This window comes from Lygodium microphyllum, chromosome 20 (genome assembly GCF_053477565.2).
Source record: "Lygodium microphyllum isolate KBCC chromosome 20, Lygodium_microphyllum_v1.1.10, whole genome shotgun sequence".
Lineage (NCBI taxonomy): Eukaryota > Viridiplantae > Streptophyta > Polypodiopsida > Schizaeales > Lygodiaceae > Lygodium > Lygodium microphyllum.
In genome coordinates, this window is record NC_141154.1 from 101,509,959 (window position 1) to 101,654,137 (window position 144,179).

General features: G+C 40.8%; 1 protein-coding gene across 4 annotated transcripts; it reads left to right on the plus strand.

Annotated features, from left to right (window-relative positions):
• The first annotated feature begins 42,219 nt into the window (after positions 1–42,219).
• On the plus strand, positions 42,220–110,272 carry LOC148019174 (methyltransferase). 4 transcript variants are annotated; one of them, XM_087660717.1, is made up of 8 exons: positions 42,220–42,522; positions 79,141–79,214; positions 79,344–79,486; positions 106,594–106,640; positions 106,715–106,859; positions 106,961–107,022; positions 107,158–107,272; positions 109,627–110,272. In XM_087660717.1, the coding sequence occupies exons 1-8, from the start codon at positions 42,301–42,303 to the stop codon at positions 109,758–109,760; spliced, it is 942 nt and encodes a 313-aa protein (XP_087516843.1). In that variant the 5' UTR covers positions 42,220–42,300; the 3' UTR covers positions 109,761–110,272. The 4 variants fall into 4 exon arrangements, with proteins under 4 accessions (XP_087516843.1, XP_087516844.1, XP_087516841.1 ...); XM_087660718.1 differs by having other exon boundaries at positions 42,223–42,522; positions 79,138–79,214; positions 109,588–110,270; XM_087660715.1 differs by having other exon boundaries at positions 42,223–42,522; positions 109,588–110,269.
• The last annotated feature ends 33,907 nt before the right edge of the window (positions 110,273–144,179 follow it).

A 144,179-nucleotide genomic window follows, 5' to 3' on the forward strand; every position in this document is an offset into this window, starting at 1 on the left:
CATGGGTTGGCTCCAACCAGTTGTTCTGTGCTCAATAGAATAGAATCAAAGGGGCTTCAGTCTTTGGAGGACTCCCTGGCCAACATCTCTTCTACTTCCTTATTCTCCATGTCTCTGAATTCAGCTTTGAGACCACTACAGAGAGGGTGGTATTCTGTTCTGAAGGTATCAAAACTCATTCTTCTGAGGATCATTATTGTGCCATCATCATAATAATTCCAGCTTCTAATGGTTTCAATAGCGTATGTTGTGAGGAATACACTATCTACAAACTTTCAGTGGGTTGCTAATTGAACAAACAGCAGATTGTTAGTGCACCAAGCATCCCATGTGTCAAGTACTTGAAAGGAGGCCAGCTATGCCATGAGCCCCTTCATATGTGAAATAAACTTGCTTAGATCTTCTCCCTATTTATACTCAAGGCTAAAAAACTAAATCTTTAGAAAAATCTTGGAGTTTTTACCTGTAGCGCCATAGAGCCTTCCAAGCTCATTCCACTTCTCCTTGTCAGTGGAGAGTTGGTCAATATGATGAATTAAAGATTAATCCAAATGAAGCATGATGATGCCCTGAGCTCTTTCATTGTCTCCTACATCAAGGGGATTTCATGGGTCAATAACTTTGGTCCCTTTTATGAAGGGCCAATAGCCTCATTCCATCACTTTATATTTTACCAGGACTTGCCAGGGATGGAAATCTTTTCCATTAAACTTACAGACTTGAGGCCTTACATCTGCATAGGCCATGACCATTATAGAAAGGTCTAACCTATTCCCTTAGGCAATGGCAGTGTCTAGTCCTTTACATGTGGCCAAGTACAAACCAAATAATAAAATTGATAGCGCTACAAATGATAACCAACTTTAAAGCTCTAAGGATGAAAAAGGTTGGAAACCATACATATGTAATATCTCAATGTAAGATTTTGTCGGTCCCGTCCTTCGAACAACCCTTGATTTAAGTTTCACTATTTTCCTAGGTTTCAATGAGGTGAACTTTGACTGGACTTCTCGCTCCTCCCCACCTTGTGGTTTAGTGTGAGCAAGGTTGATTCATGACTTCGACACCTGGTGAAGAGTCTGAGGAGATTTCAATCACATCAATATTCCTCTTTTGACATAAGGCAGTAGCACTAATGTCACTAAATGCCTTTTCAGTGCTTAGAAGCACTCATCTCAAGATTGAGATATTTAGGTATTTACCTTGTCAAGCTTGGTGAGACACTTGACTCATTACCGGTATTGAGAGCACGCTTCTCGATGAAGTTCTGATGTCCCCCAAGTGTTGGAGCTACACAAAGATCAAGAATACACTTTAGAGCATATGCTGCAATGATTGGAATCACTATTAATGATTCCAGATTGAAGAAAGTGAAAAAATAGGAAGCTTGAAGTGTATTGGCTATGGCTGCGAGAAACCCCTAGTTAGGGTTTTGCTCACATCAACTAGTAGAGGAGGAATTAGTGCAAGCCCTCTTGGGTAGAGATGGTCCACTAGGGGGATAAAAAAGCCCAATGGTAGTAGCTGGAAGAATTGCACCATCTAGAGGTCACGCCAAGATCTGGGGAGATATCACCTGCAAAGCTGCGCCAATTTCTGCGTATGCTGCAATGCTGCCCTCCATGTCACCCAATGTCATCGATAGATGCACTATGCTGGAGCACCCTAAGCTGAGGATAAAGTCTCGAGAAGAAATCAAGAGCTAATACTACCTCCTTTGCACACACTAGCTCCTCCAAGGTCACAGGGGTCAGCAGACTAGCTAAGGTGGAAAAGAAGGTAAATGTGAAGGCAAAGGATCTTCTTGGGCACTTAAGTTAGGATATGACTAAAGGAAGCTTATTGGATCAGAGTTGGATCTGATACCATGTGGAAAAAACAGAGTGGAAGCGTGAGACTGTGCACAAGAGGGAGAGAGACAGAGAGCTCAAGTACAAGAAGAAGATCTTGCTTAGTAAGTTGTTCAAAGGTACAACTGGTACACTCTCCTCTACAGTGAGAGTGACCTTTAGGCAATTTATATAGCCTCTAGAGAAGTTAGGGTTAGGGTTTCCCCTTGCTCCCCTGTCCTCCAATTCATTTACACCTAGCTACCCTTATCCCCTCCAGTATAAGGAGAGTTCACATGCTTACTTCTCAACACCCCCCCCAATGCTTGGTGGCATTGGATAAAGCATGATAGGATGCCCCCCCTTAATCCACAACGAGATGCCTTTATAAATTAGGCTACAAAAGATGGTTATAGGTAGAGAGTTTACAAGACTCAAAAGAGTTAGATTGGGAGGCAAAATTGGCCTCCAATTCCTTAGGTACTTCTAGAACATTGGGACACTTACTGGTGATATGCCCAGCCTTTTTGCATTTATTGCACTTCATTTTTTCAGGATACTTCTTCCAGAAATTACTTACAATATGCCCATTTTTGTGATAGAAGAAGCACCTTGTAGAAGTTGTATGGATTAACACTTGGTCACGGAAAGTAAATTCTGAAGTGCCTTCGTTATGGTTCCTCTTCTCTTCATCTAGGCATGACTGGACGATACTTGCCAAAGTTGGGTTTGAGATATTAGTAAGGGTATTAACAAGGGTTGGAAAGACCTTCTTTACAGACTTCAGAAGGATAGCAATGGCATCTTCATCATGATTTGGTGCTTGAACGGAGGCCAGCTGTGCCATGAGTCCCTTCATATATGAAATAAACTTACTTAGAACTTCTTCCTATTTATACTCCAAGCTAAAAAACTAAATCTTTCAAAAAATCTTGAATTTTTTCCCTATAATGCCAAGAAACCCCAGTTAGGGTTCTGCACATAGCACCCAGCAAAGGAGGAATTAGTCCAAGCCCTCTTAGGTGGAGATGGCCCACTAGGGGGGCTAACAAAGCCCCAGTAGTAGCTAGGAGGATTGCACCATCTACAGGTCATGCCGAGCTCTGGGACATATCACCTATAGATCTGCGCCGATTTCTACGTCTGTACAATGCTACCCTCCATGTTGCCCAATGTCAAGAAGAGATGCGCCATCCTAAAGTGCCTTGATCTGAGGATGAATTCTCAAGAAGAAATCAGGAGCTAATACTACCTCCTCTGCACACACTAGCTCCTGCAAGGTCACGGGGTCAGCAGGTTGGCTATGGTGGAAAAGAAGGTAAATGTGAAGGCAAAGGATCTTCTTGGGCACTTAAGTTAGGATATGACTGAAGGAAGCTTATTGGATTAGAGTTGGATCTGATACCATGTTGAAAAAACAGAGTGGAAGCTTGAGAATGTGCACGAGAGAGAGAGAGAGAGAGAGAGAGAGAGACTCAAGTACAAGAAGAAGATCTTGCTTAGTAAGTTGTTCAAAGGTACAACTGGTACACTCTTCTCTACAATGAGAGTGACCTTTAGGCAGTTTATATAGCCTCTAGAGAAGTTAGGGTTAGGGTTTTCCCTTTCTCCCCTGTCCTCCAGTTCATTTGCACCTAGCTACCCTTATCTCGTCCAATAAAAGGAGAGTTCACATGCTTACTTCTCAACACCCCCCTCAATGCCACTTGGCATTGGATAAAGCATGATATGATGCCCCCCCCCTTAATCCACATAGAGATGCCTTTATAAATCAGGCTACAAAAGATGGTTATAGGTAGAGAGTTTACAAGACTCAAAAGAGTTGATCATCTATGGATTGGGAGGCAAAATTGGCCTCCAATTCATTAGGTACTTCTGGAACACTTGGACACTTTACTGGTGATATGCCCAGTCTTTTTGCATTTATTGCACTTCATTTTTTTGGGGTACTTCTTCCAGCAATTACTTACAATATGCCCATTTTTATGACAGAAGAATCACCTTGTAGAAGCTGTATGGACTAACATTTGGTCACGAAAAGTAAATGTTGAAGTGCCTTTGTTATGATTCCTCTTCTCTTCATATAGACATGATTGGATGGTACTTGCCAAAGTTGGGTTCGAGATATTAGTAAGGGTAATAAGAAGGGTTGGAAAGACCTTCTTTACAAACTTCAAAAGGATAGCAATGGCATCTTCATCATGAATCGGTGCTCTAATAGAGGCCATCTGTGCCATGAGCCCCTTCATATGTGAAATAAACCTGCTTCGATCTTCTCCATGTTTATACTCCAAGCTAAAAAACTCAATCTTTAGAAAAATCTTGGAGTTTTTACCTGTAGCGCCATAGAGCCTTCCAAGCTCGTCCCACTTCTCCTTGGAATTGGAGAGTTAATCAATATGAATAATTAAAGATTAATCCAAATGAAGGATGATGATGCCCTGATTTCTTCCATCGTCTTTTACATCAACAGGATTTGATGGGTCGATAACTTTGGTCTCTTTTATGAAGGGCCAATAGCCTCGTTCCATCACTTTATATTTTACGAGGACTTGCGAGGGATGGAAAACTTTTCCCTTAAACTTGCAGATTTGAGGCCTTACATTTGCATAGGCCATGGCCATTATAGGAAGGTCTAACCTATTCCCTTAGGCAATGGCAGTGTCTAGTCCTTTATATGTGGCCAAGTACAAAAGAAATAACAAAGTTGATAGCCCTACAAGTGATAACCAACTTGAAAGCTCTAAGGATGAAAAAGGTTGGAAATCATACATATGTAATATCTCAAGGTAAGATTTTGTCAGTCCTGTCCTTCGAACAACCCTTGATTTAAGTTTCATTGTTTTCCTACGTTCCAATGAGGTGAACTTTGACTGGACTTTTGGCTCCTCCTCACCTTGTGGTTTAGTGTGAGCAAGGTTGATTCATGACTTTGACACCTTGTGAAGAGTCCGAGGAGATTTCAATCACATCAATATTCATGTTTCGACATAAGGCAATAGCACTAATGTCACTAAATGCATTTTCATTTCTTAGAAGCACTCATCTCAAGATTGAGATGTTTAGGTATTTACCTTGTCAAGCTTGGTGAGACACTTGACTCATTACCGGTATTGAGAGCACACTTCTCGATGAACTTACGATTTTCCCCGAGTATTGGAGCTACTCACAGATCAAGAACACACTTCAGAGCATATGCTTCAGTGATTGGAATCACTCTTAATGATTTTAGATTGAAGAATGTGAAAAAATAGGAAGCTTGAAGCTTCTTGGCTATGGCTGCGAGAAACCCCTAATTAGGGTTTTGCTTAGGGTAGCAAGTAGAGGAGGAATTAGTGCAAGCCCTCTTGGGTGGAGATGTCCCACTAGGGGGGCTACAAAAGCCCAATGATAGCTAGGAGAATTGCACCATCTAAAAGTCACGCCAAGCTCTGGGCACATCTCACCTACAGAACTGTACCAATTTCTGCGTCTGTTGTAATGTTGCCTTCCATGTCACCCAATGTTAGCGATAGATGCATCGTGTTGGAGTACCCTAAGCTAAGGATGAAGTCTCCAAAAGAAATCAAGAGCTAATACGGCCCGTTTTGCACACATGAGCTCCTCCAAGGTCACGGGGTCAGATTAGCTATGGTGGAAAAGAAGGTAAATGTGAAGGCAAAGGATCTTCTTGTGTACTTAAGTTACGATATGACTGAAGGAATTTTATTGGATCAGATTTGGCTCTGATACCATGTAGCAAAAATAGAGTGGAAGTGTGGGAGTGTGCACAAGAGGGAGAGAGAGAGCTCAAGTACAAGAAGAAGATCTTGCTTAGTAAGTTGTTCAAAGGTACAACTGGTACACTCTCCTCTACAGTGAGAGTGACATTTAGGCAATTTATATAGCCTTTGGAGAAGTTAGGGTTAGGCTTTCCCCTTGCTACCCTCTCCTCTAGTTCATTTACACCTAGCTACCCTTATCCCCTCCAGTATAAGGAGAGTTCACATGCTTACTTCTCAACACCCCCCTCAATGCCCGGTGGCATTGGATAAAGCATGATAGGATGCCCCCCCTCAATCCACGATGATATGCATTTATAAATCAGGCTACAAAAGATGGTTATAGGTATAGAGTTTACAAGACTCAAAAGAGTCAATCATCTGTGGATTGGGAGGCAAAATTGGCCTCCAATTCCTTAGGGTACTTCTGGAACATTGGGACACTTTACTGGTGATATCCCCAGTCTTTTTGCATTTATTGCACTTTATTTTTTTGGGGAACTTCTTCTAGAAATTACTTACAATATGCCCATTTTTATGATAGAAGAAGCACCTTGTAGAAGATGTATGCACTAACACTTGGTCACGGGAAGTAAATGCTGAAGTGCCTTCGTTATGGTTCCTCTTCCCTTCATCCACACATGACTGGACGGTACTTGCCAAAGTTGGGTTCGAGATATTAGTAAGGGTAATAACAAGGGTGGGAAAGACCTTCTTTACATACTTTAGAAGGATAGCGATGACATCTTCATCATGAATTGGTTCTTGAAAGGAGGCCAGTTGTGCCACGAGCCCCTTCATATGTGAAAAAAACTTGCTTAGATCTTCTCCTTATTTATACTCCAAGCTAAAAAACTCAATCTTTAGAAAAATCTTGGAGTTTTTACATGTAGCGCCATAGAGCCTTCCAAGCTCATCCCACTTCTCCTTGGCAATGGAGAGTTGGTCAATATGATGAATTAAAGATTAATCCAATGAAGGATGATGATGCCCTAAACTCTTCCATCATCTTCTACATCCAGAGGATTTGATGGGTTGATAACTTTGGTCCCTTTTATGAAGGCCAAGTAGCCTCATTCCATCACTTTATATTTTACCAAGCCGACTTGCCAGGGATGGAAATCTTTTCCATTAAACTAGCGGATTTGAGGCCTTACATCTGCATAGGCCATGGCCATTATAGGAAGGTCTAACCTATTGCCTTAGGCAAGGCATTGTCTAGTCCTTTACAAGTGGCCAAGTATGAACCAAATAACAAAACTAATAGCCCTACAAATGATAACCAACTTTAAAGCTCTAAGGATGAAAAAGGTTGGAAATCATACATATGTAATATCTCAAGGTAGGATTTTGTCAATCGAACAACCCTTGATGTAAGTTTCGCTCTTTTCCTTATTTTCAATGAGGTGAACTTTGATTGGACTTCTCGCTCCTCCCCACCTTGTGGTTTAGTGTGAGCAAGGTTGATTCATGACTTTGACACCTTGTGAAGAGTCCGAAGAGATTTCAATCACATCAATATTCATATTTCGACATAAGGCAATAGCATTAATGTCACTAAATGTATTTTCAGTGCTTAGAAGCACTCATCTCTTGAGATGATTAGGTATTGACCTTGTCAAGCTTGATGAGACACTTGACTCATTATCGGTGTTGAGAGCACACTTCTCGGTGAACTTATGATGTCCCCCAAGTGTTGGAGCTACTCACAGATTAGGAACATACTTCAGAGCATATGCTTCAGTGATTGGAATCACTATTAATGATTCCAGATTGAAGAAAGTGAAAAAATAGGAAGCTTGAAACTTCTTGGCAATTGCTGCCAGAAATCCCCAATTAGGGTTTTGCTCATGATAGCAAGTAGAGGAGGAATTAGTGCAAGCCCTCTCAGGTGGAGAGGGCCCCTTAGGGGGGCTAAAAAAGCCCCATGGTAGCTGGGAGAATCCCACCGTCTGGAAGTCACGCCGATCTCTAGGGACATGTCACTTGCAAATTTGCACCGTTTTTTGCGTCTGTTGCAATGTTGCCCTCCATGTCACCCAATATCAACGACAGATGCACAATGCTGGAGCACCCTAAGTTGAGGATGAAGTCTCCAGAAGAAATTAGGAGCTATTACTACCTCCTTTGCACACACCAGCTCCTCCAAGGTCATGGGGTCAAACTAGCTATGGTGGAAAAGAAGGTAAATGTGAAGGCAAAAGATCCTCTTGTGTACTTAAGTTAGGATATGATGGAAGGAATTTAATAGGATCTGATTTGGCTATGATAACATGTAGGAAAAGCAGAGTGGAAGCATGGGAGTGTGCATAAGAGGGAGAGAGAGAGCTCAAGTACAAGAAGAAGATCTTGCTTAGTAAGTTGTTCAAAGGTTCAACTCGTACACTCTCCTCTACAGTGAGAGTGACCTTTAGGCAGTTTATATAGCCTCTGGAGAAGTTAGGGTTAGGGTTTCCCCTTGCTCCCCTCTCCTCTAGTTCATTTACACCTAGCTACCCTTATCCTCTCCAGTATAAGGAGAGTTCATATGCTTACTTCTCAACACCCCCCCTCAATGCCCGGTGGCATTGGATAAACCATGATAGGATGCCCCCCCTCAATCCAAAATGATAGGCCTTTATAAATCATGCTACAAAAGATGGTTATAGGTATAGAGTTTACAAGACTCAAAAGAGTCAACCATCTGTGGATTGGGAGGCAAAATTGGCCTCCAATTCCTTAGGTACTTCTGGAACACTGGGACACTTACTGTTGATATGCCTAGTCTTTTTGCATTTATTAAACTTGATTTTGTCGGGGTACTTCTTCCAGCAATTACTAGCATGATGATGCCCTGAGCTGCTCCATCATCCTTTACATCAAGAGGATTTTATGGGTCAATAACTTTGGTCCCTTTTATGAAGGGCCAGTAGCCTCGTTCCATCACCTTACATTTTACCAGGACTTGCGAGGGATGGAAATCTTTTCCATTAAACTTGCAGATTTGAGGCCTTACATTTGCATAGGCCATGGCCATTATAGAAAGGTCTAACTTATTGCCTTAGGCAAGGCAGTGTCTAGTCCTTTACAGGTGGCCAAGTATGAACCAAATAACAGAACTGATAGCCCTACAAATGATGACCAACTTTAAAGCTCTAAGGATGAAAAAGGTTGGAAATCATACATATGTAATATCTCAAGGTAAGATTTTCCATGTCCCGTCCTTTGAATAACCCTTGATTTAAGTTTCACTGTTTTCCTAGTTTTCAGTGAGGTGAACTTTGACTGGACTTCTGGCTCCTCCCCACCTTGTGATTTAGTGTGAGCAAGGTTGATTCATGACTTCGACACCTGGTGAAGAGTCTGAGGAGATTTTAATCACATCAATATTCATGTTTTGACATAAGGTAGTAGCACTAATGTCACTAAATGCCTTTTCAGTGTTTAGAAGCACTCACCTCAAGATTGAAATGTTTAGGTATTTACCTTGTCAAGCTTGGTGAGACACTTGACTCATTACCGGTATTGAGAGCACGCTTCTTGGTGAACTTATGATGTCACCCGAGTGTTGGAGCTACTCACATATTAAGAACACACTTCAGAGCATATGCTTCAATGATTAGAATCAATGTTAATGATTCTAGATTGAAGAAAGTAAAAAAAATAGGAAGCTTGAAGCTTCTGGGCTATGGCTACCAGAAACCCCCAATTAGGGTTTTGCTTAGGGTGGCAAGCAGAGGAGGAATTAGTGCAAGCCCTCTTGGGTGGAGATGGCCCACTAGGGGGGCTAAAAAAGCCCCATTGTAGCTGGGAGAATTACGCCATCTAAAGGTCACATCGAGCTCTAGGGACATGTCGCCTGCAGAGCTGCACCATTTTTTGTATATGCTGCAATGTTGCCTTCCACGTCACCCAATGTCAGCGAGATAAGTCGCATTGGAGCACCCTGAGCTGAGGATGAACTCTCCAGAAGAACTCATGAGCTAATATTGCCTCCTTTGCACACCAGCTCCTCCAAGGTCATGGGGTCAAATAGGCTATGGTGGAAAAGAAGGTAAATGTGAAGGCAAAGGATCTTCTTGTGTACTTAAGTTGGAAAATGACTGAAGGAATTTTATTGGATTAGATTTGGCTCTGATACCGTGTAGGAAAAAATAGAGTGGAAGTGTGGGAGTGTGCATAAGAGTGAGAGAGAGAGCTCAAGTACAAGAAGAAGATCTTGCTTAGTAAGTTGTTCAAAGGTACAACTGGTACACTCTCCTCTACAGTGAGAGTGACCTTTAGGCAGTTTATATAGCCTCTGGAGAAGTTAGGGTTAGGATTTTCCCTTGCTCCCCTCTCCTCCAGTTCATTTATACCTAGCTACCCTTATCCCCTCCAGCATAAGGAGAGTTCGCATACTTACTTCTCAACACCCCCCCCCAATGCCAAGTGGCATTGGATAAAGCATGATAGGATGCCCCCCTCGATCCACAATGATATGCCTTTATAAGTCAGGCTACAAAAGATGGTAATAGGTACAAAGTTTATAAGACTCAAAAGAGTTAATCATCTGTGGATTGGGAGGAAAAATTGGCCTCCAATTCCTTAGGTACTTCTAGAACATTGGGACACTTTAATGGTGATATGCCCAGTCTTTTTGCATTTATTGCACTTTATTTTTTCGGGGAACTTCTTCTAGCAATTACTTACAATATGCCAATTTTTATGATAGAAGAAGCACCTTGTAGAAGTTGTATGCACTAACACTTGGTCATGGGAAGTAAATGCTGAAGTGCCTTCGTTATGTTTCCTCTTCTCTTCATCCAGGCATGACTGGATGGTACTTGCCAAAGTTTCTATTCGAGATATTAGTAAGGGTAATAACAAGGGTGGGAAAGACCTTCTTTACATACTTCAGAAGGATAGCAATGGAATCTTTATCATGAATTGGTGCTTGAATGGAGGCCAACTATGCCATGAGCCCCTTCATATGTGAAATTAACTTGCTTAGATCTTCTGCTTATTTATACTCCAAGCTAAAAAAACTCAATCTTTAGAAAAATATTTGAGTTTTTACATGTAGTGCCATAGAGCCTTCTAAGATCATCCCACTTCTCCTTGGCAGTGGAGAGTTGGTCAATATGATGAATTAAAGATTAATCCGAATGAAGCATGATAATTCCCTGGGCTCTTCCATCGTCTTCTAGATCAAGGGGATTTGATGGGTCAATAACTTTGGTCCCTTTTATGAAGGGCCAGTAGCCTCGTTCCATCACTTTATATTTTACCAGGACTTGCCATGGATGGAAAATTTTTCCATTAAACTTGCAGATTTGAGGCCTTACATCTTCATAGGCCATGGCCATTATAGGAAGGTCTAACCTATTGCCTGAGGCAATGGTAGTGTCTAGTCCTTAACAGGTGGCCAAGTATGAACCAAATAACAGAACTGATAGCCCTACAAATGGTAACCAAATTTAAAGCTCTAAGGATGAAAAATGTTGAAAATCATACATATGTAATATCTCAAGGTAAGATTTTGTCAATCTCGTCCTTCGAACAACCCTTGATTTAAGTTTCACTGTTTTCCTACGTTTTAATGAGGTGAACTTTGACAGGACTTCTAGCTCCTCCCCACCTTGTGGTTTAGTGTGAGCAAGGTTGATTAATGACTTTGATACCTGGTGAAGAGTCTGAGGAGATTTCAATCACATCAATATTTGTGTTTCGACATAAGGCAGTAGCACTAATGTCACTAAATGCCTTTTTAGTGATTAGAAGCCCTCATCTCAAGATTGAGATGTTTAGGTATTTACCTTGTCAAGCTTGGTGAGACACTTGACTCATTACCGATGTTGAAAGCACGCTTCTTGATGAACTTATGTTGTCCCCTGAGTGGTGGAGCTACTCACAGGTCACAAATACACTTCAAAGCATATGCTTTAGTGATTAGAATCATTGTTAATGATTCCAGATTGAAGGCAGTGAAAAAATAGAAAGCTTGAAGCTTCTTGGCTATGGCTACGAGAAACCCCTAGTTAGGGTTTTGCTCACAGCACCCAACAGAGGAGGAATTAGTGCAAGCCCTCTTAGGTAGAGATGGCCCAGTAGGGGGGCTAAAAAAGCCCCATGGTAGCTAGGAGAATCCCACCGTCTAGAGGTCACGCCGATCTCTAGGGACATGTCACCTGCAGATTTGCGCTGATTTCTGCCTATGTTGCAATGCTGCCCTCCATGTCACCCAATGTCAGCAAGAGATGCACAATGCTAGAGCACCCTAAGCTGAGGATGAAGTCTCCAGAAGAAATCAAGAGCTAATATTGCCTCCTTTGCACACACCAACTCCTCCAAGGTCATGGGGTCAGGCTGGCCATGGTGGAAAAGAAGGTAAATGTGAAGGCAAAGGATCTTGTTGCGCACTTAAGTTAGGATATGACTGAAGGAAGCTTATTGGATCAGAGTTGGATCTAATACCATGTGGAAAAAACAGAGTGGAAGGGTGAGAGTGTTCACAAGAGGGAGGTCGACGCAATAATAGATCACTTGAATCACACGATTTAGATCACGGCCATCGTACACACCTCCAAATCAAAGCTATGGGTAGAGGGGAAGAGTTGTATATACCTAGAATAGCAAATAAATTTCAAAATGCAAATCAACAAATAAATCAAACCCTCTTGCCCTATTATGACAGTAGAAACCCTAATATTTATTTTTCTCTTCTTTTTTCATTGTTTTTTCTTATCCTAATGCATCCAAATCACAACAAAAGCACCTACACTACTCCAACCTACTTTTCCAAATCCAAAAAATCAAAAAATTACTTACTAAGGAGATCGAATACCTCTTTAAAATCCCTCCCTTCCTACCTATCTACCTCAAGTACAAGTTCAGGGATGAAACCCTCACTTCGATGCTCGATTTGAAGTGCGCAAGTGCTCAAGCTTGAATCCTTTGGTCCCGGCAATGGAACCAAAATGTAGAGGAGCTTAAGCCAAATGGCCAAGACCCACGGACCGCTTATTGTTTAAGCGTTCCAAGCCAAGCACTAATGGCTACCTCTCACATAGCCGACGTGCTATCCATCTCTACGAATATACTGAGCTTACCTCCATGCGCAATTGAGTTGCCTCTTCTCTCGAGCACTCCGGTAGCTCCACGATCTAAGTGCAAGCTTCAAGCAAGCTCCATGCTCCAAGCTCCATTTCCGTAAGCAAGAGAGGAGAAGAGAAGAGAAGAGAAGAAGAGAGGAAGAGATGGAGAGCTTCTCCACCATGGTCCTTCACCCTCACACACTCACTCCCTCACACTCTCACACTCCCTCTCTCAAGCACAAGCTCAAGCAAGCAAGAAGAAGAAGAGGAGGAGAGCTACTTTTGGCCATACACACAAGGATGAGCTTCTCATTCACTTTTCAACTTTATATACAAAACCCTAAATACCTTTTGGGCAGTCATCCCCTTATCCCCTTTTTTACATGGCCAGCCTAGGCCCTTTCTCCCACTGTCCTCCTATCTTCCTAGCTTCCTTCCTACTGCCCATCTACCTTTACAATTTGCACAGGGTGCTCTTACAATAAATCATAGTGTGTCTTGCGCTCTTTTACAAAAGTATTGACTTGCGCTTTTTCTTATGCGGCTTTCTCCTTGATTTAGGACTTTTCTGTACTTCTTGTATTTCCATATTTTTCTCGGCGCGCCTTCGTCTTCCATTTCACTTTTGCCTTAGCCTTGTCTTATGCTTTAGATTTTCCAGATTTTCCACCTTGTTCATCTGAGGGTTAACACCAATGCTAAGTCATCTCACAAAACTTGTCAAGCTACAATAGGATTGAAACCAACCTTGTTCGTCTGAGGGTTAACACCAATGCTAAGTCATCTCACAAAACTTGTCATGCTACAACAGGATTGAAACCAATCTCTATGTGGGGTGACATGAAAGGAAGCCTTGGAATCAAGGAGCCAATACTGAGAATAGGTAGATGATGCATCGGTCAACTAAGAAGAATCAAGGGAGGAAGCTACTAAGATACACTCATCATCTAACTCAAGGTGCACTAGATTTATCTCTTCAATCTTTACATTGTACTTACTAGGGACAATGCGACAATCATCAGACTTTTCTTGCACTTTTCCCTTTCTTTTATCTTTGTACATATCATTGCGCATCTTATGGCATCAGGGCCTAATATGACCATGTTTCCCACATTAAGGATATATCAGAGAGGCCTTACAATCTCAACTTACAATGAGACTAATCGCAAGACTAAGATCTTTGGCCATCTCGTTCCTCTCGTCATCCCAATCAGCTTGACGAAGCTTCACATGAAAAGATAAAGATAGCTGATAGGCTTAGCATCCTGCATATGGAATTGCTCAAGTAGTTTGTGTATGTACTCTTTTTGGGATAAGTAGAGAAGTCCCTCAGATTAGTTGCATTTAATGCACAAATCAAGTATGTGTGAGACCTATCCAACATCCTCCATCTCAAAGCTCTTCTTGAGCTAAGTCTTTAAGGCATCCATCTCAGTATGAACATTCCCCGGTATAAGCATTACCTAGTGGGTCTTTTGGGCATTTTGTTGTGTCCCACCTAACAATTGGATAGGGCTTATGTGTCCCAATGTCTCCATCTCCACTGGCACTTTATAGACACATTCATGTTTCAGTGCCTCCACATCAATCAGCACCCATTGGACATTTTCAACCTATTTTTTCCTAACCACTTCCTACTTGTTTCCCTCTCTACATCCTCCTTCTTATCCATCCTATTCAACTTATCTGAAACCTCATGGTTCTTCCTCCTCATTACCTAAACATACCTTTAATGACAAGACTCATTTTAAGAGGTCAAACTTCACTACTTGGTCAAACCTGATGAGACATGTTCTTGATTCCTAGAACCTATGGGATATTGTGCAAGGTTGGAACCCCAATCCAATCCCATAATTGTTCCAATGATATCCACCCCCTCTAAACTTGCACATCCTTAGACATATGCGAGAGTAATAAATTTGAGTAGATTCAGAGTCCTCCTCTTCCATATCCATGTCATTCTCTTCTTCCTCTTCCACAATGTGAAGGACAATACCTGTATCCAACTTATATGCCATATGGCTCCCTTCTCTAAAGAATTTGGTCCATTTATCTACAATAGCACTCAAGGTTGTCCCATCCAATTCATTGAGTGGATAGCTAGCATTCTTTCAGTTTACCTCCTTTGTGAGTAAAGCACCCTCAACATCTTAGAGTTTCAAGCCATCCTTAGGCATATTGGGAACCATGGGAGTACAAAAATTCATGACTCAGAAAGTATCACAAGCAAGAACAAAGGAGGAGATTATCCTTAAACTCAATACCTAGGAAGTCAACTAGCTAAAAATCAAATGAAATTCATTCAAATGTGCAAATACACTAGTCCCTTCTTTCATGCGAAGGACCATAAGCTATTCCAACTAATACATCTATGATGCAAGACTTTGTTTTTCATAAAGATTACATATCTTTTCCCATAACCCTTAGGCATTATCCTCAAGTGCATGACATAAAAATAAACCTATTTAGAATAAGGATGGATTTATATAGCTCATCCAACTCATCCTAATCATCTTGATCCATGTCTTCAAGCTTTATACTCTTGGTTTGCAACATCATAACCTACTTCTTTTAGAATACTACTTGCCAGACATGTGTCTTCCAATAGGTGAAGTTAGTGCCATCATCAAGATTTTCAATGTGGAAAATTGCATTATCATTCTAAGAACCAATCGTAATGACAATATACGAATGAAAAATCCAAGAGAATGGGATGCTATAAAATGAATGCAAATCAGCCCCAAAACTCATCCAAACCAAGGTAAAATAGGAGGGAATGCCAAAGTAGAGAGATGTCCACCACTAACTACAAGCAATAGATTGCCAAAGCACAATGTCTACTCTCCAAGACAATGCTAAAAACTATAATTACATCATAGCTGTAATAAATGGAGTAGTATGACCAAGGCTATTGTGGGTAAGTAATCAAAAACATACCAAGCTCCCATTGCCAAGAATATTTGGGTAAAAATTGGGATATGTAAAAGCAACTAGGAGTGAATAGGCATACAACAATACGAAAATCTATCAAACTCAAGGGAGTTAGTAACCAATACATCCCATAGGCATAGAAATCATGTATGCAATAGATCTCAATATCAAGTGTAGAGATATGTCAAATGCACAAGAAATGCCTGAGCAGAGAGGAATGAAGCTCAATACATGACCAAGAAGTATATATGCATCAGTGAATCCTACTAATAGAGATACATACCAATGTCCTAACTGTGTAAATCAAATTATCCCACTAGTAGGTGTAACTACATCCAAGAGTATCCAATAGAGCATATACATAAGGCAAGAGTCCCAACTGTCTCTATAAACCAAGCTCAAGTACATAGAAAATCCAAATCTCTAATGCAATGTATCCAAGTAAATGCAAATATCTCAGAAAGTGTATCCATGGAAGAGTATCAAGAGTGTAGAAGAGAAATCTAAGGCTTAGTACATCAAGTACATAACATCAAGGAGCCCATAGACATCAACCAATACATGCGGGAGTATAAAACTCAACTAAGTCTTCAAACCCATAATGCAATCACCAAAGCAATTGAAGCATATAGCCAAAGCTCCAAGACATCAATGTAGCTCAAAGAGGAGCCTTGGATGCCACCATAGATGTATCCAAGCCCATACATCAATGCCAAATGTTCAAGTAAGCATAAGATATATCCGAAAAGCATGTGAGCCTTCAATACATAAGTCTTTCCCAATTATATGCTTCTTCTTCCCAAATAGTATATAGTAATAAAACCCTACATAAATTGAGCTACTTTATCTCAAATGAAGCTAATAAACACTTCAACACATCCTCATGATATGCACCAATGATCTGGGTACCAAATAGGTATTAGTAGGAGCATACATTGGCTTCAAACTTAGGAGAAGAACTATCTCAAACTTGTGTGCAGGAGGTCTACTATATATAATAGTAACAGTAGAGGTTGTACCACTTTGAATGACCAATAGATGGAAGCCAATGACAAGAGGGAAGTACCAAGATGTTTGCCTAAGTGCTCGAGAGTGTACAGGAGCTAGAAGTGACTATTGCAAGTCAGGAGAAAGGGAGTTGGAGAGTTATAAGAGCACTCACGTTGAGCTTGCTACCCTGCTTCCTAGTCTTTCTACTCAATATTAAGCGTCAAACAATGATGAGAAAGCTCCTTTGCTCGCTTGGAACAAGCCTCAATATGTGGGAACATGCCAAGAAGAAGTGGGAGCACAATGTATACATTGGGGAAGAAGAGGGCTAAATTGCCATGAAACGTTCAAGTTGAAGCGTTTGTCACGAGCTAAAGTAATGATGAAGAAGCTCCTTGAATAGTTGGCTATGATACTAGTTGAAGAGAGAAGCCCAAGTGGAAGCACAAGTAAGCAGAAGCAAGAGAGCTACAAGCTTTGGAGGATGGAGCAAGAGAGCAAGAGAAAGAGACTCAAGATGTGGGAAGTGCAGTAGTCACAATGTGTGATCGGCCTTTCCTTATTCAATAGTCACTGAAAGAATAAAAAATAAGTGACAATGGTGGGTGCTTGTGACCTACAGTATACAAGTGTGCAGTCATGGTGTGTGTAGTAAATTTAGGGTGGCATAGCCAGGGGTGCCTTTACTCCCAACAGACGACCTATAGTGTATAAGTGTGTAGTCATGGTGTGTGTAGTAAATTTAGGGTGGCATAGGCATAGGCATCTTTACTCCCAACAAGTGTGAAATCATGGTATATGTAGTAAATTTAGGGTGGCGTAGGCACATGCGCCTTTACTCCCAAAACAGGAAGCATTGCACACTGTTGACCAAAGAGGTTTCCAATTGAGTTCCTCTAACACAAACCAAGATTTTTGAATTTTTGTTTAGATTGTGCAAGAAAACACCCTTAAGTATGAGTATTGATTTTTTCATGTGTAGATGGTAGGACAAGTAGAGGTTTTTAAGAAAAACAAAGGCTCATTTCTATTCATTTTCACTAGTGAGGAGAAACTATAACATGATTTTCATCCGTAGATTATGAAATACACGGATTTCAAGTCTCAAATAGTTTGGAAACTTGGATAGCATGGTTGAGAGCTATCTAAAGATTAAGATTCCAATAAAAGAATATGGTGAGTCTAATTAAACTTTGTACTAGTAGATGTGCATAAAGTTTTAGTATCTTTCATGAAATCAACCAAGATCATATTTATATTTTGTATTTGTATTTGTTGACCATCTAACTAGATAGGCAAGGTTGCAATGGATGTTCTTAGTATTATGAGGAAGAGTAGAATATTTGAAAAGATTTGTAGAGTTTTCACAGTCACTTCAAAGTGGGGATGGGCTCCCATGTTATACTAATTAAGATGGTCTTTTGATTTAAGCCATTTGAAAAGAGGATCTATGGCTCAAGGCTCAAGCATTGCACACAATGGTTTCGAGTATGCACCATAATGCTCACATGACTAGGATCCCTAAGAGTTTGATGGAGGACCTATTAGGTTAGAACGAACCTAAATAACTACTAGCTCAAAACAATCCATGATATAGGTTCCAAGATGTAAGAGCTTGTCATGGACTTAGCAAATCACCTCCCTATAGAAAAGAAACAACACAAAAGTCAAGGTTGTAATAATCAACTTTGGCTATGCACTCGCTAGATAATCAAAGATTCCCTCTCAATGACTAGCATGCTCCCTCACTGCTACTACAAATCCTTGCCTCTTTAAGAGGAGAAAAACATAGATAATGATCAATAGAAGAGGCGGATAAAGAGAGCACAAAACAAGAAACAAACAGAATCTAGGAACAAAGAGAAGCTAGGAAACAATGAACATGACAAGACCAAAGGATCTACAAACAAAAAAGAAAATATAAGTTAGTAATAGTAAATTGAACCAAGATAATAATTGGAGCAATCAAGGAAAGAGTAAGAGGGTACTCGAGCATCGAAGAGCCAAAGAACATGAGGATTATGAGAAAAAGATTATATTTTCTTTTGAACAACAAAGAGAGAAGAGAGGTCATCCTTGTAGCATGAATATGAGGACATGTTTCTTACCACCCAAGAACAAGTAGCTAATTTAGAGAAAGAAAAAGAGAAAGTGCCTAAGGTGACACCCACTTCTAAATATAATTGTGAGAGTGCATAACAACAAAACTGGAACAGGAGAGAAAAGGAGAGGAGAAAAGACAAAAAAAGTGAAACAGAAAATTGCACAGAATTTGGAAAGAATGTTGAATATAGTGCTCATACAACAATGGACTAATCAATCCCTTCATGCAATCCAAAGAGTTAATGATAGAATCAGATCAAACTAGAAAATGATAATAGCACCGAAGACAGTGAAGAAGATGGAGGCAAAGTGTGCAGCCAACATTCCTTGCAAATGAGAAGAAGAATTCTATAATCTATGTGAGCATTTGCAAAAGAGAGAAAGAAATAATCTACCCCTACCTATCACTTACTACATATAGCATAAAATGAGAAAAACTAGCCAATTTCTTCTAGTTGACTGACTACATTAAATGCAGTTTGATTTCCAATCTCGACAATGAAAATGCTGGTGTGGTAGCATTGGGATAATTTGCAACAATGTGGGGTTGATTGCAATCTCTTCTAATATCTAATAGAGGCAAAATACCTCCATAACTATAAAACAAAGTGCTTCGTACTTTGCCTTCATAAAAGATAAGGAAATGGTAGGCTACTTCTTGTTGGGGGTAAAGGTGCACGTGCCTATGCCGCCCATGTATTCACTACACTTCACTATACTTACAATTCTCACAAACTTGTATACTACAAGTGGTAGGAGCCTATCATGATCACTTTATTCTTTTTTCTTTCACTGACTAATGAATAAGGGAAGACCGGTCACACATTGTGATAGATGGAGTTTCCACATCCTATGTCTCTCTCTCTTACTCTCTTACTCCATTCTCCATAGCTTGCACCTCCCCTACTTTCACTTGACCCTACTCCCACTCAGGATTCTCCCTTCAACTAGTATTAGAGCCTGGATCAAGGAGCTTCCTCGGCTTGACTTCAAATTTGAAAGCTTTAGCTCATTGCTTGAGGACAGCCATGGGTTCTTCCATTCAAGGTAAACATTGACACTCTTGCTTGCTCTTGACTTATTCCACCCTACTCAGGACCTCCTTGAGACTCTATTAAGTCTTAGCTGAGCTTCTATTGTGGCCCTTTGTTGATGTTGTATCCCTAGGATAGCATGCACAATATGCCTTGCCAAGACAGTCTCCTACCCTAGTTGAAATCAACCATGGTAGGTCATCATTAGATCTTACTTGGCTCATTCTACCTTAAGTACATACTTGGCATCATCATCATCACTAGCATTGCTTGAGACCATTTGGTGACTCATTGAAGTGGTCACATCTTAGTTATTGGTGGTTGTTATTTATAGTAGACCTCTATATATAGGTATGAGGCAGCACACTCTCAGTGTTTGAAGTTTAGCCATGCTTCTATTGATGCCTGTTTGGTACCTAATTCACTTATGAATGTTTGGAAAATGTCTTGTGGATTGATTTGAGCTACCATACCTCAGTGGTTATAGGGCATTTTATAGTTGTAAGCAATTTTGGGCAACAAGCTATTTGCTTGTGAAAGGCTATGCCTATTACCATTTGATGCTATTTGGGTACTCCACATCAATGTATAGATGCTTGGTCTTTATGTATGCACTTCAGTATGTGTATGGAATGCTTTGGCACTTGACTTTGAGCTATAGTTGATATCTTGGAGATTTGGCTATATGCTTTAATTACTTCAGTGACTAGCTTTGAAGATTTATTGAGGTTTATACTCCAAGATGTACTCTTGATGTATCTTGGATGCTCGAATGTCATGCACATGATGTATTGAGCTTTTCTTGCTCAGTTGGCATTTGGTTTGTTCCAATGGGAGTCACTTGACACTTGGATATTTATATTGAGCTTTGGATTTGTACAGTTGAGCTCTTTCATTGAGATAGTGGGACTCATTGAGTTATGTATATGCTCTCTCGATGCTTCTTGGATCCATTTACTCTTCAATGGGCTGATTTGACTCATGCTTTGGACTTGGCACCTATTTTTATTAGAGTGATGTCACTGATGTATGTACACTACTTGGCTATGTATTGTGCTTGGTTACCCTTGCTTAGTTGATTGTGCATATGGCAATTCTCTTTTATTTCTCTTGAGACCTACTATATACATAATGTCTTTGCCTACTAGATGTATGGTTTACTAATACATTGAGGTTGTGATAGAACTTGGTACTAGTTGCATGCTCAACAATCGTTGCTAGTTGCTCTTATAGATCACTTTTGTTTCAAGATATACCTAGCATTGGGAGCTTGGATTTTCTTGATCGATTGCCCATAGTTTATCTTGGATTTGCTACTGCACTTATTATAGCAATGGTGTAATTCTAAGTTTATACATTATTTATGAGAGCAAATGCTTTGATTTGACAATTCATTACTCGCAATTAGTGGATAGCCCTACACTTTGGTATTCTCTTTCATTTAGACCTTGTCTAGGATGTGATTTGGAGCTAATTTGGAGTAATTTACAATGGTCTTTTTCTTGTACAAATGCATTCATTTGTTGGCATTATGGCTAGTGGATCAAATGATAGTGCTTTCTATAACATTGACAAATTGGATGGTACTAATTACAACTATATGGCAAGTTTAGTATAGAAATTGCAAATTAAGTCGTTGAGACATGAGGATGTGAACCTTGAACCCTTTGATGTGGAGGATTGGGCTGAATTAGATGACTTATGTAAGTCTACAATCATTTTGTGACTTTCTAAGTAGGTATTCTACAATTTTGTCTCTCAAGGGCAAATTACATGGTAGTTACGGGAGAATATTTTTGTGTAATGTCTATGATAAGTAGAGCCCTACCTCTCTAAGATGTATTGGTTGAAGCAACTCATGGAACTTTGTATAAAGGAGGGGACTTCTATGTCTACTCACTTAGATGAGTTTCATTCTATATTCAACCACTTTTCTTCGCAAGACATTGACTTTAAGGAGAATCTTCCACCATTGTTCTTACTGGTTACATTGTGTGAATTATAAGACACATTATATATTGCTATGTCTGCAATATGCCTACTGATGGATTGAAATTCTAGGATGTAGTGGATGCACTATTTAATGAAGAAATTAAGAGAAAGAATGTTGATGCTTTCCATAGCTCTCATGCATTGACAGTTAGAGGCAATAATGCTAAGAGTAGTAATGACGACTGTGGAAGAGACTCTCAAAAGTCTCGTTCTCAATCACAAGAATAGTCTCGCAGTAAGTCTCGTGGCTATAAGTCCACATTGACTTGTCATTATTGTGGGAATCTAGGTCATATTTGGCCATAGTCCCATAAAATGCATGATAACAAGTGTAAGGAAAAGGGGAATGGCAAAGTGTAAGAAAATAATGATGATCGTAGCGTTGTTCTGAGTAAGTCTAGCATTAAGATTGAAGAGATTAATATAGTGCATATTGATTTGGATGATGATTACATACTTGCAACTCTCTCTCTTGATGTTTCACAATTGACTGATGCCTCATCTACTTTACTCAGTATTAGCAAATTGATTTAGGGGCTTCATTCATATTACCCCTTATTGAGAGTGATTCTACTCCTATTGTAGCATGATAGGATCTGTGAGATTAGGTAATGACTTGGCATTAGATATTTTTGGTATTAGATATATATGACTACAACTTACTTCACGTGCAATATCTTTACTTTGCATTATGTACACCATGATTTGGATTTGACCAAAAGCTTACTCTCTAATGGATAATTGGATGATGCAAGTTACTTTGTGTCTTCTGGTGATTCCTCATGGAAGATCACCCATGGGAATCTTGTCCTTGCATGAGGTGCCAATTCTAGCACTCTTTATCCCTTACTTGTATTTGGATCTATCGACCATGTTTTGACAGTGGCTATAATACCATACGTATTGTTATGGCATTGTTGTATTGGATACATGTCATTAAAGGGAATAAAAATGCTTACACGTTTGCAGTATCTTTTGCCCCCCATGACTATAGATGTTTTCTAATCTTGTGATCATTGTCTTTATGGTAGCAGACACACAATTCATATAAGAAGTCTGGCACTACGCACATGGGTGATCCCTATGCCCTATCACTCATTAGGTGGCATGAAGTACTTTGTTACTTTCATTGACGATTACCCATAGAAGGTTCGGGAAAACCCTATAAAGCAAAAAGCAAATGTATTGGCTACATTTCAACATTTGGCTTGCTCTTATTGTTAACTAGTCTAGGTATAGATTGAAATATCTATGATCTAACAATGGGAGTGAGTATGTATCTAAAGCCTCTTATAAATTTTGTGATGAGAAGGGCATTAAGCATTAGTTGATCACCCTATACACCCTACCCTAGAATGGTATGGTTGATCATATGAGCACGATGATTCACAAGAGAGTCCATAGTATACATAGCCAAGCAGACTTATCATAGCATTTCTAGGCTGAGGCGGTTACTATTGTTGTACATTTGATTTTAATATATCCCCATGTACTTCTATTGAATATCAAATAGTAGAGGAAATATGGTTTAGAAAACCTTCATCATTCTATTGAATATCAAATAGTAGAGGAGATATGGTTTAGAAAACCTTCATCATATGCTCATTTTCATGGCTTTGGTTTCGTGAGGCTTTTTACCATGCTCCCAATAACAAGTGTAATAAGCTGGATCCAAAATCAATGAAATGCATCTTTCTTGGTTATGGGGATGCTAGTGAGATGGGCTATTGCCTATCAGATCTATAGGCTGATCAGAAGGTCATATGTAAAAACCATGATATTAATTTTTATGAGAAAAAAATGCATAAGCAACCTGAGTAGGTAGTTGAGGTACACAGTATGATATATTAGGAGGAGCCTCCCACTCCTATATAGCTAGTAGCTAGATAGCATGTACTGAATTGACACTCCAATGACCCATGGCCATGATGTTAGATAGGATGAATAGGCCCCACAGCCTCCTTTGAGGTTCTACTAGAGATAGATGTCCCCTTGAGCAGTTTGAGCCCTCCATGGATTATGCTATGATGATAGATGTTGGTGAGTCTCTTACCTATGATGAGGCCATAATAGGGGTGATAGTCACTCTTAGGAGAGGGCCATGCAATCAAAGTGATTTGGTTCCTTTGCCTAAGTGAAGTGTGCTTTGCCATGCAAGTGGATGTATGAGTTGAAAAGTAGCCCTAGATGCCCCAAGCTGGCATACAAGGTGAGATAAGTTAGTAAGGGTTTAAGCAAGTACATAATGTTGGCTATGATAAGATTTTTTATCCTATTGTCAAGATGACTACCCTACATTTAGTACTAGCTTTGGTTGCTCAATTAGATCTAGACCTTTATCAAATGGATGCAAAGACAGCTTTCTTACATGGGGACTTACATGATGAGATTTATATGCAATGGCCTTAGGGCTTTGAGGAACAAGGCAAGGAACACCTAGTGTGCAAATTGAGAAAGAGCCTTTATCGCTTTAAGTAAGCACCTAGGGAATGACACCACCAATTTGATGCTTTTATGCATTCACAAGTGTTGGAGTAAAAGGCCCTTGGGCCTGCCCGTGTACAGTGACCACCCATATTCTTTATTCATATATATGAGATAGTGCAATAAGGCTATGATATCATTCTTGACATCACCCATATTGTGTGTGCTCTTCTCTCTCACATCTTACTCTTCTCCTTCTCCACTGCCATTGCATCCCCTTCAACTGGTATCAGAGATTTGGACCAAATCTTGATCGTGGAGCTTGGCCCCTTCGGCCCGGATTGAAGACCTAGAGCTTGGAGCTTCAATGCCAACCATGGCTTCTTTCCTTTGAGGTAAGATTTCATCTCCCACCTCTCCCCGGCCCTCATAGGCTCTTTGCAAGTGTTCCTTGGCTTCATTGGGCACCTTGTATGCCCCCAATTTCCCCCTTATCCTCAGGATAACTAGCAATCCCCATAGTAGCAGCTCACATTTTTTTGCACATGTTTCAAATTCTAGCTCAAAAATCATATTTTTATCATATCTCGGGCATCCATAACCCAATTTAGGCAAGGTAAGAGTCTAACTTGGGGTTTTGGCATGCTCCGAACGCAATGGTGATGTCAAATTTGCCAAATTCTAATCATGACATTTTTTGCAATAGATATGAGTTGATTTACAGTAAGAAAGTGACATGCTCTTAGCTTATATGATGCTCCCGACGCTTGATATTTGATGCCTAGATGCTTTGGGGATGTTTGCCCAATGTTTTGAGATGCTTTGGGACTTGATTTGAGCTTCCATAGCTTGATTTATAGCAAGGTTTTATCAAGGACGGCTTATGCATAATGCTCTTTGTTGACATTCGGGTGTCCTATTGGATGTATTGATGCTTGATCATCATGGTTTATGCCCTGATATGCTATTTGAGAGCTATTGAGCCTTGATTTGGATGCAGACACTTTGTTGTTAGTTGGGATTTATGCTACCTTGGTTGACAGGTTAATTTACCTTTAGTTTGGTTATGCTTATGGTTTACCGGTGCTCCTAACTACTTAGGATGATATGCTAATGTATTTGGATGATGCCACTTTGATGTTTATGCTCCCGTATACTTCTTGAGAAAAGAGTAGAGCTCAATTCTTGGTTCATTGTCATTTTCTTTGCAGCAGTTGTCATTTCACTTGACAAGGTTTATGTCCCGTGCTACCCATTATGGGACTGATGTCTGATGTGGATGCTTTTGAGTTGCAGTATGGCAGATGTTTGGGCTTGAATCGACTTGCAATTGAGAATTTTGTGGAGTAGTTTGCATATGGTCAGCTTATCACTTATGCAACTTGGATGCTATTTGGCCCTTAATGCCCCGATTATGGATCTTGGATTTATTTGGATGCTGATACATGTTTGAGTAGTGCTTGCTCCATTATCTTGGCAGTTGGTTATTGAGCTTTCATTGCTCATTGATGCTTGGTTCTTTGCGGGTTACTCGTTGATCAGTGGACTTCTTGACAATGCTTGGGTTTTGTAGTTATGGCTTTGTTGCTTCTATGTTGCCTAGCTTTTATGCTAGTTGGGTTGCTTTTGCCCATACAGGTCAGAGAGCAGTTGCTCACGGCTATGCACTTTGTCGACTGTCATGTACTTTACAGAGCCACTTATTTGGATGTTGTTGTATAGATACTTGGGCTTTTCTTGGAGCTTGACTCTTGCAAGATATTTTACCTCTTGCCGGTCTTGGCTTGACTTGGCTTTTCCCAGATGGCATGATGTACTGCAGAGCTATGCGTATGCCTATGGTTATGGTTTGATTTTATGGCTGAAATCCATATGCTCTTATGATAGATGTCTTATGTTGTACCATACTGTGGTTGGTTATGTCATGTAGTTGGCTACAACTCTTCTTCATGTGGGAGCTTTTGCATCCTTGGTCAATGCCTTTATGTCCGCCCGTCCATTGAAGTTTCATGAGCCTTTGTAGCATGCTTCTACCACTCATGTACTTGCAAATGATTGTCTTCATGAGCAGGTTCCCTCTGTTGGGACAGCCCTCGACTCCTTGAGCTCCGTGGATGCTATGGATAGCCCTATTCATGATGACTTGGATTCCTTGTCGTCTTCTACAAGTTCTTTAGTTACAGATTCATATGCTTCCATTGTGGAAATCTTGGGCATGTTAAAAGAAAATGTTTTAGATGGATTAGAGAGCAGCAGAGATAGAGACGGACTCGACATGAGCAGAGAGTCAATGATGCAGCAGGTGTTACCACTCTTTCTAGTGGTGAGGTACATGCAATTACCCATGATGATGCACTTGAGCATGTCCTCCTGCCATCTAGTTTCCCTACAGCTTACTTGCTCAATGATCAGGCCTATGTCTTTGATTGGTTATTGGATTCTTGAGCCTCTTGTCATGTTACCCCTCATAGAGCATGGTTCTCTTCTTACAGGGAGGTTGACAAATGTATTGATTTGGGCATTGAGCAGGCTTATGCTATTGTTGGTACATGGAACATACACCAAGCTTTGTTTGATGGGACTTCTCTTATGCTCCATGATGTATTACATATCCCTATGCTTAGTAAGACCTTGATATCTATCCGTTAGTTGCATAATGCAAGTTACTCCATTTCTCTTCAGGATAGGTCATGGAAGATCTGTCATGATTGCTTGGTTTTGGCAAGAGGTTCTAGAATTGGTTCTCATTACCCAGTGCATGTCTCTCATGTGGGAGATTCTATGGTTGTAGTTATCCGAATACCACATGCATTGTTATGGCATTATCGCCTAGGCCATATACACCACAGAGAGATGGAGATCTTGTCTCATTCATTGCCGCCTCCTATGTCACATGTAGATCTTGATGCTTGCCCTGATTGTTCTTATAGTCCTTGTAGAGTTCCTTTGGCTCATGGTGATCATGAGAGGCATGATCCTCTAGATCTTGTCCATTGTGCAGTTTATGGACCTATGTCTACCCAGTCACTTGGTGGAGCTTCTCATTTTGTGACCTTTGTGGATCATGCTACCCACCGTGTTTGGGCTTTTCCCTTGGTACGGATTGAGGATGTTGCAGTTATGCTTGATAGGTTTACAGATTCTGTTGGTTGCAAGCCTAGGTGCTTGCAGATGGATTATGAGAGTCATGCTATCTCTCCCCCAACTTTCAATCCTATTGTCAACAGACTGGCATTGATTTCCTATGCCCACGGTATTATGGGATTGCTCATGGCATGTGCTTGACTCTACAGGCAAAGGTTGCTTCTATGCTTACCACAGCTGGGTTATCTTATGGCTTTTGGATTGAGGCCCTTATGATGGCAATCTACTTGCTTAATAGGACGCTGTGTTTGACTTTGGATGGTATTACACCACACAAGACATGGAGTGGCATGAGACCCTCCTATGATTACTTGAGGATGTTTGGATGCCAGGCATTTATATGTATGACAAATATGCCTATGTCACGCACATGTATCCTCCTTGGTTATGGAGATGGTGACTTTCAGGCTTACAGGTTATGGGATTTGGATGTCCAGTAGGTTATACGCAGCCGTCATGCTGTCTCTTATGAGACCTAGACATCTCTCAAGCCTCTTGATGTGAGTTCAATGTGCTTTATGGTTGATGCTACATATGTCAGTCTTCTGCTTCGCTAAGGCCGCATACTATCTTGAGACCCCGTCGGGATGCTGGCCCTTCTTCTATGATTGACTTTGGAGAGTCTATGTGCTCTCAGCTGTCTCCTATGAGCCACGCTCATGCTATATGCTACTCTGATGCTTATGCATTATAGCCTTGCACTCATGAGTTGTGCTTGCTTCATGAGAAGCATTCTTGGATTGCTCCGTTGTATGCAGATGCGGGATTGCTTGTCTCCTGGATATCATGGACTCGGGGATGCTTGACTCTTCTTTTGCAGAGGTTCCCGCTTATTGCACACCTCGCTTTCCGATTGGGCATTGGGTGAGATGTCATGATTCCTCACCTTGTCTCTTTTCCTTTTTCTTTGTTTTTTCACTCCCTGGCCCATTGGCCTTTTAGTGGGAGGTTGTTGGGTAAAAGGCCCTTGGGCCTACCCATGTACAGTGACCATCCATATTCTTTATCATGCCCATGTACAGTGACCGCCCATATTCTTTATTCATATATATGAGATAGTGCAATAAAGTTGTCATATCATTCTTGACAACACTTACATTGTGTGTGCTCTTCTCTCCTGCATCTTCCTCTTCTCCTTCTCCATTGCCATTGCATTCCCTTTAACCAGGATATGTCCACAATGATATGGACCCATGTTTATACATGAAAAAGGCCCATAATGGCAGCCTTATGATTTTGCTACTCTATGTGGGTGATATGTTGATGGTTGGGAGAGTTCAAGACGAGCTAGATGCCTTGAAAAGTTAGCTCAAGAAGAGCTTTAAGATAAAGGACATAGAACAAGCCTCATATATTCTTGGGATGTGCATTATGCACGATCGCTCTAAGGGTCTCCTTTACTTGTCACATGATGAGTATATCCAAAAGGTCCTAGAGTGGTTTCATATGCAAGATGTTAAGCTTATTGGCTATACTTTATCTTCTCATGTGAAGGTCAATTAGGCTAATTATCCGCAATCTAATGAGTAGAAGGCCAAGATGGCCAAGATCCCTTATGCATTCATAGTGGAAAATTCGATTTATGCCATGATGGCCACTCGTCCTCCTAAGATTGCATTTGCAGCGAGAGTTGTGAGATGCTATATAGCTACACCTGGCAAGTGGTATTGGGACGTCATGAGGGTATCATGAGGTACCTTAAGGGCATTGTAGATCGCTGCATATGTTATGGTGGCAAGGATACAAAAATCTTGGGGTACACCGACTCTCATTATGCAGGACATGCAGATAGTAGGAATCTACCTTTCGCTATGTCTTCACCTTTACTGGAGGTGTTGTTTCTTGGATATCCAAGGTGCAAAAAAGAACTTTCCTATCTACTACAAAGGTAGAGTATGTTGCAGTCCCCATTGAGGCTTGCAAGGAGACTCTCTTGTTAGACTGACCTTGGTATTATTTATGTGGTCCCTAAGCTACATTTGGATTGTATGAGTACTATTCAATTGGCCAAGAATCTAGTTTTCCATGCAAAGACAAAGGACATCAAGGTGTGTTATCACTTCATGTGAGAGTTTGTTGAGGATAAGCCTATTGAGCTTGTCAAGATCTCAAGTGACCAAAATCCTACATATTTGCTCACTAAAAGTCTCTCAATAGAATATTTTTCCTTCCTTAGGAAGATGATAGACATAGGATGAGATGATTTCTTTCCTTGTTATGTTGTACTTTGTCACTTTTTTTTCTTACTCTCTCCTCACTAGAGCCACATTTTTCTTTAAGGGGGAGGTTGTTAAGGGTAAAGGCACCTATGTCTACTTCACCAATATATTCACTACACTTACAATACTTGCACACTTGTACATTACAAGTGGTGGACACCCACCAACACTATTACTTCATTCCTTATTCTTTATGGAGTCTTTATGTAACTAATGAATAAGGGAAGGTTGGTGTCACATTGTGAGTGTTTGAGTTTTCACAACATGTGTTTCTCTCTCTTGCTCCATCATTTGTAGCTTGCACCTCACTTGGTTCTGCTTCCTTGTACTCCCATTAGGGCTTCACCCTTAACTTCTTATTGCTCCATGAGATAGCTCTCAAGCTAAGAGAGAAAGTAAAACCTACAGTGTAGCATCATGACTTCACATCACCTGCCCAATCTGAGTCACTCCATCTAGTAAGAGTGGTCCCCTCTCTATAGATGATCCCATAGGATCAAGTCCCCTATAGCACAACACACAAAGTAGCTTGCAAATGAGCTTGAGTAGCAATATTCATGAAATAAGAAAACAATGCCACCACAAAAGAGATATTTTGGGCTAGTATAAATAAGTCAAATCAATGATCCAACATCACACATGTATCTGGTAGCCTTACGAAGGGGATCTCCTGATAGAAACCAACTTTAATTCAATATCCATAGGGCACAAAATAGGTCAACACTCGACCATACCAAACTTTGAAAGAAGCTCAAATATGTACCTATGCTAGGAGATGAAGTTGTCCTATTCCATCTAACAAATCTCTCGACCAAGGAAGAAGTGAATGTTGCCAAGGTCCATCATGTTGACCTCCTTTCACAAGATCTCATGAGTCCGATCAACCTTCTATAAGTCACCTCCTACTATTGATGAGGAATGGTGATAGGCTCATTCTAATATGAAAGAGACCAAGAGGTCTCTGGTACTTGTAATGCACCTATTTGGGAAAGGGACTTATCAATCATGACCAAGAAGAAAGGTACATCTCCCTTATGTACCAATCATGACCAAGAAGAAAGGTACATCTCCCTTATGAGACGAATAGGGCTCCTCCTTAGATGTCATAGGTCCCCCAAAAGACACCTGAGGTGATGGGGAAGGAGTAGAAACACTCCATGAAGGAGGAATAGGAGTTGTCAACAAGGGTGAAATAGGAGTAAAAGGGGGAGGAGGGGATGGAGGGGAGGAGTCAAAGACCAAGAAGGGGGTGCCAATCATGACCAAGAAGAAAGGGATGGAGCTAATGGTGGAGGGGGCTCAATCAATGATGAAGCACCACTTGCACAAGAAGCACCATCAATGGAATTATCATAGGCTATAGCTACATCAAAGCTAGCATATTAGTTCACATCAGTCTTTATTGTAAATAGGTCGTGGTGCCTTAGCCCATTTGTGGGTGTGGTGTAGCACACAACAATAAGCTTCTTTGACTTCACATGAAGTTTGTTGTCTCATTTCTTCTTGTCTACATGGATATAAGCATCACACCCAAAGATGTGAAAGTGGGACACTAGAGAGATAGAGAGAGAAACCAACGTATGGACACAGATTTCTTTATGCCATTTTCTTGTCCTTCGCAACCAAAAATGCATAGAGACAAACATATGCGCAACACATAGAGATCATAATAATGAAGATTTCCACTCATCACCAAACCTTTTCTCCTTATGCCACATAGGCTCGAGGGCCTTCTCATTGGTTTGGGTCCCTAAGCCAAAGCTATAAATAGTATATAGAATAGATATATATATGGTTTCTCAAGTGCATAGCTTCACTAGCTATTCATCCATGCCTTTGGGCATTCATGGTTTTCTACAATAGATTTATATTGTGGCATATATTTTACGTATTTGGCTAGCTTGACTATACATTTATGCTTCTTCTAGTTCTTATATGCATTTATGAATAGAATTATAAATATAAAATAGTCACTTTAAGAGATATTATATATTACATAGTATTAGCTCTGACTTTTTTAACTCAAATATCCAAGCAAGATATGAAAAAATAAAACTAATATGACTTGTATGAAAAATCTTGGCACTTAAGGTAAAATCTTAAAATTCAAAGTATCCATTTATAATTCAAAGTATCCATTTATGCTTCTTCTAGCTCTTATATGCATTTATGAATAGAATTATAAATATAAAATAGTCACTTTAAGAGATATTATATATTACATAGTATTAGGTTTGACTTTTTTAACTCAAATATCCAAGCAAGATATGAAAAAATAAAACTAATATGACTTGTATGAAAAATCTTGGCACTTAAGGTAAAATCTTAAAATTCAAATCTTTAAAATCTTAAAATCTTGGCACTATAGGTAAAATCTTGGCACCTATTTGGGAAAGGGACTTATCATCATAAGGGAGTTATCAAAGTGAGATCACAATAAAGTATCAGAGAGCATGCGTGCGAGAGCCTTGTTAACAATCAACACATAGACTCCAATGATGGCACTTGGTTGATCCAACATAGATTAATCATTGACCTCTAGATTGCAAATGACATAGCAATATATGACCAAGACATAGTCCTTTGCATAGTTGGCAAAATGAGGTACAATTCTTGAGTCCCAACTCACACTCCATAAGCTCCCTCTCTCCACACAAAGCATTTGCAAGTACAAGTGTGAGGGATAATGGATTGTGGCCATACTTTCTTGTTTTATGAACAAAAGGAGTGTTCTTACCACAAAATAGGTTGGCCATACCAAATAAAGAATTAGGAGAGTGCCTATAAATTAGGTAGTCGGCTCTCGTGAACCTATCATATGACCACTTTTAACACCCTCTCTTTCTTAGATCATAGGTGAACAAGCAATGAACAATAACACCCAAGATGCACCATGGATATTCAAACAACGTGCACTTTGTTGGATGCATCACAATGAGACTACCTTGATGAAGAAATCCAAATGCCACAATCCCTGTCTGAAAGCAAAGTAGTCGAGCTAGCCACCTTGCACCTCCTATAGCCACACAAGCTCCATGGATAGCTCACCATGACACCAAATCCCTCCATTAGAGCATATGGATGCCCTTTGAGTCCCCTCATGGAAGACCACATGAACATATAATGTCACATGTCCTAGCGTGAACTTGGCACTAGACACACAAGTCCAAGATCAGACACCAGAAGATGTAAACTCGACAACACACATCAAATCCACTAATAATGAAAGAGCATCAGCTGCCCTCTCTCCACCCTCACACTTGCCCCTTCTTGCTAGGAGTACATGAGGGAGTGCAACGTCACTAGAGATGAGAAAAAACATCAACTCGAGCCATAGGGAGACCCTAAGTAAACCAAGATGAGGTAGACATGTATCTAGTCTTTGTACTTCACCAAGCACAACCATAATATATCCACCACATGAAGTAGCAACATGTATATCATAACTTCATTCTCTACAAATGTGACATTATGCCACACCATTCCTTCTCTTCACCTTCATGTGCATGACCACTATAACACCACATCATGATAAAAAGCATTAATTCCTTTGAAGACTAGAGCAATCTAACACCTTCTTTGAAAAGCATTGGTGAGCACAAGAACACTCAACCATAGCTCCATAAGATATGTTAGAATGGGGAAACTTGTGATCACAATGGAACAAATAGGATCATAATGAAGTGAGATGAGAAAGGAAAAATTATTTCTCATTAGAGAGTAGCGAATGGAGTGTGAATGCCCGTACAAAGTACATGAGCATGTGAATTAAAAACCACAAAGGCATGCACACGAACAAGCACATAGGAGTTCAAATGACATGGAATACTTCCATTAACTAATCAAGTCAACCAATGAAACTTTGTAAGTATGCTAATTGTCACCATCCATGTGTCATGCATAGCCAACATTAAACAAAAGCGATGCAGGAACACGATCTAATCAGTAGTAGCAAGTTGACACTTCAAGGAAGAGAGTCATCAACAACAATTTCGACTTAGCAACAAGTTGTCAATGCAAGCCATATGAGGTTAGTCAACACAATGAATGCAACAAGTCAACACAAGAATGGGATCTTAGAAGGTCATCAAAATGTAGCAAGGTGCATATGCAAGAAGTCAAATAGTTTAAGAGGCACTCCAAGTCAAGCATCACATCAAGTAATCACTTGGTGAGCGTGTGATGTCCAGGACACATGTGCTTTAACAAGAATCACATGCTAGATGACAAACTACAAACACAGTGGATGCCAGCACTAGTAGTAGCGTAGTCACCTCAACAAGAATAAACATGGTGGACACCAATGACACAATGCAAGGTAAACATAGAGTCACATGCCAAAAAGACACTTGGTGTAGATCCTAGCCAATTAAACGATAAGTCACAAAAATAGATCCACACTACATTAGGCTATGGCAAGAATAGTGATACACACAAACACTATTGCAAACACTTTAGCAAAATCACCAATGATGTCCACATGAAGGTCAAAGGATGATATGGGATGGCGATACAAGAGATTGGATGTGATGTGCATAGATATGCAAGGCCTATTCATAGGGAAAGGAAATCACAAAGTTAGTCCCAATTGACAAAAACACAAACATAACTCTTTCAACCAAGCTAAATATGTGATACCATGTTAGAAGAGGAAAACAAGCGGCAGGATAATGAAAGGCACAAGATCAAGGAAAGAAACAATGCACAAGATGTAACTAGGAATAGGAATCCACTATGACAAGAGTACAATGGTTGAGTGCTAGTTCACACACTCCATAAGCTTCCTCTCTCCACACCGAGCATTTGCAAGTACAAGCATGATGGATAATGGACTATGGCCACACACTCTCCTTTTATAGACAAAAATACAAAAAGTTGTCCTACCACAAAATAGGTTGGCCAATATCAAATAAGAAATGAAGAGAGTGCCTATAAGTTAGGCTATGGGCACTAGCAAACTTATGATATGACCACTTCTAATAAAATTCACTAAGGTATATAGATCTATTCCAACAAAGATAACAATTAAGTCTTCCAAATTAGCATGTCGAATTGCAGAGATCACTAGTGGATCACTATAAGGGTTGTCAACCAATATCATAAGAAATCGTAATCAAAGTTGTATAGCCATTTTTGGAGAGTCGGGTTTAAAAGGTTAGATACAATACTCAATCTAAGTACAAACGAACACCATCAAACTAATGGAAAATTGAGCGGGTAAAGTAAGTTCTAGAAGATGTGCTAAGTCACTTAGAAACATTTTAATTGTGAAGATTATCTACATTAGAGCCAAGCACATGACTATAGTGTTTAGTCCCCATTTCTGCTTACATATGAGTTTCAACCTCATTCACAAGTTAATGTGGGATTGGCGAATGAGAAAATTTTAGCATGTAAAGGATTTTCTTCAAGATCATTTTGATATGCTAAAAATGGCATGCTTAAATGTTAAGCAAGCTCAAGACCACTATAAGAAGTATGTAAATGAGCATAGCTACACATATGATCACTTCTAAAGAGGGTGACAATGTCTATTTATGAGTTGTAAAATGTTAAAAATTTCAAAAGTCTGGAACAGTTCTTCAAGTTGACTCCAAGATATTGTGGCCCATTCATAAACCTTAAACAAGTTGGCAAAGTTGCCTACAAATTAGATCTATCATCCTCAAATCAATTCCATTCAATCTTGGTATTGCCAAAGCAACTTGGTGATGATGAAATTCTAGTGGATCAAGGAGGTTAGTAGACATTATTGAACCACTAGTCCAACCTCACAAGTGAGACTAGAACTTGGACTTTTATGAGCACCATTCATACCATCATGTTTGTAAAAATGTTTTGATAAGGTGAACTGATAAAGTTGAAGAAGGTTCTGCCCGGGAAAACATTAGTATACTCAAGAAGAGATTTCATAATTGGGTTTTTGAGAACAAAAACTCTTCCAAAAGCGTGGAGTAATGCCAGGACAAGGGTCTCGAGTAGATATGATTTGTAGGAAAACTCGACTGTAATGTTGATAGCATGCAAGAAGTTGGCATGCTAAGGAATTGAGAGGCCTAAGGGGTCAAGGGGGGATAGCCTACATTAGGGCATGGGATGCCAAGAGATGAGCACAAATGTATATGGTCCAAAGGGTCAAACATGTTGAGCTCCTTCACCATGCAATAATCAATTATTAGTCAAAACTGGAAAAAAAAATGCAAATTGAACAAGAAAGATAATAAAGACAAGAGAGAAGAGGAATAAAAAAAGCATACACAATGTAATATTGAGTATAATCTCACCCCACGTATAGGTGAGCTCCTCCCCCATATATGTATTCATAAATTCTATTAAGCGCTTGTGCTTGAAAATATAATTGAAAAGCATATTCTTTTTTGGCTTTTGCTTTTCTTGTGCGAATGCCATGCTTTTGTCCTAATATTTTCTAATCTATTCTAATAAACCTATTCTAAGGTATACAAAATAGTAATCGAGCATTCTAGGCTTTTTATAGTAATGATATTCAAATAGGTAAATTGTGCCTATACGACTGTAATATCCTTGTGCTAAGAAGCATTCAAAAAGACAACAATTCCATGCTATGAAGCATTCAACCATAACCTACACATTCAAATGCTCTTTCTCAAAATATCTATTCCACATAATCCCATCTAATATTGCTCACCACAATACAAAGCACATTAGTATCCTTCTATCTATCTACTAATCATAATGTGATCGATGTCACACGTATTATGCAAATAAATCATGGATTTAAAAAAATAGACAAAATCTACAAAAGTAAATAAAGTAAAACCCTTCTTATTTTCATAGTGAATTTCAAAAAAAATCATAATTTATAATAAAAGGATGGGCAATCATAATGGGCTCACCAAGGTCAGTCTAAATATAGAGACCATATATCTACTAAAAGATATCAACATATTGCTAAAAGAGGTAAACTAAGCTCTTTAGAACTGTTGAGCTTACAACAGGCCATGACTTGCATGGGTGAATGATATCTAACTAGCTAACTTTAGCTTTACGTTTGCTTTCTTGGACTAGTGTTTGGGTTAAGACTTTTCCATATATGTTTCTCTTTGTGAGCCTTGATAGTGGCTCTTGTTTTGTTGGTGAATGTAACAAGGGATGCAATGGCTAGATAATGAGCATTAGTATTTGCACCCATAGCTAGTTGCCATTCTAGAACTCTTTATGAATCTTGTATGCATGTTGGGCTTAATCTACTTGCTTCTTAGCTCACATCTTTACCCAAACCTCATGACATGTTTGCTTTTCTTGTATGTTTGGAGGGCCCTGCACATCCACACATTAAGATAGGGTGGACATGGGGACAAGGTTCTTAGATATGGAAGTGGTGTTGGGGTTCTTATTAGGGTTAGAAGTGGGGCTAAGATTAGGCTACTCATTTACTAGAGGAGTAGTTGGTGTGTGGTTGGTGCTAGAGGATTTGGGTGCCTAGTAATCAAGGTGAAAAGGAGAGATTTAGGTGCTCTTAACATCTTGCATCTTGGAGGTTATCATCTCCACTTGACATCTAAAGCTTCCTTCTACTTGTTTAGGACATGTAACACACTCTTGGTTTGGTGCTCATGGTGCCCTATTGGGAAAGGGGTGCTTCCTCCCCACTTAGGTTAGGCCATATAAATAGAAAATGAGAGCTTTTATAAGCTAGGGATGGTATAAATAGAGTTAAGTATCTTAAAAATAAGAAATTTTGATGAATAAATAGTAAAAGTTCAAAATTTTATAATGAAGACATAGAGAATACCACTATACCCTTGTGTGAACCTTCATGCACTTTGTTGAATTCTTATTCATGATGGGCTATTCTACATCAACTTTCTTCCAATTTTTTTCCCTTCTGATTTGTAATGCCTTCAATACTACTATATAGCTTTACCTAGGTACTAAACAAGGGTACTCATCAAATGAAGTACAACTTTGTGTCCACTCTTTGCTACACTTTTGCCTAGTTTGATTCTAAACTTTGGATGAAACTTCATGATCTTTGATAACTACACATAGCTTTTTCTAGTGCTCCCATCTTATAGACATATACACGAGTATTAAATATATTTTTAAATATTTTTAACTTGATTTAAATAAGAAATATTAATTAATGGACTCATACACACATATGTAGAGTTATATTCTTCATATCGAATTTTCTTGATTACTAGACTCGTTTACTTCCACTCATGTAAACAAACACATCCACTACTTAAGTAAATTCTATATTGATGCGAGGAATTATTTTGTATTTTTATCTTATTAAAATGTGTTAAACTAATAATTTTCATAATAAGATTTATTTTGCATTATCTATTACAAAAATATGTCAAGATATGAAACATATAGCCTCTCAATCTCCCATTTAATGAAACTCTTCCTTGTGTACCCATAAGATAAATCATGCATACTCTAATACTCATTGAAAAAACACATTGAATAAATGAAAGACTTTGAATGGTTTACATCACATCCTATAGATGAATCACTCATATATCAATGTCCATACACTAAGGTTCAATATAAGCAAATAGTTATGTGGAAAAAAGAGTAGTTTCTTAATGATTTTGTCTTTCAAATTTAAGCCACTAACAAGAAATATTAAGTCGAATTCCACAACAAAACTTGCCCACAAATTGTGTCCAATTTGCCGCCTTCTAAATATAGTAGGAGGTACAAAAGGCTAGAATGTCATTAAAATAGAACTATGATTGAACTCTCCAATAATATGCAAACTCCAAACAAAGGAAGTGACATTCTTCAAAATCCCACCTATCTAAAAGACATTAGAACTAGACTTACTCTATATAAGCCACGACAGTTTCCTCTTGGCAAGCAAAGTTCTCATTAGCAAAGCTCTAACAAGTAGCCTTGAGAAGAACACATCTAATTTATTTGGTAGCAAAAGGTGTTCAAAGATTCCAACAAGTCATGGCTTGGTGATTAAAGTGTGTGAGTAATCTAAAGAGCACATAAGTTCAACAAACTACACCATTGTTCCTATAGCATCTTTCAAATTTCTAGCCTAGTCACCCAAAAAAAGGGTGATAAATAATTAGGGCCTTCCCTTTAAGTTAGTAAAGCAAGAAAGGATAAAGCATAAGTTTGTTAATTGCTCCAAGAGGCCATGATGAAAATCTAAGGCCTAAATAATGAACACAACAATTCAGGTTGATAATTTATTTTGTATCTATACTATACTATTATTTTGGTTGTGGGTTTGGCGATTCCCAAAGCACTAGGATGATTCCAAATGTAACTCCCAAACCTAATCTAATTTGAAATTTCCCTCCAAAAAAACAAAGTGATGTTCAATCTATACTATACTATTATTTTGGCTGTGAGTTTGATGATCCCCGAAGCACCATATTGATTTTGAATGTAACTCCCAAACCTAACCTATTTTGAAATTTCCCTCCAAAAAGACAATATGATGATAAAATTCTTTTGTTATGTCAATTAAAAGCCTCCTTTTCACACTTTGTTATGTTAGTTAAAAGCCTCCTTTTCACACTTTGTGTGTGTGTGCGTTGTAGGGCATGTAGGTGCCAGTGGGGTCTCTCTCTCATATGCACAAATGTTTGTGGAAAGAGAACTCTATCAAGCTTGTAGAGAGCCCTCTCTCTCTCTCTCTCTCTCTCTCATGCATAAGGTGGGAGTGCAAAAATAGGGTGGGAGCATGGGTAGATAGGAGTGCTGGTGGGATAGCTCTATGGCATCAGTGCTCTCTCTCTCCCCCCATTCAACATGTCATTTCTCCCAGTTGAACAACCATTTCTCTCTCACACCCCATTCGACCTCTCTTGTGCTCCTACCTCCACAAATAGACATCCACACACACACACTCTCTCTCTCTCTCTCACCCAATAGTGGAGTAGGGGCAATGGGACCTTTGATGACTACATTGCTAGAGCAAACGAATTGGTGCAAGATGATGAACTCGGAAAACTATGATGTATGCTAATATACACTCGCCCCCTCTCTCTCTCTCTTCTTGATGATAGTGCAAACAAACAAGCTAAGGGAGCACGAGCTTAGACGACAGTGGTGCAAGCTTAGATAAGACAGGTAGCACAAATGGTAGTGCGAGCACAAACGATGATAGCAATAGGGGTGGTAAGAAGGCTCAAGAAGGGTAAGATTGCAAGCTCGTCGGGCAAACTTATCAAGAGTAGACGATAGCCTTGCCTTGGGTTAGCGAGAGAGAGAGAGAGAGAGAGAGAGAGAGAGAGAGAGAGAGAGAGAGAGAGAGAGAGAGAGAGAGAGAGAGAGAGAGAGAGAGAGAGAGAGAGAGAGAGAGAGAGAGAGAGATAAAACTTGGAGAGGAAAAAAGGAGAAATTTACAAGAAGAGGAAAAAAACTATGAGGGAGAGGCGTAAGAAAGACATTTAGAGAAAAATTTGGAGAGAAATTTTTTTAATGAGTGAGAGAGAGAGAGAGAGAGAGAGAGAGAGAGAGAGAGAGAGAGAGAGAGAGAGAGAGAGAGAGAGAGAGAGAGAGAGAGAGAGAGAGAGATAAAACTTGGAGAGGAAAAAAGGAGAAATTTACAAGAAGAGGAAAAAAACTATGAGGGAGAGGCGTAAGAAAGACATTTAGAGAAAAATTTGGAGAGAAATTTTTTAAATGAGAGAGAGAGAGAGAGAGAGAGAGAGAGAGAGAGAGAGAGAGAGAGAGAGAGAGAGAGAGAGAGAGAGAGAGAGAGAGAGAGAGAGAGAGAAGAGAACTTGGAGAGGAAAAAAGGAGAAATTTACAAGAAGAGGAAAAAAACTATGAGGGAGAGGCGTAAGAAAGACATTTAGAGAAAAATTTGGAGAGAAATTTTTTAAATGAGAGAGAGAGAGAGAGAGAGAGAGAGAGAGAGAGAGAGAGAGAGAGAGAGAGAGAGAGAGAGAGAGAGAGAGAGAGAGAAAACTTAGAGAGGAAAAAAGGAGAAATTTACAAGAAGGGGAAAAAAACTATGAGGGAGAGGCGTAAGAAAGACATTTAGAGAAAAATTTGGAGAGAAATTTTTTAAATGAGAGAGAGAGAGAGAGAGAGAGAGAGAGAGAGAGAGAGAGAGAGAGAGAGAGAGAGAGAGAGAATATAAAGAGATTTAGAAGGAAAAGAATTTGAAGAAGAAAGAGAGAAGAAAGAAAAGATTCAGAAGATAGAGAGTGACAAAAAGAGAGAGAGAGAGAGTGTGTGTGTGAAATAAAAAGTTAGAGAAAGAAATTTAGAGAGAGGAAAAAAATTGGAGAGAGAGAGAGAGAGAGAGAGAGAGAGAGAGAGAGAGAGAGAGCAAAATTAAAACTTGGAGAGGAAAAAAAGGAGAAATTTACAAGAAGAGGTAAAAAACTGTGAGGGAGAGGTGTAAAAAAGACATTTAGAGATAAATTTGGAGAGAGAAAATTTTAGAGAGAGAGAGAGAGAGAGAGAGAGCAAAATTAAAACTTGGAGAGGAAAAAAAGGAGAAATTTACAAGAAGAGGTAAAAAACTGTGAGGGAGAGGTGTAAAAAAGACATTTAGAGATAAATTTGGAGAGAGAAAATTTTAGAGAGAGAGAGAGAGAGAGAGAGAGAGAGAGAGAGAGAGAGAGAGAGAGAGAGAGAGAGAGAGAGAGCAAAATTAAAACTTGGAGAGGAAAAAAAGGAGAAATTTACAAGAAGAGGTAAAAAACTGTGAGGGAGAGGTGTAAAAAAGACATTTAGAGATAAATTTGGAGAGAGAAAATTTTAGAGAGAGAGAGAGAGAGAGAGAGAGAGAGAGAGAGAGAGAGAGAGAGAGAGAGAGAGAGAGAGCAAAATTAAAACTTGGAGAGGAAAAAAAGGAGAAATTTACGAGAAGAGGTAAAAAAACTACGAGGGAGAGGTGTAAGAAAGACATTTAGAGATAAATTTGGAGAGAGAAAATTTTTATGTGAGAGAGAGAGAGAGAGAGAGAGAGAGAGAGAGAGAGAGAGAGAGAGAGAGAGAGAGAGAGAGAGAGAGAGGAGGAGGAGGAGGAGGAGGAGGAAAGTGAAATAAAATGTGTAGGGAAGAAGCAAGGGAAGAGAAGGTGTTGTTGATGCAAAGTCGCTTAGTGTTTCTTACACACAAAAAACACGCAAGGAATGCTAGTTCTATGTATGCAAAACAAAATAACCAAAATCATATTGTGATCAAAACCCCAAATAATTTGAGAGATACACGCTTTTATAATTTATGATGTAATCAAAATAACATATAGCTTCCACCATGTTCATTTCCCCCATGTCTTCCTTACATGTTCATCAAGTGCCCTCATGGCATCAATGAGCTCAAAACCACAAAAAAATGGTATTTCTTATGAAGACCAAGAAAAATTCCTCATTGTTATTTCTAGATGCATTTTAAATAAATACATGTTTATTATTATTATTTAATGCGATGCCATTTCTGACGGTTTATTTGGTACCCTCACAAGGCCCCATAATATGAGCAATGTTCACGGAAGACAATTCGCCACCCAATAGAAAACTTTCAAACTTGACAATTTGCAAGTGTTTGAAAAGATTTTATAGATCTTTTGGATCATATTGTTATAACTAAAGTGACTCTATGATTTGAAATTAATAAACAATCACTTCAGATTTGCAACTTTTTTCAGATATAATATAGTTCACTTGACACTAAACCTCAAATTTTCATGAATACTGAATAATGAAATATGAATTTCACTTGACACTAAACCTGAATTTTTCTTGATGAACAGTTAATAAGGCCTGCTTTAGGATAATGAACAGTGCTGATAAGGGGGGTTAGATATAGGCTAATTGGTGCCTTCGAAGTTTGCAGCAGTTGGCAGGATGCGTGCGCTTCTATGGCGGGGCCTGAAGGTGGTAGTTGGGTCCATGGCAACAAGACATAACAGCATGCCAGAAGCAAGGCCAGTATTTCTGGCACTGCCCATCAAGGCAAAGGCTAATGGGGCTCCTTCCTCCTGTTGCAAGATGCTGTCTACCACGTCTTCTCACAGGGCGCGTGGTGGCCTTCCCCGATTCTTTGTAGACAGGCTACCTCAATCTCAAGTATCTCTCAAAACAAAACTAGAAAAATGATTCTTGAAATGCTGGCAGTCGCATCTCCATGTCATGATTTTATGAAAACTAGAGTTAAGTACCATTCTTGTTCATTTTCGTCCCATGGTTTTAATGGAGCTACACTTAAAGATTATGTTGGAGAGAGAGAGAGAGAGGGTTTAATTGATTGTCACTAGACGTCAAAATGTGATGTGCTAGAGTATGGTTAGTGATACACTGCGAAAGAAGCTAAAGCGGTGTACAAGACAAAATAGTGCTCATGTAGGGACACAAAGGGAGGATGAGATAGTACATGTCTAGCTGTGTAGCTGTGAATGATACTCGTATATCTAGTTTCACCTAGTCAGGATCGGTGGGTAGAGTACATCCTGGATGAAATAGTATGAGGGTATCATTTGGCATGGGCTCTCAACTTTGGCAGCTATTGCTCATGTTGCTGGCAGATCTCCCTCATCTCTCTCTCATATATCATTTGTGTCTAGTACCCCTATATCCGTGGGCGGCATGCTACCCTGCTCTCTAGACTATCACATCTCTTTGTGTAGATGTGTGTGTGGTCCCTATTTGGAACAAATCTGTAAGTTGTTGAGTGGCGCCTCCTCTTTGTGTAGTGCCAGATTGTAGTAGTGATGTGTGGAGCCTTTGGATCTCAACTAGAAATTGGCCCAAGTGGTACTGGTGTGGGGACTCCATAACTAGTATGAGCAAGGTGTGTCCTCCAAATAGCATGGGGTATCTAGGTCGGACTATGTTGTAGGCTCTACATTAGTAGATGGAGTGCTCCTTGTTCTTTACTCCGCATGGCATAATCTGTAGAGTCACTCAACTTTAGGAATGTGGGCTGCTCTCTTGGCCTTGATCTTGAGTTGGTGAGAGGATATCCTAAGCTGGCCAATGGCTACCCACCTCTCATATGGCATGTATACATCTAAGTATCTAGGTCTCTCAATGAAGCCATCCATGGCAGTCTTCATGAAGTGGTCTCTCTAGTAAGACATCTTTGGGGGAAGAGGTTGCTTGGGTGATAGCCATGTGTGCTGTATGTACAATTGGTAGAGATCTTGTCGCACAACCAAGTTCCACTTTATATGTGTGAGGTGTATGAAGGGGAAGTCAAGATCATTCTGAAAGGGGGGAGGGGATGGTCCATGTCTCCCATATCATGTAAGCCATTGCTTGACCTATGCATACCATGAAGTCTCATGTCTTGCCTGAGCTAGTTGCCTAGAGGCCTTGAAAGGCCTTGAAGGCCTTCCTAGGTAGTCTGTCTGGATGCATGTCATGTAGTCTGTGTATGAAGCTGATGGTTTGAAAGAGAGCCTCCATTATCATGGGGGATGCAACAAACTTGGTCTAAAAATCTCATGTGGTACTGATGGTGTGTTGCAGATCATTTGTGAGAGAATAATAATCTGTGGTCTTTCGATCCGTGTCAGATATGTAGCTAGACTGAGGGTGCAAATAGATGCACCATACATCATGGTTGGTGTGACCAGTGTGTCAAATAGCCATCTTTGTGTGCAAGGCTCCTGGAAGTGTGCTTGGTGGTACTCTCTCCATCATGGCCAATGTAGCGTACCCTCGTGTGAGTTGGTCTTTGGCTGCTTGTGCCATGGTGAATCTCCTAGCGGGTGTAGTGAAAGGGATCCCTAATTAGACACGAGTCCATAACCTCCACTTGTTCAGCTCCTAGAGTGAAGACTTATCTCCTTATTGGGGCTGATTTGTAGAAGATCAAGATCTTGGTTTTCCGAAGATTGACTGTAAGTCCATGTTGTGTACGGAAGTCATGAAGGGCATGGAGATGTTGTTGTAGACCCCCCCTGCGATTCAGAGACCAGAACAATGTTGTCACTATAACACATAATGGAGACAAGCATAATTGCTAGCTCCACCCCATCGTTGCCTCCTTGTGTGATGTGATCTTCTATCTCGTCGATGTAAAGACCAAAGAGTGTGTGTGGGGGGGGGGGGGGGGGGGAGGGGACATCCTTGCTTCACTCCAATGGTCATCCAACTTACCACCCTCTCATATAGTGCATAGATGCCCCAAATCATGTTTGATGGGATCCCCAGTGTTTGCAACCTCTGTAATAGTCTATCTTGTGGAACTGTATCAAAGTCTTTCTAGAAATCCACAAAGCAGCAATAAAGTCTCTTCTTTCTCATTTTCACTTGCTCAATCATGCTTCTTGAGGTGAATATATGGACACATGTTGACTAGATGGTCTTGAGTTCAATTCCTATATCTAGGCACTCATTTAGTATAGGATTATAAAATGGAAGACTTGAACCTAGATCAATAGGTTAATAAAACAAGTGGCTTATCACTAGGGTAGCCACTGGATGAGAGAGAGAGAGAGAGGCTAGGGTTTACAAAAGAAAACACTAAGTGTATGACCACGAGGGAAATATAGAGAACACAAATGCAAAATGCAAAACCACAAATAAAAACATAGGAGAAAGAGAACTTTGAAGTGAATGATGAATGTTGTAAATGATAGAAAGAGTGTATAAGAGGCTCAAGGGTAGAGTTTTCCAATAGTCGATGGCTCTGGTTGGAGCAGGTTGAAGGAGTAGTTGGAGTGTGACGTCCACGGAAGATGGATTCCGAGTGTTGTAACCACGAGTCACAGAGCTGAGATACTGAAAGTGGAAGGATAGTAGGCTTGAAATCCAAATGTAACATACTCTGGGACTGGAATTGGTAAATGCAACAATGTAACTGCTTGAATGTGGAAGGACAGTAGGCTTGAAATCCAAATGTAACATACTCTGGAATTGGAATTGGTAAATGCAACAATGTAACTGCTTGAATGTGATGGTGGCTAATCACCGCAGCAGCAATGGTATATTGGGGCAGGGTGGTAGTAGTGGACATGGCACTAGGGACTAGTGATGATGTGGCAACAGTTGCAATGGGTTGGACAGCCATTGTAGGGAGAGTTGATGGTGGTTGAAATCTACAAGACAAGGGATGAGATAGAGTGGTGGGTAGCTTATCTATTTATAGATTAGTGGATCCTCCCAAATTAGGGTTTGGCTTATGTCCACACACTCTCTAGGACTGCACACCATTTAATGGAACTTTGGGTAATTTATATGTTTTGGGGCTGTTTTAAAGAGAGAATAAATTTATAATTCATTTTTAGCTCAACACCTCGTCTCAGGCCTAAAATTGGAGCAAGAAAAGGTTTGCAAGCATAGTTCTCTCCTATAATCACCCTGATACATCCCACCCCAAAGTCGCTAGGGCATCGGACAAAGGGTGCATGTTGGCTGTCCAATGGCCTATCAAGACTATAGAGGCGATGGTTATCTTACATCGGGAGCGAGCCCAAAGGTTCACCCTAGAGAGGCCAAGGCATTGGACAAAGGGTGCTCATTGGCTACTCGTTGGCCTATCAAGACCTAGAAAGGTAGATGGAACTACTTTGAACCTTTTTTTTTAATACGTATGGTTTGCAACCTATCAAGTATTGTGTCCAAGGGGGGAGAATGAAAAGGGATGGTTAGATCTAACATATCGTAAAATAGACAAGCTATCCCGACCACCTATGGATGTTAGTGACGAAGGAAAAGAGTGAAGAAGTATGGAGGTGTGGTGGTCAAAGAGCTATTGGTGGAGACAATTCAGGATTTGCTCAAGGGTGCTTTGCACAATGAATGCATAGAGATATGCTACATGATGAGAATGCATATGCAGCATGTGCTACTTGGACAATGTCCCTTATGAGAAACTTTTTCACTTGCTCAAGTGCCCCTTTGCAAAGATGAGTATGATCGTGCAATGCAAAGGGTAGGTACAACAGGAAGGAAGACCAATGTCAAAGATAAATGTTGAAACATGTAGAATACTAAGAAAGCATAGGAACTTCCTCTCAACCATGGATGTTGATGTTGAAGGAGGAAGAGGAACTTGATGTCGATCTTTGTGTGGTGCCGAGAACCACAATGAAGCATGAAGCTAACGATAAAGATAGATGTGAGATCCCTTAGTTGGGATAACTAAAGGAGAATCAACCATTTGGGTATGCGAAACATGCACATACTTGATCTGGGTAGAGGGCTCTTGTGCTGATCAAGTGGCATAGGCAAGCTTGAATTTGAACATTGGGAGATGGCTCCAATGCTAGTCGAGAATTGCTAGAATAGCAGTCCACAATGCAATTTGATCTAATGGATGAAGAAGGAAGACTTGACACTTCTCAACTACAAGAGTGGGGGAAGAGTTAACCACCAAGGCAGTTGTGATGTGCTTGTGCTTGAGCTCGGGAGATGGCTCCAATATTGACCAAGTGTCGTAGACATACTTGAAACTTGACCTTGGGAGAGACGACGCTAATGCCAGTCAAGAATGTGAAGACACAACCACCAACGGTAGGAGTCCACCTAACACAAAACATAAAACAATTCGGTGGTACAATTGTTTGGTTACACCAATGCAGATTGGGTAGGCAGCATGTCTGAGAGGAAGTTTGGTTGCGTATTTTCCTTTGGGAGTGGGACTGTGACTTAGAGTAGTAAAAAACATGAGCAGCATATGTGAAAATAGGCTAGGGTTTGTACTGAGAAAACACAAAATGTAGGAACACGACTAAAACATAACGACTTAGACAATAACAAAAAACCCTAAATGCAAAATAGAAACCTCAAAAGCTCAAAAACACAAACACAAACAAAGGAAGAAAGAAAACACAGAATGTACGAACACGACTAAAACATAATGACTTAGGCAATAACATTGAAACCCTAAATGCAAAACATAAAACTCAAAAGCGCAAAAACACAAACACAAACAAAGGAAGAAAGAAACTCTGAAGTGAATGAATCAATGTTGTAAATGAAGGAAAGAGTGTCCAGAATGCTCAAAGACAGAGAAGTGAATGTAATCAGAGTGTGACATCCATCAGAGACGAATCTCGAGTACTGTAACCACTTGTCGGAGCTAAGAGAGTGCTAAATGTGAAAGGGTAGCAGGCTGGTCACCAAAAGGCAGTAGTCTCGAGGCTGAAATTTGGTAAACACAGCAGTGTACCACCCATTAGAGATTGGAAATTGGTCACCGGAGTTATAGACAGTAGGTTGGTGGCAGGAGTGATGTGTGCTGCTGCAAGGCAGCTTGTAGGCTAAAGGCTGAAAAATAGGCTCCAATGGTAGTAGAGGATGTGTGGACTGATGTAACCTGCAAAAAAGGATTGGGTCAATGGTGGGCAGCCTGTGTATTTATAGATGTAGAAGGACCCTTCCAAATTAGAGTTTTGCTCATGGAACACAAAAACTCTCTAGGACTATGCATCGCTTAATGAAACTTTTGGTAATTCATGTGTTTTGGGGCTGTTTTAAAGAGCTGATTAGTTTGTAGTGCATTCTTAGCCGAACACCCCCTCCCAAGCTCAAAATTAGAATCAAGAAGGGATTGGATAAAAAGCTCAAGCCCATTTTTACCCCAAGATATCCCAATCCCAAGCAGCTAGGGCATCAGATAAAGGGTGCACGTTGACTGCCCAGTAGCCTACTAAGACTAGAGGCGATGGTTATCTTACCAAGGGAGACCAAGTGATTACCCTAGAGAGGCCAAGGCATTGGACAAAGGGGGCTCACCCGTTGCCCAGTGGCCTACTAGGACATGCAAAGCTGGATGAAACTACGTTGAACTTTACAAAAAAGAAAGAAAAAGAAAAAGAAGAAGAAATGGTTTGTGGCCTATCAAATAAGTGTGCTTAGGGGGAGAATGAAAAGGGATGGTTAGATCCAACACATCACAAAACATATAAGCTATCCCGACTAGTTGAGGGTGCTAATGACAAGGGAAAAGGGAGAAGAAGTATGTAGGTGTGGTAGTAAGGTGGTGGAAAAACCGTCGGTGGAAACAGCTTAGGATTCGCTTAGGGGTGCTTTACACAATGAGATGCAAAGAGTAATGCTACATGATAATGTGCATGCAACAAGATGCCGCTTGGATAGTGTTTCTCATGGGGAAAAATTTCACTTGCCTAAGCACCCTTTTGCATAGATGACGATGATCGTGCAATGCAAAGGGGAGGTACAACGGGAGGCCAATGTCAAGGACAAATACCAAAACATATAGAAAACCAAGTAAGGGAAGGAACCCCCTTTGAACCATGGATGTTGATGCCAAAGGATGAAGAGGAACTTGATATGGTCTTTGTGTGGTGGTGAGAACCATGAAGAAGGATGTGAATGAAGCACCCTCTAAAGCTGCCATTGTGATAGTATCAAGAGATATCCCAAGATTTGCCTTGAGAGGGGAAGCCTCCATGTTGGTAAAGGAGTAAGTCTCCAAGGAAGATGAAACCATAAAGGAATGGTGAACATCCCATGTCTCCAACCCAGGTAGGACTGATGTAAACTTGCATATTGGTCTTAGACTTAAGATATAAAACCCTACAAAAGAGATCAAAATTTACAAAAATAGAGATCAATAATGATATGTTTCAAAGCAAAAGCAAAGCTAAAAAAAGTGAATGAGTGAATGTAGTGGGAGACAAAAGATAGATAGTGTAAGGATAATGTAACCTATGGGCTTGACTCATAGCGTAAGGAACTAAGAGTGCTAAGTAGTATGAGACTAGTATAGTGTATCTTAAGGGTGCTAGCCTAAGTCTATGGCCACCATCGTGCATGGCTATCAATAGGTCTCTGTTAATGAAACTCATGTTGAGATGGGAAAATATTCCTAGTAGGTGGGAGTGTAGGAGGACTCAAGAGACCTCAGCATAGAGGCATAAAGTGCTATGGCTGAGGGATTAACAAACTGGTCACTTAATCCTTCAAGAGGATTGAAAGACAAGGGGTATTGAGGCTGTTCATGTGCCAGATATCCAGTGGCAGTTGGGCCAAAAGGAGCAGATGGGGGAGTAGTGAGAGTTGTAGCCCCAATAGATTGTCGAGGGGGAGTGCAGGTAGTTGTAGCATGTTGTGGTTTCTTAGGTAGGATACCTTGGGCCTTAGTGTGACACTCCTTGTCTACATGGTTGGGTCTCTAGCAATGTGTGCAAAATCTATTCTTTTTAGGGACTTGTTGCTAGATGGGTTTTGTTTCTTTATTTCTATCTAAGGAAGGGGATTATCACCCTTGTTTTGTGTTGCCTTTGCATCTTGATAGTTTTTGCCACCGCTGGTTTTTCCTTGCGAGGAGTAAGAGATAGATGATCCCAACGCTAGTGTGCTCCATATAGGGGTGGAGTGCAATCCTAAATTGTTGAAAGAAGAAGAAACAAAATCTATGCCTTAACCAAAAGATAGAGGGATTGTAGGAGTTACCATACTCAAATGAAATAGAAGTGTTAGATATATTTGTGAAAGTATATGTGCTTCAAGAGCCTCCTTGATTTACATTTATATACTCAAATTTGTCATTATCTAGATCTTGCATACCAAGAGGAAAAACAAGGGAGGGTTTTAATTGAAAGGTTTTAATTGAAATAGCTTAAAAGGGTTAGATGAACTTGACACTAGACTTGGCTGTTTGATGAAGAAGATAGATCACCAATCATCTCAAATGCTATATATTCTCCCTAATCGGAGAGATGGCCAGCCTCACCAACTGATCCGGATGTATTGAGAGCAAGATTTTTAGGAGTTGGAGAGTGGTAGCTGTGAGTATTCTTGGAATTCCTCATTTGTCAAGAATTGGTATCTACCCAGGAAGAAGAAGAAGGTGAAGGTGGAGTGTTGTCTTCCTCATCGAGTCCATAATGCCTCCTCAAGGCCTCCAATAATGGAGAAGCTCGATGAGACATAGTCAGATCCCAAGAAGGAGTCTAAGACATTGTGAATTGGTTATGTGTTGTTCGTGTGTCTTGCACAAAACCAAGCTCTCCACGATAGCCATAGGATACTCTTTACAAGCACACTAGCTCTAATACCACGTGAAGATAAGCTAGGGTTTGTACTGAGAAAACATAGAATGTACAAACACGACTAAAACACAATAACTCAAACAATAATGTGGAAACCCTAAATGCAAAACACAAAAATACAAACACAAACAAAGGAAGAAAGAGAACTCTGAAGTGAATGAATCAATGCTGTAAATGAAGTAAAGAGTATACAAAATGCTCAAAGGTAGAATATTAATGTAGTCGGAGTGTGATGTCCACCAGAGGATGGAACTTGAGTGTTGTAACCACTATTGGGAATTGAGAGAGTGCTAAATGTGGAACGACAATAATCTGGTCACCAAAATGCAGTAGTCTTGAGGCTGAAATCTAGTAAATGCAGTAGTGTACCACCTGTTGGAGGCTGAAAACTGATCACCAGAGTTGTAGATAGCAGGGCGACAGCAAGAGTGATGTGTGTTGATGTAGGGCACCCTGGAGACCAGCAAAATGTATGCTGTTTGCCTGAATGCCTAGATGACAGTACGGACAGGCTTGTAGCAAAATGTAGATGTCTAGGTTCTCTTGGCAGCTGAGAATGTGTGGGCTAATGTAAATTGGCAAAAGGAATAGGCTGAATGGTGGGCAGCTTGTGTATTTATAGATGTAGAAGTATCCTCCCAAATTAGGGTTTTGCTTATGGGACATAGAACTTCTCCAGGATTGCACACTGTTTAATGAAACTTTTGGTAATTTACATGTTTTGGGGCTGTTTTAAAGAACTAATTAGATTCTGATGCATTTTTAGCTCAACAATATATTGTTGGTAAGAAACCCGGTGTTTCATATACACACAAAACACATTGAGGCTCATTACCATTTCAATAGAGAGCAGATCTTGGTAGGCGACATTGATCTCTATAGGGCGAGTCCAGGGCTCGTTAGGAGCTCCGATGTCATTTCATGTGCACTTGGGGCGGCCAGGACCTGTTTTTCGTGATGTAGGCAGGCAACCCTAGATGGTGATACAAAACCCCCTCCCCCCAAGGCTTCTTGCCCCCATCCCCCCCCCAAACCGCCTTGAGAGGCTTGTATACATGATGTATTTTTGACTTTCATTAGCTCCAGCTAGTCTGTTGAGCATGAGCACACTGTTGTAATTAGTTTTTTTAAAGTAATATAATCAGCCACATTTTACTTGCAAAAAAAAAGGTGACATTGATCTCACATATGTGAGCACAAACGAGTAGGTTGTAGATATTTTCACCAAGGCCTTAGGAGTAGAAAAGCTTCGATGATTTCAAAGCTTACTCCAAGTAAAAGTCATGGAGTTGAGCTTGAGGGGGAGTGTAAAGCTCAACACAAGTTGACACTCACATACTCGGATGAACATTTCCACATCCATACCACTGGCATGGTATACTTGCATTATGATGATTATAGGAGGGGTGATTTGGGCATGAGCTTTTGGTGCTTATGGGGCTAAAGGTCATGAAGATTGATTAATGTAGATGGATACCATAGCAATAGACTATGGATGTGACTATCATTGATTACAGCTGTGTTTTCACAAGATAAATTTGGGCTCTAATGTTGTAAATGTTGTCGTGTTTTGCTTCAATCATCTCATAATGAAGCTTCATAAGCTTTAGTAATTGATCCTTTGTTGGTTGGTGCTTACCATGTTATAAAGCTTCAAAGAGCTAATAGAAAGTTGGAAATATCAATTGCCACAAAACCAAGCTCACAATTGCTTTGCCTTCACATTCAAGGCATTTAATTAAGAGCAAAGTTATAGCACTCGATTTTAAGCTTTAAATGATGACACCATAAAAGCTGAACAATCAAAAACCTATTTAAGAAGAGGGAGGGCTGAAACCAGCCGTCCTCCTTCGTTAGGGTGGTAATAACCTGATTTAGCAGTAGTTACAACAAGTAATTAATTCACACAAATTGAAATGCACACTTTACCTCTTAAATCTTGGACAATGGATAGCCTGTTAGCCCCAAACCTTATGTTGCTTTCAAATTTCTTTATCTTTTATTGCAAATGGATGGAGTACAGTTGACATTAACCAATCTCCTTTGTTAACCCAAGTGCTACTTGCTTGGAGAATTGGCCTTCACCTTGCTTGTTGAGAGTCAAATTTCGCCCCAAATTGAAATTGATTGGTTGGCCTCTTGAATCTCCCTGAAATTCTTCAATGGGAGGGAGATTTTTCAATTTCAGCTATTTGAATTCAAGTCTTAGGCCTTTTTCTCAACACACATCTCGAGGCAGCTATCAAAATCCTAATTTCTATTATAAATCAAGGTTTATAGCAAAGATTGATTGAAATCTCTTCCTCTGATGACTCAAATTGCTGAAAAATGTTGAGGGGAGTTGAGAAATGGTTGAGAATGAGAGAGAATGTTGTAGAGAGAGAAATTTTTTATTTTCTTCGTGAAAACCATGTCCAATTTGCTACTATCCTGATCAAGAGAGTCCAACGTGCAATTACCTTTAGTTCGGGAGGCAAAAATGACTATCGCATTTATTAGCCCTCAAATTGGCATTAATTAATTAATTAATGCCTAGTTCCTAACATCCTCACTAACATTAATGACTAATAAAATTTTCTAGGCCAAAATTTGTCACCAGGTACCATCTAGTACTTGTTAAGGATAACTTATTACAACTTTTGCCTTTGACATCCACATTAACTTCTTAGGATCCTTGGCCTGTCATTGTGAAATAACTTCTTGTACATCACGTGTGTACCTCACATTTGCACATTTGATTAACAACTTAATCAAATGCTAAGCAAAGTATCAAAATTTCATGTCCTTGTGACAGACTTCCCCTTAAAATCCTTGCAATTGCCCTTGATTGCATGGCAATTTGCCAAAAGCATTTGTTGCCACTACAGGAAACACATGTTGGTATCATAGTCAAATAACATGTGCACCTATTGATTAACCTGTCAGAGATCATAGCCTGGTTTCAGGCAGGCAGCAGCTGCACAGTCCAGCTGCACAGTCGGACTGTGCAGTCGGACTGCCACGTGGCAGTCCGACTGCCTGCAGCTGATTTTTATCAGGCTGCGCCCTATTTTGGCGCCCCATTCTAGGCAGATTTTCGCCTATTTATTGCTGACGTTTTCAGCAGTCTGGCATTCATTCTCTGTCGCAGATTACAGACCAGTGCCGTGCAGATCTCTGTTTCTGTTCGCAGATTTCAGACAGCAGACAGTGCAGACTGCAGCAGACTTCGAGGTGGACAGCAGGTCGCATCGTCGAGGTGGAGACACGCAATCCAGCGCACTGCGCCCGTGTATATCTTTGTATTCAGCATTCTTTATACAGCAGATCTTCAGTGTACACTGTCTCTTTCTCTCCCTTCTCTCTCTGCGTTCTCTCTCTCTCTCAGTCCTACGCTTCCGCACCGCTGCACTCTGACATGGTATCAGAGCAGTGTTTGAGGGCTGACTGAGCGCAGAATTAACCTGAAGTGGAGTTTCCATCGCGACACAAATTTGCGTTTTTTGTGTTTAAGGGCAGACAGGAGGGTTGCGCCTTGGAACAAGGCTGAAACGAGTGTGGGCGCACAGGAAAGGAGTACAGGTGGTGGATTTGCTGCTGTTTACTGCTGTTTCACGCGGAGAAAGTTTGAGTTTTCAACCTAAAAGTGCAGGTTTTGTTTTTTCATCGCCTCCGGCGGGTGAAGAAGCTTCGGGACGCTGAAGAGCCTTAGCAGGCTGAGTCTACTCAGTCAGAGGGGGCTGCTTTTGTGTTTAAGAAGGCATTGCAGGTGAAGATGTCTACAGAGATGGACCTGGAGTTCCAGGCGATTATGGACCGGAAGGTGCCTGTCCTACCGGCTCTTCCTACAGATCAGAAGCTCGACGGCGACAACTACCGCATATGGCGCGTTATGATGTTGGCCATTCTGGAGTCCTATGATTTGGCGGAGTTGGTACAGGAAGATATTGACTGGCCTTCGGTAAGAGATGAGTCCAAACTCTCTTCCGATGCTCGTGCGGAGTTGGCCAGGGCCCAGTCTCATTGGGACAAACTGAATGCCAGGATTCGATCCTTTCTCTTTCTATCATGCACTACAGCCGTGATCGCTCACATCGAGCACTTGACGGTGGCTCGTGAGATATGGCTGGAGCTTGATCAAATGTACAATCGGATGACCCTGATGAAGAGGGTTTCTTTGGAGGTACAGATGCGGACCTTGTCCGTCAATAAGTCTTCTTCGCTAAGGGAACACATTAACAAGCTAAGGCAGCTACAGATGCAGGTTCAGAATGCGGGGAAGCCAATTTCCTCCGAAGACATGGCGATTACACTCTTGTCCCAGTTGCCGCCACGATTCGGTACATTCTACTCTGCCCTTATTGCTTCGGGGCGAGAGTCTACTCTTCGGTGGGAAGAGTTGGTTCCTATGGTCTTGGACCAAGAGGAACAGCTAAAGGGACAGAATGCTTCCAAGACGGAGGCGTTGACAGGTCAAGCCTCTCAGAAGAAGGGGAAGGACCAAAAGAAGAAGAAGGGGGATAACAAGTCCAAGAAGGACAAGGAGAAGGACAAGGACAAAGACTCCACATGCCATATTTGTGGAAAGACTGGCCATTGGAAGAAGGATTGCCCTGACAAAGACTCGAAGGACACCAAGAAGAAGGAAACCAAGGATTCTGGAGCGGTGGCTGCACCCTCATCAGCTGCATTTCTACACTTAGTTGTCATTGAGGACGCTTCACCGAATGCTTCTGATGCTGCGATGGCGGCTTCCCAATCTCGAGAGTGGATTATTGATAGTGGTGCCTCACGGCACATGACTCCTTCATCGGATGGTGTTGCCCAGCTGCGACCGTCGCGTGGGTAGGTTCTCATTGGAGACAGCTCTTCAGTTTCTATTGCAGGTCGGGGTAAGATGCAGCTTATTCCGGATGGACGAGGTGGCACCCATACTTCAGAGGTTTTGCATGTACCAGGTTTGGGGTACCATCTCCTTTCAGTCCATAAGATTTGTTCCCTTGGTCTTCTGGTGGAGTTTGACAGTTCTACAGTGCGAGTCCTTGATCGTGAATCGAGGAAGGTTCTATCATCTGGATATGAGGAGAACGGCATTTACAAACTGAAGTCTTCCACTGCCCTCTCTACTATTCTTCTTACCTCACAGTCACAGTCTGAATTATGGCATGCTAGGTTTGGTCACCTGAACTATGACTATCTTCGGAAGGCGTCACGGGGACAGCTTGTTCGAGGGTTGCCGGATATAGTGGTGAGCCAGCAGCCATGTGTCTCCTGCATAAAGGGGAAGCAGCATAGGGATGCCATTCCCCACACCGCTTCGCGGCGGTCTACTTCACCAATGGAGTTAGTATCTACGGATCTGTGTGGCCCTATGAGGAATGAGTCCCTGCGTGGGAGCTCGTACTTCATGCTGATCGTGGATGACTATAGCAGGATGACATGGGCCTACTTTTTGGCACTAAAATCAGAAGCTTTCTCACACTTCAAGGGTTGGCTTCTCTTTGAGGAGAACCGATCAGGCCGGAAGTTGAAGACCTTGCGATCCGACAAGGGAGGTGAATTTGTCTCTAATGAATTTGCTCGGTTTTGTGCAGATAGAGGAATTCACCAAGAGTTTGCCAATACGAATACTCCACAAGAAAATGGTTTTCTCGAACGGAAGAACCGTAGTGTGATCGAGATGGCGCGCACCATGATGGAGCACCGACAGACCCCTCAGGTTCTGTGGGCCGAGGCTGTGGCTACTGCAGTTCACATCCTTAACCGATCTCCTACTTCGGCCGTGGAAGGGATGACTCCATTTGAGGCGTATTTTGGGTCGAAGCCAGATGTTTCTTACTTTTGGGTCTTTGGGTGTGATGCCTATGTTCACATCCCCAAAGCTCACCGTGACAAATTCGAAGCGGCTTCCCGCAAACAGGTATTTGTTGGCTACAGCTCCTAGTCCCAAGGCTACCGACTCTATGATCCCGTCAAGCGGGATGTATGTACTAGCCGTGATGTGCGGTTTGTGGAGGTTCCGGCTTCTTCAACGGATGAGGAGCATCCCGTTCTTGGAGATCCAGGGGAGAGTTTGGCTCCTTCTACAGTTCCACTGGAGCCTGTGCCGTTTGATTATGATTTTGTTTCTGACACAGAGTCTACTGTTCCACCGGCTCCTTCTGAGGAGTTACCACCGGTGGACATTCCAGAGTCTTCTACTGATGGAGAACGACGAGGGGAGGTTCGGCCTCCTCCTCGCTGGGCCCGTGACACACTCCGTGATTCAGGGATCGAGGGGGTTCCTGAGGAGTGGGGACCGCAGGATGGTCCGCGGCGGTCACGGAGGCACCAGGCGCATTCTTCGGAGCTTGTGTGCTCCAATTATTGTTTGATGTCCCGAGTTATGCAGGATCGAGAGCCCACCTCTGTGAAGGAGGCTTTACAGTCCGCCCCATGGAAGAAAGCTATGGAAGCTGAGTTGGAGGCTATTGAGAGGAATGGCACTTGGTCACTTGTGCCACGCCCCCCGAAGAAGAAGGTGATTGGAGTCAAGTGGGTCTTCAAGACCAAATATCTCAGTGATGGTACTTTGGATAAGCACAAGGCTCGCCTTGTTGCTAAGGGTTTTGCCCAGCGCCCAGGGATTGACTGTCATGACACCTTTGCCCCTACAGCTCGTATGGCAACCATTAGAGCTGTTCTTGCTTTGGCTGGCCATAGGAGATGGCCTGTTTATCAACTGGATGTGAAATCGGCCTTCCTGAATGGTGATTTGAAGGAGGAGATCTACGTCGAGCAGCCTCCTGGCTTTGGTTCTTCAGATGGGAAAGTCTACAGGTTGAAGAAGGCCCTATATGGTCTCAAGCAGGCCCCGCGAGCTTGGAACGAGAAGATTGATTCGTTCCTCCAGACTCAGTTGGGATATCGGCGGTCCAAGGCCGATCCGCAGCTGTATGTTCACACTTCCGAGGATGGTTGTGTGCTGTTTGTATTATATGTTGATGATTTGATTGTCACAGGTGATGATGCACAGCAGGTCCAGGAGACAAAGTCAGCTTTACATCGGACGTTCGAGATGACGGATTTGGGGCTACTCCATTTCTTTTTAGGACATGAGATTTTTCAGTCTCAGAGGGGGATCTTTCTCTCCCAACAGAGATATGTACAGGAGCTCTTGGTGTCTTTTGAGATGGAAGATTGTCGGGCCCTCTCTACTCCTATGGATCCGAACTGGAAGGCCACTTCCCACTCAGCTTCTCCTTTGGCGGATGCTTCCCGCTATCGACAGTTGATAGGGTCTTTGATTTGGCTTCTCAACACGAGGGTTGATCTATGTTTTGCTGTTGGGCTCTTGGCTGGGTTCATGAGTGAACCTAAGACGGTGCATTGGCAGGCTGCTCAGAGGATACTTCGGTATCTGAGGGGGACGTCTGATTTGGGGATTCATTACCCCGCAGGGACAGATGGGTCAGATCTTGTACTTGCAGGTTGGAGCGACTCGGATTGGGCCGGTGACGTGGACCACAGGCGGTCTACAACAGGTTACTGCTTTACTTTGGGTGTAGGTGTTATTTCTTGGAGTAGCAAGAAGCAGCCCACGGTAGCCCTTTCGTCTACTGAGGCGGAGTATCGGGCCGCATCTTCCACCACATGCGAGGTTGTGTGGCTTCGGAGATTGTTGGAGGAGCTTGGGTGCCCCCAGACTCGTCCTACATTGTTGCGATGTGACAATGAGAGTTGCATTGCCTTGACGAGGAATCCTGTTTTTCATGCCCGGACGAAGCACATTGAGATCCAGTACCACTTCATCCGAGAAAAGCTTTTGGATGAGACCATCACTGTGGAGTATTGCAAGACGGAGGATAATCTTGCGGATTTGTTTACGAAGGCGCTTCCTCAGGCTCTACTTCGGCAACATTCCCGATCCCTCAGGCTTCTGCCCTGTCCAGGCTCTGAGAGGGGGTGTCAGAGATCATAGCCTGGTTTCAGGCAGGCAGCAGCTGCACAGTCCAGCTGCACAGTCGGATTGTGCAGTCGGACTGCCACGTGGCAGTCCGACTGCCTGCAGCTGATTTTTATCAGGCTGCGCCCTATTTTGGCGCCCCATTCTAGGCAGATTTTCGCCTATTTATTGCTGACGTTTTCAGCAGTCTGGCATTCATTCTCTGTCGCAGATTACAGACCAGTGCCATGCAGATCTCTGTCTCTGTTCGCAGATTTCAGACAGCAGACAGTGCAGACTGCAGCAGACTTCGAGGTGGACAGCAGGTCGCATCGTCGAGGTGGAGACACGCAGTCCAGCGCACTGCGCCCGTGTATATCTTTGTATTCAGCATTCTTTATACAGCAGATCTTCAGTGTACACTGTCTCTTTCTCTCCCTTCTCTCTCTGCGTTCTCTCTCTCTCTCAGTCCTACGCTTCCGCACCGCTGCACTCTGACATAACCATGCTCATGCCCTCTACATATTTGAAATTCTAGCTTACTAATTACGACTCACATACATGAATCATAACCACTCTTAGAATCATAAGGGATGTATCCACATGCTAAAACCCAACACTATTTTGACCACCAAGGCAAAGTAATGCATAAACTAAGCATAACCAATATCTCATTGCAATGATGTGCTACATAGTTCTCATATAAAGCATACATCATCTGTGGACCACATATAACTTATGTTATTATACTTCTCTTGCATCACTTACAAATGTATATTGCATGATATCCATGTATCCTATACATACCTTGTAAATGTATATCGCACCCAAACATACATTCCATGTATTCCATATATGCCTTGCAAATGTATAGTTTCAAAGCCTACGTGCAAACTATACACATTTGCATACCGACTCACAATGGCTAGTACACTGAATCGTTAGCACACAGTACCCTGGATGCAAACCAAGTACATTCGAGATTCACTATGTAACTGAGTTGTCCATTAGTAGGGGAGTGGAGGTGTAACCTTGAGCATTAGGCAATGCTTTGGATCTTCTATGCTCTGTTGAACCTGAAAGAGCTCAATCCAAAGTCGGCTCTAACTAAAACACATCAAGGTAAAGTGCATCGCTGAGGATGATCTGCTAGGTCACCCTCCTCCATCCACGTAGCATCCATCAATAGGTGAAACAATACTAAAGCTTCACCAAGAAGCACATGGATTCTTAACCTCTTAACTCTTCATTCTCCAAAACCTTCACTAGGTTCTAGGCCTTTTTCCCTCTTGAGCATTGCGATGCTTTATACTTTCACATTGTTGCAATTCCAACTTAACTAATATGCACCCTTGCATCTAGCTGGCTAGCCCCTCATGTGCTTGACTTGCTAGGAGCACCAGATGCATTAGGAAGCATTCTTGTTTACATACTTTGGACCATTGGAATGTGACTGTGCATGGGAGTTGGCATACTAGCAACCATATCAAGATACATTTTCCCATACATTGCATGCATTACTAGCTGCATTTTTCTTCATGACCAGCTCTATATGGAGCATTTGCATGACCAACATTAATATCATGAGTCCCAAACGCACTGGTTGCATATATACATTACCAAACTTGCCACTTTGTGTCCCTAATTGGGTTTTTCCATTCCATTGCCATGCTTGGATACATTGGGCCTTGCATACCATGCATAGGTGGCAGCTGTTAACTTGCCTATTCTATTTTGTCAGTCTGTCATCTCCTAGTTGTGAGCTTCATCAAAGTCTGATGGAGAAATAGGAGCTTTGACTGAGTTTCATGTGCATTTCTTCCATATGTGCACATTTCGTGTGCATTTCTTAGGTTTGTCAGCCAGTTTCCAGCCCTTGCCAGTGTGCAATTGCCCACGATGGCCCGCCAGCATTATGCCTGCCGTGCCAGCATTTTCACTGATGTTAGTTGCAGCTGATTGCATTTATTGTAGTTAGACTGGTGCAGTCAGCCATTTTTGGCCCCGGATATGGCAGGTTGGCCAGTTTGGTTGATATTTAGCTATTTATAGCTGAGGGGTGGGCTGGGCAGATTCATTCTTCTTTTGCAGGTTTCTGAGCACATTATGTCTCCAACATGCTCTTTGTCTCTGGTGTTGCCATTGTCTTCAGCTTGATCCGGTGCCCCCATAGATGTTGTGTGCTCCGTGTAGAGACTGATCAATCCATTTCCTCTCTCCTTCTGTATGCAACATTCATTTCAGATTCAATGCAGTTTATTACTTTACTCTCTCCTCTTCTGCTGTCTCTCCTTTCCTTTCTTTTCGTCTTCATGTTCCTCTTCCATTGCACACTCTCACTTGGTATCATTGCCAAAGTGAGAACACGGAGTTACTCCATCAAGAAGAGACCCCCCAGGCTGAAAACACAGATTTTCAGCACTCTGCTCCTTGCTGAAAACACAGATTTTCTTCAGGCGACAGGTCCATATGACTCAGGCAGGACATCTAGAGTCTTTCCCTCGTGGAGATGTAGTTGATTTCCACCGCTCGGGAACGCCTACAGCAAAATGCAGATTTTTGTGGGTATTTCCAGGTATTGAAGATGTCTTACCATCATTCAATGGCTTTGATGACTCTGACGAGGAGATTTCTATCACTCCTTTGAAAGGCGGCTGGATCATCGAAAAGAATGGAGGTCTCCAAGCCCTTTTGTTTGGTCTCATTATTCAGAGACCATTCTCTTTGTTCTTCCCCCTCTCTCCATGTTTCCCATAGAGCCTGTTCTAGTAGCTTTAAATTGCCCAACATGGCACCACCTGTTTAGGTGCTTGCTCTTCGTTCTTTACCCAAAGAGAACTAGCTGGATGGTTTCAACTATTCACTTTGGTCATGTAAGGTGGAATACATACTTGACACCTTCAATCTTTGGGAGCTTGTTACCCTACCTCTACCCCCTCTTGTGGAAGATCCCCGTGAGAGAACAATGGATGGATTGTACCACGTGATGGGATCAACTCAACTCTCAAGCTTGATCCTTCCTTTTCATGAGCTTACAAGATTCTGTTCTAGTGCATGTTCGCAAGTTAACGACATTGGTGGAAGTGGAAAAAGCTTGCCTCTTTGTATCATCAAAAGATGGTTGCCCATAAGATTTTTGTTGAGAAGACTTCGGATGTTGAGTGTTGATGACTCTTCTTCCCTGAAGGATCACATCAATAAATTGAAGGACATGAGGGATGGGCTTGTATCCCTCGAGTGGACTATATCTTCGGAAGATATGATAATGATTCTTCTAACTTAGTTGCCATCTCCCAAGTTCGATGTATGCTACACTAATCTTCTTACATCGAGGGCTCGAGGGACTCCTTTGGGAGGAGCTTGCCTTGGTAGTCTTGGAGCATGACAAACGGCTTAGGGAGGTTGGTGCCAATGGATCCGCCTGAAGGCTTAGGGAGGTTGATGCCAGTGGATTTGACTCCATGAAGGCTTTCATAGTAGGTTCGGGAGGAGGGAAGTAGAAGGTGAAGCCAAAGGCAAAGAAATAGAATGATGCGAAAGAGGACAAGAAGGATACTAACAAGAAGCCCAATTGTCCACACTATGGGAAGTGCACTCATGCGAAGGAGAAGTGTTGGCAGAAGTATCCCCATTCGAAGCCCAAGGAGGGATCCAAATTTGTTTGAGGAGGATACCGCTCTTGCTTCTTCCTCTATGGAGAAGCCTTGGCTCTTGGACAGTGGAGCTTCTTCTCACACAACTTTTTGATAGAATTCGCTTTAGGATATGCATTCCAGAGGGGGATTCGTTACCATTGGTGACAACTCTTTTATACTTGTTTGTGAAGTGGGGACCATTCCCTTGTTGCCAGATCGACACAACTCTTCAGTTAAAGTTCTCTATGTATCAAATTTGGAATTTAACCTATTGTCCGTTTGTGGTCTTACATAGCTTGGTACTTGAGTGATCTTACACAACTTGGTACATAAGTGGTCTTTATGCAAGATGTAGTGATTGTGGAGGATGCTTCTATAGAAGGAGTTCTTTGGACAAGTACATAGGAGAGTGGGCTTAATCAGCTCACATCCCTTATTGCTGTAGGGAAAGGTTAGGCACGGAGATCGAGGCAGACAATCGTTACACGCAGTGAGAGAGACAGAGAGAGTGCGAGAGAGCAAAGTAGAGAGTGAACACGTTTTTCGGTACAATGACGAGTGTACCACTTTAGGTTTTTAGATAGATATATGTATGAAAGTACAATGTGCTAAGAGTGTGTTCACACCCATGCACATATAAAAGGCACGATGGCCTTTATTCCCAACAACCTCCCACCTAAAGGCAATGTGCCTTCAGAGGAGAAAATAATCAGCCAAGTCTAGGTATGTACAAAGCTGAAATAAATATATCTATCCAACTCCCATCATCTGTCGGCAATGAGCAAACCGCTCTGCTGGAAGACCCTTCGTGAGAAGGTCTGTAGAATTATCATCTGTATGCACTTTGACAAGCTCAATGCTCTTGCTGTCAAGTACATCTCTAATGAAGTGGTACTTCACCTGTATGTGCTTTGTCTTTGCATGAAAGACAGGATTCCGTGCTAGCATGATAGCACTCTGACTATCACAATGGAGAACAGGTAACTCTGTGATGCCAAGCTCTCCCACCAGACGTGAAAGCCATAAAGCCTCCTTGCATGCCTCAGTGGCAGCTACATACTCTGCCTCTATAGTAGACAATGCAACACACTTTTGTAGCCTGGAGATCCAAGAGACTGCTCCTCTTGTGAAAGTAAACACATACCCAAAAGTGGACTTCCTGCAGTCCGCATGACTAGCATAGTCTGCATCCGTAAAGCCAACAACAGATGCCTTCTACTTTCCAAAGCAGATGCACAACTTCTTTATGCCTTTGAGGTATCTCATAATACCTTTCACTACATCCCAATGCTTCTTGCCAGGGGTTGCCATGTATCTGCTAACCACTTCCACTGCAAAAGCAATGTCAGGACGTGTAGCAACCATAGCATACATCAAACTGCCAACAGGTGAAGCATATGGTATCTTGGCCATTTCAGCCTTTTCATCATCAGATGTAGGGCTGTCCTCTGCACTGAGTTTCACATATGGAGGCAATGAAACCCCAATTGTTTCCCCCCCCTCCATATTGAAACGCTGCACAACTTTGGAGATATACTCTTGCTGAGATAGATAGAGTGAGCCTTTCGATCTATCTCTGAGTATTCGCATGCCAAGAATGTGATTTGCATCACCCAGATCCTTCATGTCAAAGCTGCCATGAAGACTTTGCTTCAATGAATCCAAGGCATGAGTATCCCTGCCAACAATCAGTATGTCATTAACATACAAAACCAAGATAATCAGGCTGCTATCTGCTGCCTTCTTGGTGTACAAGCAGTGATCCACTTGACTTCTATGAAAGCCTTGGGATTGCATGAAGGTATCAAACTTATGATACCATTCTCTTGGTGCTTGTTTCAGCCCATACAAACTCCTTTTGAGTTTACATACCATTTGCTCTTTCCCTTGTTCAACAAACCCTTCAGCCTGTTGCATATATATGTCTTCATGCAAATCACCATGTAAAAACGCAGTCTTTACATCCATTTGTATGAGTTCCATATCTTCAACTGCAACCAAGCCCAAAATGGTTCTCAATGTAGTCATCTTGACTACAAGAGAGAAAATCTCATCAAAATCAATTCCATGCTTCTGCTTGTACCCCTTTGCAACCAATCTTGCTTTGTACTTGGGTGAGGAACCAGAAGTAACCTTCATCTTGTAAACCCATTTGCATGGGAGGGTTTTCTGCCCTTTAGGCAACTGCACCAAGTCCCAAGTGCCATTTTTTTCAAGAGATTCCATCTCTGACAGCATGGCTTTATACCATTTCTTACTATCCTGTCTGTCCATTGCTTCCTTGAAGCAAAATGGTTCACCACAGTCTGTCAACATGACATACTCGGCCACATTAATTGTACCAGGAACAAATATGTTAGGTTGTCTAGTAGCCCTAGACGATCTCCTAACCCAATGGTCATTGTTTGCTGGCTGTTCCTGCAAATTTCCATTTTCAGTATGCTGTCCTGGCATTTCAGCCTGCAAATCAGCATTAACAGCTTGCTGTCCTGGCTGTTCCTGCACATGTAATTGCTCATTTTCATGGGCAATAGCTGATTGATCATTTTCAGCATCATTTTTTGCATTCACAGGTTCATTTACAGCAGGTATTTGCTGTTGTATAGTGGGCACATTTTGCTGTCCAAAAGGTATTTCTTCCTGGAATACAACCCTACGGACCTCCTCAGCCTTTTCGGGCTGTTTGTGCATGCGATCTTCCCGGAAGATAACGTCATTGCTGTGTACTATTTTCTTTTCTCGGGATTCCACAATTTATACTCCATTTCACCCTCGTTACCATATCCTAGGAAAATACATTTACAGGACTTTGGCTCAAGTTTGTTGCGTTTTTCTTTAGGAATGTGCACAAAAGCCTTGCAGCCAAACACTTTTAGATGAGTATATGAAGGTGGCTTGCCCGACCACGCTTCTTAGGAAACTCCCCTCCCCAAAGATTTGTTTGGTGACCTATCAATCAAGTGAACGGTTGTCATAACAGCCTCTGCCCAAAAACCATGGGGTAATGCAGCATGAGACATCATCGTACGGACCTTATCCTGTATGGTCCGATTCATACGCTCTGCAACTCCATTTTGGGGTGGGTTATGAGGGGCAGTGAGCTCCCTCTTTATCCCTTTGCTGTCACAAAGTGCCTGAAAAGCTTTGGACACATATTCCCCACCATTGTCAGAGCGAAGACACTTAAGTGTCTTATCTGTCTGATTTTCAACCAATGCCAAGAATTTTTTAAACTTGTCAAGCACTTCATCCTTGCTACGAATAGGGTAAACCCATACTTTCCGTGTAGCATCATCGACAAAGGTGACAAAATATTTCTTTCCCCCTAAAAATAATCCTGGCATTTGACATACATTTGAATGTACTAACTCTAGAGGAGAAGCTTTCAAAGAAAGAGACTTTTTGTGAGACGTTTGTGCATGTTTGCCATAAATGCAATGATCATAATGCTCAAAATCAGCATAATGAAGACGAGGCAAGTAACCCAAACAAGAAAGCACTTTCATTCCTGTTTGACTCATGTGTCCCAACCGGCCATGCCACAAAGAAACACTTGGCTGCTCGGTCACGGCAACAACATGGTCACGCACACTAGATACATGAAGTGGATACAACGTATCGCTCTTGCAACCTTTGGCAATAACCCTAGATCCCTTACAGATCTTCCATTTTCCATCACCAAAGATGGCATGAAAACCATCATCATCTAGTTGCCCTGTGCTAATCAAGCTCTTCTTGAGCTGAGGTACATGCCGTACATGCTGAAGCGTAAAGACAAAGCCATGTTGAAACTCTATCTGCACACTGCCAATACCTGCAATGTCACATGCATAGCTGTTCCCAAGATGGACAACACCATGTCGACTCCCTGTATAGGCGGAAAACCACTCACGATGAGGGGTGACATGAAAGGAAGCACATGAATCAAGAATCGAGGTATGCATGTCATCATCTGTATCTGCAAGTAAAGCATGTGTACCAAAATGTGAAGAGACAAAGAGTACATCACTCCCACTATCACTATCATGAGTGACTACATTCACCTCTTCAATTTTTACATTGCTTTTCTTAGGTTGACTGTCCTTCTTCTCTTCCTTGCAATCATCTGTCTTCTTGTCTTTTTCTTTCTCTTTCTTCCATTTGTAGCAGTCATGTTTAAAGTGATCCTTCTTGCCACAATGATGGCATTCAACATCTTTGCCACGTGATTTACTGCGTCCCTTGCTATCATATTTGCCCTTTTGCTGTGATCTGCCTCTAGTATGCAAAGCACTGGAAGACTTACTGGATGCATTGTTCTGCCAATTCATCTCTTCCATAAGTAGAGCACTCTCTACATCACCATACAAAATTAGAATTGCTCATAGCAGTCCTGAATGTATCCCAACTCTCTGGTAGAGTGCAAAGCAAGAAAGTAGCCTTAAATTCCTCATCAATCATGAACTTCAAGGCAACCAGCTGGCTGAAAATGGAGTTAAACTCACTCAAGTGAGTAGACATTGCTGTACCTTCTTTCATACGCAAATCCATAAGCTTTTTCAGTCAATACACTTTGCTTGCAGCACTCTTCTGTGCATATAGTTCTTCCAGTCTAGTCCATATAGCATATGCAGAATCCAAAACTTCAATGTTGAGCAGCAAGGCATCAGAAATTGATAGCTCTATGGTTGAGCGTGCAAAGCATAAAATTTGACATGAATGGTCAAAAGCCCCAAAATTTTGTGCTCAAAGCGTCAAACACACATCTGCATTTCCTCTGTCATGCATAGGACTGTCCAATTTTGCCAAAATAAAGCAATTTCAGCAAAACCCCCAAATTTTACCAAGTGTTGATATCCAAATTGCGCGGAATTCAACCTACATGTACATAAAATGACCAATGCTGCACAAATTTTGCCCAAACTGCACAAGCCCTAAATTGCACGGGGTCCAATGTGCCTCAATGTCAAGAAATTGGGTTAATTTCAGCCCAATTTGTGCATGTACATGAAAAGCCCCAAATGTCGGGGACAAAATGTCATAAATTCCTGCAATTTGCGAGATAGATATCACTGTTGTATCTTGCTCACACCAAATTTGGACAAATCCCCAAATTTTCCAAGTCCCGTGTGCATTACTTTCAATGAAATTGAAAGAATTTCACTGAAATGTGAAAAGCCCCAAAATTCCCATGCAAATGTACACCGACTTTGCAATTTCTGAGTCAGATTGTCCAATTTCTGTGTTGAGATCCCCAGATTCGAGAAAAGCCCCAAATTTCTGAGCCGATTTTGCATAGATCTGAGATTTTGTGCTTACGTGTGCGAAACCTTGGTTAGAGAGGGGAATTTCAAAGGATTTTGAAGAGGAAAAAAAAAATTGATGACGGGTCCGTTGACTCGTTAATCGTGCGCTGTGACGCTGACTTCGCTTGTTCACCGTTTGCGCTGGTCGCCCCACTGGACACGGCGCCTGTTGCAGGTCCCTCACGCCGCATCAGCTGGTCGCCCCCGTCGCCCATTCGCAAGTCAATTGTGGAGTCCCGTCGTGCAACCACCTGTCGTTCTGTAGGTTGATAGTTCATGTGGAGCCCCCGTCATGCAGCCCGTCACCTGTCACGTAGCTCGACTGGTCACGCAGATGTCGCCCGCTCCTCAACAGTCCACAAGACTGTTACATGAGACTCTGCGTGCCACCTGCACCTCTCAACAGTCCACAAGACTGTTACACTTGCTGATCTACCCCTCAACAGCTTGAGTGAGCCATTGGCTCTGATACCAGTTTGTAGGGAAAGGTTAGGCACGGAGATCGAGGTAGACAGTCGTTACACGCAGTTAGAGAGACAGAGAGAGTGTGAGAGAGCAGAGTAGAGAGTGAACACGTTTTTCAAAACAATGACGAGTGTACCACTTTAGGTTTTTAGATAGATATATGTATGAAAGTACAATGTGCTAAGGGTGTATTCACACCCGTGCACATATAAAAGGCACGATGGCCCTTTATTCCCATCAATTGCGAGGACTTCCCACGAGCTTGGATTGCTTTGGCATGCTCGATGTGGGCATCTCAACTCTGATGCTAATAGGTGGGCTTCACAAAGGAAGATGGTGGAGGGACTTCGAGATTTCCCTCTGTTTGTACTTTTTGCCCTGATTGCTTGAGGGAGAAGCAACATAGGCAGCCCCATCCACATGTTACTTCTAGAAGGGCTATTACACCGCTCGAATTGGTTTATTTTTGTGAAGAAAATTAAAAAATTCTCTCTCTATAGCATTCTCTCTCATTCTTTAGCCATTTCTAAACTTTCCTCATCATTTTCCAATACTTGAGTCATCACAGCAAGAGATTTCGATTAGTCTCTATAGCAAGCTCTAATTTACAACAAAAATTAGGGTTTTGATAGCTACCTCGGAATGCATGCTAGAATTTAAGGGCTAAGACTTGAATTTCAGTAGGTGAAATTGAAGAAATTCAGGGAGATTCAAGAGGCCAGCCAGTCAATTTTAATTTGGGGCTAAATTTTTCTCGCAAGGAGCAAGGTGAAGGGTAATTCCCTAAGCAAACTAAGAGGCAAATTGGTTTGAGGGCTTGCTGGCCATTAATGACAGCAAGTAGCACTTGGATTAGCAGAGGAGATCGGTGAATCTTAGTTGTACTCCATCCATTTGCAATAAAATATAAAGAAATACCGAAAGAGGTGCTAGCTTTGGGGCCAACAGGCTATCCATTATCCAAGGTAAAAGTGGTAAAGTGTGCACTTCAATTTATGTGATTTATTTATTTGATGTATTATTGTTAAATCAGGTTATTACCACCCTCTGCAAGGAGGAAGGTTGGTTTCATTATCTCTTAAATCTTGGACAATGGACAACCTGTTGGCCCCAAAATTGGCATCCCTTTTAGTATTTCTTTATCTTTTATTGCAAATGGGTGGAGTACAATTTAGATTCACCAAATCTCCTATGCTAATCCAAGTGCTACTTGTTGTCGTTAATGACCAGCAAGCCTTCAAACCAATTTGCCCCTTGGTTTGCTTGGGGAATTGGCCTTCACCTTAGTTCCTTGCGAGACAAATTTAGTCCCAAATTGAAATTGGCTGGTTGGCCTCTTGAATCTCCCTAAAATTCTTTAATTTTAGCTTTAGAATTCAAGTAGCCTTTAATTTTGAGCACATATTCCAAGGTAATTGTCAAAATCCTTATTTTTGCTGTAAATTAGGGTTAACAACAGAGATTGATTGAAATCTCTTCCTTTGATGACTTAGATTGCAGGAAAATGTTGAGGGGAGCTGAGAGATGGTTGAAGAACGAGAGAGAATGCTGTAGAGAGAGAAATTTCTGATTTTCTTCGTGAAAACTACCTCCAATTTGCTACTGCCTTGATCGAGAGAGTCCAACCTACAATTGTTTTCAGTTCGGAGCCAAAAATGGCTGTTGCTACCCTCCAATTGTTGTCGCTTGCATGCTTTAGGCTTTCTAGTGCTGTTGCTTGTGCTGTTGTAGGCCTTCAAACATGTGAAAGGGCAGATATCCAATGTTGTAGAATGGTGAACAATGTCTTCTCCCTCTCCAATAGCTTGCTTCTCTCTCACAATGGTTGGAATGGACTTCCACCCAAGAACGTTTTTCTCCCTTGTATGGGTAAGTTTTGCCAAGTGGCAACCTTCGAATTCCCATTTTCCAGCAATTTTCAGCCTAATTAAAAGTAATTTAACTATTAATTCTTGCTCAAAAAATTAACTATACCAACCAACAATTAAATTGGCTAGGCCAATTGGTCATCCAAACAACCTTGAGTATTTATTAGCCCGTGAATTGACATTAATTAATTAATTAATGCCTTTTTCTTAATGTACCCATTGACATTAATGGCTAATAAAATCTTCTAGGCCAAAATCTATCAACAAATACCATTTGGTACCTGTCAAGGATAACTTATTGCAACTTTTGCCTTTGACAACCAGTGACTTTCAAAGGTCCTTGGCCCATCACTATGAAATAACTACTGCACATCATATATGCACCTCACATTTGCACATTTGATTAACAACTTAATCAATTGCTAAGCAAAGCATCAAAATTTCATGTCCTCGTGACAAGGGTCTACTTGTAAGGCACAACACAACCTCTCTTCCCTGCATCCTCTTCAATCCTTGGAGTTTTGTTTTGAAGAGCTCAAGCAATGTGTTGCTTTGGAGCCATACGGAGGATCATGAAGACAGTGTAGGTTGAGGAGGGGAGAGCTCTAGTGTGATGTCTACTTCAAGAGAGGTTGGGAGTTGACCGCCTTGAGGAGTTTTTTAGAGTGAAGACGACTGGTGCTTGATTGTGCATACTTTTTAGTGATGCTTTATATATGTTGTATCTTTGGAGCAAGCCCTTGTATACCTTGCTTTAACAGATTGTATCTTTTAAATTGAGTATTTTTTCATCATGCATGATAGCGATTTTGAGTTGTGCAAGGGAGTGTGTTTGATGTTGTTATTTGAGCCACATATTGATTTGGAAGTTTCGTGGTGATTAGCATGCTCTCTCTCAATGTTGACTAGAGCTACAAGGTGTTTGAGATTTCCATCTCCACATTCTCTCTTGTTCCCCACAACACTGGTGTTTATTGCTGAGTACACAGCTCATTGCAGTCTTCACATGGTTGCTTTATAAGATAACTGCAAATTGAACCGAAAATGTAAAATAGAGACAAAGTGGCAAAGTAGGCCTGGACACACATTAGACTAGTTGCAACTGGGCAGTGTATGATTCCTCTATGAGTTATATTCATGAAAGAAAGATCACAAGAGCACACAAACTTCAAACATGGAATTTCAACCTATCTGCCCGTCTTTTGCTCTTCAATCTTCAGCCCCAAAGTAACCAAAGGCAATGATGTAGTCTGCAAGCTGCAAGATTCTTTAGTAAACTAATGCTTTTGATGATGGGGATTGAAGGAGAACAGCTGTACAGTGCCTGAAATGTGCCCACACACTATTCAATCCAGGCATACATGCAAAGATTCTGGACAACCATTTGGCCAGATTCATGGCCACTTGGGAACCCTGTTAAAATAGCTCACACACCTGTAGACAAAGTCTAGGCAGAAAGCTTGAAGGCTATACAATCTTCCCACATGATCACCAAGAAGAAACTAGGTCGATACAACAGTAAGAGAGAAGTAAACAATGAATGAAATAGGAAAGCAACCAGCCAACTTTGGTAGATAAGCATCTTGTAATTCTCTTGACAACCTTTAGCCGTAGCACTATATTTAGATGACCCAAAATAAGGAAAAAGAAAACCATGCTAGGGTTTCTAACTTTTACCGATTCCCCTCTTTTACATCTAGGAAAATTTCAAAACATGTGATAAATGTAATGTGTCTACATGTTTAAACTATCTCGGTAAGTTAGTAAAAAAGTTAACTCACTTTTTGGTTCCTAGTCAATGAGTCACATATTTGGGGGTCACCACACGTACATTACACATACATGCAAGCGCATCCCTTCAATTCACCATTATCTTGCGTGCATGTATATGGATCATCTGCATGTCAATTGAAATATTGACTGCCTCTCTTTTATTTGGCACATTGCCCTTATTTCTATTTTGGTGCAACCTGCTCTTTACCACATATCCCCTTTGGCTAGGCAAGTGTCAATATTGGAAAATAAAACAATGTTTCTATGTTCAACCCAGTTCTTTAGGCAAAACAATGCGATTATGCTTGCAAAATTCATTTTTCTACACATCTAAAGTAGCAAAATACTTATCACTCGCATTAGAATTCAAACTTCTTATGTGAATTCATCATGCAAATCAAGGTTTTCCTTATAGTGGTGTAAATTTTAAAGAAAATTGAGCAAGCACACTCAAAATAAAAATAAAGTTCATTTGATGTGGCCTTCTTTGGCTATACTACTAGGCTTGGGAAAAGGATACATATGCACAGGATTAGAGCACAGCCTGTGGCTGCCTCCCATTGGCACAGATAGGGCATCTTAAAGCATTTCTTATCAGATTTTTGGAGGAGGCTAGACGAGAGCTTTAGGCATAGGAAAATATTCCTCTTCCTATGGCTATTAGCCCACGGGAGCTTAGCAGTTGGCACTAATCTTGGACAGTGCAGGGACCTAGTGGCGTGTGGGAGATGCAGTGAGCTAGAGGAGACACAGAGACATTGCCTATGGGACAGTCCCAGAGCTTAGGTGGTTTGGAGGAGAGCCCTTAGGATGACATTCCACGGCACAAAAGAGAGCATGGTCGTGACTTGGAGGCCTATAGCTTGTGTCATAGATAGAGGCCCAACATGTGGATGTTCAGGGGAGCTAGTCTTTCCTCATTATTGGACATCATTTGAGCAGGATTTCCACTCCAGATTTCTCACGTGTACTGGGCCGAGGGACATTGTCATAGATGGGAGTTGATTGCTAGCATTATAACTTGGTACATTTGGACCGCAAGGTGGAACCACATCATTGACCTTCAGGATGTATCTATGACTAAGGCTCTTTTGAGGATTTGGAGAGAGATCATCCACAATCTTCACAGGAGATGGGAGAGGTTGCAGAGAGGATGTGACAGGATAAGGAGGAGAGAGGCCTTCGTATGGATTTGGGACTCTGGCACTTTTTTTCACGTGTCCCCTTACATGGTCTGGCATTATAGCCCACCAACATAGTAATAGGGGATTTTTTAGCTTTCTGTCCTAGTCCCATCTTGTCCCCATACCGTTCTAGTATTGTCCCCATGTTAGAGCCTGCTCTCATGGTAATAGGGTATGGCAAGTCCTGTCCCCATCCCCGTCCCCGTCCCCAAAACATGTCCCATGTTAGTATTGTTAGCAGATCAGATCCTGGTCAGTCGGACTGCCACGTGGCAGTCCGAGCTGATACTGCACCAGTCGGCTGCATTTAATGCAGCCGACCTGCCTGTCTTTTTCGCCCAGTTTTTTGGCTATTTATAGCCGATTTTTCCAGCAGTCTTGGACACTTTTCTGCTCGCAGATTACAGACTGGTGGCTCGCGCAGATTTCGTCTCTGTTCGCAGATTTCTGACAGGAGACAGTGCAGACTGCAGCGGACTTCGAGGTGAACAGCAGGTTGCATCGTCGAGGTGGAGACACGCAGTCCAGCGCACTGCGCTCGTGTACATATCTGCATATCTTTGTATACAGCACACTTTATACAGCAGATCTTCATCTTCCACTGTCTCTTTCTCTCTCTTCTCTCTCTGCGTTCTCTCTCTTTGTCCTACGCTTCCGCACCGCTGCACTCTGACATGGTATCAGAGCAGTGTAGAAGGGCTGATTGAGTGCAGAACCAACCTGAAGAGGAGTTTTCATCGCGACACAAGGCTGTGTTTTCAGCGTTTGAGGGCAGGCAGGAGGGCTGCGCCTCGGAACAAGGCTGAAACGAGCGTGGGCGCGTGGGAAAGGAGTCCAGGTGGTGGATTTACTGCTGTTTTCTGCTGTTTGACGAGGAGGAAGTTTGAGTGTTCAGCTTTCAAGTGCAGGTTTTGCTTTTTCATCGCCTCCGGCGGGTGAAGAAGTTTCGGGACGCGGAAGAGCCCTAGCAGGCTGCGTTATTACAGTCAGAGGGGGCTGCTTTTGCGTTTGCGAAGGCATTACAGGTGAAGATGTCTACAGAGATTGACTTGGAGTTCTAGACGATTATGGACCGGAAGGTGCTTGTCTTACCGGCTCTTCCCGCAAATCAGAAGCTCGATGGCGACAACTACCGCATCTGGCGCGTGATGATGTTGGCCATCCTAGAGTCCTATGATTTGGCGGAGCTTGTACAGGAGGAGATCGACCGGCCCTCGATGAGAGATGAGTCCAAACTCTCTTCCGATGCTCGTGCGGAGTTGGCCAAGGCACAGTCTCACTGGGACAAACTGAATGCCAGGATTCGTTCCTTTCTTTTTCTGTCTTGTACTACAGCCGTGATAGCTCACATCGAGCACTTGACGGTGGCTTGGGAGATATGGCTGGAGCTTGATCACATGTATAACCGGATGACCCTTATGAAGCGGGTTTCTTTGGAGGTACAGATGCGGACCTTGTCCGTGAACAAGTCTTCTTCGTTGCTGGAGCACATCAATAAGCTTAGACAGCTTCAGATGCAGGTTCAGAATGCGGGGAAGCCGATTTCCTCGGAAGACATGGCGATCACACTCTTGTCCCAGTTGCCGCCACGATTCGGTGCTTTCTACTCCGCCCTTATTACTTCGGGGCGGGAGTCCACTCTTCGGTGGGAAGAGTTGGTTCCTATGGTCTTGGACCAAGAGGAACAACTGAAGGGACAAAATGCTTCCAAGTCGGAGGCCCTGATAGGTCAAGCCTCTCAGAAGAAGGGGAATGACCAAAAGAAGAAAAAGGGGGATAACAAGTCAAAGAAGGACAAGGACAAGGACAAAGAATCCACATGCCATATTTGTGGAAAGACTAGCCATTGGAAGAAGGATTGCCTTGACAAAGACAAGAAGGACACCAACAAGAAGGACACGAAGGATTCTGGAGTGGTGGCTGGACCCTCATAAGCTGCATTTCTTCATCTAGCTGTCATTGAGGACTCCACCGAATGCTTCTGATGCTGCGATGACAACTCCCCAGGCTTGAGAGTGGATCCTTGACAGTGGTGCCTCCCAGCACATGACTCCTTCATCAGATGGTGTTGCCCAGTTGCGACCTTCGCGTGGGCAGATTCTCATTGGAGATAGCTCTTCGGTGTCTATTGCAAGACGGGGTGAGATGCAACTTATTCCAGATGGACGTGGTGGTACCCATACCTCAGAGGTCTTGCATGTACCAGGTTTAGGATATCATCTACTGTCAGTTCATAAGCTTTGTTCCCTTGGACTTCTGGTGGAGTTTGACAGTGATTCGGTGCGAGTCCTTGATCGTGGGTCAAGAAAGATTCTCTCATTAGGATGTGAGGAGAACGGCATCTACAAATTGAAGTCTTCTACCGCTCTCTCTACTCTTCTTCTTACCTCTCAGACATAGTCAGAGCTATGACATGCTCGGTTTGGTCACCTCAACTATGATTATCTTTGGAGGGCGTCACGTGGACAGCTTGTTCGAGGGTTGCCGGACATAGTGGTGAGCCAGCGGCCATGCGTCTCCTGCATTTGTGGGAAACAGCATAGGGATGCAATTCCCAACAAAGCTTCACGGCGGTCTACTTCACCGATGGAGCTTGTATCTACGGATCTTTGTGGCCCTGTGAGGAACGAGTCCTTGCGAGGGAGCTCGTACTTCATGCTGATCGTAGATGACTACAGCAGGATGACATGGGCCTATTTCTTGGCATTGAAGTCAGAAGCTTTCTCCCACTTCAAGGATTGGCTTCTCTTTGAGGAGAACCGATCAGGCCGGAGATTGAAGACCTTGTGATCCGACAAGGGTGGTGAATTTGTTTCTAATGAGTTTGCTCGTTTTTGTGCAGATAATGGCATTCACCAGGAGTTTGCTAATACCAACACTCCTCAAGAAAATGGCATTCTTGAACGGAAGAACCGAAGTGTGATCGAGATGGCGCTCACCATGATGGAGCACCGACAGACACCTCAGTTTCTGTGGGCCGAGGCTGTGGTTACTGTAGTCCACATTCTTAACCGATTCCCCACTTCGGCCGTTGATGGGATGACACCTTTTGAGGCTTACTTTGGGACTAAGCCCGATGTTTCTTATTTTAGGGTTTTTGGGTGTGATGCCTATGTTCACATTCCCAAGGCTCATCGTGATAAATTTGAAGCAGCTTTCCGAAGACAGGTGTTTGTTGGCTACAGCTCCGAGTCCCAAGGCTATCGTTTGTATGATCCTGTCAAGCGGGATGTGTACACCAGTCGAGATGTTCGGTTCGTGGAGGTTCCGGCCATAGCAGCAGGTGAGGAGTATCCCGTTCTTGGAGATCCTGGGGAGAGTTGGGCTCCCGCGACAGTTCCTTTGGAGCCCGCGTCTTTTGATTCTGATTCTGTTTCTGATACAGCGTCTACTGTTCCACCGGTCACCCCCGAGGAGATACCACTGGTGGATATCCCAGAGTCTTCAGCTGATGGGGAGAGACGAGGAGAGGTCCGGCCTCCTCCTCATTGGGCCCGTGACACACTCCGTGATTCAGGGATCGAGGGGGTCCCTGAGGAGTGGGGACCGCAGGATGGTCCGCGGCGATCACGGCGGCACCAGGCACATTCTACGGAGCTTGTTTGCTCTAACTATTGTTTGATGACCCGTGTTATGCAGGATCGAGAGCCCACCTCCGTGAAGGAGGCTTTACAGTCCGCACCATGGAAGAAAGCTATGGAAACCGAGTTGGAGGCTATTGAGAGGAATGGCACTTGGTTACTTGTGCCACGCCCCCTGAATAAGAAGGTGATTGGCGTCAAATGGGTCTTCAAGACCAAGTACCTTAGTGATGGTTCTTTGGACAAGCACAAGGCTCGCCTTGTTGCTAAAGGTTTTGCACAGCGCCCAGGGATTGATTGCCATGACACTTTTGCCCCCACTGCTCGTATGGCGACTATTCGAGCTGTTCTTGCCTTGGCTGGCCATAGAAGATGGCCTGTCTACCAGTTGGATGTGAAGTCGGCCTTCCTCAATGGTGATTTGAAGGAGGAGATCTATGTCGAGCAGCCTCCTGGCTTTGGATCTTCAAATGGGAAAGTCTACAGGTTGAAGAAGGCCTTGTATGGCCTCAAGCAGGCTCCGCGTGCATGGAACGAGAAGATTGATTCGTTCCTTCAGTCACAGTTGGGATATCGGCGTTCCAAGACCGATCCGCAGCTTTATGTACATACTTCCGAGGCTGGTTGTGTGCTTTTTGTGTTGTATGTTGATGATTTGATTGTCACAGGTGATCATGCACAGAAGGTCAAAGAGACGAAGGCAGCTTTACATCGGACGTTTGAGATGACGGATTTGGGTCTACTCCATTTCTTTTTGGGCCATGAGATTTATCAGTCTCAGAGGGGGATTTTCATCTCTCAGCAGAGATATGTATAGGAGCTTTTGGTTTCTTTTGCGATGGAGGATTGTCGGATCCTTTCTACTTCTATGGATCCGAACTGGAAGGCCACTTCCCATTCAGCTTCTCTCGTGGCGGATGCTTCCCGCTATCGTCAGTTGATTGGATCATTAATTTGGCTCCTCAACACTCGTGTTGATCTTTGTTTTGCTGTTGGGCTCTTGGCAGGGTTCATGAGTGAACCTTAGACGGTGCATTGGCAAGCTGCTCAGAGGATACTTCGGTATTTGAGGGGGACGTCTGATTTAGGGATTCACTATCCAGCAGGCACAGGTGGTTCAGATCTTGTTCTTGCAGGTTGGAGCGACTCCGATTGGGCCGGTGATGTGGACCACAGGCGGTCTACAACAGGTTACTGTTTTACCTTGGGTGTAGGTGTTATCTCATGGAGTAGCAAGAAGCAACCCACGGTAGCCCTTTCGTCTACTGAGGTGGAGTATCGGGCCGCGTCTTCCACCACATGTGAGGCTGTGTGGCTTCGGAGATTGTTGGAGGAGCTTGGCTGCCCCCAGACTCGTCCTACTTTGCTGCAATGCGACAATGAGACTTGCATTGCCTTGGCATGGAATCCTGTTTTTCATGCCCGGACGAAGCACATAGAGATCCAATACCACTTCATTAGAGAGAAGCTTCTGGATGAGACCATCACCGTGGAGTACTGCAAGACGGAGGACAATCTTGCAGATTTGTTTACGAAGGCACTTTCCCAGGCTCTACTTCGGAGACATTCCAGATCCCTCAGGCTTCTGCCCCGCCCAGGCTCTGAGAGGGGGTGTTAGCAGATCAGATCCTGGTCAGTCGGACTGACCAGTCGTGGCAGTCCGACCTGGTACTGCACGAGTCGGCTTAAATGCAGCCGACCTGCCTGTCTTTTTCGCCCAGTTTTTTGGCTATTTATAGCCGACTTTTCCAGCAGTCTTGGACACTTTTCTGCTCGCAGATTACAGACTGGTGGCTCGCGCAGATTCCGTCTCTGTTCGCAGATTTCTGACAGGAGACAGTGTAGACTGCAGCGGACTTCGAGGTGAACAGCAGGTTGCATCGTTGAGGTGGAGACACGCAGTCCAGCGCACTGCGCCCGTGTACATATATGCATATCTTTGTATACAGCACACTTTATACAGCAGATCTTCATCTTCCACTGTCTCTTTCTCTCTCTTCTCTCTCTGTGTTCTCTCTCTCTCAGTCCTACGCTTCCGCACCGCTGCACTCTAACAAGTATGCCCACTAGATTGGTTATTCACACAACCATTGTACATGTAATGCACTTAGACACTCGCTACAAAGTTACTTTGTACTTTGAATTTTACATTAGGGGAATTTCTCCAAGTGTTATTAAATAGATTTTTCTTTTCTCAAAAAAAAAAAGCAAGTTTGATGCCTTCATTGGGATTATGTTTTACCATGCTATTGGTCAACTTTCTTACTTTGTCACATTGTTAGCATAGCCAACTCTTCAAGAACCCATCTTGTCATTGTTCACACATGAGCAAATTAATAGCACACATGCTATTAGTTCTTCAGCTACTAGGAAGCTGATATGTGACACATCACATTACATCAATTCATCTCACTAGCATGTGTTGCACAATTTGCTCCTCACATGAGATACGCGGCTCCACATGGAACTGTCTTTGAATGATGTGTTACATTGTAGTGCATGACATTTCATACATCACATCATGCTTTCTGCCAGTAGTGGTTAGGATTAGGGTTTCAAAAAGCCCTACATGCACAATAATCCCTAATGTATGCACAATTTTCATAAATTATCCATTGATTGTGCCGTAAAATTAGTAGATTGCATCAGTTCATCTCAGCAAAAGGTCTCTGTCCTGCTAACCAACTGGGGTGTGGGCATCAACATTGGTAGCATTACTTGGTTGATATTTGCTGGACTGATATGTGCACCAAAAAGTGTATCGAAAAAAGAGAGTATTGAAGGAGCCAGGATGAATGTTGTCAACGATTTCAAAGAGTCTTTTGAACGATTTGATTTCCATCAACTGATAAAAAGTTCTCATGATTTTCATCTTGCATGGTAATTGGCCCAGCACAGGAGCAAACTATTTTGTTTTTCAGAATGTACTTATCATTATTGAGTTTTGAAGCTTAATTTGTTCAGCAACAAATCTTGCGTTTGGAATCTTCTGAAAAGGTTGTTCGTGGCTCTTGTGTTTGTAGTAGGGCTTGATAGTCCCTGTTGAAGGGGATGAATTTTGGCACATGGCAAAGGTCTTGCGGCTTGGTATAAATGACAAGTAGGTATCGAGTAATATGATGTTGTGTATTATGCATGCCGGAAAAAAAGAGTCCAGGATGTCTTTCATAGTTTGCCTGGAATTTTGTGACACTACTGTGCACTGAATCAATAGTGCAATGTTTTAAAGGGTGGAGCTATTTGATGGGAGGGGAACTATTGTTGAGGGAGTTGTGATCAGAGTTGGGCGTAACAGTATAGATGTCTCAGCTACTCAGAATATACAGTCAATTGCTCCAATTGGGCCACATTGGCATGTGGCAGCTGCATTTGGTAAGAATGAAAGCCTAAAAGCTACAATATTTCATCTCTTTTAGCTTGTTAATTGAAATGAATGTTAGAAGCATCCATGTATATGTTCTTCATTTGTGCATTTACTAAAGCTTCGATATAATTTTCTGTTTTGGGCTTAAATCATTGCCACAATGATATCCATGTGATAGTAGCAGCAAGATGGTGTGAGGTTTGTTGAGAAACCAAGTCATTCAGTACATTTCCCCTACTTCATTCCTATCTTGGTTTCCATTTACAGCCCCAAAAAGGCTTTATTTGGATTATTGTTTAATGTTGGGGCACTATCCAAGAGACTTCAGTGGGCGCCACTTGAGACAGTCTATGCCTATAAATACGGCGCAACTTCACCCATTCCATCCAATCCCACACATTCATTCCTTTTGACACTCTCACTCTCTTCCATATTCTTCTCTCCTTTCTCCATCCTTTCCACTGCCGCTCACACCCCATGAGGAGAACATTATGGCTCATGGCTTTTGCATCCATCTCCACGTGGTGTTTTGCAGCCTACATCATCTGGTGTCAGCCTTTCTAACCTTGTGTCAACATCAGGCTTCGTTTGTAGTAGATTCAGGCCCCTTATAGTAGGTTACGCCCTCTTTATCAGCCCTACATCAGATACTTGCGTTTTTGTGTTTTCTTCACTCTCGAAGGGTTGCCCAGCAGTCGCCTATCTAGAGCCACTTACACAAAGAGATCATCATCATATATTCTTGTGTTTTGCTCCATTCATTGTGCAAATTCCCTATAGGTGTTGCAACTTGATTTAGACATGACAATGTAGTTATCTTCAGAGCTTTGGCTCCGTTGTTTTAGCTTGATTCACTTAGCATGATTTAATGATTCATTATTCATCATCTTCTTCTTTAGTGTTTTTTGAGTTTCTCTTTTTTCTCGGTGTTTGCCATACACACTTTGTGTTTCCCCTTGCAATCTCTATTGTCTCTTTGGTTTGCTTTCACAACAGTTATATTTTGACATGGTATCAAAGCCGGAGGTACTCAGAGAGCTCCGAAGATCCTCTACTTTGAAGAAGGCAAAGAGAGGTTGCAGGAGCAGCAACATCTTGTGATTATCCATCATTTCCACTGCATTATTGGGAGTTATCCTTATCTTCTTCTCCTTGCACCCTTTCTTTTACAAGTTCACACTGTGATGCTATGTCTTCTCTTGACGAAAAGCCCGTTGGGTGCCCCTACTGTGGCAAGAATGGTCATACTACCAAAGACTATAGACTTCGACCTTTGCTCCCCACACCACTAGAGTATATGCATCCACCATGAGTCACTCCTTGTGCCACATCTTTCTTTTGCGCCACAGAGATCGTTTTGTATTGGCTATTAGAGTATTACGCTAAAGGCAATAACACACACCCAATGTGCACTTACGAGCAAAAGGAGGATCATCAAGCGCTATGACCTCTTGGAGACTGCCGCAATGTGCTACAGAGGTGTTCCCACCTATTTTTAGGTAATGGCTTCCATGGCCATGGCCCATGATTTTGTAGGCCGCTCCACCAAGAGATAGTGATTGTTGAATATCGTAATCTCATCAGTCCACTCCTTTGAGAGACAAAGGCTATGTGACTCCTTCCTCTTTTTCAGCTCCGTAGTTTGCTCCATTGAGAGATAATGACTGTTGTCCACCCCTAGCTCCCCAGGAGCTGTCCATTTTCTCACCTCCCTTGTCTTGCTCCACAAACATGGACTTCGATATAAGCATCGAGGAGATTTTGTGTGATTCCCCTCCCACCACTTCCCCTTCTGCTTAGGTTCAAGAGGCCATCTCAGGGAGCTACCTAGCCTTTGTTCCATTGGAGCCCTATATACCTTCTTCAGCATCGCCTGTGGCATTTCTTTTGCCTTTAGATGTTTTAGAGGCCATGATCCACAAGTTTCTTCATTTCATGTGTCTCTCAGAGGGCGAATCGCAGGGATCATATTCCTTCTTCAGCGGGGGATCCCTTTGCTTTGGCTTCAGAGGGGGTCCTTTCTCATCTTACGGTTCTTCACCCACCTTGTCGACAATTGTTGGGGTGGTTGACATCTCTATGCCACATCACCCATTTCCTCATCTATTTACTCATCCTTTGACACCCAGGATCTATTGGTTCTTTTCAGTTCCGGACTTTGGATGTTTCAGCCATGGCTTAGTGGCTAGACCTGCATATACTTTCCAGCATGGAGTAATAGAGCTTGTGGCTTCTCTCTCGAGGTTGAGTTTTGTGTTCTATTAGCTCATCATGGCTACTATACTTCACTACATGTTACCTTATAAGTGGAATACTGGGCTCCTCGGGTTGATCTTCTCTCTCATACTCCTCTTTTTCGCTCCTTTTTGGGTAGTGGGTCCGAGAGGGGGTGTTGAGAAACCAAGTCATTCAATACATCCACCTGAGAGAGTAATGAAACCACTCGAGAGACTTTAGTGGGCGCCATTTGAGACAATTTGTGCCTATAAATATAGCACCGACTTCACCCATTCCATCCAATCCTGCACATTCATTCCTTTTGACACTCTATCACTCTCTTGCATATTCTTCTTTGCTTTCTCCATCCTCTCCATTGCTGTTGACATGCCGCAAGGAGGACGTTACAGCTCATGGCCTTTGCATCCATCTCCACCTGCGTTTTGTTGCTAATATCATCAAGTGTCATCGCTTTTCACACGGCATTATCATTATCAGCAGTTGCTTGTCTACAACCACTTACATGGAGAGATCTTCATCAGATATTCTTGTGTTTTGTTCTCCAGTTGGCTGCCTAGCAGTCGCCTTGATAGCAACCATCATCTCAGAGAGATTTCAGCATATCCTTCATTTGCGGCAGCTCTCGAGGATTGGGTCTCGCTCCCTCTACAGTTGGCTATTGTGTTGCTCCTTGATTCAGACACGACAATGTAGTTATCTTCAGAGCTTCGGCTCCGCTATATCAGCTTGATTCACTTAGCATGATTCAGTGATTCATCATTCCTCTTCTTTTTTTGTGTTTTTTGAGTTTCTCTTTTCTCTTAGTGTTTGCCATACATACTGTGTGTCTCCCCTGCAAACCCTACTATCTTTGGTTTGCTTTCACAGCAATCATACTTTGACAAGGTTTCTCATTTTAATGCTGATTTGGACGCATAGATTGTTTTGACAGCCCATGTGCCTGTTGGTTGCTTTGCTTATATGTGCTTCTTTCGATTATGAGAAGCTTAAAACAAAAAACTTTAATGTAGGGGTTGTTTGCTATGGGGCCCAAGCTTTGTGTGCTTTAGTATCTCTATATTGAGAACTGATTATTGACATCTTCTAACTGGTATGTTGCATTGAAGGTGACCTCTAATGCTTAATTTCTAAGGGAAGGTGGCACTTTTTTGTTTTGCATGTGATGGGAGAGGTGTTTGTTTGACGGTTATATTTGCATACTTTTCTATGGTAAATTTCTCATTTTTGTTTCTTTATAAGGGCTTTGGCTATTATCTATTTTCTCCCTTGCTCCATTTTGTGCAAAGGTAATACTAAGTAATAGCAGTTGTCATCTGGCCTTTTATTGACCAGCCATTGTTGAAGTTCTAATTTGATCGGTTTTGCAAGGGCAAAAATGTCGAAATGATTTTCTTTCTTCCTATGCATGTAACTTGAATGAACTCCCCAACTTTCTTTCTTTCTATTAGTCTTTATATATTGGAACATTCATCCTTCCTTGGGGATCCAACATTCAATTTTGGATGCCATGGCTAAATAAAAAGCACAAAAATGGGATTGACAAGGATATCATTGTGAATGTTTGAATTATTGTTTGTTCCCAAGTCTAAGAGCCACTAAGGCCAAGTTGTGGTAAGTTGTAGCAAGTATATACCTTAGCATACACCAAAATTTGGCCTTGATTAGTTGGTAGTCTATTGGGTGCATGCAAAGGCTTTGGTTGTCTTAATTGTGGAGTAAGGCAAAGTGTGCATACTCGTTGATGAGGATATCCACATGAAAATTTAATATGAATTTCATAATGCACTTAGTGTAGGACACCTTGGTATAAACTAAACCTTGGGCTTGATTAGGTGGTACTCATGTTGGCTGCACACGAAGGTTCGGTTGAGTCTTGTGTGTGTGAGTACTTGTAGTGTTAGATCAACAAAGCTAATGGCAAAACAAGCAGGCAGCTACATCCTCTATAAATCCCTAATAAAAAGTAGAGCAATATCTCCTTGGACTTATAGTGGGATTGCCTTGGAAAAATTTGATGCCATGATGCAATTTGGGTAATGGTAGACCGATTGATTGAAATGGCTCAATTTATCTAGACAATTATGACCATTAAAAGCTGCGAATTGGCTAGTTTCTTTGTCAAGGAATTGGAGACACGTCCATCTATGTTGTCCTTGGAACATTCTCTAATTGATGGACTAAGCAAAAGAACAAATCAAACCGTGGAGGATATGTTGCATGTATATCTCTTGTCATCGATCTAAGTGAGAACACTAGGTCCCACATACTGAGGTTGCTTATAGCAATGTTGAGCATTCTACTATTGAATATAGCCCATTCATGTTGATGTATGGTTATGAGTTGAAACTTGAAACAATCTATTGCCATCAAGCTCAAAGAATGTGAAAATGCAGTCCGTATTTGACTTCTTGCATGATATACAATAAATGTTAACCATGGTAAAGGAGAGCTTTAAAACAATCCAACACCATGCTAGTCTTTAGGCTAACTAGAGATGGTTGCTTGAAATGCCATTTTGGCTGCCCAAAACGGGCACAAAATGGCATGTCAATGCGCACAGGGAATGTTACATGAGTGTAAGGATCATCTTGCTCATTTAGTGGTAAGGATATTGATAATTGCCCTAATGTGCCCTATGATATGTTTGCTAGTTCAGAGCAATGGTGGTAGCAATGCCTTATGGTTAGTGTGGCAAATGAGGATGAAACAAGTAAATATAAGGCATTGTTGTTAAAGCTTCTATTGAAGGGGCAGGCTTTCCCTCCCCGTGGGACTGTATGCATATAAACCAAAGAATTTAATGAATAACATGAATTCTCTTTCTTGCTGTCAGAAATTAATTAATATTTTAGAAATATATAATTCTATCAAAATATATGATAAAGAATGGTCAGATGTTATTCATAATGCTTTTTGTCTTTTTCTTAACTATGAGAATATCATGGCTACTGGCCAACATTATCAAGGGATTAGAGAATGGCTTCAGCTCCATGGCAAAGTGCATGTCCTATGGTTACATGTTTGCTCTATATTGTTGAGGAACTTAAGTGTTTTGTGTAGAGTTTCAAGTTACAAATGGTATTACCCTTTCATATATGTCTAATATTAAAATATTCGTAGATAGAGGTTCAAGTTACAAATGGTTTTACCTTTTCATATATGTTTAATATTTTAATATTCCTAGAAATAGGAAAAGAAGCTAGTGACTATTGACCAGGTCACAGAGACGTGAAATTTTAAGATGTGTTAATCTTGTCAATAACATTTGATTTAGTTATTAATCAAATATGCAAGGTTATTTAGCACAGGTGATGCACATGGTAGTTATTTCATGGTAACAGGCCAAGGATCCTGAGAATGCAGTGGGTGTCAAAGGTAAAAGTTGTAATAAGTTATGCCTAATAGGTACTAGGTAGTACCCATTGTCAGATTTCCATATAGACCAATTTATTGGCCACTAATGTCGAAGGTGACATTAGAGACTAGGCATTAATTAATTAATTAATGTTGATCTTAGGACTAATAACTACTCAGGGATACTTGGAATATAAATTAGCCTAGCCAATTTAATTAATGGTTGGTGGAATTAATTTTTTTAGCACTAGAATAATTATTAAATTAATATTTAAAAAGTGATTTAATAAGCTAGATAATGCTGAAAAATGGGATTAAAAGGCTACCGCGTGGCAAAACTTGCCCATGCAAGTGAGAAAACGTTTTTAGAGGGTGATGAAAGTCTATTCCAATCATTGTAAGGGAGAAGATGATTGTTGGAGAGTAAGGAGATGCTGCTGATGTGATTTGCAGCTACCATGGATCCGTCTTACAACAAGTGACAGCAATTTGAAGCCCTTCAAGAGCAGGTGACAGCAGCCCAAGGTCCTATGCAGATTATGTCGCATACAGTTTGGGGCTGCAATCTTTTTGGTGGTCCTAAGCTATAGGTGACAGCTTCCATGCATGTTTGAGCAACGCACCAATAGTTTTTCAACATTTCTCGCGATGAAACTCTGAAATTTCTCTCTACAACATTCTCTCTCATCCCCCAACCATCTCTCAAGTTATCTCAATAATTTGAGCCATCAAAGAAAGAGATTTCAATCAATCTTTGCTATAAATATTAATTTACAACAACCACCTCAGGATACGTGCTCAAAATTGAAGACCTAGGACTTGAATTCTAGCAACTAGAATTGAGGAATTTCTGGGAGATTCAAGAGACCAGCCAAGTAATATCAAATTTGGGGCTGAATTTGTCTTTCAAGGAGCAACATGAAAGCGAATCTCCAAGAAAATCAAGGGAAAATTGGTTTGGAGGCTTACTAATCAATTTAAACAATAAGAGCCACTTGGATTAGCAAAGGAGGTCAGAGGATCTCAAGGAGGTCAGAGGATCTCAATTGTACTCCCTCCATTTGAAAAAAAAGTTAAAGAAATGCCTCAAGGGGCACTAGTTTTGGAACCAGCAGGTTGTCCAATATCCAAGATTGTTAATTGTGCATTTTAGTTTTGTAAATTTGTTAATTGCTGTAATTAAGTGTTTAACCAAGTTATTTACCACCCTATCCGAGAAGAAAGACTGGTCTCATGGTTCCTTTAATAGGACACCATCAATTCCCTTGAATTGGTGGGTCCAAGGTACCTGATTGAAGGTCAGAAGCTTTGCTCTAGTGCCGAAATTGTATTCAACTGAGCATTACAGATAGTGAGATGGGGTTAAGCAAGAATGATGCCTCTTAATCTGAAAATTCACAAAATATTTGGGAAAATGTGATGCCTCATCTTGGACAAAGCACGGAGCTTGGGCAACAAGTTGAGAATGTGGAAATTGAACAAGAGGTGGGTCCTTCTAGGCCTCTTGAAGTTGATGACTAGCAAGAGAAAGAGAAATTTGATGACCAATGTAAAGATCAAGCAAGGACAGCAGCTGAAATGTTCATGCAATTGGCAAATGATCCTCAGTTTATACCCTTTTTGAACCCCTCAAAGGAGAGCAGCAAAGGCAAGAAGAGGAAATCGTCTTCAAGAGCTTCGGAACAGCAAGGTACAGAAGAGGAAGAGCCAATATAGTAGCATGATGTTCTAAATGTGGGTACTGAGCGTATGCAAGTGATGCCAATGGGGCAATTGATGCATATGTAAGGCCAACTTGGAAGTGCCAATCCAATGCTTTTTGGATAGCATGACACCCATGCAATGATGGGGTAGCCAAGATACTTTGGTGGTGGCACTAGTTTCCATGCTATGGTGGATCAAGGACCGCATACGGGGATATATGATACAACTCCTTGTCATATGCATCAACCAATTCGTAGCGTGCAAGGCCCAATATATTGAGTATGGCTGGTAATATGCATAACCCCATGTATAACAATGTTGGCATGATATTGGGGCACAAATTGGCAAGTTTGGCAATGTATATATTCATGCCATTGTATTTTGGACTCATGGTATTACTGTTGGTCATGCAGATTCCCGTGGTCATAAGGAAAATTGCTACTAGTAATGCATGCAATATATGGGAAAATGTACCTTGGTATGGCATATAGTATGCAAATTCCCATGCACAATCGCATTGCAATGGCCCAAAGTATACAAACAATAATGTTTCCTTATGCATTTGGTGCACCTAGCATGTCAGGTACACATGAGGGGCTAATCAATTAGATGCAATATTTCATATTAGTTAAGTTGGAATTGCATCCATGTGAAAGTATAAAGCATCGCAATGCTTAAGGGGAAAAATGACCTACAACCTCATGGAGGTTTCGAGGCAAGTATAGTTAGAGGTAAAGCTTGGTGAAGCTTGAACATCGTTTTACCAATAGATGCAAAGTGGATGGAAGAGGATGACTTGGCAAACCATCCTTAGTTGTTGCAGCTTTATCTAGATGCCTTTCAATTATAGCCAGGGCTCAATTAGATTCAACAAAGGAGGGGTCTGAAGTATTGCCTAATGCTTAAGGGGGAGATAGCACTTCCACTCTGCCACTTGTGGATAGCTCTCGTATGTAGTGGATCTTGGATGTATTCAACATGCATCCAAGGTATTGTGCTGACAATATGTTTGCCATGAGGTCACCACTCAGTGTACTAGTCATTGTGAGATCTATACAGATGAGTATGAGTTTCACCGGAGTACTGAAACTATACTTTTGTATCAGTTTATGATCAGTTGGCATAAGTTTATCTCAATTTTGAGACAAAAATTCAGATCAGTTTCAGCTCAGTTTTTTATCAGTTTCAGAACCGTTTATGGTCACTTTTGAGATTAATTTTGTATTAGTTTTTTGCAATAGTTATTGATCAGGTTTTGCAATCAATTTGTGATCAGTTTGGAATCACATTTGCAGCAATTTCTGATCAGTTCTCAGATCACCAAGTGACCAGTTTATGATCAAATTATGCTCACTTTTCAATGGTTTACAGTTGGTTCCATGGACAATAGCATGTTAGTAAATGTCATTGACAGTTTCAGCCACGGTTTATGCTGAGAATATGCTTTACTGTGGTTCTATAGTCAGAACAACTGAGAAACATGAGTTATGGATGCATCCAATGGGTTTCTAGCAACAATTTTGAGCTAATTTTCAATATTATCTAATATTTATGTTGGCTGGAAATTTTCCACAAGTTTGGGGCATGTGGCATGGTTGAACAACAGTGACTAATGTTGTGACTATGATGCCTTATGGAAATTCCAATGCAATATGCTTTTCCTTTGGCACAATACAATGCAATCGAGGACAATTGTAAGGATTTCAAGTGGGAGGTCTGTCTCATTGAGACATGAAATTTTAAGATGCTTTAATATTGCCGATAACATTTGATTAAGTTCTTAATCAAATGTGCAAGGTTGTTTAGCACATGCGATGCACATGGCAATTATCTCATGGTAACAGACCAAGCACCCTAAGGATTCAGTGGGTATCAAAGGCAAAAGTTGTAATAAGTTATGCCTAATAGGTACTAGATGGTACCCAGTGTCAGATTTTGGCGTAAACTAAATTATTAGCCACTAATGTCAGTGGTGACATTAAAGACTAGGCATTAATTAATTAATTAATGATGGTCTAAGTGCTAATAACTGCTCAAGGATACTTGGAACACAAATTATCCTAGCCAATTTAATTTTTGGCTAGTGAAATTAATTTTTTTAGCACTATAATAATTATTAAATTAGTATTCTAAAAATTAATTTAATAAGCTGGATAATGCTAAAAAATGGGATAAGAAGGCTACCACTTGGCAAAACTTGCCCATACAAGTGAAAAAAACGTTTTTAGGGGCTAGTGGAAGTCTATTCCAACCATTGTGAGAAAGAAGATGGTTGTTAGAAAGCAAGGAGAAGTTATTGATGTGATTTGCAGCTACCATGGACTAGTCCTGTAACAAGTGACGGCAAATTGGAGCCCTCCAAGAGCAAGTGACAGCAGCCCAAGATCCTTTTGGTGCAGGTGACAACACACGGGAGGGGGACAGCCAAATTGCTTTGGAGACTTGCTTGTCAATTTTAACAACAAGAGACACTTGGAGAGGTTAGAGGATCTCAGTTGTACTCCCTCCATTTGCAATAAAAGCTAAAGAAATATCGCAAGGGGCACTAACAGTAGATTTTTAGGACTAAGCTAAAGGCTAATGGGACTTTAGACAAGTACAAGGCTCACCTTATGGTATAAGGGTTTCGACAGAAGCAACGCATTGACTTTGAAGAAACCTTTGCTCCTAATGGTTGACATCATTTCGTCTGTTGTTGGTTATACTTACTGCTCATTGTGGTTGGCCGATCTATGAAATGTACGTCAAAAGTACCTTTCTAAACGGTTATCTAAAGGAGAAAGTCTATGTGGAGTAGCCACACAAATTTTCTTCTACTAATCGGAAAGAGAGGGTCTTTCGCTTATAGAAAGCTCTTTATGGACTTAAGCAAGCACCGCAGTCTTGGTTCCAAAGGATGGATGATTTCCTTAAAACTCATGATGCCATTCTACCCCTTATGACCCAAACTTATATGTTCGCATCACTTCAAAGGGGGTCAGCTATATCTTGTTATATATTGATGATTTACTTATCATTGGCTCAAATTCTACTGCCATAGCAGAGGCTAAGACCTAGCTTTGTGCTACTTTTGAGATAACATACCTTGGTTTCTTGTCTTACTTTTTGGGAATAAAGGGAGTTCGATTTGGAGAAAGTATTTTTATGTCACAGCAAAAATACGATCTTAAATCAATAGATTTGTATTGCAGGAATCACATCCAACCTGTGGCCACACCTCTTAATCCCATTGTCTATCTTTCTAAGGATACCCTAGGTCAGCCCTTCAATGAGAACACCTATAGATTTGTGGTATGGAAACTCCTTTGGTTGATTCACACTAGGTTAGATTTAGCTTATAGTTTGCTTAGTCGGTATTTCACTACGCTTAGGATGTCACATTGAATTGTATGTATTCGTGTTTTGAGATATTTGCGCTACACCTATTATTATGGCTTGTCTGGTTTCAATTTATGTTTGTAGGGGTACACTACCTCTGACTGGACAAGAGATCCTGACACTCGGCATTCCCATGGCAACTACCTCTTTACCTTGGACACGAGACCCATCTTTGGGCCAACCATAAGCAAGAAATAGTGGTGGCTTCAATAACCGAGGCCAAGTATAGGACTCTCTTTGATTGTATGACAAAGGCTATCTACTTGAGGAGCTTACTGGTTACACTTCAGTTTCCATACGACTCTCCTACCATTGTCTACGACTCTTGTAAGTCTTGTGATGCCCCTCGCTCATCAGTAGATCAATATTCTTCTTCAATTGTTGTCATTGAAGGTGCTGAAATTTCATGGCACTCTTCTGGATCCCTTACCCTATAGCTTCTTTCTAGCCCGTTCATGCAATTCTCAGCAATCGCCAACCTTCCAAGGGCAGCCTATATGCTACATTTTGCAGTCCCAGTTGTCACCATAATCTTCCTGATCATTTACAGCCTGCTGTCCACTGTTCCCAAGCTGCAACTACCTTGATCAGCCTGATCGAGACAAACCAATCTGTGTTTGCAGCTGCTGATCAAATTCAGAGGCTGTCTGCTGCATTTCAAGATCTGTACACAATACAACACACTCTCCAGCTCATCTCTTTGCCCCGGTCCTTCTGAGACAAATGAGTTCAAGGTTTTGTATTCACTCTGCATAGTGTGTTTACTGCATTGAACATTGTCTTCATTCATTATTCATTCTTTAGTATTCACTCTCTCTAAGTTACTCTTCACCTCTATGTTCTTCCATTATCACTTTATATTTATCTTTGGTGCTCGAGTATTTCTTTGCACCCCCTCGTCTTCATCTACTTTACCAAATGTTAAGAGGATGATGAAAGTGGAGTTCCTAGAATATATGCATGGCAAATTGCCTAACTACACTCCTTTGTCTTCAATATACTCTCCTTTAGCAATTGCGCATCAATAAGAGTTTGATGGTGAGACTTGCCACCTCTCCGCTTAGGGAGAACTTATCACATTCGGGACAACTCATGAACCCTTGTCTTCATTAGAGCCAAGCCCAATGTCAAGTTCATATAATACTTTCTATTTGTGTGAGCCGGAATCCTTCTCTGTTGCTTCTCTTGTTGTGTAGGATCCAATTGGAAGTTACCATGGAAACCATGATCCGTATTGGTATGTTAATCTCCATAGAGGAGACTCAAGAGGTTGATATTATGTCTTCAAGTATACCTATTACTTCATTTGAGCATGCTGTTGGTGCTAATCAATCGCAAATCCATCTCGTCCCTTACGTTTCTATTGCTTTCCATAGCTTAGAATTAGATTCAATACTTGCATCATCCACACATCAAGTTCAATTTCATCAATGTCAAGTACATCGATGTCATGAATAGTACATCAATGTCACGAATAGTAGGATTGCCGTGAGAGGGGGTCTCTACCCTTCATTTGGTACTGGTACTAGCTAGGTAATGGGTTTCGTGGAGGGGGCTTTTGTCATGAGGACATGTATTTTTGAAACCTCACTTAACATGTGAATTAATTTTTAGTCACATTTTTAAGTAAATGTTGCACATGCGAGGTGTAACTAGGGTTAGAGTAAATTTATGAGCCCGAGATCCGAGAAAATCACAGGATGTTAAAGACAAAAGTTGCTATAAGTTATGTCACACAGGTACTTGGTGGTATCTGGTGCCATTTGTTGGCCAAGGTCATTCATTTGGCTATAAGTGTTAGTTGGTGACACTAGAGAAGTGGTGTTTAATGGTACCTAACGCCAATGTGATGGTCAAAGATGGCGTAGAGATACTGAGGAATGAAAGTTATCTAGCCAATTTAATTATTGGCTAGTTAGATTATTTTTCAGGGCACCGAAATAATTATTAGATTATTTTTCATTATTTAAAGACTGAAAATTAATATTTAATTATGGATAATGCTTGAAAGACCATTTGAGAATGTTGCCACTTGTTGTCAAAAATGCCCATGCAAGATTGAAAAATGTCTTTAGAGGTTGGAGAGAGTTATTTTAGTACATTCAATTTGCGAGCGAGAGAGAGAGAGAGAGAGAGAGAGAGAGAGAGAGAGAGAGAGAGAGAGAGAGATGTTGCTGGTTTGATTCGTAGCCATTGAGGACCTTCTGAGGTAGATGGGTGCAGGAAAAGGCCAATCAACAGTAGGAGATAGTATCTACAAGCTGTTGAGACAGGGCAGCAACAATAAATGAAAGATTTTTTTCAGTTCTTCATAAAGAAAGTTTGAATTTTCTCTCTCCTTAGCATTCACTCTCAACTCCTAGCCTTTCTACAGTCTTGCTCTGAAGATTACATTATTGAGATCACCAAAGGTTGAGAATTTTCAGATTTCTTTGTTGTAAATCCTAATCTGCAACAGAAATTAGAGTTTAGCAACAGCTTCGAGAAGCATACCAGAAATTGGAATTTCCGAGACTTGGATTCAATAGGGATGAAGCTGTTTTCAATCAAATTTAAGTGGAGGGACGAGTAAATCAATGAATTTGGACAATTTCCATTTGCATCAAAGCGGGTAAAGGCCAACTGATTACCCGAATCAAGGGACAAATTAGATTGAAGACTTGCTGGTCATTTTGGACAACAAGGGGAATTTGAATATCGAAATGGATTGGGAAAATCCCATTGTACATTAACTTCTTCTTTAATTAAGTTAAAGAAATACCAAAAGGAGCGTCAATTTTGGTGCCATCAGGGTGTCAAATGTCCAAGATTGTAAGTTAATTTGCATTTCTTAGTTTTGTAATAAATATTGCTGCTATTAGGGAATTACCAGCCATCCACAGAAGGAAGGTTGGTTACATTGTTCCATTGCCAGGATACTACTCAATCCCTTGATTTGGTGGGCCCGAGGCACCTGATTGCAAGCCAAAGCTTTGTGCTAATGTTGATTTTTGCTCTCAGTTGAGAAATTATAGCAATATGTCTTTGTATAGTGAGATGGACTCAAGTAGTGATGATGCCCTTTAAAATGAACATTCACATGGAAATGAAGGAAATGCAATGCTTGACCTGGACCATGGATAGCAAGCTGAAAATGTTGTTGTTGGTAAGATGCACGGCCTTCAAGATATAAGGAGGCTGATGACCAGCAAAGTGAAGAGGAATTTGATGACTGACTAGTTCAAGAATCGGATGAGGACAACAACAAATCTCTTTGCTGAATTGACAAAGGATATTCTATTTACCCTATTTTTGAATGCTCCGAAGAAGGACAGTAAATGCAAGAAGAAGAATATGTCTTCTGTACCTTTGGGACAACAAGGTGTATAGAAGATAATGCCAAACCCTTCATTTGAAGCTCCGAAAGATGCTAATGAAACAAAATAATTGGTACAAATGAGGCAAGGAATGTAAATGCAAGGCCATCACAGAAGTGCCAATCCAATGGATTTTAGACAGTTGGGCATGCATGCTATGATGGGGTAGCTAGGATATTTTGGTGGAAGCACGATTTTTCATGCTATGGTTTGATAGGGATTGCATATAGAAATGTATGACAGAAATCCCTATGATATGCAGGAACCAATGCATGGCATGCAAGGCCCAATGTATTCGGGTATGCAAGGCCCATTGTCATTGTATGCATGCAATGATTGATTCTCGTGCAAAAAAGATCACTATTCAGCATAAGGGAAAGGTACTCACACTTGATGTAAAGTTGAAAGGTGAATCTGTCCCTCTTGTATCTACAGTTGCTATTTCTAAATTAATGAAAAATCATCTTTCAGCGTACTTGGTTTTTGCTAAGGATAATATGATAGTGAGAATGTTAGAAACATATCTAAGTTAGAGAAATATCGTATGTCATTTTTGAAAATGTATGGTGATTGCTTCTCTCAGCCACTTCCAAGGCAGCTATTGTGTGAAAGGCTAGATTATACCATAGATTTTATTCTTGGAAGTAGTCCACCTAGTAAGCCATCATACAGAGTCAGTGCAGCCGAATAGGAGGAGATTATGAGTAAGATGAATGATTTGTTAGAAAAAGGGCTGATTCAGCCTGCCTCATCTCCTTTTTGTTCTCAAGTGCTTTTGGTGTAGAAAAAGGATGATTCACGGCGTATGTGCATTGATTATCATGCTTTGAACAAGATTACAATAAAGAATTACTCTCTGATTCCTTAGATTGATGATGTTATGGACAGATTGCAAGGGGCAGCCATATTCATCCGTATAGATTTGAAAAGTAGGTATCATTATATATGCATTAGACTGGAAGATGTGCCTAAGATAGCTTTTAAGTCATCTTTTGGATTGTATGAGTTTCTTGTTATGCCTTTTGGACTCATGAATGCTCCTGTCACTTTTAATCGGATGATGGATCACAGCTTCAGGCCACATAGAGGATTTGTGTTACTTTCTTTGATGACATAATTGTCTATTCAAAGAATGAGCAGAGTATAGAATACACTTGGGCATTATATTCAATGAATTGCGTGAGCATAGGTTGGTTATCAAAGATAAGAAAAGTGAATTCTTCTTGCATGAGATCCACTTTTTGGGGCATATTGTATTGGCTGATGGTATTCGCATGAACCCTGCAAAGGTTGAGGCAATATGATCATGGCTACCTTTGAGAAATGTACATGAGGTCCTTAGCTTCTTGGGTTTATATTCTTACTACAAGAAGTATATACACGGGTTTGCTGAAATTGCATCTCCATTGTATGCTTTGCAGAAGAAGGATGTGCCATTTAGATAGAGAGCAGTGAAAATTTCAGCATTTGAAAAGTTGAAGGAAAAGATGACTTCAGATCTTGTGCTTGTGTCGCCCAATCTAAGGAAGTCATTTGTAGTTCAATGTGATACATGTGGTAACAACATTGGGGCTGTTCTTATGCATGATGGTCGAGTTGTGGCTTATGAAAGTCGAATTCTCCACAATGTAGAAAAGAATTCGTAGGTCTATGAGAAAGAGCTCTTGGTTGTAATTCATGCATTGTCTATGCGGAAACATAATTTGTTGGGGGCTGATTTTACGATGCAGACATACCATCAAACTTTGAGGTTCTTTTTAATGTGGATAAAGTTGTCAGAGAAGCATATGGGATGGGCAAATTTTCTCTCTATGTTTCATTTTTAGATTGTACATATTGATGGTAAAAAGAATGTTGTGGTTGATGCACTGTTATATAAGTCACAAATTTTAGCCGTCAGCATGGTTTATCACACTGGATGCCATGAAACAGCAATATGTTGCTTATTCGAACTTTGCTAATGTTTATGATCAGCTTTGCAATGGCCAAAGGCATGAACACTTGGTGCTAAGAGATGGATTTTTCATTATGTATGAATGACTTTGTGTCGCAAAGTAGTTAAGACCCAGAGTTATCACTCAAAGTCATGCTTTTCTGTATATAGGACACAAAAGTATTGATGCTACAGTCAAGGTAGTGGAGTCTTTCTTTTACTGGCCAGCTTTGAGGCATGATATGAAACAATTTGTTAGGATATGCATTGTATGTTAGAAGGTAAAGCATGATAAGCAAAAGATGCCGGGTTTGTTGTAGTCCTTGCTCATTCTAGATAGGCCTTGAGAGCATTTCAATGGACTTTATTTTTTAGCTTCCTAGGACACCTATAGGGAATGATAGGATATTGACTATTATTTGCAGGTTTAGCAAACAAGCCTATTTTCTTCTAGTGAGGAAGAAAATGAAGGCTGATCATATGGCACCATTGTTTTTGCAACACATCTTTAAGTATCATGGTATACTATAGTTGATCGTTAGTGATTGAGACCCTCAAATGACCGGTTTATTTTGGAAGGGATTATTTGAGAATATGGGTACTGCGCTAAAACTCTCATCATCCTTCCATCCGCAAATAGATAATCATTTTAAGGAAGCAAATTCGACAGTGTTGAATATTTAGACCACAAGACAGTGGAAGCAGTATTTGCCCTTGGTTGAGTTTTCTTACAACAACATAGTGCATAGTTTCACGAGCAAAGCTCCATTTGAGATGGTTGAGGGTGGCAAGAAGGTACCACCTATTCTGCAAACTAAGGATAAGATCTTTAAGGCTGATTGTTATATGGAAAACTTGGATGCGGCATATGCAAATATAAAGTATGCACTTTAGAGATTACAAGAAAAGCAAAAGAGGGCACTTGATCGCCATAGATGTGCTTTGCAATTTATAGAGGGCAATTATGTGTTGCTGCGTTTTGAAAAGGCAAGGCTGAAAAAGATGAAAGGAAGAGAAAAATTGTATCCAAAGTTGAGTATGAGATACTATGGGCCCTTTCAGATGTTGGAGAAGATTAGCGATGTGGCATATCGGCTGAAATTACCTCTACATTGGTGGATACACAATGCCTTTTATGTTAGATTGTTAAGGCTTTTCATGGTGATGTGCTAGAGGATATGTCTACTGAAATTCAGCTTGAGGTTGAGGAGCTGGATGAGATTTTGATACCCGAGCAGATTTTGGCACATAGGGAAAGAAAGGTCAAAGGTAAAGTTTCCAAGCGATACTCGGTAAAATTTTAGAATTATTAACCAATGGATGCCAAATGGATGATTGATTTTCTTCAGTTCTTTGCATCTACAAACTATTGAGATAGGGAAGGAGTAATAAATGACATTTTCTTCAGTTCTTCGTGAAGAAAGTTTGAACTTTTTCTCCTCAGTATTCTCTCTTTTCTCCTAGCCATTCTACATCCTTGCTCCGAAGATTATATCATTGCGATCACCAGAGCCTGAGGAATTTCAGATTTCTTTGCTGTAAACCCTAATCTATAGCAGAAATTAGGGTTTAGCAGAAGCCTCGAGAAGCATGCTAGAATTGGAAGCTCTAAGACTTGGATTCAACAGGGCTGAAGCTGTTTTTAGTCAAATTCAAGTGGAGAGACCGGAAAATCAATGAATTTGGGGCGTTTTGCATCTCCATCAAAACGGGTGAAGGCCAATTGACTGCCCGAATCAAGGGGCAAATCAGATTGAAGACTTGTTGGTTATTTTGGACTGCAAGGGGAGTTGGAATATTGAAAGGGATTGGGAGAATCGCATTGTGCATCAACTTTTTCTTCAATTAAGTTAAAAAAATACCGTAAGGGGCGCCACTTTTGCGGCCAACAGGGTGTCCATTGTCCAAGATTGTAAGTTAATTTGCATTTCTCAGTTTTGTAATAAATGTTACTACTGTAACTAAGTTGTGAATAGGGAATTACCACCTATCCATGGAAGGAAAATTTGTTACAGTATGTTTGCCACGAGGTCACTACTTAGTGTAATAGTCACTGTGAGATGTATGTAGATGAGTATGAGTTTCAACCGGGCATTGGAACTATACTTTTGCATTAGCTTATAATCAATTTGGCATGAATTTTACCTCAATTTCGAGACAAAAACTCTGATAAGTTTCAGACCAATTTTTGATCAACTTGAGAACCATTTATGGTCACTTTTGGGATCAGTTTTGCATCCATTTTTGCATTGAGTACTGGTCAATTTTTGCAATGAGTTTGTGATCTATTTGGGATCACATTTGCAGCAGTTTGTGATTTGTTCTCAGATCAAGTGATCCGTTTATGATCAGATTATGCTCAATTTTCAATGGTTTACATTTGGTTCCATGGACAACAGCATATGTTATGATGCCATTGATGTTTTAGCCATGGTTTATGCTTGGTTATGCTATGCTATGGTTTGATTTCGCCAGATGAGTTGAGCTCATGAGAAATAGACATGTCACATGATAATCTGGCAATGTTTTTGAGATTCTTTGTGAGTCTTATGTTATGTTATGTTGGTTGGTAATTTTCAGCATGTGTGGAGCATATGGATTTGTTGAGCAGCAGTGCGCAATGTTGTGTTCATTATGATGTCTTGTGGAAATTCGAGTCCGATATTTTTCTTTTGATGCATGTGATAGTGCAATCGAGGACGATTTCAAGGATTTAAGGGGAGGGTTGTCATGAGGATATGTATTTTTGAAATCTCACTTAACATGTAGATTAATTTTTAATCACATGGTAAAGAAAATGTTGCACATGTGGGGTGTAACTAGGGTTAGAGTAAATTTACAAGCTCGGGACCTGAGGAAATCACAGGATGTCCAAGGCAAAAGTTGCTATAAGTTATGCCGCACAGGTACTCCATGATATTTGGTGCCAATTGTTAGCCTACATTATTCATTTGGCCATAAGTGTTAGTTGGCGACACCAGAGAAGTGGCATTTAATGGTACCTAACGCCAATCTGATGATCAAAGATGACATAGAGACACTCGGAAATGAAAGTTACCTAGCCAATTTAATTGTTGACTAGTCAGATTATTATTTTGGGCATTGAAACAATTATTAGATTAATTTTTAGTATTGAAAGACTTAAAATTAATATTTAATTATGGATAATGCTAAACAAACCATTTGGAAAGGTTGCTACTTGTCAAAAATGCCCATGTAGGACTGAAAAACGTCTTTAGAGGTTGTGGAGAGGCATTTAGTACATTCAACTTGCAAAAGAGAGAGAGAGAGGAAATACTGTTGGTCTGATCTGCAGCCATTGGCGGACTTATTGAGGCAGCCAAGGGCAAGAGAAGACCAATCAATAGTAGAATAGAGTATCTACAGGCTGTTGAGACAAGGCAGCAACAGTAAATGACAGATTTTTTTCAATTCTTCATCTCCCAGCCTTTCTACATCTCCCAGTCTTTCTACAGTCTTGCTCTAAAGAGTACAGCATTGAGATCACCATAGGTTGAGAAATGTCAAATTTCTTTCTTGTAAATCCTAATGTGCAGCAGAAATTAGGGTTTAGCAGCAGCTTCGGGAAGCGTGTCAAAAATTGGAAGCTCCAAGACTTGGATTCAATAGGACTAAAGCTGTTTTTAGTCAAATTTAAGTGAATGTACGAGCAACTCAATGAATTTGGGCAATTTCCATCTCCATCAAAGCGAGCGAAGGCCAATTGATTGCCCAAATCAAGGGGCAAATCAGATTGAAGACTTGCTAGTCATTTTGGACAACAAGGGGAATTGGAATACTAAAAGGGATTTGGAAAATCCCATTGTACATCAACTTCTTCTTCAATTAAGTTAAAGAAATACCGAAAGGGACGCCAATTTTGGTGCCATCAGGGTGTCCATTGTCCAAGATTGTAAGTTAATTTGCATTTCTCAGTTTTGTAATAAATGTTGCTATTGTAACTAGGTTGTAATCAGGGAGTTACCACCTATCCATGGAAGGAAGGCTAGTTATAGCTTGGGAGGTGAAGAATTTGTGGGTGGTGGCAATAGAACTTGCTTAGAAGACACGATCTTCGAGGAAATAATGTGAGGAAAGAGCTCAGACTTGGGTGTAGAAAATTGCGCAATATCTCTCTCCTCAAATACTATATCTCTTCTAAAGATCATCTTGTTTGTCGGAGGATCAGTCCGAGGATCGAACCGATGATAGGCTTTCACTTTAGCGGAGCATCTTACAAAGATCAAGAGATTAACTTAGGAGTGAGCTCGTCTATCTTATGATTAAGGATGTGCGTATAGGCACGACTCCCAAAGACTTTAAACTCGGAAACTATAGACCGAGAGCTAAAAGCTACCTTATATGGAGTCATCTGAGAGACAACTACAGTTGGGCACTGGTTGAGGATGTACATTGAAGTGTTAGCAACCTCAACTCAAAGGTGCTCAAGGAGTTCTGCTACGAATAACATAGAGTGTACCATGCTCATGATGGTTCGGTTCCTGCGCTCTAATGGTGAGCATCGAGTTGACAAGCTTTACAGATATCCTGTGATAGCTTCGGGCGTGGAAGGTCATCAACCATATGCCGATGTGACAACTCGTAAAGAGAGTCGAATCTGAGATGCCTTAATTGAAAATGCTAAAGATGCTCGATGCTCGTAGGTTCCTGTGCAGTGGCTAAAGCTTGAAGTGGTGGAACTCAAAAGTCCTTGGCTATTGGCTTGGAAAGGAAATGTGTCACGTGGTACATGTCACTAGGCTATGCCTCACCGCGAGCAATCACTAAACTAGTATGAGAGTCAAGGACCTCCATTGTGGTCGTTGTGAAGAAGACAACTTGTCCCAATTAGCAAAGCTGTTGAATGGATAACAAGTACATTCCAAGTTGGGGGACATAGTATACATTATCTAGCGTAATGCGATTTGGGCCTTGGTTAGTGACAAAATTGACATGATTGTGAGTGTGAATCTTGATCGAGGAGTTGGTTTCAACTCGGACTCTCCCAGCTATAGGGACTTGGAAAATGAAAATGTCCTCGATGGGTTTTATATGATGAGTAGCTCCACTATCCACAATCCAAGGAGTAGCTGAAGTACTCGGTTGTGATGAGTAGGCCTTTGCAATTACTTGGTTAGGAGGCAACTCATAGATGTGGACGAGATTTGCATTCTTAGATGTCTCTATGGAGATAATGTGGGCCTTTGTAGATCAGTTAGACAAGCCCTCTGACACTGAGAACGTTGTCGACTGTGATGGTTGACCAGTGGCAACGTGGGTCTGGCCTCGCCACTACCCTTGCTGAGGGTTGCCACGACCCTGCCTCCCTTCTTGGGGGTCGCTTGACTAAGGGGCAAGGGTTTGAGTCATAGCTTTTGGTGTTGTACCTTTTGCCTTTGATCAACACTCCTTGTCAAAGTGGGTAGCCTTTTGACAATATTGACAATATAGATTTTTCTTTAGTACATTCTGCCCCTTGAGTTTTAGAGATGACTGTGGGTTCCACTAGTTTGATTTTGATTTTGAGTTTGTTTTTTATTGTGATTGGAGTTTTGATTTTGTTTATCCTTCCCTTGCTACCCCTTTTGAGAACAAGCAAGGAGATTCTCCTTTGTAGAGCTTATACTATAAAACTAATTGAATAGCCAATCGTAACGTAATAGCTGATACTCAAATTCATAGAATGTGGGCATGGTGGGCTATCACATCACTTATTGCACAAAATGAAAGTATTTTTTGGGCAGATTATTAAGCAGCGGTGTGACCTAATCGTCCGAGGACTTAGGAGCGCTTGGGGTAGAGAATTCAGTGAGAAGGTGTTGATGCTCAACTAACTTGACTTTCAAGTCATCTTGGTAAGTGATTTTAAAATTTTGGGGCTCATGATCCAAATTAATGCTACAGGTCCTATCCCAAGCCACATAGTGGTCAATCAAGTGTACCTAATGCTCAGATGCTAAGTCAAAATATTGAAGCTATGAATGAAATTCAGGTAAATAGACCATGCATTAGCTTGACAATAGAGCAGAGGTATTTCTAGCTTTCGATGAGTGGACAACTTGGAGACAAACTGTGGTACCAATTGATCCATACTTAGTAATGGCTGGGTAGCATTCCCAGACTATGAAAATCCTGAAAGTGTGTGTATGGGAGCATGAACCTCTATCATGGAGACACCACTTGGATGAGAAAAAGACCAGGTTCAAAAGGCAGTGCCTAAGAGTGACGAAACCCCTGGTGTGATATATAAAGACATGAAAGCTGCACTTAATGGAATCTGAAAGGAAGGTGCAATGGAACTAGTGGGTGGGATGGATTGGAAAATGAATGGGTTTTTGATTGGTGTAGTTGTGGAAAATGAATTAGGTCCCTCTTGTTCATTTCTTGCAAATGATGAAAAAGATGATTCACCAAAATCAAATTGACCATCAAATGTAAAAGCTAAAGGAAAAGATAAAGGAGCACTCATCAATGAATCTTGCAACTTTTGCTTACCTTTTCATGAGTTCAAATGGAAAAACCTATCTTCTTTAGGACTTCTGAACCAATACTTGGTGTGAAGAGTTCCTTTATCTTGAGCATCACCAATATCTTGCAAAAAAGTGAAAGTAAATCCGAAAGATTGAGGAGTAAATATTTTATCTATGGTAAATGCATAGGTTTTGGCAATGATAAAATCATATCAAATATGTCTTTCATATAGTAAATCTTATTTTAAAGTAAATACATTGTATTTTAGATGCATTGGTTTCGAGGAAAGCATTAGTTCAGGACACTATCAAAAACCCTTTCTATTAGGATAAAATCCACTAAAAATACCAAATATTGATTTGCGTACTAGTTCTTTGTGGAGCTTTTGTCCTTCCTACAAAATCATTAGACTAGTGCACCAAATCTTAAGGGGAAAACTCAAAATTACCTTTGGTTTGTTATGGACTCCTTGGTAGTCTGAAGACTCTTTGGCCATGTCGAAAGTTGGAGGAGCAAGCTATGAGGCCCACTCTGTCTTGTGTATTGATGTGCTAGGTACGAGAGCATCATGATGATGTGGTGAAGGTGTGTTTGAAGTCATCTTGCCCTCTTGTTGAACCTGCTTCTTGCGAAAGGCTTTTAGATCAAAGGTCGAGGTTTCGTCAAAGAGAACCTTGCTCTGATACCATGTGAAAAAATACCAAACATAGAAACATAAATAAAAGCATTCGATAAAGCATAAACTCAACATAGAACAGAGTTAGGTCTAGGGTAACTTAGAGACAATGAACACAATGAATGAAAGAAGTGAATGAATACTGAATATACAATGCTCATGCAGTAAATAAACCATGCAAGGAATGAATATTGAACATCGAACTCTTGTGTCTCAAGGACCAAGGCAAAGGTAATCAGCTAGAGAGTGTGTTGTACTCTCGATGGATCTTGAATCGTAGCAATGCAATCTTTGATTTGTGATAGATGGAGCAATAAAATGCCGTAGTAAAATGCAATAGTAAAACATTGTAGTAAAATGCCATAGTAGAACTTAGTAGTAAAATGCCGCAATAAAACATAACAGTAAAATAACAGCAGTTGTGAGTTAGAGGCTGGAAACAGGTGCCGGATGGGTGAAGAAAGTGTAGGGCAACTTCAGCTGAGATGTCCTTCGTGAATGGAGTGAAGTTCTAGCCCTTGAACCTTGCAAAATCGAGATTGGGCTGAATGGAGGGCAACATACCTATTTATAGAAAGTTTTGGAACCTTGGACCTCTCCCCATTTTAAACTCTCTCGAACCACTCTACATTTTAGGGTTTTTCATTAATTAAGCATTTTTGCTTATTTTAGCTTAACATTCCGTATGTACTTGCATGAATTCTTATGAAAAATAAGCCCTTTCTGGCCACCATGTTTGGCATGTTTTTGTGTATCTAGCGAGGCTCAATTCCACATTTTGCTTACATGTTTTTGCCTATCCCTACCTACATGGCACTTTTGGACTTGGATACCACAGTCCACTTGCTACAGCCCCCTTTTCTAGCTGTGTACACCTCCCCTAGCCTCCTTGGGCTCCAACAAGCTTCTTAGCCTTGTCTCTTGACCCTTCTCACTTCAGCCTTGACTCTTCTTGGACAATCTGACTTCATAGACTTGAAACTCCAGCCTTGGCACTTGGATTCCAGCCATGATCCATCTATGTCATATGCTCTTTGAGTCTTGGATCCCTCTCTTCTCTCACACACTCGTCTATAAAAGATGCTCCTCCCCTCCATTCTTCCACACCAAATCAGCAAGCATTCTCATCTCCCTCTCCTAAGCATCACTTGAGTCTTGGCGGTCAAGCTCTCAGACTTCTTGCATCAATCTATCAAGCCTCTCCCACCCTCCCTCTCTCTAACATTCAAGTTTTTCACTCCCCCCATCTTCCCCAAGCCTCTCCCTCTTTGTCAAGCCTCTCACTCTCCCTCTCTCTCTCTCTCTCTCACTCACAAGTCTCTCTCTTTCTCAAGGCTCTCTCTTCTCTTTCACCCTTGAACTTTCAAGCCTCCATTAGCATTATGATGCGTGAGAAGCATGAGGTCTTTCACATGCTATCCATGTGGAGAGGGACACAAAGAAGTTTAACTCCCACCATTGGACATGTAAGTATTGCGGGAAGTGCTACACATGTGGTGTGATCCAACTTCTCCAACATCTTTTGAAGACTGGGGGGAGGAGTTGATCCATGCATGAAAATCTCTTAAAATATTACAAAAGAGATTCTAGCCAAGATTAGAGTGGGATCTACTAGAGGAGGAGGAGATAGCACGTTGTTACCAATACCTATGGCTACTCATGGGAAACTTCAACCGATGCCTTCACTGTTGGTGGTGTCAACTCCACATCCGCATTTGGCTCTGGCAAACGACAAAGAGTGGAGGCTCATGCGACATTGGAGAGGCAATCCTCTCTCTCCTTAGCCCTAGTTTATGTGCATGGGTTAGTCGCCTTTCATAGAGAGAGGCAATAACTTGTAGACACTGAGATTGTATGCACCGTCATTGAGTGCAATCTTGCATTCAATGTCAGACAAAGTATGGTTGCCACATTCTCATAGATGGATGGAGTGACCATTAGAAACCGGGCATCATCAACATACTTGTATCATATTCACTTGGCACATACTTTTTGTGGGCTATAGAGATTGGTAAGAGGGGGAGGAAAACCATAGACCCAGTCATCTACCGTCACAGTTGACAAGCCATCATTGAGATACACATTGTCTTTTTAAAGTTGTTACTTTATTAGGTTGTTATAATTTATTGAATGATCCATGATTCATGAAGTTTCTCTGTCTCTCTCTCTCTCACACACCACACACCTCCTTCCCTTTCCCTCCTCTCCTTCCCCTTCCCCTTCCCCTTCCACACACACCCCCCCACCCCCCCCCCCCCCCCCCCCCAATAGCCTCTCTCTCAGCAAAGTATTGTACATGTAGGTGGGCCCCTCAAATGTGGTGCAAATTGTTACCGATGTGCGTTGTTCGTATGATCCTTTTTCTCATGCACCTAGCTTACTAGTGGCTGAAAACGGCAATACGCGGTACTTTGACAATGGTGTCTCCAAGCATATAAGATCCTTTCGTGACTTATTTGTATCATATGCAAATGTACAAAAGGTGGGATCAATTGTATATGCAAATAATGCTTCATATACAATCAAAGGCATTGGATAGATTCCCATTGTTGCAGTAGAGAAAATAATCATGCTTGAAAAGGTTTTGTATGTACCTAGTATAAAGAAAAACTTGCTTTCAGTTTTAGCCGTTGCATGTGTTGGTTTTATGGTTAAATTTCCTATGGATTGATGCAATGTCTATGACTATAGTGAATGGGGATGCCCTCATTGTCACTAGGACTTTGTACAAAGGCTATATTAGCTTGATTTACATGAGAGGAGAGCATTAGAGGAAGCATTGCAAGTTGATGCCACCATTATAGATAACATTGAGTTACGGCATGCTTGATTTGGTTATCTTAACTATGGTAGTTTGCTTCATTTGAGAAGAAAAAATATGATACTTGATCTCTCTCCATTGAAAGCACCTGCTCATAATTTATGTGAGAGTTGTGTACTTGGCAAAATGCATCGTGCTTTGTTTCCCAAAAGTGGATCTATGCGTGCTGATTAGAAATCACAACTTGTGCATAGTGATGTTAGTGGATCCATGCATATCAAATCCATTGAAAGATACTTGTATTTTGTTACCTTCATTGATGACATGACCCATCATTGTTGGGGATATGCTTTGAGGCACAAATAAAAAGTGTTTGCATGCTTTAAAACCTTTTTGGACTTTGCTGAAAAAGGTTTCGCCCTGAAACGTTTTTTGGGCAAGTCCCAAGCGAAACAGTTGAATAATACATATGAGATGGTTTTCTTTATAAACAATAAGTTACTGATTACACATTTATACCATGTGAATTCTTTCATATCTACAAATGATTTGTTTCACGTTTTAGTGCCATCGAAACACATTTCGCGGTTACCATGCAGTGGATGCAAATTGATTGTGCTCCATATATATTGCCCCGGGGGGTGGTGGATACATGTCACGGGAGTTTAACTCTTTTTTTGCTGAAAGGGACTTTAAACATCGATGTAATACATCTTACACACCTCAATGAAATGGTGTGGCTGAAAGAAAGGATCGGACTTTGATGGAAATGGCATGTTTTATGCTTTCACACACAAAGGGTGGGTGTGACCAAAAAATGGGACCTGGACACAACATATCACAAAGACAATACAAAAACAGCCAACAGCTCTCTCTCTCTCTCTCTCTCTCTCTCATACATGCACAAGTATCACTGATGAAAGCAACAAAATAACGGGAGAAAACCTCTATAATGCTGAGTTGAACTGATAGACTAAATGTGTATCATATACACATATGGCTAAAATGGAGCTGGACACCTCACAACTAAGGAAGGGCATGCTTAACCATTATATGCATATTGCTTTAGACTCCTAGGAAACTTAGGTAGAGTATTGGTGTTTCTCCCATCTTTACATTCTGCTTTACTTCAACTTGTAAGAGCACCTATAGATGTCTAGTTGTGGAGTTTTTAATGCTGAGAGTTGCTAGTTGAAAGTCGTTGCCTAATCCTGAAGCTAACTTAGGAATGCTTGATATTGCAGCATCATTGAAAGGTGGTCGTGGAGATTGGCTTGTGGAAAAATGCACTGTGAGTGACAACCTTTGTTCGTCTATAAACTGGATGTCGGAGGAATACAAGTTTAAAAGTCTGCTTCTTGATAGCACCCTTGTTTGGAGTTGGTTAATTCCATTGTACAGGAATTGGGCGCAAGGAGTGTGATTCCTCTGTTGACAGAAAGGTCTCCAGCTGTAAGCGAGAATCGCATAGACCGCTGGAATCGAATGGTTATGGCGGCTACTAAACAATGTATGCTGGTCAATAAAATTGAAGACTCTAAGCACTAGCTTTTGAGTAGTGCACCATACTAAAAGACTAGAGGTTAACATGTTTTTTCCTCCTGGATTCAGGTCAACGATTGCATTTGATGGATGTTAAAAAGCCAACTCGTTTGGATTTTTTTCTTTCTGAAGTAAGCTTATACCATCAAGCTCATATGAATCATCTTCCTAAGATATCAGTGAAGAGTAAGCACTTTTAAGTGCAGCAAATCTTTATGCTCATTTCACTTTTGGAGCGAGTGACCTTTTTTTCTTTTTACCTGCAGAATTCAATGTTTGATATGGTATTGATGGCGGAAGCAAATGGAGCTCCCTTTGCAGAGGCTCTTCCTCGTATCAATTGTAAATGGAATGGATTGCTTCTTATTGGACCCGAAGGAGGTTAGTATCTCTGTACATACAGCTTTATCTTAGGAACACACGTCCCTAATTATTTTGACTTTTACTTTGACGATTTGACTTTATGCTTCATCTTTGTACAAGACCTTTCCAAAAGAAGATACAACTGCTTGTATTGCCTGTCTTCGAGCATTGTATTTTGCAAGAAAAGTAAATCTTACCTTAACTGGAAAATCTCTAGCCTGCTCGGAAGCGATCCATGCCTGAGTATGACGCAATAGGAAGCAATAGAGAAGAATAGGGTAACAGGAAAAGGTGGTCACAACTGCTGCAACCAAGAATGTGCACTTCCTAGGTGCTTGCACGCACTAGGTGGGCTGCAAATCTGATGAAATAGGGTTGGACAGAAAACACACAAATGAAAAATCCAGCTCATGTTTTTGGTTTTCCAATGTGCACAGTGGGATAAAGCAAAAACATGCACTTCATGACTTTCATTCTGCATTCCCTTTCTAGGTGCCTGTCCATCTGACTATTTGGCTTCAAAGCTAGATCATAGGTGACTCCTCTATTGCTCATTCTTGGCTGTGGAATAATGCAAGTTTCATCCCCCTTACAGATACAATTATACCCATCTGCTCACGTCGATTGCCTCCATTTTCTAGCCTCTTACTTAAAAAAACAACCTTAACACTAAGGGAACCATAACTTACCTAAAACGACATCCACATGTCTTAAGGGGGCTATCAGTAAAGGCTAATCCCTCTCAATAGCTTCCAACCGACAATTGTGAACAGTCTCCAAACTGGCTTGACATCCTTATTGAGCTCTATGGGCTGAGGGAACTCTTGAGAAGACACCTTGTCTAACTGAGAAGATCCATACATGGAAAAGGTGGCAAGCTCGTTCTGACAAAGCCCGAGCTTTTAGCACATGATCATTCCTGCGCGACTTTGTGGTAACTGGACTCTTTCAACGAGGAGATTTTCAATGGCATTGGAAGAAGAATGTTCCAGCCAGACTGCACCACACACGTCTTGCCTTTCTTGTTGCTACTCTCCTTGTCGTCATGTTTTCTGCAATGGAAACATGTCCCCTTTTTATCAGCAGAAAGAAAATCTCGGTAAGAAAGTTTCTGTACATTGTTTTTGCTCCTTCTCTTTGGTCTTGCTTTTCACGTAAACATAGTTGCCAGGATCTTCTGAAAGGGGAGGTATGAAATAGAATTCATAGGTTAAGTCTTAAGCCCCCTCTCCCTTCCATAAGCTTCCGAGGGTTTCTTAGCAAGCAGCAGTCCAAGAGCCGTAGAGCAAGAAAAAGGAGCTGAAGAAGTTGGAGCAAGGATTGATGAGCTTAAATGATGCTGTAGTCAGTGGCACAGGTGTAGAAGTTAGAGAGCCCCATAGGGAAGGTAGGATGATGGGAAGAGTAGTGCAACCCATGGATCCGGTTGTAGCCAAGACTTTGAATAATTTGATTCATCATCTGCAAGAGTTGACATTGTGTTAATAGATAGGACCAAGGCCAAAGGTATAGAGAGAGCTAGGCAACTTTTTGGAGCATGTTTCTATTGTGGTGAGAGGGGAGGCTGTGCACTAGAATGTTCACATCCAGCTATAGAGAGAGGAGCAAAATGGAGAGTAAGAGTCAATGTTATTTCAGTGGATGAGAGGGGAGTAGAGGTGCTTGCCAACAAGCAGAGTAGGGGATCAGTGGAAAGAGAAGCAGAAGAAGCAGGCTGCAGCTGAAAAGGCAAGCAAGAAAGTGGAATCAGTGGTCAATGCTATGCCAGAGAGTAGTCTGAGGAGGCACAGACAAATTAAGCAGCAAGACTACTTGTTGGACCAAGGAGTTGAAAAGTATGATTCTGCAGCATTAGAAGGAAAAAATCCATTTTGAGCGAATGTTGGCTTTGCGTTTGAATAGTTGAAGGTTCCTGAAATGTTGGCTTTGTGTTTGAATTGTTGAAGGTTCGTGGTTTTCCATGTGCAGTAAGGTAGCTGAATGACTGGAGTAAAGTTTTGACAAGTTTGAATTGGAAAGCTACACAAGGTTCATAATTGGCTGGTTTAGAAGACGTGAAAGCCAAAATCCCTGGCATTTGTGTGGTGCAAGATGTCTGACTCTAGGTTATATCCAAAAATATTTTGGTCTAAATGAGTATCTATGATAACATTCTAAGCCCATGAGGGCTCAATGGAAGATGTTGTAAAATTACTTACTACATTACACCTTGGGCAAGTTACTAGAGTGCTATGATTTTTGTTGATGCTATTTATGAGTTGACACTGCTTGCTGTAGTTTTTATAATTAATTTGACCAAGTTATTTTCTGCTTGTTTGTCATTTGAACTCTAGACTTTACAGATTCAGAGAAGAAAGCAATGGTGCATGCAGGTGCTGTGCCAGTGGGTCTTGGACCTCACCGGTTACGAGTAGAGACCGCAGCTATAGCGATGCTTTCTACTGTCATGATCCTGAGTGATTCTCGTGGTGTGGGGTCATATACAGAACTGGACAGTTCTGAATGAAGTTCAGAGTGCATACTAATACCATTGAGCTCTTCATCGTTGGGCTTTTGGTTTATTAATAGTTAGTCTCTTTGGGAGTTTAAGCTAGGAAGTCATAACTGACTGGGAACTGTTAGCACAGGACGGCTGTTACATCCTCAGTTATTGTGGTGCCTGTCAGGTTCCTAATTTGACGTACTTCCCAGTACCTTTTGTTGAAAAGAAAGTAATTGTATCTATTGTCTCTCGGGTTATTGTATCTTCTCTAGGTCAAAAAACCAACATGGGTCAGAAACATATATGGGATATTGGATTATGTTTGCAGCTACCTCTGGTTTTTCCTTCAAAGTTATCGTTGTTATACATGCATTGTATTCATAGATTTATTGGTCAACCCCTGAAGACCTTAAAATGGAATTACAGAAGGTAACGTGTATTGGGTGCCTGCCAAGAATATGCACTAGCTATGGGAGTATCTGGTGAAAGATTCATAAAAGTTATGCAAGCTACCGCATTCTTTATGATAACTTTATCGAGCCTACTTCCAAAGCTTGATGTTGGTTTTCTTTAAAATGGCTAATTGATAATGTTAGTACTTAGCTTGCATATGCATGGGGTATACAATTACAAGTGATAACTATTGTCATTTCTACACAATTACACTTCTTATCTCTTGCATGTATTGGTGAAGGGTTGGTTGCAAGTACTTGCCATTTCATGACAAATAACCAAGTAGAAGGTCCTTGTATAAAAAACAACTGCATTTAAATGTGAGCAAAGTCTATATGAATGAATGCACTCCTCACAACGTTGCTAAGGGGAGTTGGAATGATAGTAAATTGTGATTCTACGATTGGACCCTTGAGAGCATGGCCCATGCACCTTCCCTTCTTTCCTCTTCGCTTAGGACCTTCCTTTGGGGCTTGTGTTTAAACGAACATATAGATAGTACTATATTATCACCCTAGTCAAGGACACAACATGCAATCTCTATTCCATTGTGTTGAATTGCTACATTTAGATAAATCATAAGGTTGTGGTAGCATTGTGCGATTTAACTATTTATAACACTTTGGTGGCACTAATTTCACTATGTTGTATCTACTTCCTACTACAAGCATGTGAGGTATATGTAATGTGGATGGCCAAGTATAGTTAAAGCCAAGGAGACTATAGCCTTGTGGTTAGGTCCTCTATAAGTTGACATAAGATGTAGTAGCTTTAGTGTTGATTTCATGGGCTCAATTACAATTTTCTCACATCTATCACATCCACAAATTCACAATATTTCTAAGTATAGGTGAAATCTGACTCGAGTCTAATTTAAATAGTTGACCTTGTGGGCATGCTAGATATCATCATAGCTTGTAGCACATTCATTGTAAGCATGGTATTTTATAATCCTTAAATGTTGAAATGCCCCTTGTTCTACTGTTCTTTGCCCTAAATCAGCAAGACATAGGGATATGGAATGCAATCAAGGAGGAGGTTCCTCAATAGAAAACAACACCGAGGGATGAGGGAATATTGAATTGAAGGCTTCAAAATTGCTAGTCAATATAAAGAGATGATAACCCTATTATTAGCAACACTTGAGCTACAATTTTTAAGGCCAAAAATTTGAGGGAGAAGCCTAAATGTGCTAGGGTTATTACTTTTCATTAGCTCTCCCACTTTGTGATTTCACATTAAAATAGTAGTTAGATGCAAGGTTGCAAAGGTTTTTAACACACCCTTGTAAGACAGGTAAAAGCATAGACCTAGGCAACCACATAATGGGATCTTTACATATATATTTTATATGTATAATTGTCTCTTTAATTCACCATCGTCACACATGCATGATTATGTAGATATTTGACATAGTCTTTGTTACATTGTTGCATAGCACAAGCACTTCTCTCCCAAGAGATTTTAAAAGTAGAGAGTTGTTTCTATTACGTTCTAGTGCAACTTACTCTTTACATGTTTCTTTGGCTATCCAAGTGTCAATACTTGAAATAAACTAGCAGTGTTGTGTTAACTCATCTAGGCCTAAGGAAAATTATCATACTCAATTTGATTTTAGAATAATATAAAGTAGTAAAAGACTTTCCACCTACGTAGGACACAAATTTGTTACAAATGGAGATCTCAAGCTATTCCTTAGAGTGGCTAGTTTTAAGCCATCATTGATAAATTTCCAAACTATCATGCAAACACACAAAAAAGGATTGTAAAGTTTACATGCGCATATGATGTTGGTTTCATGATGACTCTCGAGGAGTGTGCTTAACTATGCTCTTGCACAACTTTTTATGTCTCATGAGGTCAAGGGCATAGCCTAGTTAGTTAAAGCTCGTGGCTACAAGCAAGGGTGTGTGAATTCGATACTAGCTTCTTGCCAAAAGGGAGTGTCCTCATTTGCCATGGGGCAATCTAATTGCTTTTTAAAAAAACATCTCGCACGGTTGCCATATCTACTCTTTTAGAAACATGAGCAAACTAAATAGTAGACATTACTAGAGTTTTAGCTACTAGTATGCAATCATGTGATACATACCACACCAAATGTGAATATTTTGATAACATATGTGACCACTCTTTGCCTTTCACAAGAGAGAATTGAGTCATCTCCATGGTCCCCCCAAAAGAACACCTTTGTATGATGCATCGTAAATTTACATAATTATATTGGGCGGTGATTCATGATAGGATTAGATATTCATATCGATATATAATAACATGTACAACAAATCCTCATTTATACATAGTAAACTTGATGCATTTACACTCTTCACAAATAATTTTATTCTTTTGTCATAAAAAAGCACTTGTAACATTTCATCACATCTAATAACTTGACAAATAGTAAACACAAGGTTGGAATACATTGACATAACCTTTAACAAATACCTATCAAACTACTTATTATTCATCACTCGGCTACAAAATTTCTTCCACATCATCAAGTCGATTATTAGTCTTTACCAATTTATTAAAAGATGCATCTTTTCAAAGTGTCAACATAATCCATATCAAAAGCACCAAATATTTTAGAATGCTTTGGAAGTGCTCACTTGCACACCAAAACATAATGGTGTGAATACTCTAAAAGTCCACAATATATTTTGGACAACTTGGGACTCTACAATTCTTTTTCAAAAAGATGTATCTTTTCAAAGTGTCAACAAAATCCATATTTGAAGCACTAAATATTTTAGGATGCTTTAGAAGTGCTCACTTGCACACCAAAACATAATGGTGTGAGTGCTCTAAAAGGCCATAATATATGTTGGACAAGTTGGGACTCTATAGTTCTTTTTCAAAAAGCTTCAAAAGTATGCATTTTCAAGCTTTAGGTGCATCCAACCACCATTTTTCATGTCCATTGGGTATTTTTATTGTCATCTTATTTATTCTACTTTCCTTATGTCCTAGCAATAGCTTTTGTAACCTTGTCCAATGTTGCTCTAAGGTCCTTGATAAACTAATCAACATCAATGATTGTTAATCCTCAAAATAGGTGAAAAAATCACTTTATATACATGGGTTCAAAAGGTGCTTCACTGTAGATGAATGCACAGTGGTACTATAGGTGAAAATTTAGGAGGAAAATACTTATTCGATATTCATTTATAATGTATGACGTAGCATTTTAGCACATCAAGAAAAGAGAAATCAAGAATCTTGTTGACTTTGGACATTAGATACAATAGACTTAAACAATCCAAGGTAGAACAACTAATTTTCCCCCAATGAATAGGTAGGTTCTCCTCATTAAACATAAGAGACTTTCTTGCTTCCCAAATTTCAAATAAGGTCAAGATTTTGAAGACCTCAAAACTACACTTAACCTATACCCCCATCCTTATCACCAAAGATACAAACATCAATTAAGTTGGCTACTCCTCTAATGTTGCACCTAAATATATGACTAGTAAATGTATTCTATTTTCACTACATGATGAGTAATATAGATACTTGACTACATCTACATATACATAGCTTGAAAGTCTTAATTATATGCATATTTTAGCATGTGAGATGACAAAGACATGGCTTGTGGCCTTGATGCATGAATCTCTAGGGACTAGTTTTCTTGGTTCTCTTCTCAAATAAGGATTGGCTGTAAGGTGCATGAAAGGTACCCTTTATAGAGGAGCAAAGAAGATAACGCTTGAGTTATTCTCAAAGTTGAATGGATGACTTCGGATGGAAAGGATGAGTACATTGTGTGAATCTATTGTCCACGATATCCTCCAACAAGACTATATAGTAAGATGGAAATAACAGAGCATGCAAATGTTGGAATTTCCCCTTAAGTTTGTATCCTTGAGACCTTGGAAAAAGTGGCTCATTAGTGGATAATCATGGAGATTAGAGAACTTTGAACAATAGAGTTCTAGGGTCTATCCTTTTACTTTAATTGAAAGAATTCATTCATTTTGTAGTCTCATGAGCCAAATGTAGGTATCTATCTTTGACTATAGCTTTGATTCGAGACTAGGATACCTTACTCTCATCTTCTTCATGTTTATCACCATTCTTTTCACTAGATCTTGGCTAGTCTATGAGGTGATACCTATCTTATATAGATCGATCAAGAGTTGAAGTTCCTAAAAAATGAAAAGTATCATACATTGCCTGGATCTAAACTTTAGTATCTTTTTACATCTTGGATCCTTCAGTGCATTGAAAGATGGTGTTGATTTTGTTTAACAAGGATCTTATTATTGGATGGAGTTGCAACCAAATTACTCATGTGTGTAATTGATATGGAGTACATTTTGACTCCTATTTATAGTTCATGTAGAAACTAGTGGAAAATGCTATTCTTAAAATTTTTTAGTGAAGATTATCAATACTTGAAACACAATTTTCAATGGTCATACAACGTTGAGATTGTTTTTGAAAAATTTTACAAAGAAATTGTACGTTAAAAACTCTTGTTGATAGTATTAAAAACTATACATATGGATACCTCATAAGGAAGAGTGTATGCATTAGATTGCTATATGATAGAAAGGCCTAAGTATGTGGCTCAAGAGATGGGATTAATATAGAACCTTGATGTCAAGATATAATAAATATTGGGCATCCTGAATACTTGAGAAACCAATGTACTCAATCTCTAGGTACTATACTAGACATCACCCAAAGCGTAAATGTGTTGGATTTGAAGACGAAAATGTAAATAACAAAATTTGCCCCCATCGTTGCAAAAAGCGTCGTTATTGGCGACACCATAGAAAAATCGGTATTAGCGTCATTATTTGCGTCGGTATCAGCGTCGCATGTGATACTAATAATGACGCCAATAACGACGTGTGCAAGTAATTTTGCGACGCTGATAGTGACGGTAATAGGGAAAAAAAATTGTGGCAGGGCAACAAGATAGCACTGTGTGCTTTATTTGGGCCATACAAAATAGTTTTTGCACTGTGTACAATGCTTATGTAAACAAAAACAAAGTGTACTTAAATTATAACACTGATACATGAAATAAATACATGATCGCATAATGAAAGCGACTGGTACAATCATGGCAAGATATCACTACTACATAGAAAATGTCTACACAGATCAGGCGACCAAAAAAGAAGGGTGTGTGAGCTCCAGGAATCCAAGGGCGAGCTATACATCCTCGCCATCCGAAAGCTTGTCCCGCCAAAGGAACATTGAACGGACTGTGCAAAAAAAGAAACAACTACACATCAGTCCACCATACAATAATGCATTCTAATTAAACATGGTAACTACGGACAAGAAAGATGAGTGACTTACAGGGCCGCCGCGTCTATACAATCGGTCGATCAATGCAGTGAGACTATACCTCTTTGCATATTGAGTCTCAAGGCCGATCGGATCACGGTTTGTAATGGAGTGTTGCAAAGAAAACAAAATACTAACTGTTAGAAACATGATTGTCAGTACAAAGGATATTGCAAAAAAATAGCAAGCAAAATAAAAGAAAAACTTACAAAGTCCTCCAGATATGTCATGTGGCCACCACTCCCAAGATGATGGACCACTCCGGCCTCTAGTCGTGCCCTCGCCGCCTCACGCTACTGACTCCAACGTCCTGGAGAATGTGTAGCCTCCTCCCTCAGTCGGCGCCAATCGTCCATGTCTAGCCACTCGGGCTTTACAGCCCCACTCTTAAGTGCCTTGCGTGCGTCCGATCGTCTATGTGATATATATACATGCATGCAGTCTATCATCCAGCCCGTAGAAAATCTATCTGCTGTGGCTGGAACCAAAAACTCCTCATGCAAGGATGCTACTATGTAGTCCTTGCTCCCCTCCGGTATGTTTTTTCAATGATCTAAGACGTTGTGCCAAAAAACTTGTTGGCACAACTCTCTCATGCGAGCCATCACCCTCCTTCCCTCATCATTCATGATGATGGCTCTAACCTATCATCGACAAGATAGGCATATCCCTTTGGGGTATGCCTAAGATGAATTCTTTTCCACCTACAACCACGCTCTTGGGCATATCCAGGAGACCCCTGAACATCTGGTATACCGACCAGGGTAGTATCTATCGGTGTAGCACCCATAGGGGTGCCACTTGTAGACGGTTGAGAAAAAGCCGGAGTAATTGGAGTAGACGTTCCCACAGGTGTGATAAATCCTGGAGGTGACACAACTCCAGTAGAACGACAAGACGGAGACACCGCGTCCGTGCCTCCACAACAACCACCTAAGCCACGCTCCTTGGAACCACCACGAGAGCGAGGAGTAGCACTTGTATCCTCCTGAACTTAAAGCACTCCCTTTCTCTGGCCAAACTTTGGAGCGTCGACCTTGTTTGCTCGAAGTTGAAGCATTTGATCGCGCCGAAGTAGATCTAATAGAGCGGCCTGACGATGTCCGAGACAGCTCTTAGCCTGTTATGTTTCTGAATCTCACCATCTGATCTAGAGACATGCGCGTGAAGATATCCTGCAACTCCTCATTGCTCATCCCTCGACTCATCCTAATGATCTAAGTATCCAAAAAGGTCACTTGCACATACAAAAAATGATGTTAGCACCATAATCAATTTAAATCATACAAAGCACGGTAATATAAATCCTAAAAAAATGATCTCACTTCAAATGCATATCTTATGCACCCTTATAGGTGATTAGTCAACGAATTGAATAAGTGGATGCTCCAAGTATGAAGTATCCTATGGTCCCATGTCAATCTCCTGATACAACTCCACATACACTGGAAGGTCGATAGACATGTCACCACAAAAGGATGAGTCCACCTCGTTCTCAAAGAATTGTTGGACTCCTGTGTTTTCATCATTGTTACTCGATGTGCTGGCTCCTCTACATGCTCCAAGCTTTCAGTAGTCTCCACCCCTTGCAATATCGACCCCTCTATTTGCATATTGTTCTCATCTATGCTCGGAACATCGCTTTGATCATATACTCTCGCACTTCGGGGAGCTAAAGGTATAACATACCACCATCAAGGTTGTCAGGGATTTGGATAGAAGATTACCTGTTCACAAACACATAAAAGAGAGACACAAAGGTGTCGCGCAAATTCGTCCATTTTTTTCGGAATCTATTTCGAGAAATCCAGATGGACCTCGTCGAACTATTCCTCCAGCTCCTTCAAGTACCACTTTGAACCACATCGAATAGTATTATGGAGAAGCTACAATAATCCACCGTAACAATACTTTGCAAGTTCCCAAAATACTCCATCTCATCTATAACCGTCAATACGCTCCATGCGAAAATGCCGTCCGCGTGACCATGCTGCACTATATATTTTGTATTATACATTGAAACACTCAAATTAGTTTTCGCATATAAAATATAGATATGACAAATCCTAAATACGTCATCACCTTTGAACTACATCCCCTCAAGAATTCCTAGTCCTCGATTGAGACCTCTGCCCCTTCGCGAGATGCTGCGATTAAAGCTCCATGCAACCATCGTGTTAACATGAGCCGCGGCATCTCCTCCTTGCCCTCAAGATATCGAATCGGTTGATGGTGCGTACTATGTCGAAATTCAGATCACGCTTCCTCTCGATCTTGCCTAGCTTGCTGGTATCTGACGAGCCATATCTCCATAGAGGCATGGTGCAACATACAAAAGCGATTCACCTTCTTCTCCATTGCAGCATCCATTCTTTTTTCTACCCCATTTCCAACCACCACATCTCCGATCATTCTATCATCATCCTTCAGCGACCATAGCATTTTGTTTTCTGGATCCACCGTTGGTAGCCATTGTGAAATATGCACTAGCGCCTCAGCCACCAACCAACCTTCAATCATGCTACCTTCTGGCCGAGCTCGTTGTCACACAAAGCCTTTCAGGGTTTTCATGAAGCACTTCAAGAAGAACATCAATCGCGTATGGACAGGTCAAGCAATCTCCACTTCATGAAATATGGGTGGAGCGATGCGAGTGTGACCGAGTTGTTCGGGTACCTTGTACGTACACTTCGTTGATTTCTTTTTGGCACTATCATTAAAAATATTTGTACTTTTTCAAGGTGTTTTATGATTTTTTTCAGGTTACTAAAATATCATATATTACCACCTGCACATACCATGCCTGAGTCTCGTGATGATGCACGACATGTTTTACGAAAGCTTGGCACGGACTACAATAGCATCCATGCATGTATCAACGATTGCATACTATTTCGAGGAGAATATGAGACTATGGAGACATGTCCAAAGTATGGTGCTCAAGTATCGACAGGACTTGCAAGGGCAAACCATCCCTCAAAAAGTTCTTAGACACTTTTCGCTTATCCCCTGTATAAACCACATGTTTCTTACGTGCGGCATAGCGAGCTTGACAACGTGGCATGCGTAGAATAGGTCCACAAATGGAGTTCAACGAATATCAGCGGATTCACGCACATGGAGCCACATTGACTCTACCTTCCCAGGCTTTGCTCGAGAGCCAAGGAATCTTCGGCTCGGTCTTGCAATGGATGGCGTGAACCCATTCGGTCCGCGCTCAACTTCTTACATTGTGTGGCCTATAGTCCTTGTCAACTACAATATCTCTCCATGGCTTTCTACGAAGAAAGGACATCTCATCCTTAGCTTACTCGTCCCCAACCACTATAAAGTCAAAAATATGGACATGTATCTTCGTCCATTAGTCGATGAGCTTAAGATTTTATGGGAGGAGGGGGTCACTATGCAAGATATGAGCAAGCGCGATGGTCGATGGTCCGCCAATATTCAAGCTATTCTCATGTGGACAATGCTTGACTTTTTGGGATTCGGAGAGTGCTCAGGTAAATAGGCTTTCGTTCTCATTGGTAATATCTATATTTTATCTTGTTCAAGTTTGTATTCATTGGATAGAGGTGTTGGAATAGGTTTGGTTACCTCAGGTTATCATGCATGTCCATTGTATGGACCACAGTTAGACTCCCGAAGGTCACGAACCATGAAGAAGATGGTATATCAAGGACACGCCGCTTTCTTACCAGAGGGTCATGAACTCAAGGAAGGTTTTCTTGGACGACCTCCAACACGTATGAATGCCGCAAGAAGCTGGTACGAGCTAAAATGGTCCACGCGGAGTCACATCCAAACGGAATGCGACGGTTCTCAATTTTCTACGAGTTGCCATATTGGACCCACTTTTACAGATCAACCACTTGTTGGATCCCATGCATATTTTCACAAATGTGGGCAGCTTGCTATGGGACCACATCACAGGAAAGAGAGATACTATAGGGGCACGGATGGATTTGAAGGAGGTAGGCAAGATGGAGACGCTTTGGCCGCAGTCGAGTGTTGATGGTTGTGTGCAGCTACCTCGCACTCCTTGGGTTTTGTCCATTAAAGAAGAGCGCATTGTGAAGCAAATAGTCAAGTCTATCTACACTCCGACAGGTATGATGCGTTCTCTCAAGTCTGCATTTTCTAAAGACAACCAATTATCAGGGCTAAAATCCCATGACTAGCATAAGATATGTCAGGTTTGTACTACGAATGGATTGTAATTGGCATGCACATTTTGCTGTTTGGAATGTAGCCATTGTTCATAATGCTTTCTCATTTGTGGCAGTTTGTACTACCGATCGTGATCGCAGGATGCCTTACAGAAATACGCAGGGCCATTTATAGGTTGTCGACTTTAGTGCAATGGATCTCATAGAAGGAGATTAAGGCGTTCTCTATTAAATCCGCGAGGCGGGGAGCAGTGGAGACGGTATGCCTCTTTGAGAAATACCTGCCTACCAGCATGCTCACAATACAAATCCACCTTCTTGTGCATTATTGTAAACCATAAGCCTGAAAGCATTCAAAGAGCATGTAACTAACAACCAAATGTAATGCCTAGTAGGTCCAAAATGCTCAAATACATCTAAAGACAAAGCTCCAAGTAACTATGAGGCATGGGCAAACCAAGTAGCATCCATATCTGACCAAAGCATAAAGGCAAGAAGCTTAAATGTCAAGTAGTGACAATAGGCACAAACCGGTCCAAAGCATGCAAACTGACAGATGAGTTTTGGTGCCAAAAATGCTTGCACACTTAGGAGTGCAAGCAGTGTCTTCAGACGAGATACTCAGCACCTATCATATAATGGTATCGATGCTTCCTCTTCTAAGCAGATCAGAAGTCTCGACATCCATGGGAATCAATCATAGCCTCCATCTGAGGCTCCAAGATTGTAGGTAGTTTTGGAAGGCTGCCTGTCTCCTTTGGTATTGACGGTATAGATTGAGTAGTACCTTCCAAGTGGTGGATTGGCTCAGGCACTCCATCCATCACACGCCCAGGAAATCTTCTAATTGGTCGCAAAGTGTGCACTCCTTGGGACGAGACGTCACCTCCCTGGATAGAAAATTTGCCAGCCACACCCAATCTTCTTGTATGTGGTATTCAATTAGCTTGCGAATACAATGCATGATTGATATTAACTTTTCTTACGGTTTGCTGAAAATCCAAGATCGCATGATCAATAATCTTAGATTGAAACTCGTCGAAGCGTCGTATGTGTTCTATAGACAATCGACGTTTTCGTCTAATTACCAGCTTGCATTGAGAGCAATGACATGGGACACGCTGATTAAGATACGTTATCTCGCGATCTTGAACAACAAGACTTTCATCGTTTTCCATTTTGTCTACGTTAAGACAAAAAATATATTTTTGTTATCATTTTTTTTTTCTTAAATTGTTTGAGAAGGGATTTCTTCTCTTGTAACTCAGCAAAAATTAAGGTATGTAAAGTCTCCACCCACCCACCCACAATTTAACGTATATATGTCGGAGTGTTTCCCATCTCCTGGTGTTGCATACGACCTCACCACCACTCTCTCTTTGTTTTTTATCCATTCATTATCTCATCTGCTTCCATCTCTCTCTCTTTTTCTCTTTCTTTATTATGTTGTATGTTTATATCCTTTCTCTCGTTCCTTCTTCTTTTTTCTCTTCCTCCCCCTCTCTTATTTTCTTTAACGATCACGACTACGACGAAGACCACGACCACAACTACGACCACGACCACGAGTATGACTATGACTACGACTACAACGACGACAATGATGACGATGATGACCACAACTACGACTATGACCACGACCACGACCATCACTATAACAGAAATGAGGCATAGACGCGCATGTTAGACGCGCAAAGTCGGGCCATCTATCATCACGTCTGTATGTGCATGTAAAAGAGCGTGTAAATAGATGCAAATTTTACGTCTATATATCCGCGCAAATAGATGCAAATATAGACGCGTTTTCAGACGCGTCACTACAACAAGCAGCAGCTATAGATGCGTGCACAGATGCGCACTAAAATTTTAAAAATTTTTGAAAAATATAGACGCAATTGCGCATCTATACTTGCGTCTAATTTACAGGTGAAATCACATCTATGTGTGCATGTATATGCACATGTATATGCACATCTATAAGCGCGTGTATATGCGCATCTATAAGTGTGTTTAACTGTGCGTATATAAGCGCGTCTATAAGCAATTTGTGCTCTATATACACGCGCTTATAGACACGCTTATAGATGTGCACACAGACGTGCACTAAAATTTTAAAAAATTTTAAAAAATATTATTGGTATGTCATTCTTTTCAAAGTAGTCCTGTCTTGCATTTCTTTTGGGTTTTTTTGACAGGCGCAAGACACAAAGAGAGGAGAAAGAAAGAGGCAAAGAAGAAAGGGTAAAGAGAGGAGGAAGCAAGAGGCAAAGAGAAAGGAGAGGGAGGAGAAGGAGTTTGTAGCCCTGTCGCCGCCCATCACAACACCGATTCAAGGTGAGTCCTTCTTCTTGTCTCTCTCACTCACTCACACACACACACTCTCTCTCTCTCCCTCTCCCTCCCTCCCTCCCTCCCTCCTTCTCTCTCTCTTTCTCTCTCTATCTTTGCTTTGAGTTGTATTTTGCTACCTTGTTAGCTTTTGGTATGTTTGTTGCGACGAGAAGAACAGCCAAAGAGCAAGGAGATGGAGGAGAAGAATAAGTTTGTAGTTGTGCCGCTGCCCATCACAACAAATATTCAAGGTGAGTCATTCTTCTCTTCTTTCTCTCTCTCTCTCTCTCTCTCTCTCTCTCTCTCTCTCTCTCTCTCTTTACTCTGAGTTGTATTTTGGTTCCTTCTTAGCTTTGGGTATGTTAGTTGTTGCTTGCTTTTTCTAGTTTTATTTTGTGCTTTACTGCTAATTCGCGTCTACAAGCGTGTCTGATATACAGAGTAGACACTCTCTTAGACGCACAAGTGTTAGAGATCCATAAAACCTCCTAGGTTTTTTTTAGTTTTGTGGACCTGGCGCGTGTAAGAGCATGTCTGATCCACAGAGTAGACCTGCCTGTAGACGCGCTCGCATTAAACAACCACATCTTCTTTGAGGTTTTTTTTTTCATGCATTGTTTTTCGCATCTATACTTGCGTCTAATTTGCAGGTGAAATTGCATGTATGTACGCATGTATATGCACATGTATATGCGCATGTATGTGCGCATGTATATGTGTGTGTATATGCGCATCTATAAGTGCATCTATAAGAGCATCTATATTCGGGTGTATATGCGCGTCTATATGCGCGTGTAGTTTTCACCATAAGCACGCTTGTAGACGCGCTAGTAAACGCGGTAATAAACGTGCCCGACATTTTTTAACACAATTCAAATATTGCATCTACAAGCGCATCTATGGAGCCTTTTGGTTGTAGTGCATGACTATGGCTACCACTACCACTACCATTACTACGACTACGACTATGACCACGACGACCACGACCATGACCATGGCTACCACTACCAGGACTACGACCACGACCACGACTACGACCACTACCACTACCACTACCACTACCACTACCACTACCACGACTACGACCACTACCACTACTAGTATAATAAATAAGAAAAGAAGAAAAAACAACGACCACGACCACAACCACGACTACTACTACCACTATGACTATCACTACTACTACCACGATCATGATCACGACCATGACCATGACCATGACTACGACTACGACTACGACTACGAATACGACTATGACTATGACTACGACTACAACTATGACGACGATGATGACCATGACTATGACTACGAGCACAACCACGACCACGATTATGACTACGACTACGACTACGAATACGAATGCAACTACGACTACGACTATGACTATGACTACGACGACGACCATGACTACGACTATGACTACGACGACAACCATGACGACGACGACGACGACCTCGACTACCACTATCGCTACCACTACCAGTATAATAAAGCATTGAAAAGAAGAAAAAACAACGACCATGATCACAACCACCACTACCACTACCACTATAATAAACAAGAAAAGAAAAGAAAAACAATAATAACAACAAAAACAACTACTATTACAACAAAAACAAGAAAAGAAAAGAAAAGAAAAACTACTACTACTACAACAAACAACAACAATTAATTTCATTTTCTCTTTTTCTCTTCCTCTCTCATTTCCTCTCCCTCCCTCACCCTCACCCTCTCCCTCTCTTTCTCTCTTTCCCTATCAGGTTTAATGTTTTTTCTCTCTTTTTCTCTCTCCTCTCCCTCTCTCATTTCCTTTTCTCTCTTTCTCTCCCTCTCTCATTTCCTCTCCCTCCCTCACCCTCACCCTCACCCTCACTCTCTCTTTCTCTCTTCCCCTATTATGTTTAATGTTTTTTCTCTCTCCTCTCCCTCTCTTTTCCTTTTCTCTCTTCCTCTCCCTCTCTCATTTCCTCTCCTTCCCTTACCCTCACCCTCTCTTTCTCTCTTTCCCTATTAGGTTTAATGTTTTTTCTCTATTTTTCTCTCTCCTCTCTCTCTCTCTCATTTCCTTTCTCTCTTTCTCTCCCTCTCTCATTTCCTCTCCCTCCCTCACCCTCACCCTCTCTTTCTCTCTTTCCCTATTATGTTTAATGTTTTTTCTCTCTCCTCTCCCTCTCTTTTCCTTTTCTCTCTTCCTCTCCCTCTCTCATTTTCTCTCCCTGCCTCACCCTCTCCCTCTCTTTCTCTCTTTCCCTATTAGGTTTAATGTTTTTTGTCTCTTTTTCTCTCTCCTCTCTCTTGCTCATTTCCTTCTCTCTTTCTCTCCCTCTTGTTTCCTCTCCCTCCCTCACCCTCATCCTCTCTTTCTCTCTTTCCCTATTAGGTTTAATGTTTTTTCTCTCTTTTTCTCTCTCCTCTCCCTCTCTCATTTTTTCTCTCTCCTCTCCCCCTGTCATTTCTCACTCATTTCCTTTTCTCTCTTCCTTTCCCTCTCTCATTTCCTCTCCCTCCCTCACCCTCACCCTCTCTTTCTCTCTTTCCCTATTAGGTTTAATGTTTTTTCTTTCTTTTTCTCTCTCCTCTCCATCTCTCATTTCATTTTCTCTCCCTCCCTCACCTTCTCCTTGTCTTTCTCTCTTTCCCTATTATGTTTAATGTTTTTTCTTCCCTCTCTCATTTCATTTTCTCTCTTTCTCTCCCTCTCTCATTTCCACTCCCTCCCTCACCCTCACCCTCCCTTTCTCTCTTTCCCAATTATGTTTATTGCATTTTCTCTCTCTCTCTCTCTCTCTCTCTCTCTCATTTCCTTTTCTCTCTTCCTCTCCCTCTCCCTCTCTTTCCCTAATATGTTTAATTTTTTTTCCTTCCTCTCCCTCTCTCATTTCCTCTCTCTCCTTTTCTCTCTTTCCCTATTATGTTTAATGTTTCCCTCTCTTTCCTCTGCCTCCCTCTCCCTCTCCCTCTCTCATTTCCTCTCCCTCTCTTTCTATTATGTTTAATGTTTTTTTCTCTCTTCCTCTCCCTCTCTCATTTCCTCTCCCTCCCCCTCTCTTTCTCTCTCTCTCTCCCTCTCCCTCTCGTCTTCTCTTTCCCTATTATGTTTAATGTTTTCCTCTCTCCCTTTCCCTCCCTCTCCCTCTCCCTCTCCCTCCCATTTCCTTTTCTCTCTTCCTCTTCCTCTCTCATTTCCTCTCCCTCTCTTTCTCTCTTTCCCTATTATGTTTAATGTTTTTCTTCTCTCCTCTCCCTCTTTTATTTCCTTTTCTCTCTTCCTCTCCCTCTCATTTCCTCTCCCTCCATTTCTCTCTTTTCCTATTATGTTTAATATTTTTTCTCTTTTCCTCTCCCTCTCTCTTTCCTTGTTATGTTGAATGTTTCATTCTCTTTCCTCTCCCTCCCTCCCTCCCTCCCTCTCCCTTTCTTTCTCCCTTTCCCTATTATGTTTAATATTTTTTCTCTTTTCCTCTCCCTCTCTCATTTCCTTTCCCTCCCCCTCTCTTTCTCTCTCCCTCTCTCTCCCTCTCGTTCTCTATTTCCCTATTATGTTTAATGTTTCCCTCTCTCCCTCTCCCTCTTCCTCTCCCTGTCTTTCTCTCTCCCTCCCTCTCCCTCTCACATTTCCTCCCTCTCTTTCTCTCTCATTTTCTCTCCCTCTCTCAATACACACGAATTATACAAAAAATAAGTAAAAGAGAGAGAGAAAACACAAAAGCAAAGCAAGAATGGACAATGCACTCACTGTAAAGGCTCGAAGAGGGGTTTGGCGGCTCCTCTTCGCCCTCTGTACACCTCCTCCTCTTCTTGGTGAACGACGACGGTGGCGACAGTGAGAAGCCTTCTTTCTCCCTCTTTCTCTCTTTTTTTGATCTCTCTCAAATGCAAGATGTTCGCTCTCTCTTTCGTGAATGTGTGCAAAATAACGTGCTCGGGTTTCGGCCCGCGTTTTTTCCGTTTGAGTACCGTTGCTATTTGCATCGCTATTAGCGACGCCGCTATTTCTCGTCGCAAATGGTCGTTGCTATACCCTCATATCCTTGTAGTGAAAAATAGTCACCTAAAGGCTAAGGGCTCGATACACATGGCAAATTAGAGAAGCATGGCTTTCATTCTCGGTCATAGCTGATCTATGAAAGTTGGAGCGGGAGGCTCGTCTTAGAAAGAAACAAGCTTTTTTCTATAGATAAAGATTTGTTTAGGTTCTTAGGGTCATACTTAGATGGATTGACTTTTTGTTCTATCTCATGGTAGTTTGGTAAAAATAACGAGATTGAGTCAATACGTGTAATTGATGAAAATGCTATCTATTACTTGATAATCCCAAAGACTATAGTGCATCTGAAGTCATATAAAAAGATGTATGAGGACGAAGTTGAGAAAAAAACCTTAGGACGACGCCATCTGTGTACCCTCGGGATCATGCAGGTACTGTTGTAGATCGATTTTGAGTGGAACATGTAATAAACATGATGCGTTAGGAAAAAGAAAGCCTTTAGTTTTCCGCCTTGATCAGCAAAGCTCCTCTAAACTTAAACTTCGCAATGGATGGGATTGCAGGTCGAAGGACCCTCAGATAAGCCAAGCTTTAAGGTTTATGAGGCGACCCGACGAGACGACGCCAAGATAAATAGTCTCCTCCTCCCCGCCAACTCTTCAGCAGCCTTGCATGAGGCCTCTCCAGCTCTTCACCAACAATCATCATTACTCCTTATATCAAGATCAACACCCCGGAGGCCGAAAGTGCCCAATTTGTTTGTTTAATAACAACGAACAAGATCAACGTGCCTCCACCACCCAGTCACGACTCACGAGCCTGAGCACCAAAAGCAAATCACGAGATTCCATTTTCTTGTTCTTTAATAATTTAGCGCTTGACCAGCTTTTGTTTTGTACCTTTAATGAAATTCCAAAAGCTCAAAGCGCATAAAATGCAGAATTGCAGATATGCTTCTTGCAGTTCGGGCATGGCGGATCAATGATAAGAAACGGGAGCCATCAGCCTGCGATGCCAAGTTGCCAACACACGATCAAATGCCAATCATGAACACACACACACACACACACACACACACACACACACACACGCACGGACGCACACAGAGTACAGAAGAATCATGCAGAGCATGAATGGCACAGTGGGCCAGTACGCTTGAGGCAGAGGTCCGGATTACCTCAGGCCTCCATGCATCAACCATCACCAGTCATCCTCCATTTATATCATCATCCTCTGTTGCATTGAGGACGTCTTCTTATAAAAAAGAATTATATGATACAAGAGAGGGAGGTGCTGGGTTTGATGCTGACGTGCTCTCGGCGATCTTGCAGTCTCTGCACCTGCCCATCCCGTTCGTGAGCCTGCCCACGTGGGCGCAGCAGCAGATCCGGCTGCATTTCCGGAGCTTCTGGCCATCTCCAACCTGCACCCGCAGCTGCTTTGCCATCGAGGCCGGCAAGTTCCGCTACATTAACAACCGGCAATCCCTTATCCTGCAACCCATCTTCGAATACGGCACCTGCAACAATAACTTCACCCTTGCAGCTAATGTGTCCTCGCCATCGTCGCTATTATCGTCATCATCACGCCCTCGCTCCAATACTATCATCCCAAAGAACCAGCCGTGACAATCCTCAATGACACGCCATGATTCCCCAAGCTCTCGTGTTGTTAACAAAGCAGCGCCTGTCGTTCCTAACGATTCCTTGCCCCCGCCTGAACTGTCGCCTCTGCCGCCAAAGCGTAGGATGTTAATACCCCCACTATCGTTATCATCGTCGTTGTCATTGCGGCCAATGTATTACTCACCATTATTTTGACATTATTATCAACATCATCCTCATCATCGTTGCTATTGGCGCCTCCCGCGTCCTCATCCCTTGCTGCCACCCCGCACAAGCCTCTTTACTTCTATGAAAGCCCAACGCGGCCCTATAATCACGCATACCCTATCCATACCCTGATAATAATGACGAACAACATGGGCGCCATCATTATCACCCACATTCATCACTAAACGACAGCCAAATCATCGAAAATGATGGGTATTTCAACCAAGATTACATAGCTTCCCGAGTGAGTGATCTGCAGGATCAGTGGAACGGGGTGCAAGAACTTATTCAGCCCACAGTCCATCTGGAAACCACTGGTGATTGTAACAATGAGTACATGCGCTCGGACGTCATGAACCAGAATTTTTGCACGATGTTCCAATCTACAGGTACCATGCTGCCCCTCCTACTATCGAAGATCACAATACACATTCTCATGAGAACATAGATTGGGTACTTTCGAGATTCCGCCATGAAAACCTGAAACTCGATAATGACTTCGGTCAACAACTACTTTCTGATACGTGCATCGACATACAACATAAAAAGGAGAATAGATTACTAGAAATTGGAACCATCACTGTTATAAACCGCATTGCACAGGAGCTGTTGAATGATCCGCACCGGCATGTAGCAGATCACAAACCAACAATAGCATCATGTGAGAATGACATGAATTCAATCCTCACCGAGGTAGGGGATATTGCCAATCTTGAGACAACTACCGATCTCTCGTTAAGGATTGGAGCAATTCGATGTAATGACAGGTGTAGAAGTAATAGAAGATGCTTGTCCACAACAAATATTATTGCACATCAATGATGATACATGGAGTACTTCGGTTGGCAGCATGGTACCTGTAGATTGGAACATCGTGCAGTCTCAACTTGAAAAACCAAACAGTGAATGGTCTTGAAAATTGGTCGGATGTAGCCAAAGCTCTTGATGAACAAAAGCTACACATGATTAATGATGAATCCCAATATGTCGACTGTGAGGTAGGTACAGAGCATAAGCCAGTGCCAACCCCTGCAGTACACGACAGTGTATCCAACTCCTGTGACCAGATTGATGAAGATATCACTAGATTATTAACCGGCTCAAAGAAGAATACTATAGTTCAACACCTTCCATTGCATTTGGTCCTTTTGAACCTCTGTTCGATGATGCTACAGTGATGGATGCATTAAGCAACTCATGGATGTGGGGTCAAGAAGAGCAAAAGCTACAAGTAGTGAATGTTATAGTGCCAAGCTACTATCTAGATGACCTTTGGGCTTAAATTAGAGCGGACAAAAAATTAATTACTCTATGATATGGTCTTTATAAGCCCTTCTCTAATTAAAAAACATTCCTCTTGAGAACACTACTCTTGAGAAGACTATTGATATGGCCCTTTTCTCAAGAAATCTCTAAAGAGCTCTTTAATTGGTACAAAAAATGATAAATTAGCCTAGTAATCAAAGTCAAAATGTACATCCATGATTAAGTTGGGTCAAATTTTACATTTGAGTGAGGTATCACGTGCTTTGTGAATTGCATGTTTTGTAATTATTGTTTATATTGATAGTCACAATAGTAAAAGTTATGCCTCCAACAGAGCTTGGCAACTTAAGTCACACAACACTAGCATTATCGTCACTGATGCCAGGAGGCATATTACACGGTGGATTCCGTGAGGTTTTACGGTGGATTCCGTAAACTTTTATTACCGGGGCTCATACACAAAGTGGATTCTTTGTGCGAGAAGTCGATGGGGACACCTATCCTTTTCGGGCGTTTTGTTAATTTAGTGTGTATATGGGCGATTCCATAGCGGGTGATTCTGCAAAATACATATTAAATTAATAAACGTTTATGAGTTTAGAGTGCGCACTCGTGATAAATTAAGGTTAGGATTGATTTCTAACCAATTAATTTATTTATGTAGCTGAAGACTGCTAGGTATTCACTTTTGTCGGCTTAATTATATTATTTTACTAACGATTGTGAATGCTTCAGTTGATGTGTAGAGATAGCAGTAGTGGCAGTGGAAAGCATTGGAGGATAGCGTATATTCCAGTTATCGTTAATATTTTGATGGGCACATACCTTAGGCATGGCGCCTATATTTTGTCACGCCTATTCATCAAGACATTTGATATTTATTTATTATTTTTGTATGCGCATAGACGCACGATTTAAATATTTATATTTGGACATTGTATTGGGTATGCCTGACTTCTTGGGCGCCCGTCCATTAGCTTTATTTCTATTTGGCACAAAAGCAAACTCAAAAGCTAAAGCGTGCTATTTTGTAATTTGGGCTATTATTTGAGCTTGAAGATGATTAATACATAAAATACATGCTTTGTGGAGCGCTCACACAAGGCATGGGGGGAGATTGCACCCAATTGGTCTCTTGTTCATGTCGTACAAGTCTTCTATATTGATTTGTGTGCAAAAAGTAGAGTTCTTTTATTCTTGGGGACCTTCTGACGCTCACTACGTGCGCTTACGGCATCCGATCTATGCACTAGGAATTAAGTCTATTTTGTGATCTTAACGACGTGAAGGTGGTAGTCCAGGTGGTAAATCATCAGCAAAACAATCTTTAAATTGAGCAAGAAATTGTGTGTAACCTTCTGCGTTTGCTGAAACTGGTTCAGCAAGTCTACGTATGTGAACAGAGTCTTCCAGGGAGCAATTCCATAATTTTGTGCTTCTGCGCAGGAACAGTCTGTATGGGAGTAATTGAGATAAGTCTGTTTTGATCCTCTGTGACTTACAAGACTTGCAAAAGTAAGAAGACTTGCAGAACTTGAGTGGTTAAGCTTGTTTAAAGCTTAAGTGACTTAGGCCTAAGAGGACTGAACTGACTGTCGACGAATTATTTTGAGGGGGGGGGGCTTTTTTTGCGCCGTTTTTGACGCCAGCATGCCGCGTTCACAATTCGAAGATTTTGGAGGGGCCTTAAGCTTTGTAATAAGCTTATTAAGCTTACTTAAGCTTTTGAACTTGTGGTTATGAATGAAGAGCTTATAGTTCACTGTTACAAAACAACTTGAAGAAGGAGATGTTGACATGGTCCTCCACCTCCTCAGGCCGGTCCTTCACGATCAGAGGCTGCAGATAGGGGTTCTTGACCACCCGTGTCGACCGTTCGCGATGAAACTGACTGTAGAGCTCGATCATTCTAGGAGCTCCGCCTTCGCGCAAGATGGTAAGCGATTGGAAGCTCTCAATCTCAGCTTCGCTCTGATACCACTAGTGCATAGAATATCGGATGTCGTAAGCGTGCATAGTGAGCGTCAAAAGGTCCCCAAGAACAAAATAACTCTACTTTTTGCACCCAAATCAATATAGAAGACTTGCATGACATGAACAAGAGACCAATTGGGTGCAATCTCCCCCCATGCCTTGTGTGAGTGCTCCACAAAGCATGTATTTTATGTATTAATCATCTTCAAGCTCAAATAATAGCCCAAATTACAAAATAGCTCGCTTTAGCTTTTGAGTTTGCTTTTGTGCCAAATAGAAATAAAGCTAATGGGCGGGCACCCAAGAAGTCAGGCATACCCAATACAATGTCCAAATACAAATATCTAAATAGTGTGCCCATGCGCATACAAAAATAATAAATAAAAATCAAACGCCTTGATGAATAGGCATGACAAAATATAGAGGACATGCCTAAGGTATGCGCCCATTAAAATATTGATGATAACTGGAATACACGCTATCCTCCAATGCTTTCCACCACCACTGCTGCTATCTCTACACATCAACTGAAGCATTCACAATCGTTAGTAAAATAATATAATTAAACCAACAAAAGTGAATACATAGCAGTCTTCAGCTACATAAATAAATTAATTGGTTAGAAATCAATCCTAACCTTAATTTATCACGAGTGCGCACTCTAAACTCATAAACGTTTATTAATTTAATATGTATTTTGTAGAATCGCCCGCTATGGAATCACCCATGTACACACTAAATTAACAAAACGCCCGAAAAGGATAGGTGTCCCCATCGACTTCTCGCACAAAGAATCCGCTTTGTGTATCAGTCCCGGTAATTAAAGTTTACGAAATCCACCGTAAAACCTCACGGAATCAACCATGTAATATGCCTCCTGGCATCAGTCACAACATACAAACCCTAGGACTTGGAGAATCCATTTACAAACCTTTGAAATGTATTCATAAGGACTAGGAGCATTGGTATGATCACGGCATATAGATGCCATGGCTTTGTCAATTCATTTGAGAGACATCCATTGGAAACTATTCATAATAAGGACTAGGTACTATCAACCAAGGGATTGAATTGAAAAGCAAACTATTCCTAGCATCCCAAATAGCAGACAAGTCTATGCCTATGATAATGTTCAAGTACTACTAAAACATAAGGATCAATTAGAACCTTGGTTAACATATTAAGCTCATTATAGAGTCACTCATGTGTACGGACAAGAGTATTAGTTACACTTAGTAGAGTCAATGTGCTAAAGGAGGTGGAGTGCATAAAGGTGTGTATGCCCATGTTGAGGGAGGTGGTGCCAGATTGTAGGCTTTTCTTTGGGAGGCAAAAAGATGTAATGAATTTGCATGCCTATTTAATGACTCTTGATTGAGGCTCATTTCTTATGTATGCATTGATCGATCTCTTTCATTCTCTTATGACATCCTACAATATAGATGATAGATCCTACATGAAGAAAAATAGATTATACATCCTAGTCCATGATTTTTCTTCATGGTAATGAAACTTGACACGCACTCTCTCCATTGTAATCATCAAGCATCCTCAAAGCATATAGTCTCCATTCATTCCAGTTCAATATACCATAGTTATTAGATAGTTATTAGATACCATTCATTCCAGTTCAATATACCATAGTTATTAGATAGTTTTGACAGATAGTGGCAAAAAAATCAATCCATTACTCAAGCAATATGAGTACTTAAAAATGCATCATAAGGTCCTTCAATATTGGTGTATGTAGTTGGGCATTTGAGACTTTTAAGTATTTGCAAGATAGAATAGATAATTTACACCAAGGTCACATACAACACTAATATCTTTTAGTGGAAAAAACCATTTCAAGATATCTCTATCTCATATGAAGAGAAATTTTGAGCTCTTATTTTTCCCTAAAACTAGCTATGTTGGACAATTTTCACCAAAGCAACCATTCCACCTAAAGATTCTTTAAGGATATAAGTTTTGTAGGATGCTAGTTTTTATACTAGATACTCATATTGTACATCAAGTAAGCTCAAAATCTCTAACATACCATTGCCTCACCTATCAAAGAAACTTCCCATTAAACATTGTCTAATATAGTTCATTATGGAAGCTATGTTTTATCCTCCAAAAAAGGTGGTTATTGTTGGATCTTTAGGCTTCATATTTAGTGAGATATAAAGTTGGGGTTTTACCTTATCGCTAGTTTTTAATGTGTTGCATCAAAATTTCAAAGCATTGGTATTAATGGTAGAATATGCATCTGGATATGCATTGGCGTGTTGCCGGTATGTTCATCGATACTTACCACTGTACATTCGGACTTAGATTCGATGCTATGAAAATATAACCATGGCCATATAAATCTTTCCTTTCTCAGCTCATTTTGAACTTCCATTTTTGGGAGCATCAAAATATGTGAGGTAAGAGCTTTCATCCTCCTTTCAATTTCATGTATGTTAAGCCTATTTCTTCTTGCTTCTCTTTCACACACTCTTTTCACACAAGGAAAGATACGGTTTTATAACAAAATGGGAGCAAACTCAAAACTTGAAAGGCATGGTCCACACACACACACACACACACACACACACACACACAGAATGCATGCACATGTACTTTGTGTGTGAAGAAGAGAACAAATGAATAATTTAATATATTCACATACATAGACAAAAGGTAAAAATTTTGTCTCTTATCTTGCTTTGATATTCATTAGCAGAGCTTGCATTACACACACACGCACACGCACACGCACACGCACGTGCATGCACACACACACACACACACACACACACTCTCTCTCTCTCTCTCTCTCTCTCTCTCTCTCTCTCTCTCTCTCTCTCTCTCTCTCTCTCTCTCTCTCTCTCTCTCTCTCTCTCTCTCTCTCATGCACACACGCACGCACGCACATGTACGTGTACATGCACGTGCACATGCACACGCGCACGCGCACACATGCAAGTGTGCGCATGCGCACACACACACACACACACACACACACACACACACATAGAGCTTGCCAAGTATCTTTCCTCAATACCTTTCCCTTAGATATAAATGATGAAAGAGAGAGTATTACTATAGAGACATTTCATTAACACCATAGAACCAATGAAAACTAATGAAAAATGACTAGTTGAAGGACTTCTCAATATTTCAAAATGCATCAAAACACTACAATCCAAAGCTAAATATGATCACCCAATCCTTGAGGGCATTCACTCTGAGGTTTTCACCATAATAGTGGTAGTGAGGGATTAGTAGTTGGATTCGTTCACATTGGAACAAGTATACAATGAATAGAAAGACCCTTAGGCATTTAGAAACCTACAATTTAAGGTAATTAGTCTTACAAATGGCAAAATAGACCCCATGTGCAGTAAACTACAAGAAGAGCTTACATGCATAACTGTATTTTTGCTTATGTGCATGTCAAAGTACTTGTGTTTAAGATCATGTATGATGAGTATGAAGTGCAAATATATTTATGGTTTTACAGGCAATTATATTGAACTTTAAGCACCCATGTATTATATAATAATAAGTGAACAATCTCCTAACAAAAAGGAAACTAGGGAGTTGCATGTTAAAGAATTGGAGCTCCAAATGGAGCTATAATTCTACTACCAAAAGGATAAGTATTTTTTCATTTAGTTATCATTACCAACCATGTCAAGTCAAATGTAGCAATAAAATGAACAAAAACGTTTATAGAAGTTATTGAACTATATATTTGTAGAATTATATATAGTTTGAAAAGCTAGATTTGACTTGGCTTGCAAAAGAGTTTGTATAAGGTATATCAAAATAGAGTTACAATATGCTTTGTAAACTAGGTTTAGCTTGCTTGACAAAAAAAGATTAGATACATCCTAAAACTACATAGGCGGTATCTTCAATGCATATGTTTTACTTGTGTGTTTGGCACTCTCTTCCCGATAAGTACTTATTGTGGAGGAGGATTAGGGTCTCCTTGTGATGATGTATACGTCGTATGTGGAGTGTGTAATACTTTGCTCCATGGCCATAGCCTACAACTTGCTTGCAATAGGTTACTAAATATGCAAGCAAGCATGTTATAAAGGACTATTGCACCTACCACAATATGATATATGTTTATCATAGATATAATAAAAATTCATGATTGATTGTCTTTGGATATAACTATAATATCTTTGCATTCATTGAATACAACTAAACTGTCTAATAGTTCACATGTTATTAATCCTTCCAAGCATTTCTATATTTTTAAGAAACATGGACTAGAATGCTATTTGGATGGACTTGAAAAGTGTTTTTCATGTGTCATATATGTCCAATCTTTTGAGGAACCACCAATCCATTTAGAAATCTTGATTAGAGTATTGTTGTTATACTAGAAGCTACATGGTCGATTCTTGTTTTTTAAGAATTAATAGGGCATAAGCAATCAGCTAGTCTAATTCTATACAAAGATTGTTATGCTAGAAGTTGCATGGTGATTCTTGTTTTTCGAATTAATATGGCATAGGCAGTCTAGACTAATTCTATATAAAGATTGTTGTAGTAGGTTGTAGGTTCTCCTCCAATCCTTTAAAAACAAAGAAAATGAGATCAATAATGAAACAAAAAGTAAAACATACATTAGAGACTCTAAATAGAAATGTTACACAATAAATATGTAAACCTAAGCTACACTAAGAAAAGAATTAAGATGTAAACAAAATTTTAAAAATACATTGTTGTTTACTTCTTTTGTTATTATTTCCCTTTCACTTTCTTGTGCTTGTCTATTTGTACACCAAAACAAAGATAAATAAATTTAAAAAGGTAAATTTAAATTAATGTCATAAATTGTTTGAACAAAGAAGAGAAGTCTAAGAGCACAACACTAGAGAGGTTTGTACAATGCACAAAGAAGGGAGCTTTGCATAGTGCACATGGTACATTTATGTCGGAGTTTATGTGCATAGCTAGCTCCAATCTACAATCACTTTTATACACACGGGTAATATAGTTTATTATAATAATGCTTAATGCAAAATGCCCTTCATAGAGTGCTATTATAATTAATCTAAACCTATAGTTTCATAATATATAACAGAGCATTAGTTCATTTAAAAAATAAATTTATATTCTTTCAAAACTAAGAAGAAGAAAAGAAAAATATTTTTCTATAAGCTTGGCTCCTACTTGTTTTGTTCCTCCTTTTCTCCCACTAATTCATTTCCCTTTCTTGTTGTAAATAAAGAAAAAAAAACTAAAATTGAAAAATCAAATTAAGAAATGTATTATAAACTACACACAAAGAAAATTGTGGAGTTTTGGACAAAGGACAAAGGATAGAGAACATAGCCTCATAGACCTCCCATAGACTTTTGCATAGTGCATAGAGCATATTTATAGGTATACTTATTTGTGCAAATGACTACAGTTAATCCGTTGTCGTCGTGCTAGGGGAAAAAGGTCTACCACCGGGGTTTAGAGCAGAAGAGGAGTGAGGGATTCAAGGTTAGGAGAGGGAGAAAAGAATGGGGTTTGATAAGTCTTGGGTTTTAGAGATGATTCAGTTGGAGAAGAAGACCTCAAGCTTTTTCATATACTTAGCATACATGAATGGAATTAAAGACTTTGACTTGATTACATCAAATGCGTATGAGGTTAATAGACCAATACATATAGAGATTTTATCTCAGATTTAATCCAAATACATATTTCAAATGCAAGCCCAAACGGTTTCAATCTCATGAATGCCAATGAACAACAACTCCAGGATACAAGTATTTGAGTGGTAGACTCCACTACTTCCAAGACATAGATCAAAAACTCTTGAAATGCATTGACAAAACTTTTAATTCACTTCAACCCTATTTTATAACAGTAATTTCCAGCCCATAAACAAGCTCCAAAAATGCACATAATCTCAAGAATAAGCCTCTCTAATCACTCTCAAATGAAGCCCTGATGTTTAGAGGTCAATACCATCACTTGCAACCACATAGATCACTTGATTTCCCTTCAAGAAGACAAGAACAGTGGGCTGCCCTATTTATGACAGGTTTTAGCAATCCAAAACAGCCCCATACACCTCCAAAATCTCCCCTTTATTTGCCCCAAAGTCACTCAAGTAATTGGGCACAAGAGGGGCTTCAATGGACCATGAAACGGTAAGAGAATGGAAGAAGACGTACATAAGAGCAAGCTGAATACTTTATCTCTGTTTTCCCCTTTTATGGACTGCCATACCACTCATTTTCGTAATACCAAATGGATGGGCAAGAAAGTCTCTTACCTTCTTTGTTTGTATCTCCTCTCTTTCTTCAGCTTGCTCTGAGTTTGCATGCTTTGGAGCATACACCATAGCCTTCAGCTCTCCCTCCATCTGCCATAGGTATGCAGGCCCAAAAATTGCACCGAAAAATGCGGGCTGCTCTTCTCTTCAGCTTTCACACAAAAGTTGACCATATAGGTCACTTACAAGTCACACAAGTCCATTATTCTAGGTCCCATACAAACCAAGTGGACTTTTGGGCACTCTTCTTGATTTCCAAGCAAATACTCCTCATGAACCAATGTGACATAACCTCTAGACTATCAATTACCTCCTGTTGATCAAGTTGAGGGTCCCCATAGACTTAATTTTTGTCAATTTACATGATACAAACTGAAAATTGCATGTCAAGTTACAAAGGAACTTATGAGATTAAATGATATCTAAGTCAAATTTGGGGAAATAATTATTGAATTATGTATGAAAGGTTCTCCTAATGAAGTTCTTTTGCAAACATAAGAACTCCATGATTTATATCATGAACAGAAAACTCTTTGACACCGTGCATTTACATGTTCTAGCAAATGCAACTTACTATAATAGCACTATGTGTACAAAGTGTTATATTGCAGTTTAGTCTATAGCTAAATTGAGTAGAATTATAAAAGAATGTTAATACATTAACAAAAACAAGTTTACAATTTTTCAAAACTAAGAAGAAGAAAAGAAAAATACCGTTCTACATAAGCTTCATCCTTGCTTTGACCAAGCTTTCTTCTATTTTTTTGCACTCTCTCTCCTCAAGACTTGAATAACAAAATAGGAGGAGGAGGAGGAGGAGATGATGATGATGATGATGAGAAGAAGAAGAAGAAGAGGACTCAAGGAGGAGAAGGAAAAAAGTAACTTATCTTCTTATGTGTAGAAAAGAAGAGTGTGTGAGGAATGAAATATACTCCCTCATGATAGCTCATAGCTATAACATCTCTTACATGGGAGCTCTGGAGTCTTATCTATCAGAGCTACTCTTTCATTCAACTCTTCCTTTGGCTTATCTAACTTGAAATGCCATTTAAAAATAAAATATATGTGGTGGGTTTCTTTGGTATGCAGATCGTACGTTGTATGCTCGCGTAGTGAATGCCGGAAGGTCCCCAAGAACAATGGAACTCTACTTTTTGCACAAATTACAAGGTAAAAAGCATGAATGACAAGAGCAAGAGACCAATTGGGTACAATCTCCCCCCATGCCTTGTGTGAGCACTCCACAAAGCATGTATTTTATGTATATTTCATCTTCATGCTCAAATAATAGCTCAAATTACAAAATAGCAAGCTTTTAGCTTTTGAGTTTGCTTTTACACAAAAATAGGAATAAAGCTAATGGACGGTGCCCAAAGAGTCTGGCACGCCCAATACAATGTCCAAATAGAAATAACATAACCGTGCGCCCATGCACATACAAAGTAATAATAAATAATCGATGCCTTAATAAATAGGCATGACAAAATATAGGCGTGACGCTTATCAGAATATAATCCATAAATCGAATACTCGCTATCCTCCAATGCTTTCCACCCCACTGCTACTATCTCTACACATCAACTGAAGCATTCACAATCGTTAGTAAAATAATACAATTAAACCGACAAAAGTGAATACCTAGCAGTCTTCAGCTACATAAATAAATCAACTGGTTAGAAATAAATCCTAACCTTAATTTATTACTAGTGCGCACTCTAAACTCATAAACGTTTATTAATTTAATATGCATTTTGCGGAATCACCCGCTATGGAATCACCCATGTACACACTAAATTAATGAAACGCCCGAAAAGGACAGGCGTCCCCATCAACTTCTCACACAAAGAATCCACTTTGTGTATGGGCCCCGGTCATCAAAGTTTACGGAATCCACCGTAAAACCTCATGGAATCCACCGTGGCACAGAATCCATCGTGAAATATGCCTCCTGGCATCATACCCCCGGGGTGGGATAGCAATTGACCTCAATTGCTATTAGCTCAATGTGGAGCTAACAGAGTGGGGAAAGCATTTAAGTCTCTAGCGTACATCCATTGTGCTTCCTCTATAGGATGGTTCTTAAATTTAACTAGATATCTAGAATATCTTCGACCAGTTCTAGTGGTCATAAAGTCAGTGTCTATGATAGCTTATGGTTCAAGTATTTCAGTCTCTTCCTTTAACAAAGATGGGTTTTCATAAACAAGGTGTACAGGTAATTGGCCTCTAAATGGTCTCAATAAACTAATGTGAAATGTGTTGTGAATTTTCCAATGAGGTGGTAATTCTAACTTGAATGCATTGTCATTAATTTTATGAATGATCCTAATGGTCCATAGAATCTAGGGGCTAATTTCACAACTGGGTGTCTATCTACACTTTGTAGTCTACATTTTTCTATTCTCAACCAAACATAGTCATCAATGTTGAAATTCATTGCTTGTCTTTTCTTGTTGGCTTGTTTGGTATATGATTGCTGGGCTTTGGCAATCATATCTTTAACCTCATCAAAAATAGTATTATGCATACTAGCAATATCATCAGCACTTTGAATTCTATTTGACAAAGATGCAATAGGTGTAGATAATCTATATCCATAAATGACTTCAAACAGTGCTTTCTTTGTAGATGTGTGTGGTGTATTGTTATATGCAAATTGTAATAAATGCAAATGTGTGTCCCATGTCTGAGGTTTAGAGATAGTATATGCACGTAAAAGATCTAGAATTGTGCTGTTAGTGCCTTCTGTTTGTCCATTAGTTTCAGGATGAAATGCAAATGAAAAATCAATCTTGGTGCCTAGGTTAGCAAACAGAGTAATCCAAAAGTTGTTACAAAATCTAGAATCACGATCTGAAATAATAACTTTTGGCAATCCATGGTTAGTGAAAACAGTTTTCAAAAACAATTGTGCTGCTTATGATGCTGTTAAAGTTTTCTTACATGGAATAAAATATGCTTGTTTACTAAATCTATCTACAACTGTCCAAATCATATCATGGTTAGATTTAGTATTAGGTAAACCAGTAATGAAATCCATAGAAATTTGTTCCCAAGGTTTAGATGGAATAGACAAAGGCATAAGTAATCCATACTATTTACCATGATGTCTCTTAACTCTTTGACAAATCAAACATTCAGAAACAAAGTTAGATACATCAGTGTCCATATGCGGCCAATAAAAATCTTCAGTTAACGTACGTAAGGTAGATATGATACCTCTATGACCTTGGTATAGGGGACAATGAATCTCATTCAAAATAAAAGATCGGAATGGAATTGTAACACACAATCTCTTTTCATAAAACATAAATCCATCATTATATGGCAATGAATCAATAGGAATCAAATTATTTTGAGCTAATTTATTCCAATCAGCATGAAAAGTAATATCGTGATGATAAGTATCTTTCATAGCAATCAAAGAATCAAAAGATATAACAGAAATATTATGAATGGCAGGTCTTCTACTTAATGCATCAGTCACTACATTTTCTTTTCCGGGTTGATATTGAATGATAGGATGAAAACTTTGAATAAAGGATGCCCATTTGATATGTCGGTCAGAGATTTGGGGTTGGCTAAGTAAATGTCTAATACTTTGCTGATCGATTTTAATCACAAATTCTGAACCCATTAAGTAGTGTTTCCACTGTCTTAATGCTTGTACAACAGCTAATAGTTCTTTGTCATATGTGGAATATTTCAGTTCAGAGGGTTTCAGCTTACAACTAGAATAGGCTATAGGATGATTGTCTTGCATAAGTACAGCTCCTATTCCTGGTCCACTAGCATCAGTCACTACTAGAAAGAATGGTCTATTAAAATCAGGCAACTGTAGAACATGGGCATGGGTTAATGCATGTTTCAATAAGTCAAAGGATTTTTGTTGATTTTCGGACCAATGATAGACAATACATTTCTTCAGAAGTTTGGTTAATGGTAATGCAAGTAATGAAAAATTACGTACAAACTTCCTATAGAAACTAGCAAGACCAAGGAATGAGCATAACTCATGCACGTTTTTAGGTACATGCCAATTCAATATTGCATCGATTTTCTTAGGATCAACTTTAATTCCATCAGATGATACAATATGACCTAAATACTCAATTTCTATTTTAAAGAATTCACTCTTTTCAGGATTTGCATACAATTGATTATCTTTTAATAACTGAAAAACCAATGACAAATGCTCATAATGTTCTTTCTCATTTTGACTAAACACCAAAATATCATCAAAGAAGACAATTACACAATACTGATATTTCAAAAATATACGATTCATCATTCTACTAAATGTAGCAGGTGTATTAGTCAATCCAAATGGCATCACTAAAAATTCGTAATGACCAAACTGTGTTCTAAATGCAGTCTTGAATATGTCTGACGTATCTAGTCTCACCTGATGATAACCAGACTTAAGGTCTATTTTACTAAATATAGCAGATCCTTGTAGTTTGTCCATAAGGTCATCAACTCTAGGAATGGGATACCTATTCTTTACAGTGATCTTATTTAAAGCTCGATAGTCAATGCACATACGATAGGTATTATTCTTTTTCTTGACTAACAGAACAGGTGCACCGAATGGAGAACTACTAGGTCTAATCAATCCTCTATTTAGTAATTCCTCAACTTGACTCTCAATTTCTTTTTGCTCTATCTAGTTATGCCTATATGGTGCTTTGTAAGGTGGTTGTGTGCCAGGGATCAAATCTATCTTATGGTCTTCTGGACGTGAAGGAGGTAAACCAGGTGGTAGGTCTTCGGCAAAACAGTCTTTAAAATGTGCAAGAAATTCTTTATGCCTAGGGTGCATAGGATTTTCTTTTACTTGCAATTCATTCACCCAAATAAGATAGGATTTACTACCCTTGCGTAATGCACGTTTAGCTTGAGTATGCGAAAGCAGTGGAAAAACATTAGATGCATGCATACCATACAATGTAATAGATTTTCCTTGAAAATTAATATTCATTGAATGTGTGGAATAATCTATATCTGGGTTATGCTGATGACGCCAAGGCATACCTAAAATAATGTCACTCGACTGTAATGGAACAACTAGGAAATTTCTTCTTTCAGTGTATTGACCAATTTGAATCTCTAAGTCATGCACTTCCTGTGTACCGTTATACCTAGTGCCTAATAATGCAGCTTTGATGCGATAATGTGTAGGTACAGTCTGTAACTTCAATTCTTTTACTAATTTTGCTGAAATAAAATCATGAGTACTACCATCATCATGCAAAATAATCTTTTCCTTTCCATGCACCAAACATTTCATAGTTAATAAAGAATGTGGAGTTAGCATACCTGGTAAAGTATCCGAAGGAGTAGTAGTGTCGTCCTCATCTTCTGTGAAATCAGGCATATCTTCATGTTCGTCTTCGTCCATTGCTCCAAGGTAGTTGATATAGGCAGGTGGCTTCTTTGAATGACAATTTGTTGCTAGATGTCCAGGCTGGTGGCATTTATAGCATACTATTGGCTTGGCTTTGGTTACATTGTTTGCAATGGCAGGAAGTCTAGAGACATTAGGGTTTGGCTGTGGAATAGGCTTAGGGTTTTGATTGACATTGGATGGTAATGCAGGTGGTTTTGCCCAATTTTTACGGAAAGATGATGAAGAGAAACGACCTGGATTAAATCTTCTAAATTTGGAATTGAATTGCTTAGATCCATAGTTACCATTGGCTTGGAATTGCTGTGGACGTCTGTCTCTACCTCGTAGCTTGTCTTCAGTGTCGTGAGCTAGTGAAATGGCATCTTCAAGGGTAGCAGGCTTGAACATGTTAACTTCAGCGTAATATAGCCCAAGGAGTCCAGACATATACTTACGCTTGTGTGTCGCTTCAGGTACGTCTTCAAGCATGCGTAGCTGGAGTAATGCATTCCAAAAACGCTCTGTGTACTGAGGAATAGGCTCACAATCCCGTTGCTGAAGAAGATCCCATTGCTTAATGGCTTTCTCATGAAATTGTGGAGGAAGGAAATTCTGCATGAACTTCTTCTTGAAATTCTCCCAAGTAGCGGGACAATCTATACTCTTCCGTACTACAGTCCACCAAAGAGATGCTCTATCCACTAAATGATTAGTGACACACTTGATTTTATCTTTTTTTGCATAGGTTTCCTCATGGAAATAGTCGTCAAACTGACTAACGAATGCAAGAACAGTTTTTCCTTCTCGTATGCCATTGAAAGTACGAAATTTGAAACTTCTTTTACTTATCTTTGATTCCTTGCGGATGGTTTGAGCTTTGAGAGTTGCGTCGATGGTACGTCGGATAAGATCTTCAGATTGAGGTTCTTCTTTGTCGGTAGACGATCTTTGTAAATTTGCCAATTGAACTTGCAATGCTTGCCTAGCCCTTCGTTCTTCGTCCAATTGCATCATGATTAAGTCCAGCTTTTGCTCCATCGTAGGCTCAAGTAGGTCGCCTTCAGCCATAAGATCATCCATATGTGGTTTCGTCAGCCTGCAAAACTCAAAAGACCTTTCTCACTCAAAATCAAGTTAGCGGGATGAGCGTAGCTCAAGTTCGGGAATACAAGGCTTATGTGTTTTTGGGTATAGCTTTCATAATCTTCGAAAAATCTGCGTTTTATCCTTCTTCATATGCTGAAAATGCTTCAGCAAACCTGCGTATGGGTAGAGTACCTTCCAATGAACAACTTTGCAGTTTGGAGTTTCTGCGCAGGAACAGCTCTTCTAGGAGTTTTGAGCATAAGTCAGTTCTGACTCCAGTTGACTTGTCTGACTTGCAGAGTTGCAGACTTGCAGAACTTAGTCGATTTATGGAACTTGCAGTACTTGACGTGCTTTACGAGACTTGCAGAGCTTCAACTTAA

What these genes read in the sequence shown, in the direction of transcription:
- LOC148019174 (XM_087660715.1), top strand. Translation starts at nt 42,301, where the DNA reads ATGCGTGCGCTTCTATGGCGGGGCCTGAAGGTGGTAGTTGGGTCCATG. An exon ending in TGGATTTTTTTCTTTCTGAA is followed by an intron (nt 107,023 to 107,157) that starts GTAAGCTTATAC and finishes TTTTACCTGCAG; the next exon opens with AATTCAATGTTTGATATGGT. An exon ending in TCTTATTGGACCCGAAGGAG is followed by an intron (nt 107,273 to 109,587) that starts GTTAGTATCTCT and finishes TTTGAACTCTAG; the next exon opens with ACTTTACAGATTCAGAGAAG.